The 119555-nt window shown below is 50.0% G+C and overlaps 7 protein-coding genes across 7 annotated transcripts; 5 read left to right on the forward strand and 2 right to left on the reverse strand.

The window, feature by feature from the left end:
• Positions 1-56: 56 nt before the first annotated feature.
• LOC125727674 (multidrug resistance-associated protein 1-like) lies at positions 57-5904 on the forward strand (the record flags this gene model as incomplete). Its single annotated transcript, XM_049004551.1, is given in 10 exon segments — positions 57-371; positions 919-970; positions 973-1117; positions 1210-1336; positions 1427-1528; positions 1823-1969; positions 2163-2321; positions 2660-2826; positions 2930-3124; positions 3663-5904. Coding segments are annotated over 10 exon segments (1518 nt in total), but the record flags the coding sequence as incomplete, so codon positions are not given.
• An 806-nt stretch (positions 5905-6710) lies between these two features.
• Positions 6711-27472, reverse strand: LOC125727681 (multidrug resistance-associated protein 1-like). The gene is given in 35 exon segments (XM_049004559.1): positions 6711-7667; positions 8071-8099; positions 8101-8181; positions 8183-8267; positions 8371-8443; positions 8446-8536; positions 9690-9848; positions 9940-10086; positions 10170-10271; positions 10366-10492; positions 10626-10825; positions 11136-11446; positions 11547-11754; positions 11914-12031; positions 12125-12206; positions 12304-12493; positions 12608-12775; positions 12879-13055; positions 13969-14095; positions 14416-14494; positions 15020-15107; positions 15572-15718; positions 15976-16179; positions 16719-16811; positions 17022-17183; positions 17268-17315; positions 17317-17446; positions 18564-18770; positions 19073-19204; positions 19378-19439; positions 19537-19662; positions 21949-22086; positions 22962-23087; positions 23313-23489; positions 27147-27472. Coding segments are annotated over 35 exon segments (4551 nt in total). The 5' UTR covers positions 27195-27472; the 3' UTR covers positions 6711-7558.
• A 9413-nt stretch (positions 27473-36885) lies between these two features.
• On the forward strand, positions 36886-40911 carry LOC125727683 (inositol 1,4,5-trisphosphate receptor-interacting protein-like 2). Its single transcript, XM_049004561.1, has one exon. It carries the CDS (start codon positions 37242-37244, stop codon positions 38712-38714), a length of 1473 nt encoding a protein of 490 aa, XP_048860518.1. The 5' UTR covers positions 36886-37241; the 3' UTR covers positions 38715-40911.
• A 10582-nt stretch (positions 40912-51493) lies between these two features.
• Positions 51494-54427, reverse strand: clec19a (C-type lectin domain containing 19A). Its single transcript, XM_049004562.1, has 5 exons — positions 54236-54427; positions 53577-53754; positions 53109-53202; positions 52603-52735; positions 51494-52265 (listed from the first exon to the last, which is right to left on the reverse strand). Exons 1-5 carry the CDS (start codon positions 54339-54341, stop codon positions 52189-52191), a joined length of 588 nt encoding a protein of 195 aa, XP_048860519.1. The 5' UTR covers positions 54342-54427; the 3' UTR covers positions 51494-52188.
• A 5665-nt stretch (positions 54428-60092) lies between these two features.
• Positions 60093-85935, forward strand: smg1 (SMG1 nonsense mediated mRNA decay associated PI3K related kinase). The gene is made up of 62 exons (XM_049004552.1): positions 60093-60370; positions 61796-61953; positions 63104-63256; positions 63380-63516; positions 63633-63691; positions 63813-64026; positions 65018-65143; positions 65229-65301; positions 65380-65477; positions 66140-66313; positions 66399-66620; positions 67478-67579; positions 67678-67947; positions 68136-68266; positions 68370-68531; positions 68621-68739; positions 68834-68921; positions 69012-69113; positions 69218-69358; positions 69503-69702; positions 69866-70062; positions 70346-70507; positions 70593-70747; positions 70838-70965; positions 71040-71241; positions 71352-71461; positions 71551-71680; positions 72026-72185; positions 72279-72399; positions 72491-72739; positions 72840-73112; positions 73194-73338; positions 73456-73594; positions 73701-73922; positions 74047-74227; positions 74342-74503; positions 74655-74875; positions 74953-75107; positions 75268-75490; positions 75577-75823; positions 75904-76133; positions 76230-76478; positions 76560-76698; positions 76870-76979; positions 77066-77284; positions 77372-77562; positions 78134-78306; positions 78524-78803; positions 79060-79332; positions 80045-80279; positions 80366-80592; positions 80934-81090; positions 81200-81389; positions 81481-81953; positions 82210-82347; positions 82464-82796; positions 82897-83124; positions 83289-83500; positions 83599-83699; positions 83875-84057; positions 84224-84330; positions 84683-85935. Exons 1-62 carry the CDS (start codon positions 60294-60296, stop codon positions 84758-84760), a joined length of 10914 nt encoding a protein of 3637 aa, XP_048860509.1. The 5' UTR covers positions 60093-60293; the 3' UTR covers positions 84761-85935.
• A 1088-nt stretch (positions 85936-87023) lies between these two features.
• Positions 87024-93551, forward strand: arl6ip1 (ADP-ribosylation factor-like 6 interacting protein 1). The gene is made up of 6 exons (XM_049004553.1): positions 87024-87205; positions 88081-88214; positions 88931-89050; positions 90262-90379; positions 90695-90779; positions 92808-93551. Exons 1-6 carry the CDS (start codon positions 87170-87172, stop codon positions 92924-92926), a joined length of 612 nt encoding a protein of 203 aa, XP_048860510.1. The 5' UTR covers positions 87024-87169; the 3' UTR covers positions 92927-93551.
• A 2272-nt stretch (positions 93552-95823) lies between these two features.
• On the forward strand, positions 95824-99033 carry rps15a (ribosomal protein S15a). The gene is made up of 5 exons (XM_049004554.1): positions 95824-95939; positions 96703-96840; positions 96959-97038; positions 97115-97200; positions 98899-99033. The coding sequence occupies exons 2-5, from the start codon at positions 96708-96710 to the stop codon at positions 98990-98992; spliced, it is 393 nt and encodes a 130-aa protein (XP_048860511.1). The 5' UTR covers positions 95824-95939; positions 96703-96707; the 3' UTR covers positions 98993-99033.
• The last annotated feature ends 20522 nt before the right edge of the window (positions 99034-119555 follow it).

Below are 119555 nucleotides of genomic sequence, written 5' to 3' on the forward strand. Positions count from 1 at the left end.
GTGTAAATGTAGAACAGGCAACTTGGCGGTGACAACCTGAATGCTGACTGTCCATCGCAGGCATCACCGTGTTCCTCTACTCCATCACGGTGTCCCTCGGCGGAGTGCTGGCCTCGCGGCACCTGCACCAGTCCATGCTCTACAACGTGCTCCGCTCGCCCATGTCCTTCTTCGAGCGCACGCCCAGCGGCAACCTGGTGAACCGCTTCTCCAAGGAGACGGACACCATCGACTCGGTCATCCCCAACATCATCAAGATGTTCCTGGGCTCCATGTTCAACGTGCTCAGCTCTTGCGCCATGATCCTGATGGCCACGCCCCTGGTGGCAGTCATCATCCCGCCCCTTGGGCTGCTCTATTTTTTCGTGCAGGTCAGTTCCTGTGTGCAGGAACCCGCAGTTTGTTCCTTGTGTTCTTTGGGTTCCTCTGGAACTTCTGCTCCATGCAGTAGGTGATGTTTTTGTCTTGGATGCCTAAACTATGGCACAACTTAACCAATAAGGCTGTCAAAGTTAATGTGTCGGCATGTTAATCTTAGTCCAAACACATTCTCTGATTGCATCAATTTTGATTCTACCATGAGGGAATAGTTTGAACAAGATTTTAATAGGGCTTTATAGTGTTGGTATTGGTGTTTTGGTGGTGTGGTGTTTTTTGTTTTTTTTTTAAATCGGGGATTAATTGCACACCTTGGCAATTTATTTGCACATACTGTACAACCATGTTTCAGTACTAAGATACTATAGACTGTATATTTAGTATCAGTTACTTTTTAGCAAGTCAAATTTTTTTTAAAGCAGAATCAAAGACAAAATGATGTGTTCTGATGTAAGATTAATGCATTAACTTGAGAGCCCTAGCGGGTTACAGGCTCGGTCCCCGTGCCTCTCTGACTGGGCCGTGCCCCTCCCTCCCCAGCGTTTCTATGTGGCTTCATCTCGCCAGCTGAAGCGCATGGAGTCGGTGACTCGCTCCCCGTGTACACCCACTTCAACGAGACCCTGCTGGGCACCAGCGTGATCCGGGCCTTCGGCGACCAGGAGCGCTTCATCTCCGAGAGCGACCGGCGCGTGGACTACAACCAGAAGGCGTACTACCCCAGCATCGTGGCCAACAGGTGGGTGGCCCCGCCCTGCCCTGCCCCTGGGTGTGGCTGGATGACTCGTGCCCCCCCCGTGAGTGACCCTCCTCCTACCCCGCCCCCAACAGGTGGCGGGCTGTGCGGCTGGAGTTCGTGGGGAACTGCATCGTGTTGTTCGCGGCGCTGTTCGCCGTCGTAGCCCGGGAGAAGCTCAGCGCAGGCATCATGGGTCTTTCCATATCATATGCTCTGCAGGTGAGCGCCAGGCTCTGCTCCCTCCCACGCCCCCTCAGCCCCCCCACGCCCCCCCCGCTTGATTAAAGCCTCCGCCTTCCTGCCCCTCAGGTTACCGCCTCCTTGAACTGGCTGGTGCGAATGTCCTCAGAGCTGGAGACCAACATCGTCGCTGTGGAGAGAGTCAAGGAGTATGAGGGCACTGAGAAAGAGGTTGTTAAAGGCCCCGCCAATCACCTTTCAGACTGCCGCCATCTTGGCTTTAAGTACCCTGAAAAAGCCAGCTGATATTTCACTGCCAAAATACCCTGCATATTTCTGACCTCTTTACACTGCAAACTGTTATAGAATCTGCTGTTTAAATCTGTCTGTTCCTCATATAGCTGGGGATCCCCAAGGGGAAGTATGACGGCTGACATTGTAGGGTACCACAGCAGCGACCTGCACAGGCGCGATGTGTAGCTTTAGTGCCGTCAATTTGAGGCGTGTGGCCTCTTTCCTCCCCAGGCGGCCTGGCAACTGGAGCAGTCCACCCTCCCCCATGGCTGGCCCGCCTCCGGACACATCCAGGTTCAGGGTTTTGGCCTGCGCTACAGGGAGGACCTGGAGATGGCACTGAAGAATATCTCCATCACTGTGGAAGGTGGAGAGAAGGTGGGGAAGTCCTGTCTGCCAGGTCTTTGACAGGGGGGGGGGGGGCAGCTACCCACTACAACATTTTTATGAATTTTTTTTTTTTTGGTATTTTAGGAGAGCTATTAAAATATCCCATGACCCTATACTAGACAGGCAGACATAAGTTGGATGCTTTTTTGAATGAACGAATGAATGAATAATGTGGCTCCAGGTTGGCATTGTGGGACGGACTGGTGCTGGCAAGTCCTCCCTGACCCTGGGACTGTTCCGCATCATCGAGGCTGCCAAAGGGGAGATCCTCATCGACGACGTGAACATCGCCAGGCTGGGTCTCCACGAGCTTCGCTCCCGCATCACCATCATCCCTCAGGTGGCCCACTTGATCTTCCCGACCTCTGAAGGCTGGCCTTCGAGGATCAAACAGGAATAGTGTCGATGAACAGAATCCTCAGGAAATTGCTTGATTTGCCCAGTACAAGTAAACTCTGTGAAGCAGGAACATGATAACATCTTCTATGTGTGACTGGTAGGCAATCTGTAGCCAAGTCCTACATGAGTGGCTTGAGATTTTGGAGGAGGAACCTGACCTTCTCCTGATTTCCCTCCCCCCCACATCAGGAAAGCCCTCTGCTTCTTCTTTTCCATGGAATAACTACAGGAGTAATTAAATGCTGAGGTATCTTTGCCCACGTTTCCTCTCACCACCAGGACCCTGTACTGTTCTCTGGGTCACTGCGCATGAACCTCGACCCCTTCAACCGTTACTCGGATGAGGAGGTTTGGAGCGCCCTGGAGCTGGCCCACCTCAAGAGCTTCGTCTCCAGCCTACCTGATAAGCTGGGCCACGAGTGTTCAGAAGGAGGAGAGAACCTGAGGTAGGCCTGCACTCTGTCCCTCCTGCTCTCCATCTCTTCTTCTGCTCGTCCTTCCCCACCTCTCGAACCCACTGTCCCGTTACCTCTCCCTCCTGACCGCCAGTCTGGGCCAGCGTCAGCTGCTGTGTCTGGCCCGAGCTCTGCTGCGCAAAACCAAGGTGCTGGTTCTGGACGAGGCCACGGCCGCCGTGGACCTGGAGACGGACAACCTGATCCAGTCGACCATCCGCAGCGAGTTCGAGGACTGCACCGTGCTGACCATAGCTCACCGGCTCAACACCATCATGGACTACACCAGGTGAGGATGCTCGGGCATCGATGAGCCATGGCACCAGGAACAGTGCGTTCAGAGAGGGAAATGCATCAGGACGTCTTAAAAAAGAAACCGTTTGGGACTTGGGACAATCTAGTAGGCTGGCAACTGAGGGTAACGGCAGAGGGCCTTCATCCATCCCATAATTGGCAGAATAGTCACATCTCCAACGGGCCTTTTACCAGGGGCCCTTAATGTCCCGAAAAATGCTCCAGGGCACCGTATAAATGGCTGATTCTGTGCTTGGACCCTAAGCTTCACAGATACTTGTATACATGTGTGTGTCTCAGAGAAGAGCATGATGGGATATGCCAAAACTAAAGTTCCTGTGTACCTGTACTTTGCAAACCTTTTATGGATCCTTTCATTCCAGTTTTTCATTGGTAAGCTAGTGCTAATGGTTAATTTAGGCCAGCCATAGCTTCGAGCCTGAGGTCAGCTGATCTTTTCCTGGTGCATTGTGGGATTTCTGGTATTTCGCTTGCACTCTGCTCTGAGTGAACTTGCTGTGTCCCCGCCACAGGGTGCTGGTGTTGGAGAAGGGCCAAATCGCAGAGTTTGACATACCCGCTAACCTCCTCGCCCAGAAAGGAATTTTCTACAAGATGGCCAAGGACTCTGGCCTGGTGTGACGGCTGCTGTGACAGGAACCTGGGAAGAGCGCCCCTCTGTGGGCTGGAGGCCCTCCTTGAACGGGAGGTGCTGGTTTGACTGCAGCTGGGGGTGGGATCTTTGTGATTAGCCCCCCTGCTTACGGACTCCCTCTCTATAATCATAAACTTCACTTCACTGACAAAGTTTTATTTTTATAGTTCCCACTATAATTATTACTATTATTCTTATATATATTTTTATTATAGTTATTTTCTATTACGATTTGTAGTTTTCATACAGGGCATCTCGTTGCAGTGAAGGGGGTGCTGTTCTGGCAGTGAATCCCATTTCCTGTGTGTGTGTGTGAGAGAGAGAGAGATCTGAGCTTTGGATCGACACCCGCTCATGCCGGCTGGCGGGTCGGAAGACGGGCAACATGGACAGAGACTCGTCACCCAGGACAGCACTAACGCTAAGACGTCCAGCCGGCCCGGGCTTTGTGCCGTTTGCTGATTAGCACCCCCCCCTTTTGGGTTCAGAGATCCCCCAGTGCTGACCTTCTAGTCGGTCACCATCTGACGTTCAGCTGCTGTTTATCTGATTTTACCCTTTCACCCGAAGCTGCCTGGTTTGCCTTCCCGGGTGTTAAAACCCAAAGAAGCTGTTTGAGGTGGATTGCCCGGCTCATTCATGCTCTCGCTGCACCTGCCACCTCACACTATATTACCTCATTCTTCAGGGGCGTTGGGCGCAATTCATGTTGTGAATGTATTTTCATTGACGTTGCCGTGGTTTTGGGGATCTTCTGCAAGTAGCCTGTGGAAACATCCTGACACTGGCGCCTGTATCCTGAGCACTGCGGTCCTCCTCCAGAGCAAGATGAAATTCTGACTTTTAATAGGCGGAGGAAGCAGCAAGTGGCTCAGTGAGACTGATGTTCGGGCAGGTTGTGCTTTTCTTTTGTTTTTCCTGGTGGAACCAAACATGCTGATTTCATACAAAGCTCAAAAAACTTCGGGATCACAATGGCTTTAAATTTCTGCATCTTGTTTAGGTGACGCTTTTATAAACTTTATCCTTATTCATAGATGGTAGATTCCAAACCAGCCTTTTTTAAAGTTAAGATGCTGTAAACATTTTAACGTCAGGATCTTTCTCCCTATAAATGTTTTCATTTTGACATCCAAAGACAGGCATCCTTCTCAGGTCCTCTGCCCTAAGTGCCAGTGAGGCTGCTTGCGTTTAGCTGGGCCCTGGGCCGTGTTGGCTCAATAGTACAGGCCGACCTGAGTGTTAGACTGTCACCGAAGATCAGGGTGCTGTCCGTTGTGCTGCATTCCGCTCCCCATGGTTTCCTCTCGGTTTAATAAAGCTCCTGGTCATCCCCCCCCCCCCCAGCTCAGTCACATATTAGCAGAAACTTGCTTACCTGCTAAGTGTGAATTCTATAGCGTTTCCATGGCAACGGTCTTACTTCACACGTTTCAGATAATCATGCCTTGTTCCCCCTGAGGAGCATTCCTCAGCTCGTCACTGATCTCATCGGATATTCTGTCCTCGCAGACTGTTTCCCATAGCGCACAGAGGTTGGTAGTTTGACTTGCGTTAATGAGTGTCGCCTGTCTTCCGTATGTTCGTAAATACGTATAACGCTCCTTGTTAAATATAAGGTCGTGCTAATTGGAGCACCTCGGAGGCTTGGTCCTTACAAGCTACGCCATTGTTACTCTTTGGAATTGTTACATTTGCCAGCACTTTTCCCCTAGCTAGAGTAGCAGGTGATTGCGGTGTATCATTTTAATTTATTAATATATTATATATTTTTTTTTTGTTAGCGAGGGGTCTTGTTGACCTGTCATACCTAGAGGTGAGATGGTGGGTCCCTGTACTGCTGCTTAACGTTACCACTACAGCCACTGGGTGTTTCGCTCTCCCCTCATGAAAGACGCGATCATCGGCCACTTCGCGCTGGTCCACGTCTCTTCCGGTGACGTTTCCACACGTCCCCCTGTGTGGTGTAGATGATAACACCACCATCATAGGCTTGTGTAAAAGCATAGGACTGTTTAAATATTTATATAATTATGTATGTTCCAAAAAAAATGTAATAGGTGGGAGAGTGTTGATTGAAATGCTGTTACACATGCAAAATAAAAGTTTTGAGTTCTTTTGGTCTGTTTACTGCATTTTTTTTCTTCATGTGAGAGCCAGTGAAATCTGTCTGTGTGTGTGTGTGAGAGATGTAAAATCTCATATAAGTACCCCCTGCTTCATGGGAGGCGAGCTGCTGCCTAAAAAGGCAGAGGTAGGTGTTGGTTTGATTGTTCTTGTCACGGAACACCGCCATCCCCTGCCACTACCTCTGATCCGGAAACTTGGGGGGGGGGGGGGGGGGTGGATGGATGACATGTCAGTGTTCTAAGTACTTTGCCATGTAATGCCCATGTTAGTCATTTCATTCAGACCCAGATTAATACTGAAGGTAAAGTTCTTAAATGGCTATTGCAACTGAAAAAAATCCCATTAAGGATAAATAACCTGGGGTGGCGTGGTGGTGCAGTGGTTAGCGCTGGTTGCCTCACACCTCTGGGACCCGGGTTCGAGTCTCCGCCTGGGTCACATGTGTGCGGAGTTTGCATGTTCTCCCCATGTCGTTGTGGGGTTTCCTCCGGGTACTCCGGTTTCCCCCCACAGTCCAAAGACATGCAAAGGCTAATTGGAGTTGCTAAATTGCCCGTAGGTGTGAATGTGTGAGTGAATGGTGTGTGAGTGTGCCCTGCGATGGGCTGGCCCCCCATCCTGGGTTGTTCCCTGCCTCGTGCCCGTTGATTCCAGGATAGGCTCCGGACCCCCCGCGACCCAGTAGGATAAGCGGTTTGGGAAAATGGATGGATAAATAACCTGAATGTGGGGGTGAACAATCAACCAACACCTGCCTCTGCCTTTTTCATCATTTTTACTGATATCTATGGTGATTTTTAGTGGACAAGTATGGGATTGTTGGTAATGCATGCAGTTAATGCAAAACTCCTATTTATGGTCTATTAATGTGTTGCACTGCGACTTTAACAAAACAATTATATTGCCTAAAAGCATTATGCATCCCCATTCATACTGCTGTAGCATCACAGACATATGCAACCTTGTGCACTGAACAGGATAATGCCAGCACTCTACAACAGATACCATGCATGTACATTCAGAATGTACATTTCAGTCTTATAAACGGAGCATTAATTGTATGTATTTTTAAATTGGCCCTTCTTGCACATTTTCTTCATTGAAGGCACCATTTTCAACATAACTGTACAATCAGGTGTTCAGGCATTTTAACCCACAGCTCTGAGTCCCTGTTATCTGATTAATAAGCAGATCATGCTGAGTTATAAAAGCATGTCTTAAGGTACCCACCAGTGATATAGCTTAACTAGGTGCCTGTCTATTTCTATGTAAAATATTTTGCCACTTCATTTCATAAAATACAGTACTTTAAAAACACAAATGATTTGAAGTGACGGTCTTTCAGTTTTTGTTTCCCTTCATTTGCTTAGAGCCTGTGATTCTGACTGATGTGGGGTTCTGTGGTCGCAGTCACCCCAAACGGCACGTGTGAGTCCCATCCCAGACCCTCATGTCGCCTTGACTTTGAGGCTCGCGAGACCCGTAGCTGGGCAGCACTCTTTGCTCGTGCTGTTTGGTTTTGTGGTGTCGTTCTCGCGGCGTCGTTGCTGCCTCCATACACCAGGTGGCGCTCTCCGCTCCACTGCTGAGGGAAGTTCCAGGGCGCCTGCTTATTCCTATCCCACTAACATGCCGGTCAAGAGCTCACACCAGTCCGGCTTCGAGGCACATGCTGTAAAACTGGCCCCGCTGGACGATGAGGCCTGATGGTGTGCCGACCTCCACAATTTGGCCCTGGTCCATCACAATGACTCTGTAACAGTTCACATGAAAAAGAGCATCAAGGAACATGGGTAATACTCACAAATATATGTAGCCTGTATAGCTGAATTCACCCAGTGTTCTTTAAGTGATTCCACTTGCCCAGTTTTAGTGATCAATTGTCATTGTTGACACACCATAGCACACAACAAAAAAAATCTGTTCTCTGCATTTATCCCATATGTAACACAGCAGGGGCAACAAATTCATCATCTGGGGAGCAGTACCTTGCTCAGGGTACCTCAGTGGTGCCTTGCTGGTGGGGGATTTGAACCTGCAATCTTTTTATTACAAGTGCACGTCCCCAACCACTAAGCCACCACTGCCCAACAGTTGTCTGTTTCTTCCTGTGACAGGACTGGTGCCATGGCTCATCGATGCCCGAGCATCCTCACCTGGTGTAGTCCATGATGGTGTTGAGCCGGGTGAGCTATGGTCAGCACGGTGCAGTCCTCGAACTCGCTGCGGATGGTCGACTGGATCAGGTTGTCCGTCTCCAGGTCCACCGGCGGCCGTGGCCTCGTCCAGAACCAGCACCTTGGTTTTGCGCAGCAGAGCTCGGGCCAGACACAGCAGCTGACGCTGGCCCAGACTGGCGGTCAGGAGGGAGAGGTAACGGGACAGTGGGTTCGAGAGGTGGGGAAGGACGAGCAGAAGAAGAGATGGAGAGCAGGAGGGACAGAGTGCAGGCCTACCTCAGGTTCTCTCCTCCTTCTGAACACTCGTGGCCCAGCTTATCAGGTAGGCTGGAGACGAAGCTCTTGAGGTGGCCAGCTCCAGGGCGCTCCAAACCTCCTCATCCGAGTAACGGTTGAAGGGGTCGAGGTTCATGCGCAGTGACCCAGAGAACAGTACAGGGTCCTGGTGGTGAGAGGAAACGTGGGCAAAGATACCTCAGCATTTAATTACTCCTGTACAGTTATTCCATGGAAAAAGAAGAAGCAGAGGGCTTTCCTGATGTGGGGGGGAGGGAAATCAGGAGAAGGTCAGGTTCCTCCTCCAAAATCTCAAGCCACTCATGTAGGACTTGGCTACAGATTGCCTACCAGTCACACATAGAAGATGTTATCATGTTCCTGCTTCACAGAGTTTACTTGTACTGGGCAAATCAAGCAATTTCCTAAGGATTCTCTTCATCGACACTATTCCTGTTTGATCTTCCTACTACAGACTTTAGGTACTGCTCCAGATGCCCTCTGAAGTTCTCTGATATTTTTCCAGTTGTAAAAAGTATCAATGAAGGAAAGGAAAATGAGTACAGGTTTAGTGGAGAATGTTGCTTGGCCAGTGTAAGAAGAATCAGATCAGGGTCTAAAAGATTAATGGTTCTGGAACCACCCAAGGAGTGCAGGATTGGCACAATGCCATAAGTACATTAGCATATCTAGCAATGATGAGCTGGACTGGAATGATGACACAGAGTCTATAGGACAGTGCAGAGTAGGGTGCATTTCTTAAGGAAGATGTATGCAGCAATATCAATGATATTACTGTATGCTCAAGGCTGAAAGAAGCTTTTGGGGAAAAGCTAGTTCTGTCGCAGAAGAGAGTCTGGACTCCTTGGTGGTTATTCTGGTGCCCCAATGTACTCTGGTCTGAATAATATAACCCATCCTCTCAACAGTCCATCCATACGTCTGAAACCACTTGTCCTGTTCAGGGTCGTGGGGGGTCTGTAGCCTATATGTACAAGGCAGGGAACAACCCAAAATGGGGGTACCAACCCATCACAGGTTGCACACTCACGCACCATTCACTCACATGCATAAATACAGGCAATTTGTGAATTTCAATCAGCCTCAGCATGTTTTTGGACTGTGGGGGGGAAACCGGAGTACCTGGAGGAAACCCCACAATGACATGGGGAGAACATGCAAACTCCACACACGTGGAGCCATATTGGAGGCTCAAGCCCTGGTCCAATGTGCCACCCCACCCATCAGCAGTCTACCCACTTAATTGAAAAATGAGGCTAAGACAGTAATTTAAAAAAGATTCCACTTATATACTATACCTGTGGGATGATAGTGATGCGGGACCTCAAGTCATGCAGTCCTACTTCTGCAATGTTGAACCCATCAATGTAGATATTCCCCTTTGAAGCTTCTAGGATCCTGAAGATGCCGAGGGCCAGAGATGATTTTCCTGCCCCTGTCCTTCCAACAATCCCAACCTAGGCAGGAATGACAGAAAAGAGGTTAAGTGTGGAAGTTGCTGCAAATGTTCAGTTCAAAGCTGCAATTTGAGGATTGCCTACTACAGACCTTCTCTCTCTCCTGGATGCTCAGAGAGATGTCCTTGAGAGCCCAGTCCAAACCCCTGCGGTACTGTAGGCCATACCCCTGAAACTCTATAGTCCCTGCCTGGGGCCAGGTCACAGGGAGAGAAATGTTCTCCGTTGTCCAGGGTGCCTGAGGGAAACAATGTTACAGTTTCATTAGAAGAAAGTCTCCATACTCAAGCACTTGCCATGCTATGGATTTGGGACTCTTGCCTCTTTTGAGGTATCTGCGTACTCTTTCACCCTCTCCACAGATACAATGTTGTTTTCCACGTCAGTCCAGGAGCGCACAATACAGCTCAGGATGTCTGTCACCTGCGGCACATGGTATGATACGATGTCATTATCTGTCCTTCGTTGTAAATATACTTCTACACATGACTGAAAACAGCAATAAGATCTTTCTAACCTGTAAGCAATGAGACACTGCCAATCCCACAATTCCAGGACTCAGGGTGTCCTTACCCATAACAGATAGGATGGAGGCTGCAAGGACTAAGACATTGCCAAGGAACTCAAGGTTCACGGCCAACCACCTACAAAATGACATCAGTGAGTGAGAGTTGGCTGGGCAATGTATAAGGATGCAAACATCTGGGACACAATCACAGATTCACCAAATGAATGACAGGGGAGTTTTCCAAGCTTCGCATTTTCCACAACTCTAACCTGGTGGCCACAAATCGGGGGAAGTAGGATGTCTGGTTGTGGTCAACTCTGGAGTTGGCCTCCAAGATGAACCTGGACTGCTCTCCAAAGGCCCGGATCACACTGGCCCCCTGCACAGTCTCGTTGAAGTGGGTGTAGATGGGGGAGCGGCTTACAGACTCCAGGCGACGCAGCTGGCAGGATGTTGCCACGTAAAAACTCTAGAGCAAGGGAAGGATGGAGCACAAACTAAACTGATGGTACAGTGTCACCTTTTTCAGTGTGTTTGGAAAAATAATGGGCTCAAAAATGTGCCTTCTAGGAACCTCTACCAGGAGTCCAGAAAGTACAAATCTAGTCCAAGGTTTTGTGTCAATCAACCAGTTTAGTATAGAGAGTCACAGTCACAGAGTACTCAACTGGTTGGTTGAAACAAAACCTTGACCTGGGTTTGTACCTTCTGGATCTGAGTTTTCCACCTGTAATAAAACATCAAAATTCATTCCAGTTGGGCCGGCATCTCCCACATACCTGGATGAAGGCGTAGAAGAGGGTGAGGGGTAGGATGACAACCACCGTGAAGGGTGTTGCCAAAAGCACAATAATGCAGACTTCCAGCAGCTTGAACAAGTAGCCGAGCATCATCTTCAACCCTTCGGGAATCATGCAGTCAATGGCATCCACCTCCTTGGAGAAGCGGTTGAGGAGGTTGCCGCTGGGAGTTCTCTCAAAGAAGGACATTGGGGAGAGCAGGACATTGTTCAGGAGGTCCAGGTGAAGGTAACGAGAGGCGATGATTCCTCCTACCGAGATGGCCACCATGGTACCAAAACCTGCCAGTCCTGAAATGCGTAGGACAAAGAGTAGGTCAACGCAAGATAGTCATTGTTTATTCTCTAGCTCTTTTAAGGTATCTCGTGTTAAATAAATGACTTTGCCAACCTTGCGCAATTCCAAGAGCTCCAAAAACCCCCAGCTTGAAGTCCATGTCTGTCTGAGTACCATTGATTACGGGGTCGTCAGCCCACAGGCTGAGCCAGTAATTGTAGGCTAAGGAAGCAGCCTGCTGGACAGCGTACAAGAAGATGATTGGCAAGATGAGTGTCAAACCGATGGTCCTGAAGTAATCCACGTACATCTCCAGTTTCACCTGTGAAGATCCAGAACGAAGTTCCAGGGTTATTACAGTGATCTTACCATTTATTTGGAAATCCTATACAGCTGCAAATGAAAATACTACCCACATTTCAATTGAATGTTTTCAATTATTATTCCTGCTAAAACTAACTGACATAACTAATGAACCCACCCTTCCGATATGGACTCGGTCAGCCTCGGTCAATTTGCCCAAATCTTCTTTGATTGGATCCCAATCGGTATTGGATATGGACTCCATGTTCTGTAAGCTGGTACTGCCCTTATCACCACTGGAGGGAAACAGAGTTATACTTTTTAATCTTCTACCTCATGGTGGGGTGGTAATTGAGATAGTACCTAATACCCAATAATTGAGATATTACCTAATTTGCTGTTCCTGGGAAAGGTCTCTAGAAACAAACATGGAGTCGGCTATGCTGAGCCGGGAGGAAGACTTCTTGGTACCTGCCATGTGTCACAAAATTAAACCATTTTAAAATGTCATGTCCTCAGCTGCAGTGTAGGGATCTGAACTTTTCTGGCACAATGTGTTTCCTCCAACCTTGGCAGGGCGAGCTTTCTCTGTGCTCAGCACCAGTGCTAACAAAGGCACGTATGAAGTCTGCGAAGGCGCCCTGGCGGCCGAGCAGCTCCTGGTATGAACCCGTCTCCGTGATCTCACCGTCCACCATGACCAGGATCAGGTCGGCCTGCGGCAGGAAGCTCAGGCCATGTGTGACCAGGATGCGCGTCTGTGTGTACAAATATGCTAGTCTGTCAAACAAGACTCAAAGAACTCTCATTATGAACATGGTTGAATTAATACACTGTTTTTAAATGTATGAGTAAGTTTTTAAGGAAATTACCTTGTCTTTCAAAAGGCCTTTGGGCCCAATGACCTTGTCGAAGATATGTTGGCCCACATGAGCATCAACAGCTGACAGAGGGTCATCTAGAAGATAAACATCAGTCTTCCTGTAGACGGCACGTGCCAGGCTAACCCTCTGTTTCTGTCCCCCAGACAAGTTCAAGCCCTGTGGTGAAGCCGTGACAGCATGCAGCCACAGCGTCACACTCAAGGGACCAAAGAGCAAGTAATATTTGCTAAAAAAAAGTCAGGAACCTTAGTGGCCTTACCTTCTCACCAATCTCAGTGGCATCCCCAGCAGGCAGGATCTTCAGGTCAGGCCTAAGAGCACAAGCCTCCACTACTTGCTGGTACCAGCTCTCTTTCTTCTCGAGCCCAAAGGTGATGTTGTCCCGCAGGAATGCATTCTGGATCCAAGCCTGCTGGGGCACATAGGCCACGGAGCCCTGGAAGGAACCAACAGACAAATTAATTTAAAAAGAGTGATGAAAATTGCCATTGGGGTGCAAAGTGTAAAGATTTCTAGCATGTAAACATCAGAGCCCTGTATGAGGCTAATGCAGAAGCACTAAACAGACACTGGTGTTAAGCAGACCAGCGGAGCGGAATGGGAAGGATCCCAAGAGAGTTCACCAAGGCAAAAGGGGAAGGATCCCAAGAGAATTCACCAAGGCAAAAGGGGAAGGGTCCCAAGAGAGTTCACCAAGGCAAAAGAGGAAGGATCCCAAAAGAGTTCACCAAGGCAAAAGGGGAAGGATCCCAAGAGAGTTCACCAAGGCAAAAGGGGAAGGATCCCAAGAGAGTTCACCAAGGCAAAAGGGGAAGGGTCCCAAGAGAGTTCACCAAGGCACATGGTGAATTGCTCCTGCTCATTAAAGATTTCACCTATGGGAATCATTGAAGGTCTTGTTTGTTTTTACTGCTAATGTGTCTGACAAAGAGGACCAAGCTGTGTGAAAGGTATAGAGGAAATATAAACTTGTTGTGTGTCATCTGCTAGCCTTTGCATGTCGTCTGTGGCTTTCACAAAGCTCCCAAAAAATTCCCATTTAATTTCTTATGTCCCGCGATGGGGAAAGTCGCGATGCAGAAAGCTTGAGTGTATAAGCTGAAACCCTGATCGTTAGAAATGGGTCCCAAAGACCTCCATTTCAGAGACAAGATCTTCTTGTGGTTTGGACCATTCCTTGCCCACAGCAAGTCCCAGGTATAAAAATCTTTCCTGCATCCGGCTACATCCTACCAAATTTGAACTGTGGACCTTTTAATAAAACCGACTTGAGTGGAAGGTTTGCAGTTGCATGAGGCGACTTTGGGTATAAGCATCTGCTAAGCCAAAGAATGATTGCAGTGACAGACCTTTACACAGACACGGCCACTTCGCTTCTCCATCTCCCCAAGCAAGGCTGAGAGCAGGGAAGACTTCCCGCTACCCACGTGACCAACCACCGCCACCAGCGAGCCTCCCGGAAAGCGGGCGTTTATCCTACAATCAGAGACATCAGAAAGATGTATGAAGATATAGCATGTGGTCCCAGCTGCAGTGGTTTGGCTCTGTGCCAAGTAACCCGGACACCTAAACTGTTTTCCAGAAACAGGCCTTGTAGAGCACTTGAGAACATAGAAACTCTTAGGAACTAGAGAATGTCATTCAGTCTGAATGTCATTCTTCTAGATATTGTCTGGTGCTGTCAGTGAATTTTAAGGTTGAATTAAACTTCCCCTACATTGATCCCAAGCAAGAGACTAACATTAAAGAAACTTCTGTATCAACCAGATACATTCTTTGGAGTTCGCGGGACTTACCTCTTGAGACAAGGAGGGCCCTCTTTAGACCAGCTGAAAGTGCCATTTTCTACTGTCACCCCATCTCCAGCTGAGTCAGCTATATAGAATATGTCAAAGGTCACCCTTCAAAAAATAACTTGGCAATTATTTTCAGGACAGTTTTCTGAACAAAAGACATTTCTTGTAGGTAAATATAGAAATGGTGCACATCTTGAGATACAAAAGTCTCACAGAGTTTCTGCAAAAATCTGCAAAATCACTAACCATCTGTAAATCTAAGATATCTAATTAGTTTATTTTTAAAATGACTGGTTCTTTTTCTTGGGGCTGTCTGGAGACCTGTGGACTATTTTGATTGTATGTTGGCTTTTACCTCAACCATGCCCTTACCTCATAATGAATCTTAACAGTTTTTTTTTCTTCAGCTGGCACTAGCGAATATTTTTTTTAAGGAAAGGCCTCTGTAGATTTCTAAATCAGACCAGTTCTTTACCACAGTACTGTTAATGTCATTTTAATACATTTTCAGAAGTGGTATCAAGCATCGTTATGTCAAACTGTGGAAACTGTTGCATGTTTCTGTCACATGGGAAACTTTCTGATCTCGCTTCCACATTCTCACCAGGACTGCAGGGCATCTTCTCCACAACATCTGACTTCAGCTCTTCCTGACATAGGAATTTCCCAAGGCGCCTCAGCGAGACCAAAGCCTGAAATGCAGGGGAAGTTTAGTGATCTCCGTGCCCCGGTGGTTTCATAAACAGCTGATGTCATGTTATGTTTTATATTGTGGTTGCTTGTGTGTGCTAATGGCAATTGCTGTTTATCTAGTCTTCCTGGACTGATGCTTTTCATTAGCAGTATCTGACTAGCATTACTTAAGTAGCGCTCTCATATTAACACTCTTTAACTTGTTTTCTTTGACTAGAGCTCTTAGATTATCATTCTTTGAGCAGTAGTCTGGCTGGTGATTAGTGATCATTGGTGAGATTTCTCTGATTAGCACTAATGAAGTAGCGTTCTTTGACTAGCGCTCTGTGATTAGTGTTTCTTAAATTCGTGTTCTTAGACTATCTCTCACCGATTAGTGCTCTTTAAGTAGAGCTCATTGTCTAACTCTGCTTGACTATTGCTTCTTTGACTAGCACACGTTTACTGATACCTTTGACCTCACCTGCATGGTGGTGCTGATGGCAAAGGGCAGCTGGCTCAGTGGAGTCTTGAGGATGTTGATCAGTGCCATGGTGACAAAGACCTTCTGGGCATCCAGCACATTTTTAGAGTCGGTCAACACATAGACGCTAAACATGGCGAAGGCCATCTGGGGGGAGAGCAGAGACGGATCCGTTGTCCCACACCCCACTCATGATCACAGAGCAATAGAAGTCCTCGTACCGCAATAAAGAACTGCAGGTGGCTTGGGGGTGAGGGACTTATGACCATACCACCCTTACTGTTCTGAGTAAATCTTACTGTTGTGAATAAACTGAATAAATCAGTAACTAAAACTGTAAATTGTAAACTGCAGTAGTCGCACTGGATAAAAGAGTCTACTAAGGAAACGAAAAATAATCATACGAGAAAAGAGGAGGAGTTGAAGGAGGCGAGAGAGACGGAGTAGAGGATCTGGGATTTCTTCAGAGCTGCGAGCTCCTCTTCTCTGCAGTCACGGATTTGGCCTAGAAAGGCTTTTTCCCAGGCATAGAACTTCAAGATCTTTATTCCGTTCAGGATCTCATTCATCAGCTTGATGCGGCGGTCCGTGAACTTCATCTGGATCTCCTGAGGAAGAGTGGATACCCCACCCAGGACAGTCAGCAGCAGGAGTCATCATGTGAATTTCCGTGCATCAAAAAAAGATGATGCGTGTGCAGATGTGTGTTCCCCGCGACGGACTGGAATCCAGTCCGGAATGTTTCCCTCCTCTATTGAGTAAGAGTTTCGAGGACCAAAGGATGGAAGGAAATGAAGAAAGCCAGAATGGCGGTTTAAACTAATTATAATTAACATTTACAATTTGAAGCACTGACTTCCTGCCAGTTGCATGAAATACTATAAATAAGAAATTATTTTTTTATGAGTCATTTGTGGCTCTTATATTTTTTTAAAGGGCAAAATGGGGAAGCTGTAGGATGAAAAATACGCACGCAGCCCACAGGGTGGCCTGGCAGTGCGCTAGACACCCTGGTTTTATTGGATCCAGCTGCAGGGCACCAACTAAAATGGGATCACGTTGGGTGCGAAGGCAGCGTGCTGTGGGGGCGTCTACCTCGCCCCTCTCTGTCTGGCTCCTTGGGGGGTGGGGGTGACAACAGACATACCTGGAGCTTGCTCCGTTTTTTAGCAATGAAGCCGTTCAGGGGGAAGATGAGGATGACGACGGTGATGCCGGCCAGTGCAGACGGACCCAGCTGCTGTATGGATGCAGAGAGAGAGGCCGCTGCTGAGTTGCCGCCTGGGTAGTCATGGGTATTTTGCGGAGGGTGATAGAGTCACTTTCTCCACCCCCACCATTCTGATCCCCTCCTCACATTGACAGCAAGTTCTCCCATTGTCCTCCCTCCCAAACCTCTACCAATCCCCATTAGCACGGTCCGGATACTTGAGGCTGAGAGAAGGTTTACCTGCCAGAGGAAGAAGAGGCACAGGGCGATCTCCACCGGAGCGATCCACATTGCGTTAAAGTACACAACGAAGTCCATGAGCTTCTGAGTGTCGGCAGACACCAGATTGATGATCTCTCCCACGGTACATGTCCGGCGTGCCGCACCGTTGATCACCAGAGACTGGGGGAAGGAGACGTGACAGAAAAGTCAATGTGTTGGTTTCTGGGATACGAGGCTCCCTCCCGTCTCCCCGTGAAGACACACCTTCCTGTAGACCAGCCCCATGATGGCCGTCTTTACTCTCATGCCCACGGGTGAAGCAGGCATACATGTACTGGTGGCGGAACAACGACTGGAGGCACAACAGCAGGAACATCGCCGCGGCGTAGAAGTAGCCTTTCCACAAGGGGGCGCCCTGCTCCCTCATGAATCCCAGCAGCGGGCTGTGGAGTGTAACATTGGTGAGGTATTACCAAGAGGAGTACAAGAGTTTGAAGAGTGGGGGGGGGGGTGGTGTTCCTCTGCTCAGGTCTGAGGGTAAGGCATCTATTTGGGGATCTTTGCCCAGCTACCGGATGTGAGGGCTGGCCTGCGAAATTATACTGATGGGGGGAAGAATTTGCCACCTCCTTGTGACATCGTGGAAATAAATGGGATCCTGGCAGTGCCTAGCACGACCTAACATAGCATAGTGCCTTGCTTACCCTACCATAGCTTAGCAGAGCCTAGCATACCTTATCAGAGCCTAGCATACCCTATGTATCAGAGCCTAGCATACCCTATGTATCAGAGCCTAGCATACCCTATGTATCAGGGCCTAGCATACCCTATCAGAGTCTAGCATACCCTGTGTTTCACAGCTTAGCATACCCTATGTACCAGAGCCTAGCATACCCTATGTATCAGAGCCTAGCATACCCTATGTATCAGAGCCTAGCATACCCTATCAGAGCCTAGCATACCCTATCAGAGTCTAGCATACCCTATGTTTCAGAGCCTAGCATACCCTAAGTCTCAGAGCCTAGCATACCCTATGTCTCAGAGCCTAGCATACCCTATGTCTCAGAGCCTAGCATACCCTATCAGAGCCTAGCATACCCTATGTATCACAGCTTAGCATACCCTATGTACCAGAGCCTAGCATACCCTATGTCTCAGAGCCTAGCATACCCTATGTACCAGAGCCTAGCATACCCTATGTCTCAGAGCCTAGCATACCCTATGTATCAGAGCCTAGCATACCCTATCAGAGTCTAGCATACCCTATGTATCACAGCTTAGCATGCCCTATGTACCAGAGCCTAGCATACCATATCAGACTCTAGCAAACCCTATGTATCAGAGTCTAGCATAGCCTAACATAGTGGTGTAGAGACTTGCTTACCCTAATATAGCTTAGCCTAGCATAGAGTAGCATACACCAGCAGGGTGTAGTACGCCTGCATCTCGCATGCATCAGTCCCAGTCTTACTGCTGGCAGCCAGCCTAGCCTGATGATGGGGTCTTAATCTCTAAAACACTGGGAATAAAGCATCACAGCAGCCCCGTGTTCCATCTCACCTGAGCACCTGTGGAATGGAGAACAAGAAGGCGTCGTGGGCCACCAGGCACAGCGCCCCTAACAGGAAGCGGGGCCCAAAGTGCCGGGCGAGGGCACGCAGCAGGTGAAGCCCTGAGCTCTGTTCCTTCTGCAGTTTCCTGAGCAGCTGGGGCTGCTCCACCAGCCTATAGCCCTGCGGTGCACTTATGTGCAGCGCCCCCTCCTGCCTGCCAGTGGACACAACGTTCAGATTTGTCATTGGTCACTTTCATCTGGAATTTGAATGAATCCATGTGGTGTGTTGTGTTTATGTACATGGATAGAGGAAGCATTGATATCTAAAATGGTGTTCGTGATGACAGCCTGGAAGGTATGAAATATTACCCCCTTTACTGTCTGTTTTAATTACCTTCTGTCTTTGCTGAAATGATGACAAGGTTTGATTACTGAATGGCAAGCAGCCGTTACTCTGGCGATAGGTATCAGGTTTTTACGAAATGATGGATGGCGCAGTCATGGCGAGCCATACCGCTGAAGCCTGGCACACCCCTCGCTCCAGGCCTCCTTCATGCCCGAGATGATGTGCCCAGAAGTGTCCTCCTGCCTCAGGGTCCACAGGTCCTCCACTTGAAGGGGTTGCCGGTAGCCCTTCACCACCAGCCTGAGGGTCACACATCAGTGTCAATGAAGGACAGCTGTCGAAAGGACGTGGTTCGCTGGCAGACCCGCATTTTGGGAACCACTTGCTTCACCGTTGAGTCATAGCATGTTTATTCTTTTTGATGCTGTTGTTGTTTGGTTGGTTGTTGATGTTGGGGTAGAAAAGCTGCTCACCCTGTGAACCACCAGAAGAGAACCTTCGACAGGAAAGATGCATCCTGGACCGGACAAGGATTCTGCAAACATCAAATACGGATTCGTTCAGGACCACTCTCAATGGGGTGGAGCCACCCCCCGTGTGACGTTCGGTGCTCTCATTTGGGGATCCCGCACCTTGACATAGACCGGCTTTGCGGTACTGGGGCGTCGGTCCGAGAAGCAGACAAGGACCAGCTGGGCCAGCTGGAGGGAGAAGTAACTGAAGAAGGCCAGGTAGCGCAGGGCGTCCACCGAGAATTCCTGAAGCGCAAGTGGAACAAGACAGACCATAGGTCAATGCAGAGAGTAGCATAATGCTCATTGGCAGAACATGGTGTCACGATGATGTTCATTGGCTGAGGCAGCAAGACTGCGGTCATTATGTAAGAGGTTTGTGCATTGGCTCCCTAAGGGTACAGATGTGGCTTATGCTCAAGAATCCCAGTGTTTACAGTGCCAGCACCACTCACCATGTCTTAGTTTATACTGTTTCCTTTTTTTATTTCATGTTCCTTAAATCAATCAGAAATTGCTGTTTTGTCTGTATTTGTACCATCATTCTGTTTTCTAAAGAATCCCAGCAGTAAGTTGAGGTTTGTTTTCCAGGCTGGAAAAGCCCCACATTAAACAAACATTAAAACAACTACAGCGAAAAAAAAAAAATAATAATAAAAAAAACCCAGCTATTTCCTTGCGGATAAGTGAAATTCCACACTGCGAAGCATGCAACACTCTTCCGCGAAGCCTCATTAGTCATTAGAGAGCAGTGAAAACCTATACTGCCCAGTGTTGGGGCTCTTCTCCTGCCGGGTCCGTCACCACAAGCTCCCGCCCGTTACTTCCTGTCATACCATATCGGCTCATTTCCTGCCGCAGCCGCCGTCCAGCGGATCTCAGGGGGGGGTGATTAACGCGTTACGCTACAACGCGCCAAAACCTCAGACCCATGCGAGTGGGGCGCATTATAGTTTTTTTTTTTTTTAACAGTCTGCTGCGATTGGCTGATCTTGTGATCTGCCGCCACTCGCACGGTGTGGCTCGGTGCCAAATCCGGTGATTCACGTGGCCCGTCTGGGCACAAACATGCAGCACACCAGCTCTATATGTCTATATATACGTAAATTAGGCCCAGGTGCCAGGATGTAACGCTTCCCAGTCACGCTATCTATAAATCGAGAGCTGTGGTTAGAAACATCATCTGCTATCGGAGCGACTCGAAAACCAGCGGCTAAATTAAACTCTGGAGGGTGTTCGCTAACCCTGGCACTTGCTCACGGCTACAGGCTACCGGGTTTCTCCAAACATCGACTCAAGCGCTGATTCTCCCACAGCAACATGAGCTAAACCCGCTGCCCCCGGGTAAACAGGCCATCCCTGGGGGGAAAATGGAAAACCGCGCGGGGCGGAGGCAGCCCCCGGGGGGGGGGGGTTGTGACGGAGTGCGACCTCACGCCGGCCGCCAGACAAAACAGGTTTGATCGGCTGCCGTGCGTGGTCAGAATATGTAGGTCAGCTTATTTTGGACTAAACCAACCCACATGGTGAACCGCTTCTGTTTTGTAGATTGTTGACGGAATTCTTGAGCCAAAAGATGGAGAGTGTAGGGATTGTCATTACTCTCTATATAGGTGCTGTTCAGTTAACATTGAGGGCCACAGGTTATCGTTAGCCAACCTCTTTGCCCCTAGGCCTGTTCAAGTCAAGGTCCCAGAATGCACTGCAGCCTTTTAATAGCTCTGCAATGCTTCCTCCCACAACCTGTCGGGGCAGCTGTGGATCGTCGCATGATTGAGTCTCTACAGACGCGGGTCGAGCCTAACAAAGGCAGGCATTTAACACGTAGTCAGGCTCACACTTTCCAACTCTGCCCACGGGTTCGGCACACAGAGGCCTTCCTCAAAGTTTGCGTTGCACTGGACTCCGTACGGTCAGTACAGGGGCGATTATGACCACAGCGCCACGTTCCCCGGTCATCTTGACTTATCAGTCATATAAAAGGTCATAAAAGTAGGAGCCGCTCGTCTCATCCGTCGTTGATGGAACATTCATGCAAAAACAGAGCTTCAATGAAAATACAACTATTTATGGCTCAGTAAGCACACATGTGTGTGTCTGTATGTGTTTTCAAAGCTGGCTTATTTGTCTAATACAGATGACCCGGGAGGACGCCTCTGTGGGAGAAATCGGGACGGGTGGCAGCTCTGAGGTTGTCGATTGGCCTGTGGTCCTTCCTGAAGGAGGGACCCCGCCGGCGCCCACCAATGACCATTCCGCCACGGCTGACAAGATAGACTAAGACAGAGCAGGAAGATGAGCAGAGCCAGATCAGAGCGCGATGAAGCTGCACAAACAGGAAGGGATGGGAGGGGCGGCATGGGAATGGGACAACTGGCACGGGAAGCAGCAACAACACCAGCCTGGACCTCCCTCAGGCAGCGCTGGAAAAGCCCAGGGAGATGGAGACAGATTGTGGAGGCTTTGGGGAAAGTCCCACAAGAGGGACCAGAGGTCAAGGACAAAGCCGTGGCCCATTTTGGAGCCCCTCACCTCCTGAATGGCGAGCTGGATCTTTGCCCGCAACGGAACCAGGGAGCACAGCACGGCCAGCAGCCAGAAGATGAAGAGGATGATGGATGAGCGACAGCCCTTGGTCCTCTCCAGATGGACCACGCTGATGGTCAGGACCTGCGGGGGGGGGGGGGGGGGGGGGGGGAGACATCAGCCATGCGGCAGTAGAGACTTCAGAGACTCGGGGGGGGTTGGGCATTGGCGGAGTTTCCCCTGGACCAGCCTAGTAGCGGTTTGGGGAGCAGCCATTAGGGAAATTCATAGCTCATTTCGTCAGACCATAAACAGACCATAATAGTACAGCAGATGGTATGGGGCTCATTGATACCAAGAAGTAAACATAGGATGAAAAATAAGGAACTATGTTTTTAGTACTCCAAAGGATTACTCATTGGCCATAGATATGGTACATGATGCGTGTGATATTATCCAGATCAGTGTTTCTCAACCTGGCATCCTGGGCCTCAGGGACCTCCAGACGGTGCTTTATTTGCACCCGTCCAGTTCACTGCCAGACGGTCCACATTTTTGCTCATTCCCAGCCCCATCAAAAACGTGGTCTGCGGCACTCTGAGTGCCATTTTAAGAAGCACGGACCCAGATTTCTGCAGCATAATCTTGCCCTTTACATTTTCAGTTTTGGTCTGAGTCTCCAAATATGACATTTGTGACTTTTTTATCTTTTGTAAGTAGACTGGGAAAACTGTAAGTTATTGTCGCTCCAGCTCACTCCCTGCAGAAATATTCTGGTGGTTTTGTTCGGTAAACAAAAACAGCTTCTGTCTGTGGTCTGCAGCTGGAAGAGGCACGTTTTCTTAAAGAGGTTCAGAATCCTCATCCTCCCAGGGGTCCATATCCATTTGAACCTGTCATAGATGTTTTACTGCTAATTGGCCTTAATATAAAGCAGTCTGTTGCTAGCAAAAGGTTAAATAGAACAATATCCTTGTGGTGATGTTATAAATGAGTAAGAAAAGGTCAGTAGGCGTTACCATGGTGAGGCTGCGAATCACAGGGCTAATCAGGAACACGATGTGCTTCTGTATCTCCTGGTTCTTCTCCAGTAGGATGTAGAAGAACTCTATGAAACCAAAGGAGGCCAGGCCAAGCCCCAGGACCTGAGCGAAAGCAGAAAGTGAGGACTGGAATACACACACATCGGTTTACTTTCTGGCATGCCTTCAGAGTTCTAGTAAAATGTGAAAAATAGCACACCTGCTGGTAGATGTGAGTATTGCATGTTTCAGCTCGTGTGACTGAGCAGTATCTATGGTGACCGTGTCCGGTAGACACAATGATGGGACACCATCATGCTGTTAAACCTGTCCCTTCTACCGACTCACCATTTTGGCCCAGCACAGGCTGGTCAGGTCTATGTATCCACGGTCATTGCAGCTGAGGTACAGCATGTAGAAGGGTGCGCACACCCAGATGTAGATGCAGGGAGCCCACACCAGCACTGTGTGCTGGAAGCACTGGGTCAGGTCTGGGTTGTGCGTGTACCAAGTCTGGTTCCAGTCCTGAAACAGAGCCGGTGGGTGAGAATGAGTGTCAGGAATCTGTGAATTGCAGAAAGTTCTGCACTTATGATGCTGCTCTGTCTTTGTCCTGCTCTGTGTTGCACCATGGTCCTGGAGGAACATCATCTCATTTCTCTATATACTGTGTGTATGGCTGAAATGACAATAAAACCTACTTGACTTGACTTGACTTGACTTGACTTGACTAGACATTCCCCGCTTATGGACAGGTTTCAGGCTTAGAACCCATACCCTTCTGGGGCAGCCCGATTCCCACGCAGGTGGCTAACCATAAAGCCTGGGTCCCAGTTGATGTCCATGTGCATCACCACCGACACCCCCCACTCTTAGATAAACTGATATTGGCTGGCTAAGTCGACGCCCCCTCAGAAGATGGTGCTCTGGGCGGTCGCCTATGTCACCTAATTGGTTGCCTGGCACTGAAGAGCTCCCAGGCATGTGCAGGACAGTGAGCTGACAGCAAGCTCCGCAGTCTCCACACAGCTTACCTGCACAGGCGGACACAATATGACAAATCCTGCCTGAGGGACAACCCTACAGCTTAAACCTGCACCGAAATGCGTATTAGCCTTCCCAGGGTCACCAACGAAAAATGTACAGTACTAAATTTATAAAAAAGTGAATATCAGGTTCCCGGCAAGTTCATAAAGATTAGCTCTTGGGAGTTTTACTTACACAACGTTTTGAGGGCAGAATGAAAAATTATTGGTTCAAAGAGATAAGCAATCAAATCTTGGTCAGATGTCAGACCAACCAATCAAATGTCTTGGTCCTGCCTCCTAAAATTGCTCGGACCTACCTCCTCTAAATCTGATTGGTTGTCTCTCTGAACCAATCATATTGCATTATGCCCTCAGAACATTTTTGTGTGAGTAAAATTCCCTCGAGCCTAAGATTAGCTTTGAATAAGAGAAGGTAGTTCTGGCAGATCTTACATTAAGTTATTCTTTTATTCAAAGTGACAAAGTGACATTTTGAGAAAGCTAGACCACCCGCTCCCTGGATCAGGTTTAAGAGCTTTGCTGTAAGTGAAATCACACTGCTGAGATTGAGATTTGTACCAGTGACCTTCTCAATCACAGTTAAGAAGCCCTAATCCAGTCCCAGTCCGAATCCACTGGGCCACACACCTCATGGTTCGTGGACTGTGCCATTTTACATCCAGAGGGATGTGAGTCTTGCTGGCCCCGTCTTTGTTGCGCGGCTGTCAGACCACAGGTTGGCAGGCTGAGGCAACTCCATCTCAAACCCCCATTGGTCCTGTGATGGTGGCTTTTCAGTGGTAAGATTATGCCAATGCTAAAAGCATATTATTAAGACAGGCCAAGTGCAGGTGGAGGTCCCTAGTGGTGGAGAGCAAAGTGCCAACTAAACACGACTGTAATTATGATTGCGTTTAATTGGTCTGCAGGGCACTAATAACCGAAGCATTAATATCTATAATATTCTTAAAAAGTGAACATTATTCCAAGAAAATTGCAATCCACCAAAATTCAGAAAAATGCATATATTTAACTAAGCGTATGTGATTTTGTATTTGTTCCCAATCCCTTTGGGGTTGCTGTACCCCAACGTGTCCCCTCTGGCCTGAGATGCCCCAGTTAATGCTGAAAGGCATTTTTACAGCCAAACTTTTTTTTTCATTCATCAAAACAAATCCGTTGAGTATCCCACCCACGGCATTCGTGATATATTTGGCTGTTAAGTCAGTGATACAGCAGTTTGGGGTAAATCGGTTCATTGCTTGGTTGGTCATACATGCTTGTGCGGTAAGGCTTTTCCTCCAGGCAGCTGCCTCATCTTTTGTGGTAGACGGGGGAGGTGTTTTAGGTAGGGAGATGGGAATGAAGTCATTTCGGTGGATATGCAGGCCTGTGCCTGCTACGGGAAACTTTATATCATGAAATAACAGACCTAAAGCTAGGTAGCTGAGTTCCCATGGCAATAAGTCTTAGATTGCCAGCTAACTTTGCAGACTGTTACCCACATAGGTTATAAAACTAAACTAAAATGTAGTGCTTAGCTGCCAAAATACAGAGCCGTGTGTGCAGATTTAAGAAAAGGAGGCAAGGTGAGAAAGTGTTCTGAGGGAATCAGGGGCGGGGACAGTCTGCACCACATATCCAATGAAGGGTGGCCAGCAACTTGTCTGTCCAATGACAGCGAGTGCCGTTGGGCAGGTGGTGGAACAGAGCTCCACCCCATTACCAGCAGGGCCTGGCTTCACCACTCAACAGACAGTAATAGTCCTGTCTGAAGTCCGTGCCAGATTTCAGGACGTGTGAGTAGAACAGACACTGTGGTGAGATTCCTTGGGCTTTGCTCTGAAGACACACTGTCTTCCAGTTTCAGTGAGACTCAGTGAGGTTTTGTGATTTTGACGCAGGCAACCGTAGAGGGCACCTAAGAACAACTGGATCTAGAATGTCCAGCTTCTCTGTTTTACAGCTCCAATGTGCGCTACCAAAACGGTTTTGAAATAGCACCAGATTCAGATGTAACTCTATAAGGGTTTGGCCTGGATGCTGGGAATTGTGTTTTACTGCTACATAGCTGCTAGGGTATTCATCTCAAATATAAGAATATCGCTACGGTAGATCACAGTGAACGGGAAGTTCAGTAAAACTTGAATTATGTCCTGTAACAACATCACACTTTCATTTTAGGGTGAGATTTGGCTGTGTAGAGCACCGACACAGAGTCAATATGACTCTCTGCACGAACAGAAAATGCTAAGTAATGGACCATGCATGTAAATAGAGAGATATCCTTAGTTGACCACACATTCTGCACTAAAATCCATATAGTAAACTTTCATTATCTATTGTTATTGTTAAGTTGGTTAGTGACTAATTTTCACATGTCTGAAGTCCAGAGGTGAAAATTTCAGGTCCAGAAAGTTAAATGTCCAGACCAAGATTTTGTTTCAACCAACCAGTTGAGCATAAAGAATCAGAGTCACAGAGTGACTCAACTGGTTGGTTGAAAGAAAATCCTGGTCTGGATTTTTAACTTTCTGGACTTGAAATTTCCACCTCTGCTGAAGTCCACCAAATGCATAAGGACAGTAGTTTCTCTGGTACTTCAGTTTTGCAATTAAGTACTAAGTTCCTAGTTGCCTTACGACAAGTATTTGTATATTGGAGGTTTGAAGTATAGGGCTCATCTCTGTCTTTTCTTCTAAGGGTTTGTCAGCAGTTGGTGTCTCTGTCCAAATCTTCACATTCACCCATAGTGAGGTACTAACTCACAGGTAAACAGCTGAATGTTAATGCAAACTCAAAGAAAGTCTATATGTTCATAGTGACTCGGAGAAGGTGGAGATGTTTAAACCGACTCAGAGAATGTTTTATATCTAGATTCACACAAGGAATTTCCAGATATTCCTGCTGACTCAGAGAAGGTCCAAATGTTCATACTCACCCATAGAGAGCCCAGGAGGTCATGCTAACTCAGTGAAGATCTAGATGTTGTCACTCAACCATAGAATGCAGATGTCCATGCTAACTGAGTGAAAGCCTAGGTGTTCTCACTCAACCACAGAATGCAGATGTTCATGCTAACTGAGGGAATGTCCACCTATACATGGTCAGGAAGTTCATGCTATCTCTGAGAAGGTATAGATGTTCAACTCACCCACAGAGGGTCCAAGCCATTCAGGCTACAGAGATCATCCATCCACATAATGTTCAGCCTCCGCTCTGTGATTCCCGCTGCAAGTCTTTGTCCACAGAGTGGCACCGATGAAAAGTGCTAATCAGTGTCTATCTCAGTGGGGCTCCTCTTTTCCTGCATTAAGTTACTCTCTGAGTCCCCCTGGAGGGACCCCTTCTTCTTCAATCTGTCCTTGGTTGTGAGGGTTCACTGTCTAGCTCATTCTACCTTGGCTCAGATGGGAGGAAAGTTTTCTATACTCTCTCTCTCCTCTCCTCCTTTCTTGCCTCCCTTCCTCGCTCCCACACTCCCTTTGCTGTCTCACATGTGCACAACAGTCAAAACACCCCTTAAAAAAAAGGGATGACAACTCCACACCCAAATCCTTGCCCAACCGCACCCCCACCCCCCACCCCCCAGCCCCCAAACCCAGCCTCCCGGGACAGGTTTCCAACAGCCTACCTATCTCCTGCCACATAACGTATAACTCAGACACACAGGAAGTAATTTGTGTAGACAAGATATCTGTAACTCTCAGGACAGAGTATATGTACAGTGAGTATCTTTGACAACAGATTGTATTTACCATGAGTATCTCTGAAAACAGAGTATATGCACCGTGAGTAACTCTCAGGACAGAGTATATGAACCGTGAGTAATTCTCAGGAAAGAGAATATGTGCAGTGAGTATTTCTGAGAACAGAGTATATTTACTATGAGTATCTCTGAGAACAGAGTACATGCACCATGTGTAACTCCCAGGACAGAGTAAATGCACCATGAGTAATTCTCAGGACAGAGTAAATGCATTGTGAGTAACTCCCAGGACAGAGTAAATGCACCATGAGTAATTCTCAGGACAGAGTAAATGCATTGTGAGTTTCTCCCAGGACAGAGTAAATGCACTGTGAGTTTCTCCCAGGACAGAGTAAATGCACTGTGAGTAAATGCATCATGAGTAGCTCTCAGGACAGAGTAAATGCACCGTGAGTAGCTCCCAGGACAGAGTAAATGTACTGTGAGTGCTACATGAATAGAACAACATTGGGTCATGGTCCCTGTTAAATATATACCATAAATATCTTAGTAAACCAGCCTTTCTGTGGTGAACAGAAAGTGTGTGATTTTCAGAAGGACTGTGACGGATAATAATAAACATTTGATCACTATTCTGCATCAGTAGTGCTTCACATTAATGTTAACGAGCACATTAAGACTGCACTTGGGGTCATGCTGGATGTGTGCTATAAATATAAAGTTTTTGTCCATATTCCTATTGAATGAACTAATTTTGTGTGTCTGGGTGTGTGAATGTGTGTGGGTGTCCCTACAGATTTTGTCATATTTGTTCCAAGAAAATCTCGGAAAATGTCACTAAGCAAAAATAGTTTGTTACCAAATTTCTCTGTTTTTTTGTTTATTTGTGGGATTTTTGATGGGTGGTTTTGTTTGCAGCTTTGATCCCAACTCTGTGATTTTAATAAAAAATACCAGCAGATCTGTGTGGCCTGCAGTGGCGCTTCATACGGAGAGAGCAGGAATGAGGGTAGCATCTCGGCGACATCCCAGCGGCCTGCTAACACTGTCCCGCCACATAATTAGCCGCGAGGATTCACAGGGTCGGGGGAGCGGCTGGCAGCGGGCTGCCGGACCCGGGCGGGCTTAGTGGAGCCCTCGCCGCGCCTCACAGACAGGGGGGCGAGACCCGGCGCACATGTGGAAAGCGTTACGCGGCAGAGGCGGAGGGAAGCATGGAAAATACCGCAGGTTCCCTGCCAAAATCGCGGCCGCTCTCCGTAACAAAAACACCGGCCTCAAGGCTTTAGGGGAGGGATGCAGCAGTCACCTTGTGGCACAGCCACCCGCTACAGGCCGCCCTACTGGCCAGTGGTCTTTGTCGATTCTCTCAGAACCGAGCACAGGCATGTCCCTCTAGCACACCTCAACTTCAGGGAAAGAGGGAGGTAAGGAGCGTGCACTGAATACAGCATCCACCACACGACAAACCAGTGAACAACGCAGCTGTGGGGCAGATGATACTGAACACCACACTAGTCCGAATGGACCGGTGTTAGTTTTTTTTCTGGTGGCTTGAGCGCCAATCCTGCCACTGACCCCCAAATTTTCCCTAGAAGTTAGAGGACTTGCTTGCTGTCCTGGATGGAGGTTAATGTCATACTCAGGATAAAGCAATTGCCGGTTAAGGGCCTTGCTGAAGGGCCCAGTGGAATCTGATTACCTGGCATTAATGGGATTCTAACTAGCAACCACTCCACCCGATGTCAGGGGAAGGTTACTCGTTAATGATGGTTCATATGCTGCTTGCCAGTAGTATATAATAAAGATTATTATATTATTAATAAAGAAGTAGTTCTTAAAAGGTTATACATTTATCAAGACCTGCAGTCTGACCTGATGTAGTCAGGGGCGCTGCTGGAAATTTTGAGCCCCCAACCCAGACTAATCCAATTATGTTCCAAATTTTTAGGGCCCCAGTCCTGTCCTCGGGGCCCCTTGGAATCATCCTAATATTCCCCCCATGTACAGTGCCCCCTGGCTGCAGCGGGAACAGAGTTTCCTTGGCGATCGAGGACAGCTCCTTTCCGCAGCAGACATCCTGTGAACATGTCGGCCGGTAGTGTTGCGTTGTTGGGTGGTAGCCTGGCACCACGACGAGTTGGATGGCCTGGCACGTCAGTTAGACAGGAGTACGTGCTCGTGTGTTACCTCCAAAAAGGAGGCTTTATAAACTTAAATGCAAAGTTCATGTTAGTTCTTGGGGTATTTCTGTTGAACCTTGGACACCGATTCCCCTCAGTGCTACAGTAAAAGAAACAATGACTAAGCACATTGTTTTTTAACGTAAATGACCAAAAGAACACACCTTTTACCAAAGCAGGGTGAAGATCTTGTTTAGTGCTGGAACGGCCCCCTGGGGGCACTGAGTGGATCTGCATGTTAGCCCACTGTGTCTAAGATCTGTCCTCAGCAGTATAGTTATATCTCTCTGTGCCATTGACTAAGGTTCCTAACCAAACCCCCCGAAATGCCCCAGGGGTGCCGGATGAATGGTCTGACCCGGATGGTCTGACCCGGATGGTCTGACCCGGATGGTCTGACCCGAATGGTCTGACCCTGTGCTCAGTCCCCAAGCTTCACTCTCACCTCTATGTGTGTGTGTGACTTATAAAGAAGGAAAGCAAGATGGGATGTGAGACGATCGCATTCCAACACACTTATAGAAAACGGAAAATTAAACTTCATTTCAGTCTTCGTTGTATGAGGATCTCAAACAAAGGTCCACATCAGATTTTTGTTCAAAGCCAGGAACAATTTTTGATAGTAAAACAGCATTTTATGAAATTTAATAAATGAACAATAACTTTTCATATTGCTGATTGTCTCTCTCTGACATGGGAGGGGGGATTATGACGAGTTATGTGTGTGCAAAGTTTGGTGGTTCTTCATTGTATTTTTGTACTTTAAGCCATATGAAGCCTTTTCACGTTACTCATACTGATTCATAAAGTGCCTCATCGGCGGGGTTTGGATTAACATGCAGTTCGGTCTGCATCCGGACCTTGACCTCGTAGCAACTTCCGGAGGCATTTAGGTCAGTTTCTCTGGGCCAAGAACATGCATTTTCCCTGAGTCCAGCTGTCAGGACACCGGATCCAGCCAGTGTCTGGGTGATCATTAGATACCTCGTAGACCCTCATCCCTGCTGTGGCTTTGCTGTGTGAGGTCTCTGTCTTTGGGCACATCCGGCTCTGGGTTTCTGCACCAGAACTCACCGAGCCCAACGCCATGCCACGCCACGCCAAGCTGCGGTCTCGTCCGAAACGGCGCGCTTGGGCGGCGCACTCGCCACGTCTGCGTCCACTGGCTGAACTCACCTCAATCCGCCCCGCCCCGGTCCTCCCACCTTCCGGGCTCCTACGCTGCCCAAGATCCGAGGAGGTGGAGCTGACCCGGGATAGTGTTATCGGCCGCGTTCTACAGACGGACCCAAAAGCACCGGCAGTCATCTTTTCAGCAGTACTGTCAGGCCACCAGAGAAAATTGCGCAGGGTCAGTCTGTTTTGTCTTGGCGAAGCTTTTCACCCATCGGTTCATAGTGTGTTTTACACCCATCATCAGCGACAAACACAAGCAGACAGAGGTGAGGAGGTCGATGTTTACGTCTCTGACAGGACCCCGGGTCTTCGGGAGGACAATAATGGCCTATTTCAGGAGACACATCATTAACCCTGTCGCCCATTTCGGCCTACCCCCTCCCGCCTCCATCGCCTGGCTATCTCCGCCCCTCCCCCAGGCCTCAGGGGGTGTGGGCGCCCCAGCGGTGGTTAGCCTGGTCACCTACACTTCCTGTGGCCTCGTGCGGCAGGAAAAACAGTCTAGTCAAAACACTGTGTCATTTTGGGTTTGCATACCCAGGCAGATGGTAAATATAGCAACGTTGGCGTTGAGCGAGCAATGCCAGAATCGCTAATCTGTAAAGTTACAGAAATTTAAATATCAACATGCTCTTAGTTCCCGTCTTTATAAACACCCGATGTATTAAAAGGGTGCTGAATGAGACTCAGGTGTGTCGGCCTCCAGAGTGAGCCAACGCTCTCCCTTTTCACATCTCTTTTTTATTTCCTTTTTTCTCTCTTCCTCGTGCTGTTATGCCTCACCGCTCCCTGCTGCCACATCCCAGCTTCACCCCCTAACCCGTAGGGTCCTGGGGCCCCTCACCCTCTCGAGCCAAGACTCTTAGCCACGCCCCCGTCTGACACCTGAACATTCACGCTAGGACTGTTTATCGGCGATTCCCGCAGAAGTGCGATTAGATAAAAGCGCTGCAGTCTGGGTGTTTCATGGTAATAATCCGTGACATATTCTAAAGACCAGATGACTAAAAGGTAGGTTTCCATTCAAACCAGGAGATACAGAACCTTCTGGAAAAGCAGGCCGCTCACAAAAAAAAAAAAACGACGGCCAGATGTGTTCATTGCGATGGCAGGAAGAATGCAGCGGTTAAAAAAACCATGGGGGAAGTATGATAGCCGGTCAGATTAGTATTGTGAGATTAGTCTGCGGTCGGTTACCGCCAATAGCTATTTACTATCATGTCTGTCATGGGAGTCGACCTACAAAACAGTCCGGCGTTCTATAGCCCCAGAGCGGGTCACATCCCACACCTGTGGAGCAAAGAGCTCTTTGTCTGGACGGAGCTTCTAAATATCCGCGACATGAGGAGCTCGCATCTCCCGAGACAGACCGCACGCAGAGAGAGGGAGCAGGGCTGTGCATGGACTCCTGCCTCTGACGCCATCGGTGAGGATTTTCAAGTCTCCCTGTTGGATGTTTAATCCGTGTCTTTGTTTATCGTCTTAGCCATTCTAGACAAAGCCACCAAAGGCCCGTTCCTCTCAGCAAACATGTTCGGCAGACAGACTGTTCATTACGCCATAATCGTTTCCTCTGAGACAGGCACGTCTTTCATTCGTCTTCATTTCAATCTCTTTAATAGGCTTCTTGGCTACAGCTTGCGAGATGTGAGGCTGGTATGAGGGGGAAAGTGTTGCTTTTATACTTTTTCATTCCAAATTGCTGCCTCTTTACGGCTTTATGGAGGAGACGTGAACAGATCAGGCCTGGGGTTTGAGTCTACAACCAGTCTGCTGCCTGTCTGTTTCCTCGCTAGGGTTTCCTCCTCCCTCTGGGGTCTACAGTGTTACACAAGAAGAGTGTTGATCTTGGATGGCGGAAAATATGACAGTTGCACAAAACTAAAATGCCTCTGAATTTTTGAATTACATTTCCTAGAGACCCCAAGATGTCCCATACAAGAGGAATATAAAGGGTGTATTATTCATGATGAATAATACAGGTGGACACAGGTGTCTCTAAATTTACCACAAGCACTTAGAAGATGAATGGATGGATGGATGGATGGAGGGATGGATGGATGACTTGCAAAATGCCCTGTCTGTTTCAGGCCCTATTTACATTGTAGCTGCCAGCCTTGATATGTTTACTTGCATGTTTGTTTATATGTTTGTTTACACATGGTGCTTTGAGTGTCAGGAGATGTTGGGGAATGAAGATCGGGCTCGTTTGGGGTGCGACCACCAACAAACCAAGCTGATGCTCATAATAATAATAATGCATTTTATTCAAAGGCACCATTCAAAGTGCACAAGGACACCGCACAGAATTACGCAACAAATTCTTATCTGTGAAACAACAAAATAGCGAGGTGCTGGTCCCACCCAGGAATGTAGTGACCCACTGGACCCCCGCAGTCAGGCCTGCAGACTTCTACACAGCTGGGTGACCAGGTGGTTGCGTTTCCCACCCAGTTTCACATTCCTGATATCAGGCTGATACTTGCCGCAGCCTGTAGAGGGCGTCTCTCAGGATGCTGAGGTTATCCCTGTCCGAGTCGGCTCTGCGGCAGGTTGTTAGAGTGTGAGACAGTGGATCTGTCTTTCCTACCTGCTTGGAGGATCAATCCTACTTAGCCTGGGAAAGGCAGCACACTCATGAAAAATGCCTGACATATAGGACCTTGTTCCGTTCAAAATCTGTCCAGATAAGTTATTTAGGTACGTTTTCAAGCAGCTACTCAGTCATCAGATTCTGCATCAGTCTTTTGGACTTTTTGTGGCAATGTAGGATTTTAACTTCGACCTCTCGCCTGAGCAGATACCCGGAGGTGAACTCTGTGTTTGTTGTTTTGGCTTGATGTTCATTTATAGACATATAGACAAGCAGCACATTCCTGCCTGTCTGTCGGGGGCCGTGTAACTGAAAGGGACCTCTGTGCCAGGGTGCTGATGTATGTCTATGCACACAGATAGATGGGTACACCCCGACCCCCCCCCCCAACCCCCATGCTGTCTCTCTCTCTCTCGTTTACCCAAAGCCTGCAGGACCCCAGAGCTGAATCACGCACCATTTACTGAAACGTCTGAAAGAATTTTTCACAGACGTGAAAACGGCGACCAGCCCCCGGGTCGTCTGGACGGAGAGCTCTATGAAATGGGTCCGTGATCCTGGTAGCTATGCAACCACTGCCGTCTGGTTTTTCCGGAGAACTCCGTTTGGCCTAATCTCGGATCATAGCAGTGACTCTCCAGTTCATAAGGTCGACATCGCCGTTACCTAAGGGCTCGCTAACGAGGCCGTCAGCATTCACTTTCAAAGCCCATTAATTGCAGAGCCCAACGAATACAGTTCCCTTGCTGATAACCTAATCCAAGCGGAAACGCTACTGATCGAACCTTCAGCACTGCCCTAAACCTAAACTGTACTGATAAACTCTCCAAATCTCCAAATGCTACACAGATGTAAAAAGACACCGGTAACACATCCGGATTGATCTGCAGGACAGGATGCGGTGAGCAATAATTTACCCTTCAGTGCAGATGTTTTGTGGGAGATCAGCATGTACTGATTTCTCGCGGCTTCCACTGGAAAAGGCTCCACGGTGTGGTCTCTTCGTCTGTCTTAGACTGCCCCCTATAGACCTTTAATGGTATTCACAGCTTCACTTTTAATCTCAGTGGGTGACCGAGGCTGTCACAGGGGTGACCCGGCAAAACTGTCCTTTACTGACATCTGAGTTACTGCCTTTGCCTTAATATCTGATGATTTGAAATGTGTTATGTTCATATTTATGAGGAGTTCAAGCAGCATAGCTGGACAAACCCTTTTGCTTTTAACATATATTATTACAAAATTAACAATTAAATAACTTATTATAATGAAAATTAAGATTAGGCATGGAATGTATTTGGGTTGCACTGTGGCCTCACACCTCACATCATGGGCTCAGGTCCCACCCTTGACTCCATGTGTCCCCTTCCTGGCATAGGATCCAGGGTCATTGCCGTCCTGTTCCGAACAAGTAGTTATAGACAGTGGTTAACTGTTGTTCCTGTTTCTCTTCTCACTGACCACAAGGGGGTGCTCAAACCCCCCACAAAACCCTCCCGTCCACATTGAGTTTCCTTTTTGGCAGAAATATGCTAATCTAAATATAGATGACCAGTTTCTTTTTATTCCTTACACTACTCTTCTACCAAACCCAAAGAAAGTTTTCTTAGCACGGTTACATTCCAAGCTACTGTTTAACGCCCATTCAGAGGTCACTCTGGGACATTTAGTGGTTGGTCGTACGTACGGAGAACAGTCTCTACACTTTGGTTGCGTCTGATTTGCATAGGTTGCTCTGATGAATAATAACAGCTTTATTTCTTGCTCTTATTAGCTTCCATCCCGAATCAGTCGCAAAGGTCTTGCTAAATATTGCAGTGGCAACCATTTAAAGACACAATGCATTCAGTACCACAGAACAAAGTGAGTATCTCTTATCTTTTTCCATGACCATTGAGAACACAGATGTCAGAGCCCCAGGGGGGTTGGGGGGTGGGGGTTGGGGGGAGGTCGCTGGCCAAACAGGAACAGGCTTCTCGTTCATTATGAGTCATGTCTGTATGGACAGCGTAAAACGGCTGGATATGGGACCTTGGCACACAGGCCCTGCCGCCGCCCAGGACCACCCTCCCCTTCCCATGACCTCATCACTTTGTCATTGGCAGGAAGATAGGAGAGCGGGAGTTGCCATGGCGACCAGAGGGGCCTTGCAGACTATCATCATGGCTCTTTCCAGATACATATGCAGCCTCAGATGCAGAAAGAGGACCCAGCACGGCTCTGGTCACCCGCTCATGGTCGCCTTTAACCACTTTTGGCCCCAGCTCTGGCTCACAGTGTCCACTGAGCCTTTTCCTGAGGCATCTTTAGTTGTTTAGAGGTTAAAGACCCTGAGACCTTGGAGAGAAACATCTGACCCTTTAACGACGGGACCCCTGAGCCCCAGGTCACCACGTCCGTAACGGCTGAGGAATGCTGTCAGAGTTGGTGGTCCTTACCTGCTTGTGGGCTGCTTGTGCTGACATAAACCCCTGATTTCAGTGCGTAGCGCCCCCTACAGCCAGCTCCCTTTCTTGTAGCTTTCAGGATATGGACCTTTTGTGTGGATTAACGCTACTTCATGTCTGGATCCATTAAGAGTATCACTGTCTCTGTGCCATCTTGAAAGAAGCCCTTAATTGACAGGCTGTCAGGCTGACCGTGACAGGGCCCCACATCCTGTTGTTCGTTTCCTGTTGTGGTTTTGATATAGACAGCATTTCCCCCCGATGCCCGGCTGTGAGTGGCTGGACACCCCCATGTATCGTGACCAGTGAGGCAGCCATCCAGCCACGTTCCTGCACGGGGTGGGGGTGATATGTGTTTGCCTTGTATTCTTGTACCCCCACCCTCTGAGGACCTGTCAGGAGCAATGGGCTGTGTTTGCCACTGTCCAGATCCCCAACACAAGTGCCCTTTGACCCCGATCGTCCTGCCTTAGGGGAGGGGTCATGTCAACAGCAGCATTGGGTCTGCATTGTGCTGCATGCTCTCCTTTGCCGCAGTCTTTTGGGTAACTGTAACCAGATAGCCGGAGAGGCGTGTGAGCGGCCGTCATTATCCAGCCCGAGGTTTGTGCTTCACGCTACGTGGGGCTTCAGGCAAGCTCAGCTGCTCTGTCCCATCCCCGGTGCCTCAGATGACAGGGGCTTCCCGCCTTTCATTACGTTTCAAATTGTCCAGCTTCTCAGGCACGTACATTACATATGTGGGCCTATGAAAATGGACAGTGTTTCTTTAAGAATACAGGGAGGGGGCAGGGGAGGAGTGTGTTTGGGTTCTCGACTCCCCCCCCCCTCTCGCTCTCTCTCCCTTTCAGATGAAGTTTCTTGTTCGTGTTGAGAGTTTGGTATTTCCTCTCAGATCACAGGTCCTACCGGCAAGTATAACGAGCTCCACGCAGAGCAGGACGCCGCTCGGAACACCCCTCTGCCTGCCCCCCGTGACCGGAGGAGCTCCTTTGCACTTTTCTTTGCACTCCTCTTTGCCCCTACGGGGAGCAGGAAAGCACTTCCAGCTGTGGGAGAGGGGAGGAGCCTTCTGACTCAGAGGCGCGGAGGAGGATCAGCCATGGGGTAGCGCCAGAGGTAGGAGGCGCAGGCGGGGAGCATGGCCGCCTACACCCTGAACCTGCGCGTCTTCTGGCCCCTGGCCGCCGCTGCCACACTCATCACGCTGCTGCTCCTCTATGCCTCCTCGCTTGGTGACCCCCCCTCTGCATCAGATGGCTGCCCCGGCTGGGCCCCGGGCGTCACCCCACTGGCTCTTGCTCTCTGCCTCGCCATCCTCCTCCTCCTCGCCGGCTGCCGCTCCTCGTGCCCCGGGCCGGCCCGTCCGAACCCCCCACCTGGTACCGGGGCACCGTCCAGAGCGGGCCCTGGCAGGAAGGAGCTGCTGGAGGACTTCTACGAGAGACATGTGCGCCTATCACCCCACGTCCTGGGCCACAGCAAGGCCCATGTGGCGGAGCTTGTGGGCGAGCTGGTGCGTGCTGGCCGCGCTCACGCCCCCCCCGAGGCCTCGTTGGCGCTACGTGGTGACTTTGTCCAGATTGGCAGCTCCTACGAGGAGCACAAGGTGGGCCGGCCCGACTGCTTCGACATCCTGGTGCCGCTGCGACTCCCACGGGGCCTGAAGCTGGAGCCACACTGCGGCGAGCCGCCCACGTCCGACCCGGCGCTGTGTGGCCTGGAGACGCCCCGCCGGTCTGAGTGGGCCAGGCGGCACCGGGCCTTCACTGACACCTTCCTGGTGGCAGAGCGGGTGGAAAACACGGCATATCGACTGGCGACAGGCGCAGTGCTGCGCTGGTTCTACAGTGCGGTGCAGCGCTGCCTGTCTGCTGTGCGCTACCGCTTTGACCAGCGCTGCGTGCTGGGTTTGGCGCTGCAGGACGACCGCGTGCTCCTGCGCCTCACGCCACGCTCCGACTACGTCTGCTGCCACATCTCCATGTCCGTGCGGCTAATCCCCGCCCTGCCGGCCGGAGACGGCGCCTACTGGGTGGCGGCCTCGATGTGTGCCGGCACCCCCCTATGGACAGCCTACCTGCCGCGGCAGGAGCAGAGGTTGCTGGGGTGGCTAAAAGGCCGACTGCCCCCCGCATCCTGCCACCTGAAGTGCCTGCAGATGGCGAAGGCCGTGAGGGACCTGGGCGGCCAGGTGCTGGGCAGCCGTGATGGCGATGACTGGCGGCTTATCCTCTCCTCTTATTCGCTGAAGATGGCATGGCTCCGTCTGCTGCTAACCACGTCCCCTGAGGCCTGGGAGGAGAGCCGTCTGGTAGAGCGACTAGAGGACCTTCTACGGTGCGTGCGGGATGGGCTCCAGCGCCGCAGCCTGGCTCACCTCTTCCTGGGGGGTGATGCCATACTGCTGCCCGACTTCCTGTCTGCGCCCCGGCCTGTAAAAGGCACGGCCCCCTCCGACTTGTGGGCACGGTTCAGTCCCGCCACCTTGGACCTAGTATCTGCCCGGCTGACCTACTCCTGGACAAATCTACACCGCCTTATTCGACTGGGCCGCCCCCAGCGGACCAGCAGTGGCAGGGGGGTCCCCTGCAAGCATGTAGATTCTGAGTGACCCGGGACGGGCAGTGGATGTACAGGGTGAAGGCCTTCACAAGCCATCTGAAGAAGACACAAATAACTAACCTCCAGTGAAAACCCACAGGTACTGGTACTGGTACTAGAGCTTCTGGCTCAACTGACTGTAACAGGGCCCATATCATGGTACAAAAAAGTGGTTTCTGTCATCCAAGGGCTAATACAATAATGCTTGTAAGGTGTTAAGAGCTTTAAAACTTAAATAATTTATTTAAACCAAAGGGATCTCATGGTATAGAAGCTGTAACCATGTGTTCGTCTATGTTTCCCACTCCGTGAATCATTCCAGGGTCCAAAGCTGATATGTGGGGGTTTTTTTGTACTTGAAGGGGGAACTGAGCTGTGGAACTTTCCGGCATCCTGGTCCGATAGCAGTATTCCCGTGACGGGAGATTTTTGGATGCAGGGGGAGTAAAGACTGAAGGGGGGAGGGGGATGTTATCTGAAGGCAGCACGGATGGGTGGCACTTCTCGTGGGAGCCGAACGCAGCCGCAGCGCGGCCACATGTCACGGTACAGGAAGGCAACCAGAAGAGTGCTGAGGAGGGGCCGGGGTGGTGGGAGGGAGGCCGTGACGGTGAGTCTGCCCGCCGTGTGATGTGGGGCAGGAGCGCGATGAGTCAGGGTGCGTAAGCGGGGTGCTGTTTCCCAGCACGTGGGTCTGCTGTCGTTTAGGACAGAATGTGGGGCAACCTGGGATGTCTGAGTAAACATACGAACATTGTGTCTTAGGCTGAGGTCACATGACCCGAGGACACAATTCCCATGAATCACTTTGGCGTGGCCACTTGCAGAATATAAACCGTTTTATTGCTTCAGTTCGACTGAATTCATTCCGTGAATATGTTCTGTAAATCGGCCTGACTTGCACTCTATGTGCAAACTCATGTATCCCCCATCCCCAGGAAGGACCTCCAGGGTACATCGCCATGGAGACAGAAAGGGGCGGCGATCTTGTTGACTTTTTTTGTATGAGGGTACCAGCGGAAAACCTCCATTCAGCTGTTGCTGCTTTTAGGAACGTACCAATCACTTGAGCAGGGGTCCAGACCCGTTCAGTCCCATTATGCAAGCCGCAGTTTACCAATGTCAGCGACCTGTACTGCACCCGCCATTTCTGGTCCGTCTATTTTAGGACAGCCGCTTCACTGCAAGCAGCCCGTTGACATGCAGTCATGCTGCTTGCTTCAGCTACCCGTTGCTTACCTGAGGCAAATTCCCACTGGCTCCACCAGACCAACCGGGGATAATGGTAAATAAGATGCTTAGATTAGCAGCATGTCTTTACTTTGTCCTGATACGGTTTCCCCCAGGTACCTTGGAGAAAAGACAGGACCCATTTCAGCAATTAGGGTTAGTGGGGTCTTAGGCTGTTCATCCAGGGGGTAGTGGCTTGTGGCTCAGCGCAGGGAGCTGGAGGGGGGGGGTCTGACTCTATCTAATCTCCTGAGAAAGTGCGGGTACAGGACTGAGCTGTCTGCCTATGAAGAATATGCTGATTACTGGGGTCACAGATAAACTTCAACTGGCCAGCAAATAATTCCCAGAATCCCATGCAGCTACGGGGATTCCTCAAAGCCCTGACTGTTTACACTCCCCCTCCTCCCTTCACTTCTCTCATTTTCATGACAAATGTAGTCACCTTGCTCTGATATCCTCGCTCTGCTCAGACTCTGGAGAATGAATAAGATGTCTGGGTGCAGTTATGCATGTTCGAGAAATCGTCAAACAGTGTTACACAGTGAAACAGGAAGCTGTCGAAATCGCCATGGGGCTGGCAGCGTAGAAAGCAGGAAGTGGAGGGACGAAACAGGAACGTGCGAGACAAGCAAGGCCCTGTCCCTTCCGGAATCTTCCTCACCTTCCTCATGTTCCTCTGCAAGGCTTCACTCTCCCCCCCCCTCCCCAGCAGCCGGGGTTGGCACTATTATTTATTAATGTTAGTGTTTTTTTTTTGAACAAAAAAAAAACGACTGGTGCAATGATACTTTTAACAAAGCATTCACTCAAAACAGGAACTGTGCATCAAGTGATGTGTCTGTTTCTAATTTTTAGATTAAGATCGGAAATCAGTGTTATTGTTTTGTTTTAAGCACTTAATGGTATTTTTGTGCCTACGGGGATAACGTTTGGCTGGATTTTTTGACCTTGTAAATAAAGCATTTCACACTGAATACGATTATCTGTCTTTTGTCTTCCGGCTGGGGGTGTATTTTGAGGAACAGGCAAGTCTATGCTGAGGTGTTGCGTGTGCACAGGGCTCCCTGAGCGTGTATGTACGTGATGCCCATCACAGTTACCGAGGGATGGGGGAGGGGACGTGACTGTCAAAGATAAACTAACCCCGTCTTAGGTAATTACTGCTAATTACTGCCCCTTGGTGCAGCCTGTGATTTACAGATGTTCAGCCACGACAACCCAGGCTGTTATTAAATCTTGCAGTGTCTTGCCAGATTTAAGGAGGTATTTGGCGGGGGGGGGGGGGGGGGGGCTGGGGAGCTCATAACATGGGAGACATCTCACCTCTCACCAAGCAGGCCAAGCCCAGGTGTGCGGGTTTGATTGTGTAACCAGGTACTGTGTGAGGTCACCACTGATATGTCATGTGACTGGAGAGGAGCTACATCAGGCATCTATGTTCTACCTGCCCCCCCGGTCAGGGTTGCAGTCAATGAAGCTGGACGATACTCAGTAAAAATGTCACAAAAAACTACCTACTGCACTACCTACTGCCACCTACTGTCTTATTCCGCCCCTGTGCTGTGTGCAGTCGTGTAAAAGGGTGAAGATGACCAAAAATGGTACAATATATATTTCCAGCACCAGGGGTCACTCTAAGCATATTCCTGCAGCTTGTTCCTTTTGTTAATTGACTCTAAATGCGATGTTGCTGTTTTTCCTGATACCTGCCAACCTGCAACCTGTGAGAAAAACATGATTTCCGATTATATTAGCAATCTGAAGTGTCACAAGAAGTCAAACACCCATTATATGATTACAAAATACAGGAAAAGAGGAAGTGATCTTAGCAGCGTGCTAGGAAAAAGGTTGCAATGATTTACCAGTGAAGACTGAGTGGACTCATGTGAGGTACTTCTTCTGTTGTGCCAATGCTGTCTCGCAGGAGGTCCAGCACCCGGCCATAAACAGTCAGAGGGCGGAGCTTCCCACAGCACTTGGACCAATCGATGGCCGCTCTGTTGTCCTCTCTCCAAGTCCCCACAAACACAAATTGGCTTCACTCTCAGCAGCCTGGAACACACCTGTGTGTTGGCCCAGAATCCCCCAGGGTCACCTGCTGTACGGAGAAGTCCACATTTTCACAAGCTGTCACATATCTGTGTGTTTTCGCCTCCTTTGCTCTCATGTGTCTGATTGTTCGCTTACTTGTTTGTTTGCTTACTTGTTTGTTTGCTTACTTGTTTGTTTGCTTACTTGTTTGTTCGCTTACTTGTTTATTTGCTTACTTGTTTGTTTGCTTACTTGTTTGTTCGCTTACTTGTTTATTTGCTTACTTGTTTGTTTGCTTACTTGTTTGTTTGCCTACTAATTTCGCCTGCAATTTTCATTGACACAACCTTTACACAGCTGTAAGATCTAATGTGCGTCTTTGCAGTATGTTGGGAACAGGAACCTCAAAAACATCTCTCTCCCCCCGCCCCAGCCAGCTGCACCTCCACTGCTAACGATTTTTTGTCCTATAAACATTTACGAAATGTTACAATCAAGATATGGACATTCCCTGCCAACTCTGAGAAGACCTTCATGTAACGTTGGTTGAAGTTCTGGGAACGTTCCCTGGTAGCTCCGGGTTCCTGCCAAGCGACCCAAGCAGCCACCACGTGGACATCACTATAGGAACCTAATCCTAAACCAGCACTTACCATGGGTTAGTTATTGTGATTGCCTCTTTATTTACCTGGATAATTTACTGCAGTAATTCAGCACCTTACTCTATCTTACTCTGGTCCATTACCTTGCGCACAATACTCACTGGGGCTTTATTTATGTTAAAAACTTGCTTTAAAAATTAAGGCCAGTCATGGTCTATCTCTCCATCTCCCATAACGTTTGTGTAATACATGGAAATATCTTGAAATGGATAAATCAACATCTAACACATGACAAATGCTGTCTATAGCAATGTTTTGCATGTTTGATAGATGGAGATGTACTCAGGCAGCCGATGACATCATTACAGTATCTCGTGTGTTTACTGCTAGAAGTGAACGGTTCTCATTGGCTACGGGAAAGTGCTGCCCTGTTTTTCAGCCGCGTGTCTCTGCTGCGTGTCCCGTTGGGTCCTGCTCTGCTGTTTCTCCAGCCATGATCTCACCGAATCCGTCACCACGCCCGTCATTTACACGGACGCAGACCACGCAGAAGCATTCCTATTTCGGACCAGCGGGTTTCCTATGGCGTGTCTCTCCCGAGGGTCACTCTGGGACAGCTCACAGGAACGCCAGGAAAAAGAGCTTTCTTCGGAGATGACATCATGCTCTTTGTAAGTCCATTTCAATTGGCCGTTCCTCATCCATTTCAACAGTCTTGCCAGCCTTCTCAAGGTCGGTCAGCCTACCACTCGTTATTCCAGCGGCATTTTTGGGAACTGATTCCTGAGGCCGGGTGACGGGGACAAGTCTGTCTTTTTCCGGCATGCTAAAGGTGTCATTAGGGTTAGCATTAGCCTAATTGTTAGCGGCGGGCCGGTTCCTGTGAAATTTGACGTTATCTGCACCTGCATGCGAGGAAATGGACGAATGAAACCCCGATGACTGATCGATGAGGGTGGTGATCTCTTTAGCACCCTCAAACCTGCAATTAAACCCATGAACTGTCCTACTAACCTTTACATTTCATAGCTCCCCTGAAATGGCATTTTATTTGGTGAGCTGGAGGATCTGGTAAGATCTCAAGCCACAATATTCAGCTAAGATGGCACCAAATGTATTGTGGCTTCATTTAAGCAGAGAGGTCATCAGACTTGATGAAAACATACTGTTTGTGGGTGTTTCTTCTCTAGCACCCACTGACTCGTGTCTTTGTCCTGCTGTCCACACTGTCCAATGTTCCACTCTCTCTCTTCGGAGTTTTTGCTTGTGCTGGGATTGGAACTGTTGCCAGCCCGTCAGTCCGGGGGTCAAAGTCTTAGGCCTCTTCTTTGAAGCCATGGAGAGTCTTTACTCCAGTCTTGGAGAGCTCAGATCCAGGCATCTTTCCAGGCTTCCGGTTTATGGTGCATTTAGATTCACCGGTTTGTGGTGGGGGGGCATCAGTCATATCTTGCAGGCAGAGAAATTTAATCAGCCTGTAAGTGTCTCCAGGAGGCAGGAGCCAACAACGTTCAATCAGCATACAGGTGTCTCCAGGAGGGAGGAGCCAAGGGTGTTCAATTAGTATGCAGGGCTCTCTAGGAGGGAGGAGCCAACAATGTTCAATCAGCATGCAGGGCTCTCTAGAGGGAGGAGCCAACAACGTTCAATCAGCATGCAGGGCTCTCCAGGAGGGAGGAGCCAAGGGTGTTCAATCAGCATGCAAGGCTCTCTAGGAGGGAGGAGCCAACAACGTTCAATCAGCATGCAGGCTTCTCCAGGAGGGAGGAGCCAAGGGCGTTCAATCAGCATGCAGGCTTCTCTAGGAGGGAGGAGCCAAGCAACTGACTATGTTAATTTAACACTGAAAGAAGAGTCCCGCAGGTCGTAAAGACTGACAATGCTGGATTAGGATCATCAAACCCCAATTCTACATGGCCTGGTCACAGTAAAATGTCTGACTGATTTATTCCATGACGGTGATTTCAGTGTCATCAGTGTTAGACATAAAAAAAAAGTTACAAAAAAAAGGTTTGTCAGAGAAATAATCAATGACTTATTTTGGAAAGAAAGTTCTGTGTATGAATGAAGTGAAACATCTGTTCAGCATTAAGCGATTCGGTTTTGTAACAAGTGCTGTCCTCAGTCACGGCAGTCTGACCCATGCCGACTCTGGGGGGGTTTAGGTTGTTATCCATTTCCCGAAGACCCCAGAGTTACATCATTACCCTGAGGGAGCGGATTCCCTCACCAGAGGAGGTTTTTAATACAAAGCAAAGACAAAGGTTATAGTTCCTATGAGCACTCCTGAGTGTTGGATTAAAAGACAGGCAGCACAGCATTCTGGGTAGGACAGGCAAAGATGCCACCCCGGGATGTCCTCACACTGAGGCCGTTCTTTGCCAATCCAGTAATTTCAAAAGGTTACTGGTTAAAACATACAGCTTTTCTTCAGTTATTCTGCAGCTCCATTTGGAACCCAACTCTATACAAGCATTAGAACAGTAAAGCCATTTATTAAGCACTGTCTCTTTAACCTCAGCATCTTGTTGTTCTACTTATATATTGTTGAATATTGTAGGTATACTGTGTATTGTATGTTTATAGATATTGTCACGATCAGTTACTGTCCTGGCCCGGTCCATGTGTCATTTCCCTGTTTGGCCAGTGGGTGTCGCTGGTCATCCCGTCTCCCATTATTTCCCAGGCTTGTTTTGTTCCTAATGTGGTGTCCTGTTTCCATGGCTGAGCATGTGGCTATGAGAGAGACATCCCTACTGTCTGGGGGTGGAGGCCAACCTCAACTATTCATAATTTAACATTTGTTTTTTGTTGTATACCCCTGATATTTGAATATATATATATATATATATATATATATATATATATATATATATAGGAAGTTATGTTGGTGTATTTTTGTTGGTTCCTTGTTATCTCCTGCTTGTAATTAAGTTCTGTACACATGTCTTTCGTAATGTTTGTGTCCGTAATGATTCTTCATTATGCTCCCCTGTGTCTTGTTAGTTGTGGTCCTTAGTGTTCTGTAATAGCCCACACTTGTTCCTTGTTAAAGCCCTTGTTATGTGTATATAGACCGTCTTGCCAAAAAAGAGTCACACACTTCAATATTTCGTCGGACCGCCTTTTGCTTTGATTACGGTGCACATTCAATGCATTGTTTCCACCTGCTTATGCAACATCTCAACATTTTTTTTTTTAAATCCAGATTGGCATTCATTTCCCATGAAGATTCTGTATTGATGATTGGTGAGTTGAACCGCGCCGTAGATCCTTCTTCAGCGCACCTCAAAGACTTTCCGGGGTTAAGGTCAAGACTCTGTAGTGGCCAGTTCATGTGTGAAAATGATTCCTCATGCTCCCTGAACAACTCCTTGACAATTCGAGCCTGATCGATCTTGACATTATCGTGCTGGAATATGCCCATGACATTAGGAAAGAAGAAAATCCATTGATGGGGGTAACCTGGCCGTCCTGTAGATTCAGGTACTCAGCTGACGTCGCTCTATTACTGCGCAATAAATAATGATCCAGTCATTGGTTCTTAAGTACTTCCTGATTTAAATTCAAACGGTGACTTCTTTTTGGGCCAGGCAGTGTATGTACCTACCCTTGCCCTGTGTCCTTAGTTGGTCATTGCGTGGTTGTTCCCGCGGTTGTTGAGTGTGTTTGGTCTGGCAGTTTCCCTGCATTTTCAGATCCTGCTTGCAGTTAGGCTTTTCTTGAGTTTCGCTTACCTGGTTAGTTCTTATTTTTACCTTGTCTTGGTTTCATCCCTTGTGATCCTTTTGTTTCGGGTCTCTTTTTGAGTTTTGCCTGTTGATAAAACCCCTTTGTTCAGTCGCTACTTGGATCGTCCCTCCTTCGCCACGTTCCACTGTAACGACTGTAAGTTTCCAAGGATGCATGCATTTCATGATACTTCATTATACAAATGACAAAGCTTCTGAATCTGTGTGTGTGTGTGTGTGTGTGTGTGTGTGTGTGTGTGTGTGTGTGTGTGAATTATGTGTACATTACACTGTGGGGACCAAAAGATCTGTGAATGCAATCAAAAAACAAAAAATTTACGTATGTTGTTTGGTTACTTATGGTTAAGGTTAGGGCTGGGTAGGGGATTGATCGTCATGTTGGAATTTCTCCATAGAAATGAATGGAGAGTCCCCACAAAGATATAATTACAAACCTGTGTGTGTGTGTGTGTGTGTGTGTGTGTGTGTGTGTGCGTGTATTTAAGGGGTGGGGGGGAGGCTCATCTTCAAGCCATATGTTTTCTCTAGGTGTGCAGCTTTGGAATCCTGGCTCTTCACAGCTGGACGTGATGTTTAATAAGCTCTTGGTCCTCAGCTCCAGAAAGGTCACAGCCCTCCCCCAGATGACAGCTCCCACCCGCTGGAGGGGACAGCGACAGCGTGGAGGCCCTGGTGAAGGCGGAGAAGGTGCTGCTCTGGGTCACTGTGTCATCCCGGCCTGCGACCCCCTCGCTGCTGCTGGCCACCGGAACCCAGTCCACACCGCCCTACACCAGGACATCAGAACCTACTCTGTGGCTTTGTTAAGACTCTGAACTTATCGTAGTTCAGCACCCAGATGAAACATAACAATTCCATGAAGTCAAGTAAGGCAGGACCAGACATGACTCTCAGGAGATGTCGAGATATGCCGAATTGCATGGAGGAATCTCGAAATGTGGCAGGAACTGAGATCCAGAAGGTGCTAGAGCCCGAGCCGTCGCTGGACATCCCGCAAACTGACCTGTGCCAGGACTCACACTGAGTGGAGCGCCCTCTGCTGTCCCGACATGGCATCTGCAACGTCTGGCTGGAGATGGAACCTGATGGAGCTATTTTGCCAGAAGGTCACCCTGAATCCGATGTATAACAAGTCCTTTAGCTTCCAAGTTCCACAGACCAGCCACCACCCCACCAGCTTGCCCTCTGCACTCAACATGCTACACCTGTCCTCCTTGGGGGTGTAGTTTGGCTGGGGGGACAGCAGGGGCAGTGTGGAGTTTGCTCACTGGCCTGTAAGAGTATGTCTCCATGCTGTGGGGGAGGCCTGTGTTTTCATAACAGCTTAAGCCGTCATAGCGAATCTGCACCCAGACAGCATGGCTGCCCTCCCCGCTGACACGATCTTAATCGCATTGACTCCCTTTCTCAGCATCTGGCCCTCATGGATTTGATTTGAATGCCAGGCACATTTAGTCGATTAGCGGTGCTGCCAGTCACTGCCAAGGCCTCCTCAGGTGCCAGGAAGAGGCTCACGTTGACATCCGCGCTGCTGGATATGACGCTGGGGGGCCCTGGCCTCCTGCAGACAGGCTGGCTGGCGAGCAGCATGGGGAACAAGCAAGGATTTGGCTTTTCCATCCTAAGATGCCAAGGTTTGGATCAGTTCTGTAGATTCAGTTATGGGCAGTGCCTGTAAGTAGCATGAAAAGTGTAGAATTTGCTTCTTGCTCATATGACGAGTTCTCTTCAAAGTCTGCGGCACAGGGATGCTGGATCTCCAGGTGAGAGCCTGTAGACAGAGCTCAGGTTTAGGGATGGCTATGAAAGCCATCAGTTAGGTAAAACATCTGAATGCATTCAGCTAAAGAATAAGAATAAATGTCCCTCCAAAGTGGACTGAGGACCTAGGGACTGTGTTGTGGAGTTGGATTTCTTACTTAGCCAGATAACTCATTGGATTTAAGGTAGACTGGGGTAAATGTAAGTAAACAAAGATAAAGTTTGTTTAAACTGGGGTACCTTACATCTGACAAGTTATCCTACTAAGTTAGAAATCTATTTTAAGCAGGTGCCTGGCCTGTTTCAGAGCTGGATCCTCATATGACCATAGTCACCGGTGGTGATTACCACCATTCAAACCATGCTATAGCATGGGGCCACCAACGCCCCCTGTTGACTACAATCAGACACTACACTAAATATTAAATAAGCATATTCCTTACTAAGGAGATGCTGAAGCAACATGTTCTGCTAACCAGCTATTTACCATCTTCTGACTCTGCTCACTAGCTATTTAATTTATGAGACATCTGGACGGGGGGGAGTACCTATAAAGCCCCCCCATGGCCATAAGGTCAAACCTGTGCAGACAGCAAGCTGAGAGGCCCAAGGGTCCTAGTCCGGGCCCCCCGCCTGTTACGCGGCCAAACCGCCATCCAGCTGGACGCTATCGAGCTGATGTTCAGCAGAGCGGTTGCAATTACGGAAAGTGAGAGGCCAGCTGTCCCCCTCGTCCATCTGATCTGTGACTGTTTACACCTGACTCTGCTTACCCTGTGCTAGCAATGTAAGTAAGTTCCCCAGGGAGGGATGAGGAAGTGACTGTCTTGGAACGTAAAGATTAATTGCATTAATGTTTGCCTGTTTGCATATTTCATAACTAAGTGCTTGCAGACGATCCTGCCTGGAAACATAACACATCGTTCCAAGTCGCGCCCAGGCTTTTCTGGTCCTCTGCAAGTCATTTCGAGTGACGTATGTAAAAATCTCGATCTGGGATGCCCATTCCGAGCAGCCTCGGGATATTGGTGTGCTTGGATCAAATCCACACAATCACTCTTATTTATTTATTTTCTTTTAAAAGAGCAGGCAGCATTTTTTAAAAAAAAAAAAGGCACAAAAAGGTGGTGATAAGGGGATGAGGGGCAGTGAGGTGTTAGGTCTTGAACAGGTGTTACCCAGTCACCCAGGTTAGCAGGAGGAGAGAAAAACGAAACGCATCAATCTACCACCAGGGGTGAGAGACATAATTAATTAACCGGCCAATATTCGTCACCTAACTACCATACCTGGACCCGCCACCTTGTATTCATAACTCTTCTTTGAATCTGTCTTTCCATCTCACCCACTCTACAAGCGTGGTGTGCAAAGCTACATTGTGATTGGTCAGTTCTCTACAGGACGGCCCACTGGCATTGGCTGCTGGGGTCCCTGAGGACACCTGTGAAATAGTGGCAAGTCTCCACTTGTTGGAGTGTGACCATGTCTCATTGGCCCCCCCCCGAGGTCACATGACGGACAAAAGCATGCAGGTCCCGGTAATGTAGTGGGAAGTGACTGGGTGGTTGATATGTCAGTTGATGTCTACAGTCAATATTTCACATTTGTTGTGGTAATATCTGAAAATTTTATTTTGTAAGATTGGTTCTTCCTCAGGTTTCCATTCGATGGCAGTAGCGAGTAGAAGAGATTTTCATTCCAGTGAGGGACCGTAGCTAATGTTTATTTGGGATAAGAAATATTGTCCCTTGTCAGAACTGAGCTTCTGTTTCACATAATAATTTTAAGTAGCTGTACATAAATCCATACCTGATGTAAAAACAGAAAGGGTAGCACTGGTTTGATTTCCAGGCTGTATCCATGTCAGTGTATATGCTTCATGGTTGTGTTTATGCTGTTAAATTGTGAGAAGGGCAAGCTGTCATTCAGTATGTGGCTCATAGGGTTCAGACTCTGTCTGTGGTCAGAAGGTTGCCAGTTCAAATCCCATGGTCAGCTGTGTGATTTTACTTATTCAGACCCTGAGTAACACCCTTAACGCCCAATATCTCCAGGGACTGTCTGACCGTGCTTTCTTACTCGTTTATCACTTTGGATAAAAGCATCTGTTAAATAATAGAATGCAAATCTGGCTCAGGCTGCTGTTGAGGTGTATCTTGCTTTGCATGGTTTGTCACAATCTCTGTGTTCTGGGTTTTTTCGGCCTGCGGGAGTGACAGTGTTGGGATACCGGTTTGACCTTCTACTCTCTGCTTGGTCCTGGTTGTGTTGCTAAATATTCTCCGTGTTTGTGTCTTGCTGGAATGACAGTCACGGGTTTTCGGCACCACGGCTCGCGGTGATGACTCACGCGTACGAGTCCGCAGTGTAATGTGGTTTAAATAACAAGCACTAAATCAATCCCTGCTTCGTATGGTGAGTATTAGTGAAAAGATCGTCCTTAAATGGCGTAGAAATGCTCTGGCATAAACATCCTGTACAACTGAGACTGCATAGGCATGCTGGGTTAATGGTCCCTGCTGGCTACGTAAAAGGGTTTTTACATAACAGTTAGCAGAACATTCCAGAAACACTTTTACTGACGGTTGTTGGAGTAGATTAAAACACTTCGTCTCAACACAAAGTCATGGGTAGGTGACATCTGACCACAGGGGGCGAATTCCAGTTCCTAGTCTGAATGGTGTTTTTTGTGCCACGCGCTGATTGTGTAAACCTGTCAGATTGATCTCTCATTTGGCTTTTGTCCGAGACTTCTTTACACCCCCATGGCATGGTTGTTGGGATGGTCTCCATGCATGTGTCACGGGACACAAACATGCCTGTGGGTGCTCAGCTACATTAAACATGAAAGAGGTCATTAATGCCTCTTCCACGTGAATCCCTGCTTTCCACTGATAATGAAAACACCAATCATCATTCTCCCTAGCGGTCACGTGTCTTTGTGAATAATGAAAACACCAATCATCATTCTTCTTAACGGTCACATGTCTTTGTGGATAATGAAAACACCAATCATCATTCTTCTTAGCAGTCACGTGTCTTTGTGAATAATGAAAACACCAATCATCATCCTTTTTAGCAGTCACATGTCTTTGCAGATAATGAAAACACCAGTCATCATTCTCCATAGTTGTCATGTGTCTTTACAATGACAAAACCAATAGGAAAGTCAGAGAACAGGATGATCAATCCCAGGTTGCCTTGTCTACTGATTAATGATCAATGTAAGTTGAGTGCTGTCCATTGAAACTTAATTATTGGTGCTGAAAAGTGACCTTAAGTTGCTTAGTTTTTCTTTCTGTCATTCATCCTTGTGTCTCTAACCCTACCTTTCAAACTCTCACCTTCCCGTTTCTATTGGATTAGTCAATTTAAGCGAATGTGCAAACCGACACGACAGCAGCCAGAAGCCATGTGTTACCTTTGTATTCCTTAAAGGGGAGGAATCGACAGCAAAGTGTGACAATAAATGCAACCAATCAGAAAAGATTTTTCCTTAAAGGGGAGGGATCATTACAACAATACAACTTTAAATGAAATCCAGCAGAAACAAATGCCTTTTTATAACTGTTACAGCCGGCAGAGCTATTTGAGTGCATCACGCTGTGCTTGATATAATCGTTAGTCATCCTGATGCTTATCCAAATTATTCAGGAATTGTTCAGCTGACAGTGGGGTGTGCAGTCCTGGCAGCCAGCGACCTAGAATCTGAAGGTCCTCCCCAGTGTTCTGCTTCGACCGGCTCTGACTGGCTCCCACCGGCTCCCACCGGCTCCTACCAGCTCCTACCAGGCGAGAGCCACGACCAGGAGGAGACCTTACTCTAGAAACTTCGCAAAACCGTATGATGCAGATATACTGGTGATGCTGACAGTGGAGTGGATATCAGCCCAAAAGACGAGTCCTGAGGATGAATCCGGAGTCGGAAATGAGGCCCGGAAGAATGCTGGGGAGGGTGGCGGACCAGCAGCGGAGGAGTCCCTGTTCCTCGAGCGGTCAGATGGAAGGGGTGCTGCCCGGGTAGAGAGGAAGTCGACAGTGACCCCACTTTGATCCTGTTGTCACAGAGGGGGAGAAGGGCGGGTCCAGGGGAGTCCCTGGCAGACTAGCGGTCCTGGGCGGGGATCTTGCAGACGAAGGGGAAGGCCCTGTCGCAGCTGTTGTCGTTCCAGGATCTCAGAGCTGCCAAACCCAGAACCAACATTAGCATCCATCATCGTCGACTCTAATATTCAATATTAATATTCAGTCTCAGTTCCGATGTTCTGATGTGGAACATTAATTAGTGATGTTTACTGGAGTGACTTCAGTGAAGCTTCCAGAAGAAAAGGATTGTGATACGTGCATCTTTTCAGGCCACACAACCACTGGCTTTGTTTGTTTTTTACGGTAATTGAAGTAAATTAGACATCAGGTCTTCAGTACTTTAAGAAAGGATATACATGAAACGCCCAGTAAGTGAGATGGCCCAGCGGGACCTGGTTTGGGGGGGGGGGGGGGGGTGCAGGGCAGTACTCACCACTGTTCTGTCGATACCAAATCTCCACACAGTCCTCCTCGGTGGGAATGCGATGGATCCCATCATCTGGCTGGTTCCCATCCCAGTAACTGTATTCATACTGCGAGCCATCAGTCCATTCCAGAGTGCCCTCCTGGAGGAGCAACACTGACACTGTGAAGACTGAATATTCCTGTTATAGTACAAGCTGATGATATTGGTAATTAAGAACATGGACAACCAGATCTACTCTAGAAATCTGACCGGAATCATCTGCCAATCAGAGATTTGCAGATACCATGGTAAATCCTCTGTAAAAGCAGTAATGTACTATGCTGTTGCGGTCACAAGGGTTGTGTTTGTTTTTCTAACCAATTTGGATCTGATAGAATGAAGCATGTTTAACCTCAGATTCCAGGTCTTTGTTTCATTTAAGCTGGTAAGATGCATAAGTGATTTGAGCATTTACAGCTGAGCTGGCCCCTGGGTAATTTGAGAGCCCCGGGTTACATTGGGCATGATGTCACCTGTCTGCGGTCATGCAGGCCGATCCATATGTCCGTGGGAATCCCAGGAACACGGCTGTTAACCAGGTCATAGACAAACACGTTCTCCTCCCAGCTACAGGGCATGGATGCAAACAACGAGAGGCAAGTCAGTTTCCCGTAGGTGCAGCTAAGTTCACAGGAGAAACAGCCACAATTATGGCATGACTAAGTGCGGTTCAGGTAGGTTCAATCGGTTCAGGTAGAGGTAAGTCAGGTTCAGGTAGGTTCAGGTAAGTTCATGGAGAAGCAGGTGAGATTCAGCCAGAGTCAGGCGTGAGTATGTGAAGTTCAGGTAGGTTCAGGTAGGTTCAGGTAAGTTCGTGAAGAACCAAGCTCAGGTACAGACATCAGGCAATAGTTTCATTTCCAATTAGCAGGGGTTTCATACAGTACTGGTCACTGGACATGGGTAAACTGTAGACCTCTCTATGGCCAGTCTGCTCCTACCTGTGGATGGAGGTGAGCTTGGCAGACCTGGGCCCGTTGGAGAACTCGGCACAGTGAAGGTCGGCCTCGGCCCAGGTCCGGTTCAGGGGGAAGAAGCGGTAACAGTGGCCCTCGAACTCCGTCCAGAATAGTGGGCAGGAGATTGGCTGGCTGGGATCAGGCAGCTGCAGGGGCAGAGCTGAGGGGGCGGGACCAGAAATGATTACACAAGAGCCACGAGTAACGATTACTAAGGCAATACTGCTGCTTTCATGCTCCCCTTCAGTAAATCAGGTTCGACTGCACCGTTAAGTTGAATGCAAATCATTTACTGTGGCTGTCGTATGTCTTTGATCTGAAGTGTTCAAAGGGTTCTGCAAACGGTTACTGCGTCTACCTTTATAAAGTAAGTCACAGTTCACAGACCAAACCGCACCCAACTGTGATGTCATGTGTCATTCCTGAAGAAATTCATTGCTGTAATTTACACATTAAAGTTTTCCGCTTTCTTGCGAGAAGCTGTACCAGCATAGTGATGTCATAGTTTGATAATATTACAACGCAACATGATTGCCTATGAAAGTCACATGACAAAACTGGGACGTTGCCAGAAAACACAGGGATTGGTCTTCAGGGGTGGAGCATCCAGGTAAGGTGGAGAGCTGTTGGGCGTCACTCACCTTGCATGATGTTGATGTCGGTGGCGGGGGACAGGGCGGCCCCCAGGGCGGCCCCCAGGGCGGCGGCAGCGAGCAGCAGGGTCAGCCATAAGTCTCGGCAGAGCATCGTCTGTGTGGTTGGAGTCCGTTTGCGAGCGGGCGTGTGAGTGTGTGCGTGAGCAGGGGCGACTGCGATTCAGTGAGAGGGAGAGAAAGGGGGGCTGAGCACATAACGGCCACCTCCCGCCCCTCTGGCCAGGGGCATTGGCCCAATGGGGAGACAGGAGGAGGGAGGAGAGGGAGAGCTAAGGCGAGAGTCTCCACATATCACTGATAACCCCCAAAAGCACCAGCTTCAGCTTCAGAGATTACCCAGCTAGTGACACCTCCAAAATGCATGCCCCTTTACCATCATATCTTATTTAAATATACAAAATAACTGTTTTGTAAGAAATTTCACTTTCGAGTGTCAGCATTTCACAGCCACTAAACTTCCTAAGAAATGGATGCAATTAATAACAAATTCATTAGCGCCGAATTGTGACAAAGGCAGGGAATGCTATTTAGAGAAGAGTTAATGTGGGATCCACAGCTGGGGGCCAGCCTGACCCCCCCACACCAGCTCGAATGACAGTTTCTATTCCTGTGATGGCTGTGAGTACAGAGGGCGATAACATCAAGCGCCCCCCCCGCACGCACACCCGGCCAGCGCTGCTCTGCTCCACCCCCCAAGCGTGACCCCACTGACTGGACGGCGTCGGGCCAGACCAGGCCAGGAGCCGGCCCTGTCAGCTCTCTGAACCCCCCGGGGCCGCATCTGACTTTCGGCATCGCTTCCTGGATCCATCCCGGGACACCTCTGTGGAAGAAAAGCAGCCTTTCAGTTCCTGAAACCCGACAGAGCTGCTATGGGATTATGGCACAGATGTTACAGTCACAGCCACAGATTGTTAGAGCAGAGACATGAGGCTGGATAGGATGGTCATTTATCTTTAAAAATAATTAATCTTATTAAAATGATTAATCTTTTGCAGTATGTAAATTTACAGAAAAGCTGAAAATAACATTTTTATACCGTCATTAGACCTGAATGACCCCCACCATCTAAACCCCACTGATCATTCTGTCCTCCATCTCCATTGCTTCAGCACTTCCTCCCCTGCTGACTTTCCGGCCCCTAATCTTCCATGGAGATAATCGTCTACAGACGATTGGACCCCAAAAAGACTGGGCCATATTTGGTCTTGTTAGTGTCCTGCTACACTAGCTGGCTTTTTATAGGTCACTTGATGGTCACATGGCATTGCCTGGCATTCAATCATCAGGCTTAGGCAAGAAGAGGGGGACAAATCAGCTGTGAGAGCATAGGATAGGGCATTTCTGAATGTGGCTTGAGCATTAAAGGATCCTGCATGGTTCAGCTCAGCCTACTTTGACTTCTAGATCCACTGAGATGTTCCTCAAGGTAAATGCAGCCCAATGCGTCTTTTCCCTTCAGAGGAAAGTTGAAACCAGGACACTCTATCAGTTGCTCTCCAATAATCTTTGGATGGTGGACCTAGCGTGCATTACATCCTGCTCCCAGTTGCGCCATGAACTTACTATTACTCAGTTAATCCGAAGGATGGACTCTGAGGTGATACAGAACAGATCAGCTTTTCAGAATCCAGTTCAAACCTGCTGCCAGTCCAGTGGGATTCCTGCAAAGGACAGGAATGGCCTAGTCTGGGCAGAGGAAGCAGAAGGAAAATGAGGGCGTCGGTCCGGTTGAAAGGGCATCCATCCCCATGCGGCCATGCCCTTCTGAGGGGTGTCTTGTGTGGCCAGCTGCCATCGAGTGTCATGTAGGCGGAGCTTCAGACATGGGCAGCACACAGGAGCCTTGGTGCCCCAGTGCTTGCTGGTCCAATGTGCACAATAACAGTCAGTCATGCTATGCAATTACAATCTTACTCTGCATGTCCCAACTCATATGTGCAGCTCTTCTCAAAGCTGACACAGAAGGTTCTTACTGTAACGTTAATGGAACGGTATTTCCATGTTTTATTAACAAAAGTTCTGTCATTGTCAACACAATAACATTATTACCTGAATATCCTTAACACAATTAATGTTGAAAAGTATTGTTTTATAATAAAAAAAATTGTTTTATAGAAGTGCTATGTGTGTATACTGAGAATGCACTGTCTAGCCTTGAACCCCAGACCTTTAACATCTTAGTGTTACCCTCTGCTTTACCATGAACTTTATTTGCTTTTATATTATTAGTTTTAGTTGTAGAAGAGAGATAATGTTTTGGAAACATACGAAAACTGGATTTCTTGGAACTGGTAACGTTTCATAAACATTCCTAGAATGGAAAATTGTTAGCAAGGGTCCTACTGGCCCTTGGGAAGCACAAATTAAACATAAAATAGAAATAGAAAATAGAAATATGAATGAAGACGCTAACAGTAGGACGAGAAGTAGCATTACAATTATGAATAAATGTGTTAACACAATGCAGTGTAAGCGTATGAACATGTCGAGCAATGAGAGGTAGATAACTGGCCGACACTGTGGGCCGGGTTGTAGTGCCACTGACAGGACCGTCTGCAAATGGCCAGGCTGAGCGTGTCACATGTTTCTGAGACCAATGGCCATCCATCGCCTGCCCAGCGTGCTTTTGCCTTCGCAGTCATTGGCCCTGGAGCTGCAGTGGTGACCTAACCCCCAGAACTTATTTGCCGGAGTTAGCTTCGGCTTGTTCGTTTGGAAAGTCCGCAGTGTACCCGGGTGTAGGCGATGTACGGATGTGCAGGGCGTGTGGAGACACACCCTCGCAGGCAACAAAGGAGCCCTTTGACTCGCTCCTGCTTTTAGGCGTGAGCTAATTGAATGAGCGAGAGTGCCATCGGCGGGCATAGTGGAGAATGTGGTCCGTGTGACGTTTTTACTCTTAGTGCACAGATGATGTAATCCTCCTGCTTGGTTCATGCAACACTGCATGATGCAGATTCGCGGAGCGATGCCCTCTGTAGCCTAATGAGCTTCTTCTGCTCTTCTCTATGGGAGGCATTGACCTGCAAATGAAGGTAAACTTCTACTGGATGTGTAGCGAAAGATAATGGATTCTTGAATCCATCAGTGCCACAACGTTCTGGGAATGTTTTCAACATTTATACACCTGAATGATGTATATGTTTACAGGTCTGTACAGGAGCAGACCGGCAACAAAAAAGGCCAGGAATTTGCTGCTGAACAGGGGAGGGAGGGCTGGGGGGGGCAGGTATATTTTGCCTGAATATAGGCTATATAATGCCAGAATTGGGGGAGAAAGACTGGCCCTCACAAGGGAAGATTACAGAGATGATGGATATGGCGAGGATGGCAGGAAGTGTTCTCCTTGCTGTGTGTCGTCTCCTCAGTCCCGACAGAGTGCCTCGTCACCACATGGCTATCAGCGGTACTGGCAGAATGTAACACCTGTACTAAAATTCAGGCTGCCATCTGGTGGATATAATTCAGCATTACATAAATTGCACAGGCATATTCAAAATCTTCATGGCAATATGTTTCCTATTCAGTTTTACTTTAAGCATTCGGTTGATGGCGGTGGTGATAATAATTTCCTTATAAGCAGAAATTTGTTATATACTGTTCTTAGCTGTACATAAAAAATACGTATTTGCAAAAATGCACTTGAATACAGAACAATTAAAGTACAAAAGTTAATCCTCAATATTCACACATATAGAAAGCAATTTATGTGTGTTTTTTTACTCATGCAAATGAGTACATCTGTGAGATATATAATATTTTTTCACCTACACAGATACCAAGCCAGGAGACATATCCTAGCTGTTTTAGCAAATTGAATGCAAGCGCCTGACATTCAGAATGAGCTGATCCTTTGGGAGTTGTGGACATTATGAGGTAAACAGCGGAAGCGATCCCAAGGCTGAAACTCTCTATATCAGTGTTTCCCACTCCGGTCCTCAGGGACGCACAGAGAGGGACTGTCTGGCAGGGAGCTCGGAAGGAGCAAAGACCTGGACTGGATTGGGAAACACCTCTATATGGAAACCTGAATCCGGCATATATAATTTACATTTATGTGCATCTAGATTTCAAGTCTACAGTAAAACAAATAAATAAAGTGTAATACAGTGGAATAGAAATTTTATTTTATTTGTATCCATATTATTTTTCTTGATTTATGTTCTATGTTGTCTCTGAATGTATATACCAATACTGCCAAAACAAATTTCGGTAGCACTTTACTTGGGGGGGAGGGGGGGCGAGGGGTTGGGCAGAAATATGGTAGTGGTACTCTTACTATTAATCACCCAGAAACCAGCTACATATTGATCCCATGCTTGTTCGTCATTGATCAATCATAACGGCTCATATATTTCATGCAGGAAATATATTTATGCATGATTTATGATTAAGTAGTGACTGAGTTACTAAGTTACTTGTGGCCCCTCGAGTAGGCATAAAGTGTTACCGAATGTCCAGTGCACGTAGGTGTAGCTATAGCTAATAAAGTGATTTCTGGTGCTTCGGAATCTGGGTAAATACAAAATGAAAAAAGCATGTGACTTAAAAAAAATTACTATGGATTATACAGGAACAAACAGGGAGACGGCAAAAAATTATGGTCTGGAATAAAAATACATAAGAGATTTCCAATATCAGCTAACGCAGAGAGAAAATAAACATGGAGCAGCAGGCTAATCAAAGTTCAAAGGTGCAGATAGCATTGGTGGTGATTCTCCTTGTTTGTCCCCAAACAGTTCAAAGTATCGTAGGTCAAATGTGTCAGTGCTCCAGCAATTATCTCATAAACTGAAGAGCTTCATAGATGTCGGACCGAAATGGGTCCTGGGCACCTTACGGGGAATCTCCACAGTCACAGGGCTTGGTCAGAATACAGCGGTACTCCTTTTCCGCTTAGCATTGCTAACGTCTCCGCCTACGTCTGCTGCTCACGCTCTACCCACCTACTCATACATCTCTGTAACTAGGCAACGACACACTCCGGGGGAGGAAGAGGGAATATGCAAAAGTCTGGGAAGGAAAGCTGCCTTCAAGCCCATGAAAGGCAGCCAGGAGCAGTTACTCTTCACTGGAATTGGTTATTATGGGCACTGGATTGAACTGTTTTGCGTACTACTCCTTCCAAACTTTATTACCTTTTGAAAACTACAAGCGACTTCCCAGTGTGTGGCTCGGCAAGCTGCGCTTCCATGCCTGTGGTCGGAAAGTCGCCGCTTGGGGCCTGGTCTTGGCAGAATGGTCAGGTCTCTGGGCCATTGAACAAGGCCCTTAACCCTCACTGCCTTGGGCGTGGCTGCCATTCACCACTGAGCTTGCTCTCACATATATATGTCTATGTGTGTCATGGAGAGCAAGATGGGATAGATAAAAACAGAATTTCCCCATGAGGAATCAATAAAGTGCCATTATTATTATTGCTGTGTGTTGGACCTTTTGAGATAAAAAAAATCAAATAAAGCCGTATCTAAGAAAATTGCGCACTCTTAATTTAATTAATAATTCATAATGATTGGATGACTGAAAAACAGTAACTGATGTTCTTGAATGGATGACAGGCACGGATGCTATTGATTTGTTTATACATGAATTGAGGCTATACTGCCATCCCCTCAAATTTTTATTTAAACTATCATTCATAAGCTAATCTATTTTATATAGAGGGAAATGTACAATAACACTTTCAAAAAGGCAACATCCATATAGCCTATTTCTGGTCGCGGTAGCGCAAATGATGCCGAGGCCGTGTCGTACCACCTATTCTTGGGAGTTGTAGTTCAAAAGCTTCACGGGGTTGTAGTGCAAATAGTCCATTAACCTGCTGCCGCCAGGCGGCGTTATCTCGGTGAGCCGGGACCTGCGGTGGCGCTTAAACAAGCAGTGAAGAAGGAGGCGGAGAAAGAAGGCCGAAACCCAACAGGAGCCACATTTTTACCATTTCAACGCGGTCTCGTTTGACACGTTTGCGGTTCGGGTGTGCAGGTCTTAAGTGCGGACCCGGTTCCCGTACCCAGCGGGTCATGCTGCCCCAACGAAGGTAATGAGCCGCAAAGCCATCGGGTCTCGGCTGAGCGGCGCCCACAAACTGCAGCGGAACTGGAATGACTGGCAGCCTAGGTGGGTGTCGCGCATGCCCTCCCGCTCTCGGCAGGCTAGCTCGGGGATGACGCCGGGGCCTACCGTGCGTTCGCCGCGTTAGCCCGTCACACGTGTGGGGAGTCAGACGGGCTGAGTTCTGAGGAAGCTCGCCGGGGAAGCGCTTACTTTTACCAGCCCCGAATACCGCGGTATTTTGTGCTTAAAAAAGCAGTGTCGGGGACGCGAGGGAGCTGTAGCCCGCTCTGCCTGCGCTGCTAGCTTAGCCGGCTAGCAGGCGCTTAGCGTCCCGGAGCCCCTATTCCGCTAGGTCGAGCTGGCATTGTTAGCCGCAGCGCTCTGTTGGTGCTGTTAATTCGACCGGCCCCAAACCCCGCTCACCGCGGCGATTTCTGTGTTTCGATGGCCGCTGTTTCGCTGGTCCCCAGCCGGCCCATCGGCTCGGGTCATTCTGGGTTTTGTCTTCACGCCCGAATCGCCGGACAGGCTGTTTACCCTAAACGTGTAGCGCTTTCCTCGTCTTTATTTGCAGAAACGCGGACCGTTTAACATCTCTCTCCATTTCCCTGTTATCTAAGCGGGAACCGAGCCGTGGGGTCGCCCGGTTCATTTCACTGCGAACGGCAGCCTTCGGTGGTGTGTGTAAAGGTACCGGGCGAGCTAACGGAAATCTCCTTATAGTCACTGTCCTGTAATGTCCTTCTAATAAGGTAAAATGTGTATGGCAACCCAGCCCCGTATACATTAGATGAGGTCTGGGTTCGGGCTAAGTTGGGGTGGGGGTGAAACAGACTACCTTGGTGTCTGCTGGGAACTTCCTTTGCATGTTGTCACAGGGAAAAGCTCCAGATACAATAATATAAAGTGAAATGTTACAGGTTCTCCTCTGGAGAGGCCGTCTGCGGTGCATGAATCTGAGCTGCTAGGTCGTTTTTGCGTGCGCACGTTTGCAAAGTTTGGTGGTCACCATGATGTATGGCTTTGCAGTCTGTGTTTGAAAATGTTCCTGTGGGTGCTTAATGCTTTCTGCTAATTGGTGAGCAGCTGACAGCAGCTGTGACGGCTGGATGTGAAAACTCTCATGAAACATGCAGAGCTGCCCTGGAGCCTGGCATGTGACCCCCCCCAAGTGTGTGCGCGCGGTTCAGAGTTCGATCGGCTCTGTGGTGGCTCCGCGGTACACATCCCCAGACCAGTTGATGGGGGGGCTGGCCTGTCCGTTCACAGGGGCGTTGTGTGACTTGGCAGGTTTGGAGGCTGTGCCTTTGAGGGGAGGGTCGCCTGTTTAAATCCCATAGCTGGCATGGTCATGTGACCGTCGGGCCCCTGAACAAGGTCCTTGACCCCCGATTGGCCCATGTCTGTCTGTGTTCTCCAGAAAAAAAAAACAACAATGTCGCTTTAGGTAAAAGCTCCTGCTAAATAAATAAAATGTGAATGTTTCAGAGGCAACAGTGTGTCAGTTGGCGAGGACTGCGTGAAGTGCAGCGTCCCTGGTGACCACGGTTCTGGAGCTCCCTTCGACGCGACCTCCCTCGACCTGCCCGCCACCCCACCGCTGCACAATGAGGCCTTCACAGCCATCGCCTCTCTGGACGAAGCGGGTAGGCAGCAAGCAGTGGCGAGCTAACACCCCCACCCATTCACACATGCGTGCCCCCTGTACCCTCTCCCCCCCCCCCACCGTCTGCCAGTTGTTGCGCTTAGCTGGTGAAATGACAACTGTGAGGTTCCCGGATACCTATCACGCATGGCACAGCCGCTTTGAAAACAAACAAGGTCTCTCCCGAGCCTGCTGGGGACTCCCGGCTGCCAGGAGTGTCCCGGCGATTTCTGCCGTTTTTACGTCGTCTTTCTGAACCGAAAGTGAAAATGACTTCCAAGGTATTTCATCCTTGTAATTAACAGGTGCTTTCCTGTAAACCAGAAAGTCCCGTCTGCTACGCGCTGATTAAACGCGGGACCCGTGTGGCAGGGTGTTCCCCGAGCCTCGGAGCATAGCTGATTGCTTTGGGTTTCAATTGCTGGGCACGACAAGCTAATTGCTTTATGAATTACTTTACAAAATCAATTTACCTTCCTTTCTGTGTCTTTTAATGGTGTGGTAAGGCTGAAACCATCCCAGACTTTTCACTCTGTGGCCTCCTGAACTGTAATGAAGTAACCGCAGTGTAGTCCAAATGTAACCGCTGAAGTCCTCCAGAGATAAGCATGAACGTAACGATTCGCGACAAGTTATCTACAGGCCTCCATTGCTTGGCTGTTGGTTAAAGTACCATAAATGGCTGTGGGAATTGCAGTTTGATGTCATTGGCTCTCTCATGTTGAAATGCTCTTCGTTCCTGTAATTTCAAGCTTTCCCTTTGGGTAGATAAAGGTTCCTGTCAGTTACCCGTGGAACTTCTTCTCTGATCTGTGTTTTGATCTCAGGGTTGCTTTGCGAAGGGATTAATAATTTTTAATTATATTAGTGCTTTTTATGGTTTAAGATTGATGCAGGAAGATGCGTCTGTGTGATAATGATTAAGGTGTAGGGCCTAATTAAGGTCAGGCAGAACATTGCCTTGGATGGATCTGAACAGTGTGTTTTTGGGTGTGCGAAGCTGAGTTTTATCTCTTAAAAGGTCTGCTTTTCTCAATTCTGGCTGTGAACTTGAAGCTAGTTGTAGGTCTTTTGAAAGCGTGCTGTGTATTTACGTGAAAAAGCTTTTTTTTAAGATCTGTGTGTGAGGTGCTTGTCTTGGTTCCTCCCAGGTGGATATGAAGTTGATGGGGATCTCTGTGATAATTCTTATGGTTGGAAGTCGCTGGGGCAAGAGTTGAGGATCAACAATGTGACGTCGGATTTGACCAGTTTTCAGCATGGAAGCCGTGCTTTAACTTCAAAAGACATGAGGAAATCACAGGGTAGGTGCTGGCTTTGCTTAAAGCGCCTGGCTGTCGGAATGCAGGCATCAGCTTGATATGGTGGTAGGTACTGAGGCCACGAGTAAAACGCCCTCCGTCCGCCTTATGTCCGATCACCTGCAGATCGCCCATTGGCTCACTCAGAGGAGTCGCGGCTGGCCAACCTCCTTCGGAGGGTGTCCCGAGAAGACGACCGGGACCGAAGACTGGCCACTATGAAACAAATGAAAGAGTTCATTGTGCACTCTGAAAACAAAGTGGTGAGTTTTGATGGCGCCCCCTGCTGGTGTGGTGGTCTTTCTGCTGGTTTGACTTTGATGGGACTTTGGAGTTAGAAAGGTAACCATTCTGCTGTCTTCCTTATCCCTGTTCTTAGGTTCTTGTGAAACAGTTGGATACTATCCTGGCTGCTCTAAATGATGTTTTGAATGAAAGGTATTGCAGGGATTCCAGTCCTTTCGATTAGCACACATTGGTATAAACCTTTGGTCTTCCTGATAGCTGTGACGTGCTTGTGTGCGTGTTTGGTGACTGTGTGCCGGCTCCGCTCCCACAGCAGCAAGCTCCTCCAGGAGCTCCGGCAAGAAGGGGCCAGTTGCCTGGGCCTCCTGTGCGCCTCCCTCAGCTACGAAGCCGAGAGGATTTTCAACTGGATGTTCGTCAAATTCAGCTCGTCCACCAAGGACGAGGTGAAGCTGCTGTACCTGGTGGCCGTGCACAAGGCCCTGGAGACGGCGGGCGAGAAGAAGGCCTTTTCACCCGTCATGCAGGTTGGGGGGCGCCGTCCACATCAATGGACACTCTGAATATACACATGGATTAGTGTGTGTGCAGATGAATATGTTACCCGGCCAAGGAATGAACAATTGCATGAATGAGAGCACGGGTCCTGTACCCAGAAGGTTTTGGGGGCCGTACAGCAAGCTTGAGATTTAACCTTATTTTCTCCAGCTGTATAACTGGGCGAAGATGATTGATCTGTCAGCTAAGCAGCTCAGGTTGGAGAATAATGGGCAGTTTTGGCAGTGGGTTGTATGGCTGGGCGATATTGTATCGATGTTATATCGCTCGTGCTCAGTAATCACCGGGGCTTCAGATGAAGGGCAAAGCATATGGCTGGATGCCAGCTTTTCGGTATGATTCTGATGTTTGTTTACACCCATAATTTGGTTGATTTTGTAGTACGGCTAAAAGTATGGTGTATCTTTGTTTATTTAGTGGGGCACACCACATAATACTGTTTCGGTATACTATAGTTTGGTATATGTCAGTGCCATATGCACTGTAGCGGGGCATACCATAATACTGCTTAGGCATACTATGGTTTGGAGTACTTTAGTGCGATATGCACTGAAGCGGCGGTGAAATAAGGAACAGCTCAGCTGTTGAGAGGAGATCTTGTGGATAAACAAGGTAAGACGTCTGTGGCGTGGTGATAATTTTTGCAGTTTAAGGTCAAACATGTTTATAAAACATAAGGATATGCTGAATTTATACTGATTACTAACTCTTAGGTGTCATAAAACGCTTCATTAATATTTTAGCTGTAACCTGCTTACCAAATCGTGGGCATTGTGCTCCAAGCTGAGCAGCTGAGATGAAACATCTTCGCCCAGTTATACAGCTGGGCAAAAGGTTAAACCTCAAGCTGCGCAGTGTCTCGTGGTTGGTCGAAGGGTTGGGGTCATGGCTGTGGGGAGGATTTGGGTTGGCCGGTGATGGAGGTGAAGGGTGCGGTTGTGTCTCCATTCCCGTGAGCAGCTGGTCATGAGCAGCCTGCAGTCCATCTTGGAGAACCTGGACACTCCAGAGCTGCTGTGCCAGAGCGTGAAGTGCATCTTGCTGGTGGCTCGGTGTTACCCCCACATCTTCAGCTCCAACTTCCGGGTAGGTGTGCTCCGGCAAGCCCCTGCGCCCCCCGCCTCCTCAGCTGGAGGCCCCAGCTGGGTCTCACGTTGCTCTCCCACTCCAGGACACCGTGGACATCCTTGTTGGCTGGCACATCGATCACACGCAGAAGCAGTCGCTCACGCTTCAGGTGTCAGGTGAGCAGCAGCCCATGCAGTTGCTGTCCTCTGGGGGGTGCTGGCGGCGCGCTGATCCGGCCCCTCCCTCTCTGGCAGGCTGGCTTCAGAGCCTGGAGCAGTTCTGGGTGGCCGACCTGACATTTTCCACCACGCTGCTGGGACAGTTTCTGGAGGACATGGAGGCTTATGCAGAGGTGAGCTGGCGTGACGGACAAGTGCGGCTGGCTGCTCTGATCTCCAAGCTGCTTAGGTTTCCGGTAGAGATCCACAGGACAGTAGGGGGCGTCATGGTTGAGGAGACCTGCAATCTGAATGCTGCTAAATGTTTTCTTAAAGCTGCAGTTATCGACTGATTTAGCCCCTGGAGCAACAATTTTCATTAGTCATAAACAAACGGCTGAAATTCTTAATTTTTAATTGAAGTTTTCCCCTTGAGGGCGGGGTTCAATATTCGACAAACGTTCTCTTTTAAAGTAATGCGCCTCTTTTGGGTCGAGGCCCACCAACTGAGAATCAGTTCTTGTAAGCATTGATTTTGTTAGGGTGAGTTTGCAATGGTGGAGCGTGTAGAACTGTGGTGTCAAACTCCAGTCCTGGAGGGTTCATGTCCTGTACATTTTTGGGTTTCCCCTCATTTAACACACCTGATTCAAATCCTTATGCTAATTACCACACAGCTCTTGAGCAGAATCATTTGTGGTGGAACAGGGAAAGAACTAAGCTACACAGGGCTCCGCTCCCCCAGGAGTGGAGTGTGACACCCCTGGTATAGGAGAATTGAGGCAGTTCTGGGGCTGGTAGCTGGTATCCCCCACTGCCGTTCTGCCTGACGTCCCCCTGTGACCCCCCGCTGCAGGACCTGAGCCACGTGGCGTCGGGGGAGACCCCGGATGAAGACGTCCCACCTCCCTCGGTGTCGCTGCCGAAGCTGGCGGCCCTGCTGCGGGTCTTCAGCACGGTGGTGCGCAGCATTGGCGAGCGCTTCCACCCCATCCGCGGCCCCCCCATCACCGAGGCCTACGTCACGGATGTGAGGACACCCCCCCCCCCGGATGAACCCCGCCGATGCGGTCGCTCGGTCGGGCCCTATATGCTGACCCTGCCTCCTCCCCCAGGTCCTGAACCGGGTGCTGTCCTGCGTCACCGCGGCCCGCCAGGCCCTGTTCTCGGAGCCTGTGCTGACGGCGGCCAACGAGTGCGTGTGCGTGCTGCTGCAGAGCACCGAGTCGGGTGGCCGGCTCACCGACGCCGTCATCGCCTACGGCCTGGACCAGCTGGACAGCTGCCGGGCCTGTGGGCCGGAGCACTGCGTGGCTGTGCTGCACCTGCTCACGCTGGTGAGGCAGGGCTCGCACCCAGGGGGCACAGCCTGCTCGGGTTTTTGTGTGGCGGAAAAGCGTTCTTTGAGACCCAGAACATAGTACGGTACTTTCGCTTTTCCATTGACTTCCGGACGAGTTCCAGTACCGAAAGTGCCAAGCCAGCTTGGGGTACTTTTTTGGTACTTTGGGGTGGGACTGGCAAACGTATTTGCTGTCGATTGGTTATGCAAATAGCCTACCGCTGAAACACAGAATACAACCGGCATCTTTTGAAACACACAGAGAACGGCGAGAAAGGAAATAAAAAGCAGTAGAAACAAAAGTATTAAAAAAAGTAAAATGGAAGGATGGACAAACGCAGGTGTTAATCGCCATATGGTCTGATGAGCAGAGCCAGCGGGATTTAGATGGCACGAATAATTAAAGTGCGTAATAGCAAGCCACTTGGAGGAAATGGGGCAGACGTGAAACACCCAACAATGCCGCTTGAAAATCAGAAAAACTTAAGCAGGGCTACAGGAAAGTGAAGGATCATAAAAACATGTTTGAATTCAGCGAAAGAAATGCCGCACTTTGTGATGATGTCAGTCAGGGGCGGTTACTGATGATGTCATTTGGCTCCGGTACCAGTTTTTGCGCCAGTGGAAAACCGACACAAAAGAAGTTCCATACTTTTGGTGCTTTATGGAAGTACCGAAAGTACGGTGCCTGGTGACTGTTTGTGGCCAGCAGGGGGCCTAACCATGGGGTCTGAGTGGTGGCAGAGACTGCTACTCTTGGGGTAAAGCCATCAGGGGTGGTGTGTCACTGGGCCCCCTGGTCAGTCCCTGCCCAGTAAAAACTGAGCCAAAAACTGGGATCGTTTGTTCCAGATCGTGGACCAGATTAACAACAAGCTGCCGGCACACTTTGTGGAGAAGCTTTTGGCCCCAGAGTCACAACTGCTGGAGCTGCGCTTCCACAGAGAGAAGGAGGTATGGTGGGGGGTGGGGTCAGGGTGGGTGGGGACCTCCCTAGGCTGCAGTTACGGTGTGGGGAGGCCGTCTGTGATGGTGTCTGCCTGCATCCACAGGTGGTGGTGGCGGCCCAGGGAGTATACCAGGCGGTCCTCTGCCTGAAGAACATCCCCCTCCTGGAGGCGGCCTACAAGCTGGTACTGGGTGAGGTGGCCTGTGCCCTGGACAGCCTGCTACTCCCGCTGGCGCTGCCCGCCGCCAACGCCCACATCCAGCACACCGCCTTCGCTCAGGCGTGCCTGGCCCCCGAGCGTGCCGAGTTCGTGCTCATCTTCAGCCTGAGCGCGCTCACCACCATCGGCAACACCAAGAACTCCCTCATCGGGGTGGGTGTGCTGATGTCGCTCTGGTTCGTCGCTACGGTCATGCTGTACTGCTTCCCATCCCCACTTGGTGGCAGTAGTGAGAGGGCAGCCTTATTGGATGGATGTCTCATGTCATCAGAATTTTCTGCTTAGAAAATGTGTGGCTTGCTGCGTGCCACATCCTTATGTGTTTGACTGCTCGTCTTCAGATGTGGGCACTGTCGCCCACTGTGTTCACACTGCTCAGCCAGAACCTGCTGGTGATCCACTCGGAGCTGGCTGTGTACCACCCTGCAGTGCAGTATGCTGTCCTGTATACCCTCTACTCACACTGCACCAGGTACGAGATGCCCGTGTCTATCTCGCATGCAGACTGGGGCCCCGGGAACCCCCCCCCCCCCCCCCGAGCGTGCACCAGTAACCCCCCCGTTCCCGTCCCACAGACACGACCACTTCATCTCCAGCAGCCTGAGCTCCTCCTCCCCCTCCCTGTTCGATGGTGCCGTCATCAGCACCGTCACCACGGCTACCAAGAAGCATTTCAGCACGCTTCTCAACCTGTTGGGGATGCTCTTGAGCAAGGAGCGCCTCAACACCGATTCAAGGTACTTCCCCGTCCCTCCCCCGCAGTGCCTCATTTCAGCCTCCCCTGTTTTCCCTGGTGACTGACCTGCTGGACTTCCCGTCCCTACAGGAAGTTGCTCCTCACCTGGGCTCTGGAGGTGTCCCTGCTCATGAAGAAATGCGACACCTACTCCCCCCTCTTCGCCCTGCCGTCCTTCCACCGCTTCTGCAAAGGCCTGCTGTCTAACTGTGAGGCTACTGCACTGCCTGTGCCCGCAGGCCATGGCCTCTGCCTCCGCCGTGCCAGCCCCTCACCCCTCTCTCCCTTCTCTCCCCCCCCCAGCCCTGAACGAGGACGCCTCCATCTGCCTGCAGACCTGCAGCAGCCTCCATGTGCTGTCCTCATCCCTGACCCCCGAGCTGCAGCAGAGGTATCGAGCGCATCTGCCGTCCTGTACGTTTACGGTAGGCACCAGGCCGTACCAGAAGGGGGCGTGACAAGCCCCTCTCCTTCCCCGCAGGTGTATTGATGTGTGCCGGGTGCAGCTGGTCCACAACTCTGTCCGAGTCCGGCAGGCCTTCGGGAAGCTTCTGAAGACCATTCCCCTGGACGTGACCCTGAGGTGACTAGTCTCCTTCCCTGTGAAGGACTGGGCCCTAAACTCCAGTTTGGATGTTAAGTGTGCATTACTGGTTTTAATTGGGGAACATGTCTGCCTCCCCCCAGTAACCATGGGCACCCTGAGGTGCAGGAGATCTCGCTGGCCATCCGGCATCACATGAGCAAGGCCCCCAGCAACACCTTCCACCCGCAGGACTTCTCCGACCTCATCAGCTTCATCCTGTACGGGACCGTGCACCGTCTTGGGTGGGTAAAGAGGCGTGGTTTTGGGTGAGGGGGGTGGGGCTTAGGGTATGGGGTGGGGCACATTGGGTCCAACTTCCAACAGCTGAACATAGTGCGTCCCCTCATTTGTTGTCGCTGTGGTTGTCCCCGCCCCCCCCCACGCAGGAAGGAACCCTGGCTGGAGCGGCTCTTCCACAGTTGCCAGCGCCTGGACAGGCGGGAGGCACCAGCAGTGCCGCGGGTGCTGCTCCGCGCCGATGCCGTGCTCTGGCAGTGGGTCACCTGGGAGGCGGCGCAGTTCACTGTGCTGTCCAAGCTACGCACGCCGCTGGGCCGTGCCCAGGACACCTTCCAGACAATCGAGGGTGAGCTCCATGGCGGCTGGCACGCTGTCGCCCTTCACAAGGGGATTGTGGGTTAAAAAAAAAATCTACTTCTGCGTTTGTAGCGGCCAATAGGATTCTGCATCGTTTTCCTGCTGAGGATAGTGCCACGGTTGACCTTTTTAAGCTCGATCTCGGCCCGTAGGGATGATCCGGAGCCTGGCGGCCCACAGTCTGAACCCTGAGCAGGAACTGAGCCAGTGGAGTGGTGCCGAGAGCGACGAGGGCCACCACACCAACCAGCTGCGGCTCACCTTGCTGCTCCAGTTCCTGGAAAACCTAGAGAAGCTCATGTACAACGCCTATGAGGGCTGTGCCAACGCGCTCACAGCGCCACCTAAGGTGGGTCCTCCACGTTGCTCTGGGCTCTGCTTTCAGATGCGTCATCCTTCTGGTCTGTGCAGGCTAATGTCAGAGCGTGAAAAGACTGTCCACAAGTCCATTTTTACTCGGGATTGCTGGTCTCTGCTGAATTGGGAAGTGGCACAGGAGATTCTTTTCGTACTATGATTTGAGTCTTCAGGCCGCGTGTTTAGCAGACAGCCGTTAATCTGCACGTTGTGTTAATGGTAATGGCCTTTGACTTGACTTCCAGTGATGACGGGCTTCTCGTTTTGTGTCTCAGGGCATCAGAACCTTCTTCTACACCAACCGGCAGACGTGCCAGGACTGGCTGACCCGGATCCGCATGGCGCTGATGCGCGTGGGCCTGCTCTCAGGCCAGCCGGCCGTCACAGTGCGGCACGGGTTCGACCTGCTCGCCGAGATGAAGAGCGGCAATGCACCGGTGAGGCTCTCGGAGCGCCCAAGGCCTGTCTCTGTACGTGTCCGTCTGTGCATGTCCTAATATGTGTCTGTGTCTCTCCCCCTAGGCTGTGGAGATGGAGGTGCCCATCGTGATGCTGGTGGAAGCCCTTTGCGAGCTGCGCTGCCCTGAAGCCATCCAGGGCCTAGCTGCCTGGAGTGTGGTGCACGCGGGCAGGGGCCTCAGCTGGGTGGGCTCTGTGGCCTTACAGGCCGAGGGACGGTGAGCAGGCTGCTGTCCGTCACCATACCCCCTTCCCCCGTGCCGAGGGCATCACCGCCGCTGACTCACCCTCTTCCCCTGTGCCCACAGCTTCGAGAGGGCAGCGCTGGAATACCAGGAGCAGCTGTCCTCCATCTCCGGGATCGACTGCTCTATCAAGGGCTTCGACGGGGCGTTCCTGAAGACCTCTGCCGCTTCCAGCCCCAAGCACGGCAACGGTAAGGGACCGGGGCCGGCAGGGGTCCGCGCAGGGAGCTGGGACGCAGGTCCTGATGCTAGCGCGCTTTTCCAGGTGACGCCAGGAAGACGGTGCTGCTGAAGTCCAGCGACTGCTCCAGCGACGTGCTCAACTTCCTGGCCAACAAGGCCTGCGAGTGCTACATGGCGCTGGGCGACTGGCCGGCCGCACTCCAGTGGCAGGCCTCCTGCGCTGCACTCAAGAAGACCGCCGCAGGGGCCGGCGTTAGCCTCAAGACCGACTTTAACTACGTCAGGTGGGCGGGGCGCCAGGGGCTTCCTCGTGTGTGCGTGAACCCCACCCACCCCCCCCCCCCCCCCCCCCCCCGGTGTTTCCCCCGGTTTACTCCCTGCTCGTGTTCTCCAGGGCCTTAAGTAGCTTTGAAGAGGCCGACTTTGCAGAGTGTCGCTCCCAGCTTGAGCTGCTTCCGGGTGACGACTTCGGCCTCCTGAACTCAGCCACCCGGGATAAACCAGGTACACCGACGCCTTCCGTCGCTTATAGATCCAGTGCCAGGGGTGGGGACGCTGGTGCCTGACCCCTGCAGCCCTCCCCCTGCCCTCAGACCTGAAGCGGCTGCTTCCAGCAGCACTGAGCCCAGATCCCACAGAGCTTCAGAAGGCCATCGAGGTGCAGCTTCTCCGGGGAGCCCTGGCGATCTACGAGCTGGAGCAGAAGGCGGGGCCCACGTCCGAGTGAGTGCCTGCCGCCGGGGTCCGTTGGAACGGGGTGGGGGGAAGCGGGGTATTGAGGATGGGGACCTGGGCCCTTCAGCCTGCTGTTATTTGTGATGGCACCAGCAAGGATGTATAGGGTAGCGAGCACCATAGCGTGCTGATGTTATGGGTCATGCTGCTAGACCTTCAAGGAAGGTAGTAAATAGAAGCTGCAGATAACTATCAACATCCTGAAAGTGTGAGACTGCCCTTTTGCATGTAAGGCAGTCCGTAATCTTAACATCTCTCATGAACAGTTTTGCAGGTGTTCTGTCTGTCTGACTGACTGCGACCCTGTGCCTGACTGCTGGTCTCTCACTGCAGGAACCTGCTGAAGTACCTGAAGCAGACAGGTCGGATCTGTCTGGGCCCACTACGTGTGTCAACGCTGGCGCTCTGTGGCTCTCTGCCCGTGGTCGGGGTACTGCAGCTACACTGTGCCAACACCCTGGAGCAGTGCCTGTCTGGCCAGCTGGCCCCCGAGGTGTGCCCTAGGACCTCATCGGCACCACGTGTTTTGCGCCGCCGATGGTGACACTGACACTGTCCTTCCCTGTTGCCGACCCCATCCCCTCAGGACTGCTTGATCCCGCTGTACAGCCAGGCCCTGAGCAGCTGTAAGCAACAAGACGTCCGGCCCTGGCTCCATGCCCTGCGCTACACCGCCTTCCAGCAGCGCCTCTTCCTCCAGCTCAAAGGTGGGTCCCTGTAAGCCCTCCCATGATGAGATGCCCCTCCTCTGGCTCCGCTTCCCCCCTCAGACCTGCCTCCCCCCCCCCCCCAAACCAGGCCCCTGCGCTCCCGTGGACTCGCACCTGATGGAGCTGCGGCTGATGGCCGTGAAGTTCGCTCGCAAGCGGGCCAACGTGGGTCTGGCCGCTCGACTCCTCAGCCAGTGTGGCGCTGCCACCACTGCTGCAGAACCAGACGGCCAGGACCTGGTTCGCCTGTTCGAGAGCCTGTCCTTGGAAGGCAGCGTGGGCGAGAAGTGGGGGTCCGAGCTGGAGCTCGAGAAGGCCAAGGTGCTCTTCACAGCAGGTCAGCGGGGGACGGGCCGGTGACTGTTTCTGGAGACTCAAAATGTCACTCCAGGGGGCCCCCCCATCAGATGTTTCTGACCTGATTTCCCCCCCCTCAGGCCAGTCTGCCGTGGCAATGGAGATGCTGAGCGCTAGCGCGCTGTCCTACTGTCGCGCCGGCAAGAGCGAGCGGGCTGCCTGCCGTGCTGTTCTTACGCTCTGCAAGTGGCTCCTTGCCGACTGGAAGGACATGACGGCTCACCTGAAGCAGGTAGTGAAGAGGGGTTCCTCGGGGCTCTCTGTTCTGCCGCCACTGGGCCGCAACATCGCCGCCCTGCTGGAACTCCCACTGGAGGACCAAGGCCTGCCGCATATCACGGCCGAGACCACTGGTAAATATGGCTTCCTCCCTGGGGGGGTTTTCCCCAGTGTGCTGCTGTCCGCCTAAACGTTTTGACCTTTTCGTTGGGCAGTGAGCGTCGGAGTTGGGGAGCCTGACCTCGTCCTCGGGCAGCTATACCAGCTCTCAGCCTCCCAGGCCCCGGAGGTAGCAAAGTCCTGGGCTGCCCTGGCCAGCTGGGCCTACCGGTGGGGGCGGAAGGTGGCTGACAACGGCAGGTGAGTGTCTTCATGAGAACATGTGTTAAGGCAGGGTGGGGGGGACCTCCCCTGGATGAGGTTCCTTTTAAGGACTGCCGTCTGAACTTTTGGTTTCTGCACCCTTCCTCTACCCAGTCAAGGAGAAGGTGTTCCACTGCTTCCTGAGGAGAAACAGGAAATTGAAGCTCTGCTTCCAGCATGCACCACTAGTGAAGACAAGGAGACCATATTCAGCATCCTAGGCCAGGCTTTGTGTCGGCCAGCGGGAATTCAGGTAACCCTTGGGGGCTGCGTGTCTGCTGACTCCCTGTTGGTTTCGTATGACCCTCTGTGAGCTCTGAGCCGGCTTGGTCTGACCCGGGCTTGGGCCCTCTTCTCAGGATGAGGACATGGCCCTGCAGAATGAGGAGAGCAATGAGGACGACACCGTGGACGTGGTGTGGCGGCAGCTGCTGGGCTCGTGCCCGTGGCTGGCGGAGGCTGGGGACGGAGTCACTGAGGGCCTGATCCGGGTCTGGCGCCGCGTGCTGGACCGCATCTTCAGCCTGTACCGTGTCTCCTGCCGTGCTTACTTCACCTTTCTGAAGCTCAATGCCGGCCAGGTGAGCTGGGAGGGAGGAGGCAGGATGCTGGAGGAGGCATCCCCACGCTAGCCCTCTTGGAGATTCATGTCGCATGGCAGCGATCCGGTGAGGTTAATTAGCTCGTCACTTTCTCCCCCCCCAGGCACCAATTGACGAGGATAACCCCAAACTTCTGCTGGCTAGCCAGAGTGGCAAGCAGAGCAGCGATGACGTCATCGTCATGGCGACCCTGCGGCTGCTGCGGCTGCTGGTGAAGCATGCGGGGGAGCTGCGGGAAGAGTTGGAGCTGGGCCTGGCCTCCACACCCACCGCACCCTGGAGAGGTAATGGGCAAAACCGGCAGCAACCACCCATCCCAGGTCAACCTGGGAGATGTACAATAACGTTCTAGGTGTTTTCCCCCTGACAGTGGATGTGCTCCATGTCGCCCCCTACAGGCATCATTCCCCAGCTGTTCTCGCGCCTGAACCACCCAGAGGCCTACATCCGGCAGAGCATCTGTAGCCTGCTATGCCGTGTGGCCCACGACTCGCCCCACCTCATCCTGTACCCGGCCATCGTGGGCTCAATCTCGCTGGGCAGCGAGGCCCAGTCTGCGGGTATGCCGGCCTACTGCTCCGTGTCACGTTCGCCGTGAGGCAGAAGCGCTTGCTTTGTTTACATTTTGACCTGCGTGAAACGCTGCGCCCTATTAAATTACCCATGCTGAAAAATCACTTTGACCCACGTGTAACATTCTTGCACCCTTAGGCAACAAGCTGCCATCAGCATTGCCCACGTTTCTGGGCAACATCCAGGGGGAAGTGCTGTGTGGAAGCAGCTGTGATGCGGGCAGCGCCCCCGCCTCCCAGGAGAGCGGGAAAGGCCATGACCTGGGCCTTTGCTCCAGCGAGGACCAGGCCATGATGCAGGACTGTTACAGCAAGATCGTGGATAAGCTGTCTTCTGCCAGCCCCACCATGGTCCTGCAGGTATGCGCCCCCAACCTGTCAGCCCAGGTCCTCCCATCCACTGGCCAGGCCACCTGACCCTCCTCTGTGCCCCCCAGGTCCAGATGCTGGTGGGTGAGCTGCGCAGGGTCACCCTGCTGTGGGATGAGCTTTGGCTCGGCGTCCTCCAGCAGCAGCACATGTACGTCCTCCGCAGGATCCAGCAGCTAGAGGACGAGGTCAAGCGTGTCCAGAACAACAACACGCTCCGCAAGTATGTCTGCCGGGAGATAGGCCTCTTCGCCGTAGCGTCTGATGAGCGGGTCTTGGGCTGAAACCACAGAAGCGTGTCTTAACCGAGTGTGAATGAGTCAAATTGGGGTGCAAGCCAGGGGTCCCCAGGAGGGGTGGTGAGCATTCTGATCGATGTTCAGGGAGGAGAAAGTGGCCATCATGCGTGAGAAGCACTCGGCCCTGATGCGACCCATCGTGTTTGCTCTGGACCACGTCCGTGACATCACAGCGACGCCTGCCGAAACGCCGCACGAGGCCTGGTTCCAGGAGACCTACGGCGAGGCCATTGACAATGCGCTGGGGAGGCTCCGGAACCCGCTAAACCCGGCCAACCCTGCCAGCAGCTGGGTGCCCTTCAAGCAGGTACCCCTCAGGCCCATGACCTTTGAACCCCAAGCCGCTCCCCTCGCAGGCACCCTGACTGACCCGCACGGTGTCTGTCCGTCTAGATTATGGCAAGCCTGCAGCAGCGGGCCCAGAAGCGGGCCAGCTACCTTCTGCGTCTGGACGAGATCAGCCCTCGTCTGGCCGCCATGTCCAGCACGGAGATCGCGCTGCCGGGGGAGGTGTCTGCCACTGACGCCGTCACCATCCAAAGTGTGGGCAACACCATCACCATCCTGCCCACCAAGACCAAGCCCAAGAAACTCTACTTCTTGGGCTCCGATGGGCGGAACTACCCGTACCTGTTTAAAGGTGCGAGGCTTTGAGTGTGCAAGTGGTAGTTGTGGGTCTGGGTACCATTCTTTTACATCTGGATGATTCCCTCCCCCCAGGATTGGAGGACCTGCACCTGGATGAAAGGATCATGCAGTTCCTGTCAATCGTCAACACCATGTTTACCAAGGTCAACCAGCAGGAGAGCCCTCGTTTCCACGCCCGGCACTACTCTGTCACGCCTCTGGGCACCCGCTCGGGCCTCATCCAGTGGGTGGATGGGGCCACACCCCTGTTCGGGCTCTATAAGCGCTGGCAGCAGAGAGAAGCCAGCCTCCAGGCCCAGAAGGTAGAAACTGCTAGTCCTCTCACCAAAGCAGGCATATTTTGTTTATTGAGTCAGGTTGTGTAGGCTAACGGTGTGGTGCGGTCTGGCCTTGGTCAGGTCCAGGATTCATTCCAGCAGCCACAGAACCTGCCCATGGTGCCCAGGCCCAGCGAACTCTACTACAGCAAAATCGGCCCGGCGCTGAAGGCTGTGGGACTGAGTCTGGACGTGTCGCGTAGGGATTGGCCGCTCAGCGTGATGAGGGACGTCTTGCGTGAGCTGATGGAGACCACGCCCCCCAACCTGCTGGCCAAGGAGCTGTGGTGCTCCTGTACCACGCCCAGCGAGTGGTGGCGGGTCACCCAGGTAAAAGCCAGCCTGCAGTTGGGGTCAGGAAGGGAATGTTGAGTCTGTGATGTTGGCTTGACGTCCTCTTCTTGCACTCAGTCATACGCAAGGTCTACCGCTGTGATGTCGATGGTTGGCTACATCATCGGGCTAGGAGACCGTCATCTGGACAATGTTCTCATTGACATGACGACGGGCGAAGTGGTGCACATCGACTACAACGTCTGCTTCGAGAAAGGTGAGCATGGAAGGACTGATAATAGCTAGAGCCTGTTCTATCGTGGGCAGGCTTTCATCATAAGGTTTCACTTCATAGGGTTGGCAGATGCTGCTAGGCTAACCCCAACTCTACCGGCTGCAGGCAGTGTCCTTAGATAGGCCAATGCTCATCTTGTGGTTCATATTGTAGGCAAAAGTTTAAGAGTTCCTGAGAAAGTTCCCTTCCGCATGACGCACAACATCGAGACGGCTCTGGGCGTGTCGGGAGTGGAGGGTATCTTCAGGCTCTCCTGTGAGCAGGTGGGCGACTTCACCTCCCAGCTAAAGGGCTCTGCGACTGAGGCTGGCTGACCCAACACTTACATCTGGCGCACCTTCTCCTTCAGGTGATCCAGATGATGCGGAGAGGTCGGGAGACCCTATTGACCCTGTTGGAGGCCTTTGTGTACGACCCCCTGGTGGACTGGACCGCAGGGGGCGAGGTGGGCTTTGCGGGGGCAGTGTATGGAGGAGGTGGCCAGCAGGCTGAGAGCAAGCAGAGCAAGCGGGAGATGGAGCGTGACATCACAAGGAGCCTCTTCTCCTCCCGTGTGGCAGAAATAAAAGTGAGTCCAGCCTCGTGTCCCTCTGGGGGGTCCCTTGTCCCCCACCCTTTCCCTGCCTGACAGCGCCTCACTTTGCTCCCCCTGCAGGTGAACTGGTTTAAGAACCGCGACGAGATGCTGGTGGTGCTGCCGCAGCTGGAGGCCTCCGTGGGCGACTACCTGAGCCTGCAGGAGCAGCTGGTGCAGGCGGAGAAGCAGAAGGCCCGGCTGCTGCAGGAGATGGAGTTTCTGGAGGGTGCCGAGAGCCCCGAGCACCCCATCCACACGCTGGAGCACAGGTACAGCGTGTCGCAGGGGGTTCTGCATTCGCTTCAGCTCTCCCCTCGTCAGTATTAAATTGTTCAAATACTTTTTGCCCTTTATGGCAGGTCATTCTTGGTTATAATTCCTGCACAGAGCACTATTAGCAGCGTCACCTCACACCTCTGGGACTTCAGTCTTCGCCATGGCTCCATGTGTGTGGAGTTTGCATGTTCTCCTCGTGTCGTCGTGGGGTTTCCTCCCCAAAGTCCAAAAAATATCCTGAGGCTAATTGGTGTTCCCAGATTGCCCATAGGTGTGCATGACTGGTGTGTGAGATTACTCGTCTTGTTGAGATTACTCGCCTTACCCCCGCAGCTTCACGACCCTGAATAGGGCAAGCGGTTACAGAAAGTAGATGTATGGATGAAATCCCTGCACAGTTTCATTTTAGCTACGTTTCTGTAATGGTGAACAGAGCCAAATAGAACTATCACTGTTCAAACACTTCAGGACTGCACTATAAGTTCTAAGTGTAGCAGTTTTTTGAAGCAGTGTTTCTTAATGCCATAAAGATTGAATAGCTAAACTCACTCCCTCCGTGTCCAGGTACTCTGAGCACACCCAGCTGCAGTCCCGGCAGAGGACCGTCCAGGACGCCATCCGTAGCAAGCTGTCTGACCTGGACCAGTGGATCTCGCAGTATCAGGCGGCGTTTGCCAGCCTGGAGGCCAGTCAGCTGGCCAGCCTCCTGCAGGAGATCAACGGCCCCATCGAGCTTGGTGAGGCACAGCCTGGGGTGTCCCTGTCCCTGCTTTGCACCTCCTCTGCATGCAGGAGGCGCTGTACCAAATAACCAGTGACCCGTTTAAACGAAGCCTTGTAGCTGTGGTGGGCGGGGTTAGCAAACTGCCAATCACTTTTTGGTAACCCTCTGTTACTGCTTCTTCAAGTGGGTGGTGATGTCACACTCTGTCCTGCTGTCCACCTCCCTGCCAGGCCCCCCCAGCTACGTCCCGGCGACAACCTTCCTGCAGAACGCTGGCCAGGCCCACCTGATCAGCCAGTGCGAGCAGCTGGAGGCTGAGGCGGGCTCACTGCTGCAGCAAAGGCGCTCTCTGCTGCGCGGCTGCCTGGAGCAGCTGCACAGTTACGGCACGGTGGGCCTGCTGTACCCGCGTGCCGCCCTGCGGCGCCACCGCGCCTACGCCTGGAAACAATGGATGGAGGAGCTGCTGCGCGATATGACGGCCGACTGCTGCCAGGCCATCTACCGCCAGTGAGTGGGGGGCCATATCGCTGATGCTGCGGGGCTCTGCCTGAAATGTTGGCCACTTGACACGTTAGACGGGCTTGTTTCCAGAGCGGCGCCTCGAGCCTCTGTGTTATGATTGTCTGCTAAGGGGGGGGCTCTTGGTTGCTGTGGCTGAAGGTTCCGGGGGAGGTTCTCCAGCTAAATATCTGTCTGTTGTAAGGAGTAAGCAGTCGATTTGCTGCATGCTGACCTCTCCGCAACCCTCCCCCCTCCCTCCCAGATATGAGGCCCAGTTCGCTCCCCAGCCGTCGCCGGCCACCTGCCAGTTCCTGTCGGGCGTGGAGATGGCGCTACAGCACCACGCGGCCGACATCAACACGCGGCTCCTCCGGCACGCCGAGCGGCTGAAGGCGGAGGGCACCAGTGTGCTGACGTGTGAGGAGCAGCTGCAGGAGATCGAACGCTGCACCGGCTGCTTCCTGGCCGAGAACGGGCAGCCCGGTGGGCTGAGCCTGGCTGCGGTGATCGTCACGGCGCTCTGTGCCCTCACCAGGTCAGCCCTCGCTGGAGACCGCCGCTGGGCTGCTACCTCAGACTCGTATCGCTGTCGCTGCTAATACGAGTTGCATGCCAGTTCTGGGTTTGTGTCATCGGTTAACGGCAGCGTTTCCCATCCTAGTGCTTGGAGACCCACAGACGGTCCACGTTTTTGCTCGGGAGCTGGGAGGGGGCAAAAGCATGGACTGTCTGTGGGATCCCGAGGGCCGGATTGGGAAACGCTTTATAGAATTTTGCTGTGTGTAAACAGAACCGTGCTGTAGATGGGAGGGCTTCATTTTTTCTTTCCCATCAAAGTTCGTGGTTCCTGTTTATGTAGTCATTGGTGCCCTTTGGGTGTGTTCGGGGTGTGCAGGCCTGTTCCGACCTGTTTTTAGCTGACCTGATGCAGTACCATTTGGACGTTACTCCTTGGACTGTTGGCAGTAGCTCTGGCTTTCTCAGATGGCCGGCAGAGCTCCTGTTTCACCCGCTAGTGCTGAGTAGTGAGACGTGGTGCTGAGATGGAGTCCTGGGCCCGTGATGGCCAGCTTTGACGTGGGTGACGTGGAGCACTCTGATCTTTTGACCCACCAAAGTCCCTACTTGTGTTCCTGAGGTCATGAATACCTTCTGGGTGTGATCGGGGTATGCAGGCCTGTTTGTACCCATCTGTGCCCAAGCCCAGTGTGGTGCCGTGGTCAGTAATGTGTCCACATCACCCCCAGGCGTAACCTGGGCATGGAGAGCGTGGCGGCGGGTGCGGGCGAGCAACTAGTGGAGCTGACCTCGCGGGACGGCGCCTGGTTCCTGGAAGAACTCTGCAGCATGAGCGGCAACGTGCTTTCCCTGACACAGCTGCTGCAGCAGTGCCAGTTGCTGCCCCACGACCTGGACGTGCCCAGCCCTGCCGAGAGCCTGCAGGCCGTCTACCTGGCCAACGGCGTCTACACCTGCCTACAGGTCCGCCTCGCGCCCGGGACCGGTCCATCGAGGCGACCGCTCGCGAACCAGGCGCCTGACGTCCGTCTCTGTGTCTCGCTATGCAGGAGTTGAACACCAACTTCCGGCAGATTATCCTGCCCGAGGCCTTGCGATGCGTGCTAAAGGGCGAGAGCACGCTGGAGGCCATGCTGGCCGAGCTGGAGGCCCTCATCGAGCAGTGCGCCGACGGGGTCTCCCTGCAGGGGCTGGGCGAGGTTCTGCAGGCCCACCTGCGCAACACCGCCATGGGCCTGGAGGAGGAGGCTGACGCCCACTACCTGGATGTGACCAGGTACTGTTGGGGGAGACACTCAAAAAAAAAGTGTAGGTTTGTTTCAACACTGGTAGGGATGCAGTCAGCCTCAAACCCCTTGTCATCGCTAAACACGCGCGTTACTCCCATCAGGGATGTGTCATGGTTCACTTCCGCTTAACTGTGTTAAACTGAGCTACCGCTCAACTGATGACTAGAATCAGGTTGTCGCGGTGAAAACGAACTTGTTCACTCTGAAATGTTGGCTGCCCAGTCCCCTCGCGGCATCTGCAACCGTGCAGATTTTAGCATGTTAATGGTGTTAGCCTTTGAAAGCTGCTGGTTGAATGACACATGGGCGGGGGGTTCCCTCCACCCAGGGTCCTGCGGGCTCAGTACTCGGAGCTCATCCAGCCCCGCAGCCCGGAGGGTGCCGTGCAGGACACGCCCAAGATGAGCGCTGGCCAGATGTTGCTGGTGGCCTTCGACGGGATGTTCACACAGTTGGAGACAGCGTTCGGCCTCCTGGTGGAGAAGGTCAGCCCCCAGTGGGATGGCGGGGGAGGGAGTTCGGGTTAACATTATAGTTGGATATTTAACTGTCACGCCCAGGTCATGACATATGCGCCCCCCCCCCCCCCCAAAGCTGAACAAGATGGAGGTGCCCCCGGCCTGGAGGAAGGTGGACGTTCTGCGGGAGGCGCGTGCAGCCCAGGCCTACTTCTTCGACAGCCCCCGGCAGCGGCAGGTCCTGGAGGACGTGTTCTTCATCCGCCGGCTGCAGGCCATCTGCGACTTCTTCCGGCTGTGTGGCTCCTTTGCGCAGACTTTAGCAGGTGGGCTGCACTGGGCAACTCAGGTTCTACTTTCCAGTTCCTGCTTGGGTCATCTGTCACCGTGCCATTTCGATACGCGTCCCGTTCGCAGGAACCTGCCTCCCGCCAGCGGACGATGCCGTCCCATCCAACGGGCCAGTCCCCCTGACGAAGACCGTGTTCCGTGGGACGGCCGTGGTCAGTGAGGACCAGATGGCACGGCCCATTAAGACCTTCACGGCAGACTTCGTGCGGCAGCTGCTGATGGGGCTGCCCACACAGGCACTGGGCCTGGCCATGTGCAGCGCCCTCAGTGCCCTGGGCATGGACCTCATCGCCCAGGTGGAGGCCAAGGACTTTGGCGCCGAGGGCAAGGTACCCCTGGATGACTTGTGCAAGAAAGCGGTGGAGCAGGGTGTGCAGGCAGGACGTCTGCCGCAACTGCTGCTGAACCGGGCCACGGTGCTGGCCAGCTCCTATGACACGGCCTGGAAGAAGCTGGACTTGGTGCGCAGGCTGGAGGTCAGCATGGAGGCCTCCAAGGTGAGCCTGCAGCGGGTCCAGCTTCACATCGCCGTGTTCCAGGTGAGACCCGCCTCCACAGTCACAGCAAGGGGTTATGGGAGTTTCTTTGACTCATTAGGAGGTTACCCCTCACAACGTTTGTGGTGGCTCTGACTCTCTCAGATGGCTGACTAGCCTCTAATTTCACGGCGCTGAGTACGTAATGGCGCTGAGATATGGAGCCCTGTGTCCGTGATGGCCGGCATTGATGTCTGGGAGACATGGGGCACTTTGACCTATGACCCTCTGCCCTTTCCCACTTGTGACCCATCAACAGTGGCAGCACGAAGATGTGTTGGGTGCCAGGAACCAGCCCATGACCGTGAGCCCTCCACCACGGTCCATCATCCTCAGCAACATGAAGAAGAAGCTGTACAAACTCCGACAGGATGAGGCGTCCATCGCCAGCGTGCAGGTCTGCGTCGGCGTGATCCAGTGCTGTTGCTCCCAACTTGCGCTCACTTGAGGAAACCAGGGAACATCTCTCCATTGCACCAGTGGTGAACTGTCCTGTTTCCTGTGCATCGACAGGAGAAGCTAGCATCACTAGAGGGCAGTATTGAACAGCGGCTGAAGTGGGCCGGCGGAGCCAACCCGGCGCTGGCCCCCGTGCTGCAGGACTTCGAGGCGAGCATCGCAGAGCGCCGGGCGCTGGTGCTGAAGGAGAGCCAGCGAGCCAGTCAGGTGACCTTCCTGTGCAGCACCGTGCTCAACTTCGAGGGGTTGCGCACACGGACGCAGGAGACGCTGAACATGGACGCCGCCTTCTTCGACCTGCTCAAGCGCTGCCAGGCTACCTGTTCATACGCAGCACAGTTCAGCACCTCCGTCTCCCCACTGGAACTGCAGCTCCTCCACAGGCTGGTGAGTCTTCTGAATGGCCCGCTAGCGCCCCCCCCCTCCCCCGCTGCCCTAAGCGCCACATTACTTGCTGATCTTTTCCCCCCACCCTGCGTGTCTGCAGAGCCCCACCCTGGAGCTCCCTATCGGTTGCCCCGAATGGCTGGCATGCGCCGGAAAGCACCTGAGCCAGGAGATGTCGAACCGGCGTGCTACACAGGACGAGCAGGAGCAGCAGCTGGAGGCAGCAACGGAGACCCTGCAGGTGCTGGTAGATGCAATCAAAGGCATCCTGTCCGCCCACAACCGGCAGCTGGCTGACGTGAAGCACCTTCTGCGAGCCATGGCCAAGGTGAGACCCCTGGGCCCTCAAGTGCCCTGATGCTAGAAACAGCAGCTTGAGACCCTTTAGCCCTTATCCTGTAGCCCTTAGCCTCTAGTCTCTAGCACGTAGCCTGTAGCTGTTGCCAAGATTAGGTCCGGCTATCAGCCGCTTCATTGTCCTCCGCTCCGCAGGATGAAGAGAACGCGCTGTCTGATGGCGAGGATGTGCCGTACGAGAACAGCGTGCGCCAGTTCCTGTGCGAGTACAAAGCTTGGCAGGACAACATGCAGACGGCGCTGTTCACCGTAGTGCAGGCCACGGGGTCGCCGCGCAGCCAAGAGTCAGCAGAGCTACTGCAGGAGGTGCCCGGGACGCTGCGGGAGCTGCAGGCACTGAGCCAGAGGTGCGTTGGCGAGCTGCTGCGCTCTTAGGGCTGCGTGACGGGCCTTACCCTGTGTCTGTGGTAAGCTGTGCATCGCTTCCCTTCTCCCTAATCTTTAGCATCTATAACGGGCTGGTGAGTTTCGCTTCCCCCTTGGTGACCGAGAGAGCCAGTGACTGCGCAAGTCCAACATCGACTGTTCAGACGAGCTTTGCTGCTGGTAAGACCACTTGCCCGTGCTGTGTGCGTTTTACGCCACTTTCACCGGTGTGCAGTTTTGGTTTGGGCCACATGGTGGTAGCAGCGAGATGGTTAACGTTGTGGCTGCCTGACCAATCGGGACTCATCCTTTTGTGACTTATCAGGAATAACAGTCTCTCTTGCGTCCTTTTCAGCGGTGCGCTGCACTGGCCCCAGGACACAGCCCGACAGCATGTCCCAGAACACGCGCAAGAGTGCACCCCTCCCCCGGAACCCAGGAACCCCTGCAGATACCCCTCCCAGCACTCTGGCGCTCACCACCAAGGGCCTGGTTCCGAGCCCCAAAAGGGCCGTGCGTGACCCCAGAACAGGAAGAGGTATGTAGGTCCTCAGGACAGGCAGCCATTAATGGAGACGATGGCTTCTCCAGTTAAGGACTAGCATAGCAAGATTTTAGTACTGTGGTTGTCAGCAGCGCGAACCGTGTGCCTGTGCTGGCTTAACGCAGCATGACGAACTGCTGGTGCTTTTGTGATGACGCAGCTGTCCAGGAGAGGAACTCGTATGCCGTCAGTGTCTGGAAGCGAGTCAAGGCCAAGCTGGAGGGGAGAGACGTGGACCCCAACAGGAGGATGACGGTCACAGAGCAGGTGTCGTATTCTGCCGTCAGCACGGTGACCTGTGTGTGCTGGAGTGCTTCTCCAGGCCCCATGGTTTCAGTGTCAAGCCTTATAGTCATGTGAAATTCTTCACAGTTGTATGGTAGGGGACAGGTGAATGGGCGGGTTGAAAGGGACTGGCTGTAAGAATTTTCCTCCGGTATAATAAAAGTGTTCTGATTATGAAATCTGAGTTTTGGGCGAGCAGCTACATGTAAATGAATCACAGTGATTACTAATGCAGAATGAATGAATTTTCTTTTGGGACCTGTGATTTGTCAGCGTGATGAACCTGTGTGCATTCGCCTGACCACTGTCTCCTGTCATCTCCGCTCCCGTCCAGGTGGATTACGTGATCAAGGAGGCCACGAACGTGGATAACCTGGCTCAGCTGTATGAGGGCTGGACTGCGTGGGTGTGAACGGGACGCCGTGAGATCTGTTTGGTCCAGCGAGGGTAGAGATCCACCAGGACCCACCGGGTCTGGGGCGGAGGAGTCACAGAGCCCCGTGGGGGAGGGGGGAAGGCGGGGGGGGATCCACAGATCCTCCCCAGGGTCCACCCCGGACCCCCGGAGCACGGCTGCCCCCGGCGACCCTGCTAACACCTCCAAATGGGGTCTGCGTCTGTCTCCTTAGGGTGTGTGGGGGGCTGACCGAGGTGGTTAAGGGGGGTAATAAGGTGGCAAGCTTGAGCCACCCCCCACCCTTGTAACAAAACAACAGTAAACAAACCGATGCACAGGGGGATTTGGCTGCAGGGCCCTGCTTGACAGACTGCTCCTCCATGGCAGAGGGCTGACATCAGCTCTCTCGCGGACTGCATCTCGGCAGAGAGCGAGAGGCAGCGGCCCCCAGTCAAGCAACCAGCCTGATTTTGCTTCTCCCGTCGGGCGACGCCAGCACACAAGTGGTTGGGATCGGAGGGCGTCTCTCCGGAGGATGGGGGGGGGGAGTTCCGTGGGCTACATTCAGTCCGACGGGCCTGGCGCAGACTGGAGCTCTTTTAATTAATGGTGTAATCAAGACAACTTTTTTTTTTTTTTCCTTTTGCTAAGATGTTATCGCAAATGAATAAACCCTTATTTTACACACCACTGAATAAAAAAAGTGTCGTGCAGAAATTTCACTTAAAAATAAAATGCCAAGGAGATGAGTCTTTGAGCATTTCACTCTCTTTTTTTGGCTTTTGACACTGCTGCAAGTCAACACGTCCAGTTTCATTTTTGATTTGTTTTGAGGATGATTTGAAGACTGAAAATGAGGAAGACTTAAGTGTTTTGAACAATATGTAAGACGCCTTGACTCAATTGGATTTTTGAAACTTGTTTTCCCCTTTGCATTTGATCTGTTAATATATTCAAGATGTTTTCCTCCCTTCTGCTTCTTTGAAAGACTGGATTTGATCCTTTGCCTTTACAGTGAAAATGTTCCATTCCTAAGCTGTGTCCCCGGTTGCTTGTTTTACTAGTTTTACATTTTAGTGGGGGAAATGTGCTAAATGATTAGTAAGTGTATAGTCATGGTGCAGTTTGTTTCTTAAAGATTTTATTCAGTTTTGTTTGCCTAATAAATTGGGATTTAAAGCGGTCTGAAATGTTTGCCTTTGTCACATGAAGGTGGTAGTGGGGTTGGGTTGAAACTTGAAATGTTAAATTGCGTTTTGCCTCTTTGCTAAAGGCTAATTGATTTTATTATTTTTTTTACATTACTTGGTACAATGAAATGGCCAGCTGTAAGTTACTTAGATGCAGCAGGGCTGGCCCGTCATATAGGTGATCATGTAGGGCACCATTTGATTAAGGGGTGCAAAAGAGCGTGTGGAAAAAAAATCTGAATACCTCAGGTTGCGTTCCGTGACAATTATTTGCACTAGGTTTAATATTTCACTACTGAATCACTATTTCACTTCACTGCTGAAACAGACAGGAGTTAGCTTGCTATACAGACAATATTGTAAATTGACAAATTCTGCTGCTATGGATGCTGGGCAGAATCTCACCTAGGGTCCCGGAACACACAGGGCCAACGTTGTATATAAGGGTGCTGTTTTAATTTTTTTTTCCTCCAGCATCTGGAGGTTAACAAACTAATACTTTATGTAGAATCTTCAACCTATATTACCATGTTTTTTTTAAGCCCAGCCCTCAACCAGTAATATCACTGCATTGAGATGGACATCGTTTTCGTGCAATATCGATCAATATAGAAAAATGAACGATGAACACTGTTTAAAGTAATATATTTGTAATACTAATACTGAATAGTTACGAAATTTGGAATTTAGGAACACATTCCTATTTCGAAAATCAATTTCAGGACAATAAATTGTTCTGACGTCATCGTATACTTTTTTTCAATTGGTGAAAAGCAAACGTTGTTTTTAATCGAGTCAGCCAATCGGATGTGGAAGAAAATCCCCGAGGGTTGCGCAAGTCGTTTCACCGTGTTTTCGCTGGAGGGTAAGAGAGAGCAAAATAAATGATTTAATCACAAAGTCAGCTGATTACTTGCACCGACTCTGCTATGATGAACTCGTTAAGTATTCGGCATCTCACGAATACGAGAACATGTATATTGTTTATATTCGACGCTTTCGTATACCTTTATGCGTCAACACGATTTCTGTTAATTGACTCCACTTCCCAGGATTCCACACCGTCGGACTGCGCCTGCGTGAAAACACCCCTGGACTGTTGAAGTCCGTTTTGGATAGGTGTGGGCTTGAGGGTGGCTGTCTGCCTTTTTTCTCTTCTGAGCAGCTTCTTGTTGACGATATATAAGGCGCTGACGAACGTTTCCGCAAAAGTTCTTCTTGTCTAATATCGAGTATGGCAGAAGGCGACAACAAGAGCGCAAACCTTATTGTACGTATGCTTATCGGTGCCTGTTTATTAAGGGAGGGCGGCTAGCTGGCTAACGTTAGCTTCGTATGTGTATAACCTGCAAGGTTTCAGCCGTGTTTCAAGAATACAAATAAGAGCGATGTAAGACATTTATAGAACGAAATTTTAAATTATATACATTTTTTTCGTTTTTGTTTAGTCGTATAGCTTGTATTTTATATCAATATATTGGCCTTCTGCGGAGGGCTGACATTTCTGCACCTGTCGTTTCTGTTGGCAAAGATCTTGTGCGGCTATTTATTTACTATAGTTAACTACATGCGTGTCCAGTCAGCTCTCTAACCTACTTTCTTTGACAACCCGTTAAGTCGCACCCCTTCCCCTTGGCCTCTGTCCTCTCTTTCATCCCTGACTCTGTACTCTTCGCGGTGACGCAGTAAGTGTTAACCAGATAGTTTATGCCTCAACCTGCCTCTACTCAGCCATTCTCTACTGAGGTCGCCTCACTCTAATCTGTTTGCTTGTAGCGGGCTTGGGAAGCCATTGATTAGTTTTTGGTTGTTTGTGCACCCGTTGGTCAGAACTGTTCACGCAGCCCGGTCTGTGGGTGCTTTTAGGATTGTAAGAGACCAGAGAAATCTATATATAACGACCTACTAAAAGCAGACTGCCGTCTTTATGTTGCTTCCTGCACTGTGTCATCTTTCAGTCTGCAGTAGACATCCCTGTCAACAGTGTGCCCTCTGGTGCATTGCTGTCGCACCACCCCCATGATATTACACAAACATGGTATCTGCTTTTTAGGTGGAGGAGGGTTGTGCACTTGGCTAGCATGCAGGTAGGATGGAGAGGTGGTGGTGTTGCGTGACGGTGGTGTCCTATGTGCCGTCGAACAGGCCCAGGAGACGTCGCAGCTGGAGGAGCAGCTGCAGGGCTGGGGCGAGGTCATCCTGGCCAGTGACCGGGTTTTGCGCTGGGAGAAGCCCTGGTTCCCTGGTGCCCTCGTGGCTGTCTCCACTGTGATCTTCTTGTGAGTATTTACTTCACGCTGTTGTGCACAACTGAAAATGCTGACATGTATGCAGTTTGTCTACACCAGTGTTTCCCAACCCAGTCCTCGAGGAAGCCCGGACAGTCCATGTTTTTGCTCCCTCCCAGCCAATCTGGAACACCGAATACCTGGTACAGGTGCACAGGGAACTGGGAGGAAGCAAAAACGCGGACTGGTCGGGGGCTCCCGGAGGACTGGGTTGGGAAACGGTGATCTACACCATTAATTATAAACAAAAGCACATGTATAAAATGCTGTTTTCAGATGTCCTTAGCACTGCCTCCTTAGATCCTGTGTTGCTCATTGTCACAGGCTTATCACAAGTGGTCGAATCTTCAGTTTCTGATGTGCTGCTTTTAATGGCACTCAGTCTGTTCCTATCTTATGTAATGATGGGCCCCAGGCCGGCTGTATCTCCAGATTATGAATGGACTGCTGCCGCTTTCACTGTAAAGCAATGCTCTTCAGGTTAGACTCTGACATCGCATAGCTTGAATCAGTTTGGCACCCGCTTGTTTTAGGTCAAGGTTCAGTCGTGTTTTGTTGGCCAAACAGGTTTGCGGGTGTGTCTATGAGTCATCATTTGTCTCTTGGTAGATTTTGCCTCAGTCCTGTGAAAAGATGGGGGTACCTGTTGGTTAAATGTCTGCTGTGCCTTTTGAGTTTGCACTAATGTCTGGCATCTGTCTGTGCAGGCTGGTCTACTTCCTGGACCCGTCTGTGCTGACTGGAGTGTCCTGTGCTGTGATGATTTTGTGCCTGGCTGATTACCTGGTGCCCACTCTAGCCCCCAGAGTCTTTGGTTCCAACAAATGGTAAGTTAAAGGGGTTTCGAAATGCAGGCCTGTGCGCACACACACTGTTAGGATGTCAGCTAGCCGTTCTTTCACTGTCAAGTCGGTCTTGACCTTTACGGAGTGTTTCGATGTTGTCCTGCGGCAGTGTTGTGTGACAAGTCACAGTTGCTGTGTAATGTCCAGTCGTGTCCTCTGGACTGAGCAGCTGACTGGGGGTGGAGGAGGGGCTAGATCTGGGATTTATTTCTGAGCGCTCAGGAATGAGGCTTTGATCCATAGCCACTTGCATGTGGTTCGGTTTTTAGTTCTGTAAATAAAATCTGCTGAATTGGCAAGAATTGAGCCCCTCCCACGCAGCACAGCTCTGATTGGTCCTGACAGTTGCTAATCGCAACTCAGGACTTGCAGCACTGAAAATTCTCGGTCCTCCAGAAGATCTGGATCATACCCACGTGCATAACTTAGGCATTGCATTCCTAAATGCGTCGGGGCATGCTTCCTTATCTGGGTTTAGTGCCGTTTGATTTGCACTGCTCATATTCGAATAAAAACCTTGATTTGCTTCTAGGAGTGTGACCTGCTGACTTATGCAGCTGAGTCTGTCCCTCAGAGGTGTTTTTGGAAGCCCGTTTTTCAGGTTCAGGTCGAGCGTATCCAACCTGTTTCCTGTCATGGCAGGTCTCTGCTTTGCCTTGTAGGTCTGGGTGTGCACCTCAAATCTTCCGTCCGGTTATGAAGAAATGATCCATTGCTGACAGTGAGACTGTCTTGGTTCTTGGTTTCAGTTGCTTGTGTCGTAATTTTAATCACTTCCTTTTCGTGTATTAAAAAAAAAAAGTGGCAGCCATCAGCCTCAGACGAGTGCGTGCAGCCGTACACAGACAAGGCATGCAACTTCCAAAATGGTGACATGAATGTAATACTGCAGTGCTTGTTTACTCGTCCCTGATGTAGATTTGACAGTGTTGCCTGAATGAAGCTTTGTCTGCAGATCATAAGATGCCATGGAATGTTCTAGTAACAGCCTGTAAAAACCGCAGTAAGAGGATCCTGTCTCAGATGTTAAGCAGGGTGTCTAAGGCTGGTTCGTTTGTGTACATTAATGTGCATTTTGGTACGCAAAGCATCGACACTTGAACACGTTTCTTGGCAAGTGATGGTTTTTAATGGACCGAAGCCATGATACCTCCCATTTACTGGACTCTTCTGTTCACCGGCGCCACCTACAGGACTACCGAGCAGCAGCAGCGCTTTCATGAGATCTGCAGGAACCTGGTGATGAGCCGACACAGTGTGCAGGACTGGTGGAAACGCCTTCTGACCCTCAAGGATGACAAACCCAAAATGGTACTACACATCAGCCTGCATTTTTCTAGCCTACTGGGTGCAGATCTGCTTTGGAATAAACCCACAGATGTCTGCAGTCTGATGTCAGGGCTGTAGACTCGCAGCTAGCTGGCACATTGTACCATTTACAGGTCCGTTGGACCTGTACATGTGCAATGTTTTCTTGCTGGTTCTGCAAGACACAAAATACTGGTATTAACATGTAATGAGTTCTCTGCAGGGTTGTATTTCTCTTGGATGGTTTTGATTGGCTATTAGATATCAGCCTTGGATGGGTATTGAGATTTTCCCTGTGGTGTTTCTCTCTTCCCCCAGTACTTCATGTCTGTGATCCTCACTCTTGGGATTGTGGCATGGCTTGGCCAGCAAGTACACAACCTGTTCCTGACCTACCTTATCGGTATGTAGATGTGGCTCTCTGCCTGTTTCTTTGGTGACCCCTGTGCATTTCTGCTCACACGCTGGCTTCCTTTCCTGGTGTTAGTGTTCCCTGCTTTGGCAGCACAGTCAGTACAGGAATACTGTCATTTGAGCAGTTCTCAAGGTGAGCATTTTGCAAATGGACCTGGCAGGCTCAAAGCATTCCCCTGAGGAAACCGTCGAGAGAGTAGGAGTTATGAAGGCAACATAATGAGTGAAATTTGCAGCTCTGTGCCAGCGTTACTGGTGAGTGGTGTGACCTTCTGCAGGACGTGGTGTGGTGCGGTCACGGGAGCTGCTGACAGCTGAGTGAGGCAACCAGATGCGGCATGTAGGCTTGAAGGCCAGTCACTGAATTTGGGAGCACTCTGTAGATCACAACTTGATTGTGTTGTCAGGTGGGGGATTAGGGAAGACCAGGCAACCGTGAATGGCCATTTCTGAGGTCAAGCTTCCTGGGAAGCATGGAGAGGTTGCCAGTGTGACTCTGAGCAGCACAGGAAGTGCAAAGTCATGTGTGGATCTTTTGCTTGCAAAAAGGAGGCTGATGCTTCATTTGTCTGAGATCAGAGCATTTCCTGTGAAAATCGGAGGAAGCACGTGCACAATTTGCTGTTCTTGCAGTACCTATCCGACTTTACGACTCGGTCACAAACTCCAAATTGGAGGGATCAGAAAATAATGGACAAAATAACATGCATTTCTTTAGTTCTTTGTCCTGTTAGCATAATATACTGACTTAGCTGCAGCATCATAGTGGCAGCCATCAGGGACACATGCAGCCATCCCACCGTAAACGAGACCCATAGATGCACACAGACACGAGTGCAGGTGCTACACAGAACCTTTATTAAACAGACAGAGAACACAAAGAACCCAAAATCAGAATATCTGGCAGAATATTCCATTCTGGGCTTCGTGAAACAAAATGGTACAAATCGGGCACCGTCATACCAGACGAGAGTTTCAAATAGGGCAGGTGGTGCTTCCGAAGTGTAGCGAGATGATGCCATTAAACGAGCACCTGTCAAACATTACACTGTAGAAAACGATATGGAAATAGTGAGCGATATGACAGTTCCGTCATCCAGCTGTACCAACGTTACGGCCACACCAACGCTGCGCTTCGAGTTCCTGTGATGCTGTCGCAACGCCACTCTAACGGTGGAATTGGAGAGCTGTTTAAAGCAATGCTTCCCGACGCTGACATCGCCAAGTCATTCACGTGTGGTAAAGACAAAACCGGGTACATCATTGGATTCAGGCACTTGCCATGATATCGCATTGCGATCGCAGGTTCTAGTTCATTCACTGGTTGTAATGGTATGACCAGTTCATGTAGGGAATGCCAGTTTGTTGGAACTTTTAATCCTTTTATTGAACATTTTTATATAATTTTTTTATTCAAGAAGTGAAATAAATGGAAGATGTGTTTAAAGACAGTCTTTAAATCTATCCTGTTGACCCATGTTCCTTATTTAAATTCTGTTGTATTTGCCAGGAGTGTGTAGTGTACAACATCATGGTAAACGTTAGAAAGGTTTCCGATTTAAAACAATTGCAACTCTGTTGTGTTTTAAAACATATTGAGAAGGGTATTAAATGTAACTTCAGGATTTCTGTATGTACCTTGTGTATGGAGTTAACTTTGTACAGTGATATCAAAAGTGAACCTCTTGCTTGTATGTAAAGAAAAGTGGTTTGTGGCTCAGGGTACGTAAAGGGGGTTGTTTGTGGCTCAGTGTTTTAAGATGCTGTGCCTGTGTTGGAAAGGTCACCGGTTCAAATCCCAGAATTGGCAGTCATTTTACTGTTGGGGCCTTGGCCCTTTGTTTCAGGAACTCGCTGACCCAGCTTCCTCTGAAATGTCATTTTGGGGAAAAAACTAAATTAAATTTAATGTAAGAATGTAATTCGAACTGCAGAAAAGGACCCTCCTGAGTGTAGGCCACTCTGCTCATGCTGACGCACAGCCGTAAGCAAGACTGACCAGCATCTCTGTTCACAGTGACTTTCCTCCTGCTCCTGCCCGGCCTCAACCGGCACGGCATCATCTCCAAGTACATGAGCATGGGCCGGCGTGAGCTCAACAAGCTGCTCAAGCAGAAGGAGAAGAAGAACGAGTGAAAGGGAGCAGAGGGGATGGCAAGACGAGTGGGAAAACACATGCACGCACACACGCGCACACACACAAAAACATAGTCCATCTCCATTTTAATCCAGCTCACAAGCACAGTTGAAATACCATCCTTTTAAACCCCCTCCCCCTCCGCTGCAGTGACGTGTCTGTCCAAGGTCTGCCAGTCACAGTGGGCTCACTACCTTTTCTGGGCTCCTGCAGCTGACATTTTGCTGCCATGGTCACCGAGCAGTCGGTCACCATGTTCCCCTCTGAGCAAACGTTACCTTCTGTGTGAATCTCCTGTTTTTATATGTTAATGCCGTGAATTGAAAGTCCTTGATTTTATATAAAGCACCTCTCTTCCCCTCCATATTTTTAATGTGCACTGAAACCATGGAATCTGTTTCATTAGATGAACAACCTGCAGGTCCCCAGCAGGCTGGAGTATAAGTTATGAGTCTACTGCTGTATCTGCTCTCACCTGCTGGCAGTCTGGATCCAGCCCTCTTCTGGGTGATTTCTGTAAATAAGCCTGTCCTCTTCCTTGGTTATACTAAGCAACAGAGTGTTCCCATGTGTTTATGTGTTTTCTTGGCTGTGTCATAAATTAAAATTTGATTTGAAAAGGAAGTCAGAGTTGGTGTGTTGATGTGAGGTGGCATAGAGCTGCCCAGTCCATGAAACTGGCATGGATGCCAGTACTGTGTACACATTGTTACAGAACATCTAGTTTCATGTAGCTGCCTTGTAGAATACACTTGCTTAATATTTCATTAAGTACCGTTTGTGATTTTAATAAAGGAGAGAATGAGATTTTTGTGACTGTTGAACTGTGCAGCATGATGATGATGGTGATCTCAACCTTTGTTGGGTTGATCAGTCAGTTATACCCATGCATATGCGAATGGGTCGCGAGAGCCCAATAAACCACTTTCCAGTAGATTCAAACTTATTTTTTGGTTTAGGGAAAAACATGCATTGTTCACAATGTAGTTTAATGCACAGTGGACCACTCGGCCCTGACATACATTCTGACATAAATCATATGTGAAATACTGTTTGTACATTTAATGCATATGTGCATAGGCTAGGGGTGGGCAATATCTTAGCGATATTATATCGCTCATCCGGAATAATCACCAGGCCTTAAGATCACAGATGAAATATTTGGCCGGACGCCAGCTTTTCGGACATTCATTTTCCTCCACAATTTGTTAAGCAGATTAGTCGGGTCATGTTGGGGAGCATGTGCTGATGCAGCGTGTTGCCGCACCTACCACACAGCGAAACTCCTCGGGATCCCGGCTGACAACCCCCCAGACAGACATGCAGTCCAGTCCCACACTCCGGAAATGGCCATCCATCTGCTGCAGCCAGGTGTTAGGTGGACGTTCCCTTGACCTGGTCCAGTCACTTGGGTCCTCAGCAATGAGGATCCTGCGAGCTGGATCACCCTCAGGGAAACGCGTCACATGGCCGTTGTGCCGTAACTGACGCTCCCTCACTGGGCAGGCAATGTGCCTCTTTCGGGACTTCTAGCAACCGCTCCTTTGACACAAAGTCAAACCAGCGGAACCCAAGGATTCTCTGAAGAGACCCTACCGAAGGAATCCAGTCTTCATCTCAGCTCACTGGATAGTGTCCATGTCTCACAGCCATACAGCAAGACAGGGAGCACCAGGAATCTATAAACTTGGACCTTCGTCCTCTTGCAAAGATATCAGGAGCCCCCCGCACCCCTTTCCAGCGACCTCATGACCCCCCCCGCTCTCCCAATCTGTCTGCTGACTTCATAGGAAGAGTCACCAGAGACATGAATGTCGCTGCTGATGTAGGTAAATCTCTCGGCAAGTCGACATTCTCCCCGCAGACAGACACACTACTGATGGCTGTGCCTAAGAAGTCATTAAATGCCTGGATCTTGGTCTTTATCCAGGACACCCTCAATCCCAGACACTCCTCAGAGGAAAATATTCAGGAATGCGTAGTGCTTCGATTCCTCTGCAAGCGGAACGTGGGTCTCTAGACCACAGACCAGAGAGCGACTCCTCTTGATAATATCCAGGGTGCCCTGTGAGATGAAACACCACCTTCTGGGAACACTGGCAACACCAAAACAGCCCTCTGCAACCTTCAGGGTCTTATCATGGAAGGTCTCCCACGTCACATTAGAGTCAGCAGTCGTACCCATGTCTGCAAGAGTTGCAGTTTTTTTTGCATGAACACTGATCTGTTTTTCCTATTGTCGATTATTAAGATAAACCTGGGGAAGTACGTGTGTTACAGATTTTCTCGATTGTTTTTGACACAGTTAGTAAATAGAAATGTAAAAGGATTTGCGTTCTAATGTATCTGACTACTTGCCGAATAAATAATGGATGAGCTACATCTTAATGCATCTAGCATTGCTTTATAACTGAGTCGTTGCCCCGTGAATCGTAATCGAATGTAATCTTGAGGCTTGTGGAGATTCACAGGTAAACCCATATGCACAGAGAGAGCGCCGCTTCTCACAGGAAATTATATTGATCTACAGTGGCATCTAGTGTTCACATAGTGCAAAAAAATAATGAAAAAAGAATTTGAAGTAATCTACTGTATATATAGAAAGCAAAAGTTCCACATTCAGTCCGCTTCACAGGGACACACAAAAATGGCATATAGTCCCATGTGGATTTTGTGTATTTGTAAATGACTGTTGACAGCCCTAGATCTAATCTTGTTTAGGGTAAATATTTGTTCAATTATTTTCCCTACAGTTCTTGTGTAAGGATTTAACAAGTGTCGGAGAGACCACCCACACTAAATCACTCACCCCCCACCTAGGACTGCATTATTTTACAAAAAGGTTTTTGTGGTTCCCAAGCGCAATTACTTACTTTAAATGACCTATCGTTTTTGGCAGAATAGTTTCGAGTCTGACAACATCTCGCGAGAGCTCACCTTGCGGGAACGGGGATTTCCCATAATGCACCACGCGACGGATCTTCCTCCTCTTTCCGCCATATTACAGATCTGGTAAGGATGGCCAATTTGATATATCATTTCCAATCTTTTTGGTATCAATGTCATCCGAGTATCAGCGGGTCGCCATTTAGAAATATTTACAAGATGAATTTAATGGCTACGTGGTGGTTTAGTTCTGGTGCCCGTCGATATGCTCTTTATATCCTATTGATTGCTGAATTTGTCATCGCCCGGGTACCTGGTTCCTGTGTGCTGGACACATTGGTACGGGTAGTCGTGACACACAGCAAGCTGTTGCTGCTAAAAAAAATAATAATCAACGGTCCTCCTGAAAAGGACACGGTCGGTTCAGTTCGACCCGAAATCCGTCGTGATTCATGTGGGCTTGTTGGTCAGGAGTAAGCATATAGCAACTCGCTAGCCGACAGCTAGCCGGGGTTTGGGACAGGGGTGCCAGGCTGCAGGGAGCACGATGTCCGCCTTTTCCTGCTTAAATAACGGGCATGTTTCCTCACTTTGTGCCGCCGCAATTTGTTTCCGAAGACTGCCTCGGGTCAAGTGCCTGCTAATGACAGAGCTGGTTAGTTAGCTGGTTGCTGGTTAGTTCTGGGTTTGTTCCTACCGGCTGAGCCGTTGGTGTACTGGGTTCTTTTCACCTAGGTGTTTAAGACACATAGTGGCTAAAATGTCGGTATTGATAAACCCAGAGGGATGGGGAGTCCAGGACCCCGCTTCGGGCAGCAGTCTGTGTGCGTGTAGCTTTCCTTCGTGTTCGGGACTAGGCTCACGGGCATCCTCTCCGGCTCCCCCGCAGGCACCATGGTGCGCATGAACGTCCTCGCCGACGCGCTGAAAAGCATCAACAATGCGGAGAAACGCGGCAAGCGCCAGGTCTTGATCCGGCCCTGCTCCAAGGTCATCGTCCGCTTCCTGACCGTCATGATGAAGCACGGTGAGTGCTCCTCCAGGAGATGCTGCCCTCCCCGCAGCTCAGGGTGTCCCACCCAGTTGTCCTGTGCAGAGTGACATGTGGGTCCAGGCTGACACTTCTCCCTGATTTGCATCCCCAGGCTATATCGGCGAGTTCGAGATTATCGACGATCACAGGGCTGGCAAAATAGTGGTGAATCTCACAGGCAGACTAAATAAGGTAAGGGGGCTGTCTGCAGCCGGTGGTCCGGGGTCCATGGTGGCTCTCCCGTGACGCTCTGCTCTCTCTGCCGCAGTGTGGGGTCATCAGCCCACGCTTTGATGTCCAGCTTAAAGATCTTGAGAAGTGGCAGAACAACCTGTTGCCCTCCAGACAGTTTGGGTGAGTGTGCTCATGGTCCCCACAATGGGTCACAGTAGCGTTCGTTCTGCTTATGCGATCTCATTTGGACATGCTATCAAAGTAGCCCGGCTTGGTTATCATGGGGTTTCTTTGGTTTTACAAAAAAATACCTTTATATATGTACCATTAGGGAGATCAGTACGTGTGTGTATTTGGATGAGAACAGATTTTGGAGCATTTAGGACTAAGGGTCTTGCTCTAGTGTCCACCTGTGGGACATGGGATTCGAACTCACGACCTACTGGGGGCATCTGTGCAAATACCTGTTAGTGTGACTGTTGGGTTTTGAAAATAATGCTGTTCTGTACTGTGTGGTTCAGACAGAGGTGAGAACCTGAGAAGTCTCAGGCTTGGTAAACCGAGAAAATGTTTCGCATAGTGATTAGTCCAGCTTGATGTAGGGTCTGTCACTAACACAGTGCCGGCGTGTTACTCAAAGCCGTGTGCCTTTGTAACGTTTTAAAGGGGCTGGTAAGTGACGCCACTGTGCTCACAAGTGTCGCTCCCAGGCTGGACCAGAAGCAGTTTCATTCACACGAATCCCTCCCTGTTTGCTCCTGGTTGTGATAGTAAAGCCGGGCCCCCACCATGGCAGCTCTGTGGAAACCCTTTGTGTGCATCATGTCTTTGGAGGGTACAGTCCTGCGCTGGGCTTCTTCGCAGAGTTCAAAGCATATAATGTGCGATTCCCTATTCTATGTATTCGACGCTTAATCACACCTGTTTAGCACTCTAATGCTAAACGTTCATTAAAACCACTTTTCAGGGCTGTTTCAGTTATTACATTTCCAAACATTCGCCTCGCTTCCTTTAGCAGTACTCAGTTTGTGCCTCAAGTATGATCACTGTGTTGGAACTACAGTGTCGGCGTTGGTGGAATTTTATATTATGTTAATTTCCCTTAGTGTGATGCTGGTCCCAAATGTTCCGTTAATTGGGCTTTAACCTGGAACGGCTCCTTTATGCATTAACTGTAGACCATGTTGCCTACTGACGTCCTTCTGTGGGAGACGTCATTTTCATTCTCTATCAGTGTGTCAGTGCTCCACACCTCCTGATTAATTCTCCTGTTTTTCCTCTAAGTGGTAGTTTGAGATTTATTTGTCATGTTCAGCCTGTAGGAATCCATGCCTTTTTTTCTTTTGTCCTAGCATAAGGGCCGTGAGTGGTGGTGGTTGTCTCCAGTTCCCATTTAGTGTCTGATATCGGCTAGATAGCTCTCCCACAGCAGCAGTGATTTATGGGAAAACAGGGAGGCAGCCCCGGTACACCGCAAATAATTCGTCATGGGGGATGGTTAAAATTCACAGAAGGCAACCAGTTACAATCAGGAGTACGGCCAGCATAGGCTTATAGGGATTGGAAATGTTTCCTTTGGGAGTCAGAGAGCAGATGTGCATTCAGGGTGCATCTTCATAAACTGAAAAACATATTTGGTATGTTTGACATCCGTACAGAATGAAGTGTTCTTCATGGAGGCGTGTTGTGAGGCTTGCTATGAAAACTGCATTTTTCTGAATTCACACACATTGTTATAAATTTTATGGGCTCCTGTACTCAGTATAATGTGGTATTACCGTAAATGTTCCAGTATTTGTCATGCTCGCCCCAAGCTACCTGGTCCGTCTTGCATTGCATTTACTGTATAGGGCCAACGCTTCGCCTGTCTCCCAACAGGTACATTGTGCTGACGACCTCAGCTGGCATCATGGACCACGAAGAAGCCAGGCGGAAGCACACAGGAGGGAAGATCCTCGGCTTCTTTTTCTAAGTCGTGTAGATGCTGGCCAAATAAAGTGCTTTGATTCCACACGTTTGCGGAGTCGTCCCCTACCTGCTCGCCTGTGTCCTGCTCCTCTGGCCAGGCACACGTTGCCTGATTCTCAGCTTTCCTTGTTTGTGCTTCTGCTGTAACGGAAACCTCGCCGTTGTTTCAGCTGGTCCCTCTGTCCGTGTCTTTGGCCGTAGCTGACAGCTTGATCCGAGGTCCTGAAGAATTCATTTGTCGGGGTTCTTTGTGCGAACAGGTAATGTCAGGTTGTTCATGAAAAGGCTGAGATCACTAAGTGTGTCCCACATTGGAACTGCAGTCATGATGTAAAATTGCGGTTAAGTGTGTGTGATTTTCTTTGGTGTTATATCACCTGCTTCCACGTGCTTCAGTTAGGTCAGGATGCCTTTGTCCCCCCGGCTGGCTTGGCCCTCTATGGATGCCTGGCTTGTGGTTTGTGCAGTATTGAGCATGTCTTAGCCGGTCAGTGGTAGTAAGTGTTCGCTCGGAACAAAAAACAATTTAATGACGTGAGTTATTAGTAAAACAAAATTTCATCTGTGTTCCGAAAAGCTACTAAAGCCCTTTTGGCTCACTAGAACACCCCTTTGGTTCCCCCTCCCTCAGGGGGTGGTGTTTAATAAATTTCACCACCAGCTCAATCAAGTTAGTTTAAAAACTACTCAAATAGCGGGGTGACCTTAGCAGAGATATTGAAATGGCTAAGCTAACACAAAACCAACATGTTTGTGATTTTGAACATTTTCTTTGCCTGAGGGTTTTGGACAGGACTGCATACAAGGTGTGTGTAACCTTAGATCAAGATTCCCAGGTCGTGTTCTGGAGGCCCAGAACCCAAAACAGTAGGTTTGCCTGTTAAACAGACCCACTAAACCTGATAATTGGCTGGTTAATGAGGGTTTGAGCAGTGGATTCTGATCCCCGCTTCGGGAGTCCTCATTTGCCTTCCTATATATTGTTTATATATGTGTGTGTGTGTGTGTGTGTGTGTATATATCCATCCATCCGTTTTCTAAACCGCTTATCTTACTGGGCAGGTCCTACTATCCGTGGGGGGTCCGGAACCTATCCCGGAAGCAATGGGCACGAGGCAGGGAACAACCCAGGATGTGGGACCAGCCCATCGCAGGGCACACTCACACACCAGTCACTCACACATGCACACCTATGGGCAATTTAGCAACTCCAGTTAGCCTCAGCATGTTTTTGGACCGTGGGGGGAAACCGGAGGAAACCCCACGACGACACGGAGAGAACATGCAAACTCCACACACATGTGACCCAGGGGGAGACTCGAACCCGGGTCCCAGAGGTGTGAGGCAACAGTGCTAACCACTGCACCGCCATGCCGCACCAACAAGGCTAATATGATCAAATATTTTATTGTTTGTAAGAGCTCTGGCTGCTGCTTTTTATACTAGCTGAAGTTTATGTAAGGATCCAGACGGGCAACCAGAAAGGAGGGCATTACCTTAGTCCAGTCTGGAAGTTATAAAGGCATGTAGTAGTTTTTCTCCATCATGAAAGGAGAGCATCTTCCGAAGCTTAGCTATGTTCTGTAGATGGTAGAACACAGTTCTAGTAATACTTCTTATGTGAGCATTGAAACATAGATCTAGGACACCAAGATCCCTGACCACTGTGTTAAGCTGAGTAGCTTGAGGCTGTCAAACTGTGTATCATCCGCATAACAATGGAACCCAACACCATGATCTCTAATAATGTTACCAAATGGTAGCATATATATATAATGAATAGTAGCAGGCCCAGCACTGATCCCTGTGGGACACTATATTTGACTTTGGTGGGCTTGGAAGATTCATTGTTCATGTAGACAAACTGATAACCATCAGTTACGAGTTATTTAAAAAACTGTGATGCAATTGAGGCAGCCCACAGGTAGGGGGCAGTGCATCACTATTATCTTAGCTATGAGTTTGCACTTACCCTGTACCCAGTGTGTGTCTGTGCGATGTTGTTGTGGTGCTGGTGTGGGGGGGGGAGGGGAGACTCCTTGTGGGGTAGGATGGCTGCCTGCCAGGATATAGTCATGGATAATTGAAAATTTCACTGTTAAAATATAAATACAAAGGCATTAGCCTTAAGCTCCAGAAGAATTAGAAAGCTGTTGGCTGGCTGGTAGCTGGGTGGGGAGGCTGGAAAGTGATGGCTGTGCTGGAGAAACTGAGATGAAGGCTGGTGGAAGCATCCAGGAGTGGAGTTTTGTCTAAGGACGTCTGACAGTAGGGCCTTGAACCCTGAGCTATCCCCGCCAGCAGGGGGTGCTTTGGTTCGGACGGTTGCTCTAGTTTTTGCTGTGGGATTCCATTAGGCTTAGGGTTAGACATACTGAGGAGCTTCTATGTGAAGTGATGTGCAGCTAGGGTGAGTGCCAGTGGCAGCCTGAACAAACACCTGCTGCGTCTCTCAATCTTGCTGAACACAGCAGAATTCTCCTTCTGCTTCACATGGTGTAAACATGAGAAGCTTCCAGGTTTATCTGCAGGACGTCGCCATGTGAGGCTTCAGTAACGTGGTCCCATATGGCAGCTCGTCTGACACTGAGGTCTGTGTATCTGGCCTCTTTGGGGGATCAGGGAGAATCCTGCGTTGTGGGCGCTGGGGGGTCTTTTAACACATGTGATTGGCCACAGGGTCTAGGTAGAAGCATCCTATCAGTGTGTAGCACTTGTGTTGATACCTGCATGTGCAATGCTGTGCTCTGTGCAGCTGCGTGGGATTGGCGCCAGCTGAGATGGCCGTTCCCATGACGTAACAGTCCGTGGCATCTGCAGCTGCCGGCCGATATGTGTGGCGGCTGTGTAGCACGTGGAGGTGCCGGGGGGGGGGTCTCTGAGGGGGCCTCGACCACCTGCTGCAGTAGGACACTGTGAGGTCTTCGCCGCTCAAAATCATTTCATTTCCTGCTGTTCCAGGATTTCATTCTACTTTAATGGCGTGATTTGTCATGCTGTCTGTAATTTTGTGATAAGTGTCGTTTTAAGTAGTTAATTAGTGTCGAATCAAGAAAAAATGCCCCCCTCTAAACAAAACTGGGTTCTGGTGACACGGTTCCTTCTCCTTAAAGAGAGTTTTCAGAGTCCATTACGAGGCACGGGAACATTTGTACTATAGATCATTGCCGTCCCTAAGAGCGCAGTGTAAGAGTGCAGTGTAAGAGTGCAGTGTAACGACAGCCTTGTCACCCCAGCTGGTACAGTGTCACACTGTCCTTTGTCTCCCTTGTAAATATCCATTCTGAAGACTATAAAAAAAATAACTAATACGGCTAATTTCCTCACAGAATAATATATACGATTCAAAGAAATGCACTGCTATAAATCAAAGAATGGTGCAGGAACCCTGGTTGGCATTCTGCTTGGTAAGACACCGAAATAGTTCTTACAGTCTCCTAACAGCTCGGGGATTCGTGCCACTTAACGCTGGAGTGCGTCTGGTGGCAGACACCAGCGAGGGACTAATCGCTGCCGGGGGAGCAGACAAAGCCGGCTGAGATCAGGCCTACGAGGAGCGTCAGCGTGGTGTTCTGGGTAAGTGCTGAGGGACCCTTAGGAAAATAAATCCAAGCCATATACCTAGTGCTAGACCTAACTCTAACCCCAATCTTAAAGCCTGACTCTAATAGCAACACTAACCCTACAGGGGGCGCTCTGAGTCTATATGAACACAGATTTGTAGGCCTCTTGATGTGTATATCATTTGTGACACCAGAGGGTGCCACTCTTCTTGGCACACAGATGTTTTGGGCAGCAGATGCTATTTGTACGTATTTTCTTACTTTCTCCCACGGCTACAACTGTCTGTCCAAGGTGAGCTTCAGCTTCCCCCGATCTCCTGGGTCACCGTGGCCACATCATTCCTGCGTTACTGCAGAAATGGTAGAAGAAATGTGACAGATGTATTAACAGCAGGCTCCTTTCTGGGTGCTGAACCAGCAACCTGCTGATGTGGTCCTGTCCTGAAGCTGCTGGTTCCCCACAGTTCCCAGTCACGGAGGTAGAGAACGGATCGAAGCGCCGGGCAGCCAGACTGGGGCAGGTGTTTCCACAAGAGTCACAACAGCGATCTTAATGACTGTTTTAATAATCGCACCGTCCAGGCAGTCTTCTTAAAACACCGCATGGTTCTGTCGCAGAGGATTATACACGATCTGTTCATTGACGATGCAGCACGTGAAGATTAACAAGAATCAGGTCAAAATACAACGAAGGCTCAGTGGTGAAATGTTACCGCATTTGTGGTGGATCATTAACAAAAAACGTAAAAGCTATCTGAGTGTGGACCCAGTTCTTGTCAATATGTCTTAATTATGATCAAAGAATGCTAATAACCATCCCTTTAAGTGGATCTGACTGAGCTGAGTGTAAATGTACACCATACCAAGCCTACAGCCAGAGTAAGGCTAATGCGGATTTGACGTGTTCAGGGACCATGTTAGCAGCACGCTGCGGAGCTACTGGTCTGCAGCGCCTTCTATCCCAGCAATACCAGTACAGTGGTTTGGAGAACAGCCCTCCCACTGGTGGCTGCAGTGGCCCCACCTCCCACCTTTTCAGTACCATCGGCATGCTTGCAAAATAAAAGCTTACATGCTACATTTTCATCACAAAATAAAATTCTGTACGATGTTTTAAAAAAGCTATTGATTGGTTCTGCCTCATAGCCGTAACGGCCACAGAGGTGGTGGGCTGGTGCTGATAACAGCCAGGTGGTTCAGTAGTAAGTTGTCCCTGAGCTAGAGGCCACTGTGGGTGTGGCACTCTGTTAGTGGGCGTGGTATCCTGTTAGTGGGCGTGGTACCCTCTTCATGGGTGTGGCACTCTGTTATTGGGCGTGGTATCCTGTTAGTAGGCGTGGTATCCTCTTCATGGGTGTGGCACTCTGTTAGTGGGCGTGGTATCCTGTTAGTAGGCGTGGTATCCTCTTAATGGGTGTGGCACCCTGCTAGTGGGTGTGGTATCCTGTTAGTGGGTGTGGTATCCTCTTAATGGGTGTGGCACCCTGCTAGTGGGCATGGTATCCTGTTAGTGGGTGTGGTATCCTCTTAATGGGTGTGGCACTCTGTTAGTGGGCGTGGTATCCTGTTAGTAGGCGTGGTATCCTCTTAATGGGTGTGGCACCCTGCTAGTGGGCGTGGTATCCTGTTAGTAGGCGTGGTATCCTCTTCATGGGTGTGGCACTCTGTTAGTGGGCATGGTATCCTGTTAGTAGGCGTGGTATCCTCTTAATGGGTGTGGCACCCTGCTAGTGGGCGTGGTATCCTGTTAGTGGGTGTGGTATCCTCTTAATGGGTGTGGCACCTTGCTAGTGGGCATGGTATCCTGTTAGTGGGTGTGGCATCCTCTTAATGGGTGTGGTATCGTGTTAGTGGGTGTGGCACCCTGTTAGTGGGTGTGGCATCCAGTTAGTGTGCATGGCATCCTGTTAGTGGGCGTGACAAATTGTTAGTCTTCATTGATGCCACCTTTGATGAACATGTATCCACACAGTGGGGTGACGGACTGGGTGCAGCGAATGGCACATCACATGATGCAGGCTCAGAGGACGGCTGCCATGTAGATGGACTAGTTACCACAAAAACTGCTTGGTCGGACCACGTTTCAGAGCAGGAACACGGCTGATACGGGGGGACGGAAGCCGATAGTATTCATTCTAAGTTTAAAACCAACAGTAAAGGGCTTTTACAATAATTCGATCATTCAGTCCCTGCAAACTATAGATACTCCAAACAAATATGGTTTATGGTGATTCTGGGACCTACTGGCTTCAAAGCAGTATGACAGTTTCATGAAGAAAAGTGCATTCAATAACCTAAACCGGGATCTCCTCCCATAGCCTGCAGCCTTGCACGCTGGATATAAAAACCAACCGCGTTACTGCTGGCAGCCACTAGATGGCAGCGGCGGTTCTTGCTCAGTTGAGGGTGCTGAAGCGGTCGCGGTCGATCTGTCGGCATGCCCTTTTTCCTGTATTCCGCCAGCGAGACTTTAAACACTAATTAAGATTGATCCTCAGATAAAAGAATTAATATTGAAATGGCAGAATCGGCCGAAATGAACATTTTCCCAGCGTCGCTAATCAAATTCTCGCTCTCCTCTATCAAGCCATCTGCTCTTCCTCTGAGTGAATATCAAAAAAGGCTTCATTCACCGACCCGAAACTAGGATGAATAGAACCACCCGTATTTAAGAGAATAACTGAAATATTATTTTTGCTCAAAATGTAATTATGAGGTATAAAACGTGTGCACACACCCTCACCTTTTACACACTCCTTTCTTTCTTACAGGATACCGGTTTAATATAACCACTTTAATAACGCTGCATTATTAACACGCAACACGGTGGCTACCCCTGCGTGTCCGCCTCGCTAGAAGCAGAAAACACCTGGCGTGACTGATAGCTGCCGCACTCCGCACATCCGCTACCCACAGCCGGTGCAACACCGCCGGCGGCCCCGTCCGAGACAAAGCGGAATCACTTTGCTAAGTCGGCTCCCTGGGGAACCTCGGGTCGTTACAGAAAAAGGGTCCCTAAGCCACCCTCCCCACACAGGACGAGCAGGTGGTGCCGCTCTGAGGAATTAAAAATAAAAAAGCATCCGGCAGTAAACTGTACTTAAAGGTTTAGCTGTTCCTGTGGGCGTGTCATACATCACAGCATAGCACAGGGCTCAAATCCATCTGTACTTTTAGAAGATGATAGGCAATTTACACATTTCATACAGCAAGACGCTACACCTCAGGCCGTGTAAAAATACACTGTTAATTAGTTTACATTTACAGTCCCCACGCAAAACGACACAGAATAATGCAGAGATGACTTGTATGGGCCCAGATTTGCTAGAGAGGTTGGAATTAGTACGCCCACCTCTAGCTTTTAATAGCATCACATTACGGGTCTGGTCAACGGTGTAGATGAGATTGACGCAGATACTGCGATTAAAAAAGGAACTTGACGCAGTAAAAATACAGATTGGCACAGGTTTTGTGAGCGGGCAGAGGTAACCCAGTCAAAGTGCTGAGCGGGTCTGTTCAGCAGAGGCAGGCCTTCTAATAGCGCCTGGCAGGCCTCACCTTCCCACCATAAACGTTGGCAGCTTTGCTTGCGGTTGGCCCCGTTGGTCCGTAGACCCTGTAAATGCCTTACTCCACGCCATGTCCTCACACCCACCCTGTGACGATGAGGAGACTCTTCAATGTAGCAGGTGCTGTTTAATTATCGTCTTTGAGGTTGGAGATGGAGGGCCGTGTGGATGGTGCTCATTTCGCTCCCTTTTGTGTTGTAGGGAAATGCTGCCTCCTAGTGGCTAAAGAATGACAGAGCGTGACCCAGGGGTGGAATGCCAGTGTCCAGGCCAGGGAGGTGTAAAGGTGAAAATTGGGAAAATTGGACATTGGGACATTGGTCTGGCTCTTCAAGGCTGGACTCTCTGACGCTATGGCGATGGGGGGGGGGGGGGGGGGACAGGGGAAGGCAGCGTGACACATGGTGGCAGTGGAGGGAGGTGCAGCCACCTCGCAAATCCGCGACTGTACCTCCCACGTTGCCCTAGCATCTAGCATGACTGGGATTTGTGGGAGGAGAAGAGGAAGATTTGGGAAGAGAAGAGGAAAAGTTCTGCACCTGTCAGACTCTGCCAAGGGCCCAACTGGGCATTTTCATTTTGGATTATTTACCCTTTGGATTATACACAACGATTCCAGAATCGGAAGACGAACCACAAAGAGATTAAAACGTTTATGCTGTGGAATCTGTTAATGCGATAATCAGCCGCTGTGGTGTAATATTTACGAAGAGCTAAAACGGGAATATGAAGCGTATCTGAGTGGATCCATGCTTCCGTGGAAAAGGGGCCGTTAGACGCTTCCTCAGCAGTTAAACAGGATGTCTGACCCAATCCCGTGACAGTACCGGGACGCTGGGCCACAGGGCTGCGGACAGAACCCCGAGGGGGGCGGGGGGGGGGGAGCAGTGTAATGAGCCAGTCCCTGCCAGCCGTAAGACGATTATACTCGCCCCCTCCCCGGGGGTGAGCCGCTCAGGGCAGGCCGAGAGCTGGCTGCTGGGTGACCTGTTTCCCATCATCCTCTGGGGCATCCACATTCTGAGTCTATTTCCGGAAATTCTCTGCTAGAATATTAAGGACAAGAATGATTATCATGATTTCTCTATTTTGGAAGTGTGTCTTAAATTAGATTGAATTAAATTAACAACTCCCCCACGCGCAGACACACACACACACACACACACAGTACACATCACCCCGAAGAAGCACACTTAAGCTCAGAATTCCTGCATGGTAGATCCACTGCCGGCTGCAAGAAGCATGATCCCTGTGGGGGACAGTGGCTTAGAGGAAATCAACATGGTGCCACATTACAATAAGACTACCCTTATGAAGGGATTATGAATGCTTTATAAGCAGGTTATTATTTAGGTTTTAACTCTGTAATTCATTACTAGACCATTATAAACAAGTTATAACACAGTTTTCTTCTTGTTAATGAGTTACTACAGTACTAAAGTGGTACCATTAATATTTGTATTTATGAAACACAAAGCATGGATACACATCAAATCCTGGCCAATTTGAGTGAGAGGGGGAGGCACTGCTGTCTCTGCTGTGATCAGGGCTGTCACCGGGGATGCCCCCCCCCCCAGCTGATCGGTCTATTGATGACACCCGGGGGGAGGCTGACTCTGACTCGCTGGATCTGCGAAACTGAAACCCAGTTTTATGAAATACACGTGGATGTCAGACATCAATCCTATTTTAACATTAATTATTAGCCCTTTGTAATAACCCTCTGCTCGGTCCTCTGAGAAAAATCTCGTTATCTCTACATCTATGGCACTCTCAGCTTCATATAGCCCCAAAATAGCTGAACAGTTTCATGAGGTCGTTCTCTGTAATAGAGTATTTGACTGCACGGTTCACTGAGTGTTTTTGTTATAACTGAACTGGGTCACCATGTAAACATCTGTGATCACTCTGAAACATATCCCACACTGAGCAGATGAAGTCGTCAGCCCGAGGAGCCAATCAAATGGCTGTCCCCGTGTCACACGGCCGTGGCACACATTTACATAACAAGTGGTGACATCACAGTGACAGTAGCATATCTCATCTTGTTGGGACTCTTCATTAGTATGTGGTTAATATCCATCCATCCATCTGTTTTCCAAACCGCTTATCCTACTGGGTCGCGGGGGGTCTGGAGCCTATCCAGGAATCAATGGGCACGAGGCGGGGAACAACCCAGGACGGGGGGCTAGCCTATCGCAGGTGGTTAATATCCTCAACAATATTTTGGAAAATATTAGTGTTTGTTATTTATGCTAATTAATTTAACTGTTTACATCGTATGTCTGTCAGCTATCTGGCCGGCTTGAAGTGTATCTGAAGATGGAGGGTCTCTGGGAGAGTTTGGAGTGATGTCCAGGCTGTGACAGCTGCCTTCGCTAATGTTGACAAGGGACTAGGCAGCTCGGGGTGGGGGGTTGGGTGTCAAGCTGGAGGAGCGAGATGGCAGATGAGCGGAGGGCTGCAGCTGTGACTCTTATGGGGGTGGGGAGGTTGGAAGTCAATTTATGTACCCAAGGCAGCCACACACCCCCGACCCCTACGCTGCTGGCTATGTGCACCAGGGGGTGGGCGAGAGCATCTGAAGATACAGGGAGATGACAGAGTCGTCGATTAATGCTGCTTAACACCCCCCCCCCCTCAGCACAAATGTTCTTTTACAGACATTATATTGATTTGATTATTTGCTAATAAAAAGGAGGCGGAATGGGCTGGCTGGGTGCAAAGGAGACGACTCAGTCAGCGGGGGAGGGGGGCTCTGAGTCATGGAGAAGATGGAGAAGCTCCTCAAAGGTGAGCAAACCTACAGGACCTTAAGTGGCCTCAGCTCCATTCGGGAGAACCCCAGGTTTCGCCGCTGGTAGCGCATAGCATTAGCTGTTAGCAATTTCGGGGGTATGAGATGAAGATGGTGGTTATCAGCTACAGCACACAGGATGTGGTCACCCTGATGCTACCTGGGGCCAGCTTCTGTCCCCAGGGAACAAAACCAGTTCAATCAAGAGCGCATTTGGGGCCATTTGCTATGAAAACTAGATTGAAGTCATCATGTAAAGTCAGGAGAGTGAGCACCCCCCCCCCCCAGGATAGGTATGGGGAGCAGAGAGTGGGGGCCAGAACCCTGGGGTCCACTGCTGACTGCTCTACCAGGACTAACTAACCTTTATAAAGACGTGTGTGTGTGAAAATGGGGTCATTCTTATGGATTAGCATGGTAAGGTAAGCCTGTTCTCCAATGGGGAAGCAGCCTGTGTATTGGCGGGACAGTCCTGGACGAATCACAGGTCGCTGTTACACTGCTACCCTCAGCCCCACCCCATACCCACACCCAATACTAAAAAAAACACCCTGGGACCTTTGGAAGAGAAACTCACTCCTGCTTATCCAGACTTAATATGCAGCATTTCCAGATTAAAGGAGCAGAAAGGACAAGGTATGGGGACAAAATGAGAAGGGACACAAGGTGCAGAGACAAGAGGCATGAGAATATAAGGAGTGGGAACTTGATGGTGGGGACATGAGGGGAGGGGACGTGATTGTTGGGGATATGAGGGGAGAGGACGTGATTGGTGGGGACAGGAGGGAAGGAGACATGATTGGTGGGGACAGGTGATGCAGGGACTTGAGGGGCAGGGGCAGGAGGAGTGAGGATATGAGGAGTGTGGACATGAGAGGTAGGAAAATGAGTGCTGGGGACATCGGTGGGGACATGAGGTAAATTACAGGGATCCTACATAAATTCTAACCCATCCCTCTTCTGTATGTCATTTTGGATATAAGCAACAGATAAATGAGTTTAATGTATTTCCACATTCAAGCCTGATAACATCAAAGCCCAAAGCGTTTCTATTCATCGGACTGTTTTCCTTCTTCCGTGAGGGAGTGGGATCACATCACGCACCCCCATGACTGTGTGTGCATACATGTGCCTGATCCTCAGAGTCCCTCTTATCTTGGATACAGCGTGTGTCACGCCCCCGCCTTCCCCACGACCAGGCTGCAGACGCGGCCCATCACCGCCCACACAGCAGTGCCATTAGGACTCTCCGCTAATGCCCGGTGCAGCGGATTCCCCGCCATGCTGCTGCTATAAGCCTCCACTGCTGTCTTCGGCCGTTCGAGTGCTCAAACTGTAACGGGAGTCTGAAATTAACCCCCTGGCAATTTTTTTTTATAAAGGCTCGATAACCCCACTAATGATCCAACAGGAAGCCGACACTATGAGCGAAAAAAGCAGCAGATGACAGAAAGAAACGGAAAAGAACAGAAAGGAACGGAAAAGAACAATGAAGTCACACTGATGTCACTGAATAATAGCTTGCCATAAAATATATATTTTTTTAAATCCATTCGGCATTTGGACTGTCTGGGTGACTCTCGATCTTGGCAGTCAGGATCTGGACTCATGACCAACTTGTCGTTTTACAGCCAGATTCACACACTGCTGTAACACCCCCTTGGACTGCGCCCAGGCATATTGGCTCCCACTCCTCCCCAGCTGCATAAATGCCATGAATGTGCATGCTGACGCGTGCCCCACCTGCCGGGCGTCGAGCCACAGCACCGTGTGACTCACGTCTCCCTCCGCACCCCGTCTTCGTGTCTCATAAAGCGCCGGCATCCTAAATAATGCAGCACTGTGCACAGCAGGGGCCCGTAGTTCGTCGTTTTGGCGGGAAAAATGTGAGTTGGAGGTGTGAAAAGCTTCCCAGAAGCCGCCGGGCAGGGGTCTCTGGTCAAGGGGGTCATGTGGGAGCATGGGGTGGCACTGGGGTGCGAGGCTGCTGGGAGGGAAGGGGGGTAGAGTGATAGTTCAAGGGCCTGGAACAGAAAGCAGAGGTATGTACATCAGTGCCAGTGAGGACATGCCTGGGGGCGGGGCTTCACCATCCTGTATATTATACGCTGTGATATTTTTGTTACAGCCTCATGCGTGAGGAACATTCTGTGCTCTCAGAAATGTGAGACCAAAGGGAGGATTTTCAGAAGAATTGATTATGAAGGCCACCATATTGTCTGCACTTCTGATCCGGCAGCCCAGCATCTGCTCTTCGTGACCCAAACCACAAGGACAATGGACGCAAAAACTGTGCGGTGTCTCCGAAGACCACCGTTGGAGAAAGGGCTTCATCAAAAATGTGTCTGAAGATCTTACAGTCTCTCATTTCGAGACGACCTGAGATCCTTCAAGCAAGGATAAAGGGGATCTCCTCTGAGATCTGACAGAGATCAGTCATTTAGCTCCAAGTGAACCTTCCGTGCATTTTCAAAGAGAAAAGCACAGGTTGGAGCAGGAGATCTGCTCTTTGTTGTTTTCATACTGTTACCCATCTTAGAGGCAGAAACCTCACTAAACGTGGCATTTCCTCAGTAAGGATAACCAATGTGCAATTAGCATCTCTTTAAAAGACCTTTTATAAGAGTTCTGCAGGTTTGTGGTGGAAGCCTGTGTCAGGCTACTCTAATCCAGGCCCCTCTGCTGTCTGTCAGCTGGACAGGCTGATGCTGGAGCCCCCCGGGCCGCTTGCCCCGTCGCTCACGCAGTGCTTGATGCAGCCAAACTCCTGCTGCTTTCTGGCGGCTGGTCTGGAAGCTATGGTCTGACTGGGTTCTGGGCGGGATTCTTAGTTGACACGTGCGGCTGGTTAACCAGCCAGTTAGCCGACTGGTTTTAGCCTGCCACAGCTGCTCTGGGAGCTCTCAGCCCCCCATCAGCGGGGCGGGGGGGGCGATGGGGGGGGGGGTTTCCTGTAAATCCTGTGGCCTTCGTCCCCTGAAGCCCAGAGCTCAGTTTGGTAATTCATCACCAAACAGACAGTAGTGGTGCTGACCACCACTACAACCATGCGTTTTTGTGGGCTCCCCGAGGCTCGGTGCCCCCTATTGGCCACAAAGAGTCACTACACCAGGGAGCCCCAACACTTTTTAAGTGGAGCCCAAAATCTGCAAACCTGCCCTTGGGTGCAGCCGAATAGATTTTCCTCTCAATCTGGAAGAAAGCTTAGAGAAAGAAATGAAAATGCAACAGGGTGTCCTGAAATCTACTCACCCACACATTTCACCATCCGGGCGTGTACCTGTGATATCGACTGAATTAATTCAGCGATTACACTCCACTGAGCCAGATGGTTCAGGGCTGGTGTAACTTTTTGCACTTAAAATGGTCCAAAATCAAAGAGTAGAGCGAATTTATGCTGGGAGTGTCTGTGATGGTGAAACGATCAGGGTACAGTTACAGCACTCATCCTGGTTGTTTGTACCATTATTGGTTGTTTGTGAATCTCAAATACTGTAATAGTAAATTCTTTAAGTGATCATTAAGCGAACACAGTGAATGGGGCTCAGCTGTAGCTGAACACCGGAAGGTCTATGGCATGGAGTTACTATGTCGTACCCATAAGCCTCTCAGTAGGGTTTTAAACCACATTGTTTTATTAAAGAATCCCAGAAGGAAAAGCAGACTAATTAAAGCCTTATCATATCATGTCAAGATTACAGTCAGCAGTATGTTACAGGTATTAGTTTGTCACACTGTAGAGAATACAGAATAAAAGTAGCGATTGTGATCGTTAAACTGGCATATAACCTTAGATAAAGAAAAAGAATACACAGTGAATTAGAGCTGCATCCTTAAATATAACAATGTATCATTTCCACTGGTGCCTTTGTCCAGGTGCACCATTTGCATGTAGTGAGGCCATTTGTGGTAAAGAATGGTGGTGTAAAATAAGCCAAGATAGCATGACCCTGTAAAAGCACAGCGGCCCTTTTCCGCTCATACTCCTGACCAAAAACACCGTCTTATTTTCAGCCGAGTACATCTCTTATTTTAACCCAGTAAAATTTATGCGTGGGGCAGAGCTAGGAAGAACTGGAAACAGAGGAGGAAGTGCAGAGGAGAAGGTGCGGAGGAGAAGGCGCAGAGGAGGTAGCAGGGAGGAGGAGGTGCAGAGGAGATGGCACAGAGGAGGAAACCCAGAGGAGAAGGTGCAGACGAGGTAGCAGGGAGGAGGAGGTGTGGAGGAGATGGCGCAGAGGAGGAAGCACAGAGGAGAAGGTGCGGAAGAGGTAGCATGGAGGAGGAGGTGCAGAGGTGGTAGTGTGGATGAGAAAGTGCGGAGGAGAAGGCGCAGTGGAGGAAGCGTGGAGTGGAAAGCATGGAAGAGAAAGTACGGAGGAGAAGGTGTGGAGGAAGAAGCATGGAGGAGGAAGCATGGAGGAGAAGGCATGAAGAAGATGGAACAGAGGAGGAAGCGCAGAGAAGAAGGTGCAGAGGAGAAGGTGCAGAGGAGAAGGTGCAGAGGAAAATGCACAGAGGAGAAAGTGCGGAGAAGAAAGCTCAGAGGATGAAGTGCTCCGTGTGGCGCTTGTGAAGATATCCACCACAGGGCATCGGCTGCCCTGCAGGGCCAATAAGGATCGGAAGCAGGGGCCTCGGCAGGACATCACCCACTTCCCACTTTTAATCGCTGGCATTTTCTTATTTTTATCAAACTCGCTCAGCAAGAGAGACCAACACACTACCTGAGCTACAGAGGACAGGCTGTCCTTCCCTCTGCTTTCCTGCCTGCCAGAGGCACCCAAAGCCTGGCATTTTATTGTCAAGGTTTAAATGTCAGAACTCCTGTGATGCATCAGATACTCGCGATCTGTGTCAAACTCACACGGGTCTTTGCATCCTGTGGCCAGAGCAATGATACTTCAGAATATAAAAAATATATACACCAATTCCCTGGTTACTGTTTGATTTCTGAGATTTATTTACTACATAAAAAATTAATATTATTAATAATTGTCACTTCTGTGACCTGCGATAGACAGGATTGACTTCCTATCCAGAATGTTCCTTGTGCCGTGTGCTTCCCAGAAAAAAACCTTTCCTGTATCCATGATCTGGATAAGTGGTTGGAAGGATGCATGGATTCTCACTTCTGCTAATTGACACAGATTTGATTATTTTCTAGGGTGCTACACTAACACTGCTACACCAGAGGGAGGTTCAAGAATAGCAGGTAGGTATACGAATGGCAGATGGAGGCACAGGAACAGCAGGGACATAAAGACATGATATGGAGGTACAGGAATGGTAGATGGAGGTACAGGAATGGTAGATGGAGGTACAGGAATAGCAGGGAGGTAGAGGAAGGGCAGAGGGAGGTACAGAAACAGCAGAGGGAGGTACAGGAATGCCAGGGAGGTACAGGCCCAGCAGAAGGAGGTACATGACCTCTGACTGCACACTGAGGAGGTATATGAGTCACTACATTGTTCCATCAGCAATAGCAGCACGTACATTAGGCTGGAGAGAACATCACTGCCCTGGAGAGCGTCAGGCTGGGAGGGGCGTCTGGCCACGGTGACCTTTTCCCCACTGCTGGCATACGTATGAAACGTGAGGGTGGATTTCACCAGACTGCTCCAGTGCATAATAGATGGAGGCTGAGGGTTTGAGTGCCGAGGTTGGAAAAGGAGGCCCGGGATTTGTGACAGCATGTCCGTTTACAAGGGCAATTCTATTTTTCCATTCCTCGGACTATCCTTCCTTTTATTTGAGTGTAAACTCAGGGATTACCGTTAAACCTGGACTTGTCCACCCTGCTGAGTCACAGCGCCCCCTTCAGATCAGAGGTTTAAACCTCAGAGATGCTTAACTTATGAAATAGAGACTCCAAATTTTAACAGCTTGCCCTTTTCAGCATCTGCAGCAGCTACAGCGAAACGTCATACACTTGTAAACAAAAGGGGCCATTTTGAGATGATGCTTTTTGCAGTTTAGCCTCACAAAAAACGAGAGGTCTGTCTTGGTGCTGGGGACGTGCAGAAATGCTTATCGGCTATTTCATCTCTTTTGGTGCTGAAGGTGTTAAAAACGGTTTGTTAAACGTTAAAACAGTTTTTATATGTGTTCTATTCTTCAGTGCGTGTGAAAAACCTCCTTATTGATAAGAAGTTAACAGAAATGGCAGATCACAGAAGTGGTTTCCCGCTGCTCTCCTTAAAGTCTTGCTGGGTCCTCAGGTCCAGAGCTGCCTTTGATGTTGCCTGTCACCCCCCCCCCCCCCAAGGATGCTGCCCCCCCCCCACCCCCTGCTTTTCACAGAAGCAGGCAGGTGCGAGACTTTGCCTTTCAAGCACCATCTTCGGTGCACTTAACTGATCCGTGAGCAGGAGCACAGACGCATCACCGCTGATGGTTTCCTTGCAGTTAACAGCCTGCGAGGGGAATTGAACCTTCAGCCCCGTAGTCTGAGGCAAAACAGCCTCCCCTCAGGGGGAGACGGACCTTAAAGGGCCTCTGTTTTTACAGGGATTACTCACTTAAATGTTTTAGGGCTTTTATATCTCTGGGTAGTTGAGAAAGACCCGGCAGTTTAGAACAAAATTAATGGCAGCTAATTCATTCAACTCTCATCAGTTCTTTCACAATGTTAAGGGAAGATATTTCATTTCTCAGACACGTTATTCAAGCTATATAAGTATAACCTGCTATTAATGAAAATAGTCCACTTGTGCTTATGGAACTCTCATAGGGATTGAGCATAGACCCTCCAGACCAGCACTGTGGCTCATGAACTAGGGCATTGCAGGGAGACGCCACCGTGCTCTTTAGGGACAGAAAGACTGGCTTTATTCAACAAACCAGGGATCAAAGGCCGTGCGTGTGCCTGCTTAAACGCCACTGCGGCAGACATCTTGAAGGCTGTCATGCGTTTGCAATACGGGGCTAAAAAAATACATCAGCCCTAACATCCGACAGACTCCATCAAGTATTGCTCAGCCATACGGCTCTCCATGAAGTCAGGCACCCAAGTCAAGAGCCCTCGAACGTTCCTGCGGTCGCCGAGAGAACGACGGGGCTGAGTGGCAGAGTGACAGCTGGCCCCGGGCTCCTGAAAGCACCACTGCAGGCCGGACGCCATCACACATGAAACGGGCGTCATGTTAAAGGGCAAGAACGAATTTAAAGGCTAGACGTCAACAAAGCTCACCTGCATACCGGGCCACAGGGTCCGGGGTTCTAGAATGAAAAGAACTTCATAATCTGGAAGGTCAGTTCCCTCTCTGGGTGGATTTCATCCCGAAACCACTGTCTGTGTGACCAGCGCTGTCTGTGTACTTCTGTAGTTTTTACGTTTTTCGCTTGGTAGCCAGAATGCAAGGCTTTGGAAAGAACGGCGCATCGCCACATCATACTGCGACAGACAGACGACATACAGAGTTGATTTCTGAGAATAACGAGCAAGCAGCGACCGATATTTTCTTCAGTACGTTTGAAGTGAAATATCTTCAGCATGAAGTATCTCCGAACCATAAGTGTAGGTTCGCCACCCTGCAGTTAAGTTTGGCTGTGAAATGCTGCAGGTGAACCGTTATACCAAAATAGAGACTGTCGATGTTTTCTTTCCCTGGGAGGCTAACCCAGGAATCCTGAAAGCACCCATGCGGGTCCTTAAAGGGCAGGCCGGAGAACTGCCCGACACAACCTTCCGAAAAATCGAGCCATTCTGACAGGGTGTCACGAACTCCTGTCAGCGATACCGCTGGCTTAAAAATACTTCCCTATGTACAGCTACCTGACAGTTTATTCCGTAATCGTGCGCGGAAATACATTGTGTAAGAGACTAATGTGGAATGTATGAAGCAGGGGGCACCTCTCAGCTCCAACTCCCCGACCTGCCCAAGCCTTGACCCTCCCTCTTGGAAGACCCCAAAGTCAAAAGTTTTTTTCAAAAGGGGCAGAATCCACAAAAAAATAAATCCCAAAATCAAAAACCAGCCAACAACAACACCAATTTCAAGAGGTGATCCCCCTACCCACACCAAACTACCTGCTCAGTCCCAGGCAGCCCACCAGCAGCTCACCATTACACACCGATCTGCAGTGGGATAGGCCTGTGTACCTGCGATCAGAAGGTCACCAGTTCAGACCCAGCCTCAGCACATCTGCAGGTACTTGAGCAAAGGCCCTTTGGCTGCCCTTCATGTACAGCTCACTCTACAAAGAGCAAGTTGAGGGAGGCGTACAGACAGTCTCCCCACGGGGATCAGTTAAAGTATCAATTATTATGTGATTATGTGATTAAACAGTGGTTAGCACTGTTGCCTCACACCTCTGGGACCTGGGTTCGAGTCTCCGCCTGGGTTACATGTGTGTGGAGTTTGCATGTTCTCCCCATGTCGTCGTGGGGTTTCCTCCGGGTACTCCGGTTCCTGGAGGTTCCACAGTCCAAAAACATGCTGAGGCTAATTGGAGTTGCTAAATTGCCCATAGCAGTGCATGCATGAGTGAATGGTGTGTGAGTGTGCCCTGCAATGGGCTGGCCCCCCATCCTGACTTGAAACCTCGTGCCCATTGCTTCCAGGATCTGGACCCCCCGCGACCAAGCAGGATAAGCGGTTTGGAAAATGGATGGATGAATGGCCAGGAGGCAAAACAGACGCCTCCTAGTGGATGGAGTGTGTTACTGGAAGCGTGATGCCTGGGTCACCATGCATCCGGCTGCTCCTCAGGCTCACTGCGTACAGGGACCCCAAAGAAGGGAAATCCACACTGATGTAGAACCACACAGGAACATATCAAACACACCTATGTAGTAAATTGGTTTATTGTTAAAAATGAAAAAAAAAAATACGCGCATCCTTTAAATCATGAGGCAAACTGCAGAGTAAAATCTAATCCTTACTGGCAGTAATATGGCAGTAACATAAAGTTACTTACTATAGCTGACAAACAGGGTTTTAACAGCATTTCCTTTTAAACATGCATATATGTACTGAATTGATTCAGGTCATGGCCATCCTGGTTTGTTCCCTTCCTTGCACCCATATTCTCTAGGATAGGCTTCAGAATCGCGGAATAATATTATGTTATAATATATGTACATAATAGTATGTATAAGTATAAAAATCAACTAATGAACTGACACTCATATATACTTACAACTACATAAGAACATAAGAACTTATGTTCTTATGTTCTTATGTTCTTACTTACAACTGATATGGCAGTGATCTAAAGAGCAGACTGTGCACCTCTGTGGAGGTGACATGAGGTGATCGCTGCCACCTTCTGGTGGGAGGTCCACAGAGCACCGCAGGGCCACCCAGGCTGCCTGACATGCTCAGACTTGCAGCTTCAGAGATTTAATTCAATCCCATTTCATTCCATTCTTACCTCCTCCATCCTTAAGGTGTCTTTGAGCTGGTTTTTCCTGTCTGGCATCGAAACTTCAAAGCGTTTCTTGTAAACGGAGTGTAAATCACAAGGCTTCGTCCCTCCACCAGTGCAGCACTCTGAACATTTTCATGGGCGGCTTGATTTTCGTTCTCTGACGAAGCCCCGGATAAATCACAAAACTGTCACGGTTTGCGTATCTACGCAACGTCCTGTGTACGTTAGATTTTCGATGTGTAACTAGCCCCGTTAAAATGTCCCTTACAGAATAATGGAATTGCCTGAGACAAATTCCATCTGAGCCCCACAACGCTGGGACAACACCCGTGAGAAGCAGTTTGTGTAAACAGAGCTGTGTGTTTAATACGACCGGAGGTGCACTGCATTGTGGGTAATCGCTTTGACTTCCATTAGACGTGACAACACCCTGTGTTGCCTCAACACCACAGATTGGAATCCTGGTAGTTACCTTATAATAAGTGTTATTGGTCTTCAACGTGCCGGCCTCTGTCACACAGCTGCATCTGAGGCTTAGCGGGGCTGATTGTTACCTGGATTGAGTGAGACGGTTCACGACAGGCCCCCATGTGATGTGCAGACACACTAATAGTCTGTGTGTGTAACCCGTCTCAACCCCTGTCCCACAAAGGAGCAGAGTAACAGCAGGTGACACCTGCCACAGAAGCATCTAGAGCTAAGCCCGGGCTTCCCCTTCTTCGAGCTCGAGAGGGACCTGACATTCTGGGAGGTTCTGGGAAGGAGGACGGCCTCACAGGTGAGGAGCAGGTGTGACCTCTGGTGCGTGGGCCGGTGCCGTGTTCCTCTCAAACACGATGTGCCCACACTTACCTCTAATTGGGTGTCTTTGTGTCTGAGACCCTTCTCTGATACCATCAACTGTTCCCGATCCGCCGCTCTCTGAAAGGAGGGCACTTACCCACAAGAGCAACGCAGCAGACATGCCCCCCCCCCCCCCCCCCCCCCCGACCATGCCAGACAGCCGCCAGGACCCTTATTGCTAGGCAACGCATCCCGCTGTGTTTCAGCTGTGATGTACAGTCTGCGAGACGCAGAAGCCTGGCAGGCGAAAAATTAACCAAAGATAAGCCCCCCCCCCCACCTGCATTTGACTGACAGCTGCAGACCAGCATCACGCAGTGCGGGGACATTCTTCATGAAGAAGGCGGAGCCTGCAGGATGCCTGCACACCACACACACACAGGATGTGTACTGTGGCTGCAGAGGGTTTCGGCATATCGA

This window comes from Brienomyrus brachyistius, unplaced genomic scaffold (genome assembly GCF_023856365.1).
Source record: "Brienomyrus brachyistius isolate T26 unplaced genomic scaffold, BBRACH_0.4 scaffold110, whole genome shotgun sequence".
In the NCBI taxonomy this organism is placed as follows: Eukaryota; Metazoa; Chordata; class Actinopteri; order Osteoglossiformes; family Mormyridae; genus Brienomyrus; species Brienomyrus brachyistius.

What these genes read in the sequence shown, in the direction of transcription:
- LOC125727683 (XM_049004561.1), top strand. Translation starts at nt 37,242, where the DNA reads ATGGCCGCCTACACCCTGAACCTGCGCGTCTTCTGGCCCCTGGCCGCC.
- rps15a (XM_049004554.1), top strand. Translation starts at nt 96,708, where the DNA reads ATGGTGCGCATGAACGTCCTCGCCGACGCGCTGAAAAGCATCAACAAT. An exon ending in GACCGTCATGATGAAGCACG is followed by an intron (nt 96,841 to 96,958) that starts GTGAGTGCTCCT and finishes TTGCATCCCCAG; the next exon opens with GCTATATCGGCGAGTTCGAG. An exon ending in TCACAGGCAGACTAAATAAG is followed by an intron (nt 97,039 to 97,114) that starts GTAAGGGGGCTG and finishes TCTCTGCCGCAG; the next exon opens with TGTGGGGTCATCAGCCCACG.
- clec19a (XM_049004562.1), bottom strand. Translation starts at nt 54,341, where the DNA reads ATGCTCTGCCGAGACTTATGGCTGACCCTGCTGCTCGCTGCCGCCGCC. An exon ending in GCCTGCATGACCGCAGACAG is followed by an intron (nt 52,736 to 53,108) that starts GTGACATCATGC and finishes TTGCTCCTCCAG; the next exon opens with GAGGGCACTCTGGAATGGAC. An exon ending in TTGGTATCGACAGAACAGTG is followed by an intron (nt 52,266 to 52,602) that starts GTGAGTACTGCC and finishes TGGGTTTGGCAG; the next exon opens with CTCTGAGATCCTGGAACGAC.
- smg1 (XM_049004552.1), top strand. Translation starts at nt 60,294, where the DNA reads ATGAGCCGCAAAGCCATCGGGTCTCGGCTGAGCGGCGCCCACAAACTG. An exon ending in CCCCTGGACGTGACCCTGAG is followed by an intron (nt 69,114 to 69,217) that starts GTGACTAGTCTC and finishes GCCTCCCCCCAG; the next exon opens with TAACCATGGGCACCCTGAGG. An exon ending in AGTGGTGGCGGGTCACCCAG is followed by an intron (nt 76,479 to 76,559) that starts GTAAAAGCCAGC and finishes TCTTGCACTCAG; the next exon opens with TCATACGCAAGGTCTACCGC.
- arl6ip1 (XM_049004553.1), top strand. Translation starts at nt 87,170, where the DNA reads ATGGCAGAAGGCGACAACAAGAGCGCAAACCTTATT. An exon ending in GTCTTTGGTTCCAACAAATG is followed by an intron (nt 89,051 to 90,261) that starts GTAAGTTAAAGG and finishes CGCCACCTACAG; the next exon opens with GACTACCGAGCAGCAGCAGC. An exon ending in AGGATGACAAACCCAAAATG is followed by an intron (nt 90,380 to 90,694) that starts GTACTACACATC and finishes CTCTTCCCCCAG; the next exon opens with TACTTCATGTCTGTGATCCT.